Source organism: Eublepharis macularius, chromosome 4 (assembly GCF_028583425.1).
Source record: "Eublepharis macularius isolate TG4126 chromosome 4, MPM_Emac_v1.0, whole genome shotgun sequence".
NCBI lineage: Eukaryota > Metazoa > Chordata > Lepidosauria > Squamata > Eublepharidae > Eublepharis > Eublepharis macularius.
The window spans coordinates 175,720,746-175,862,058 of NC_072793.1; the positions used below are offsets into that span (position 1 = coordinate 175,720,746).

Below are 141,313 nucleotides of genomic sequence, written 5' to 3' on the forward strand. Positions count from 1 at the left end.
CCTTTAAGACTAACCAATTTTATTGTAGCATAAGCTACAGAAACAGTTTCTGTGCTATGCATCTGACGAAGAGAACTTGATTCTCGAAAGCTGATGCTACAATAAAATTGGCTAGTCTTAAAGGTGCTACTGGACTCTTTTTGATTTTGCTACTACAGACTAACACGGCTGACTCCTCTGGATCTGCTAGAACCTTATCTCTTGCAGCACAATGAACTATTGTCAGATGTCAAATCTTTGCAAGCAGAACAAACAGAACAGATAACTTTGAGTTAATGATTTTATTTACAAGAAAGCATAACTCTTTTTATTAGGCAAGTACTTAAATGATGCAAGCAGCCCCACAGAAAACAAATACCAGTAAACTTAATTCTACTATCAGTACTTAAAGCTAAATACATAATGATTGCAACTGTCTAAGATTAAAGCAAATCAAGTTTTAGGCTGAACATTGTGGAAAATGGGAAGCTCAGCACGCAAGGCATGCTCAACAAATGTAAAGGTCTCCTTTGATAGGAAACTCCCAGCAGAAAGCCTGATTAGATGCTTACGTGACATCTTTCATAAGAGAAAGTGACAAGAACAAGAAATAAATCTTTCTAAATGTAACACATGGTCTAAATAAAACAATTGGAACCTAAAGCGAATTAATTCAAATGAATAATCTGAGATCAACTCTTAGTAACTTTCATTAAAACTCTCAACAAGAGGTTATAAGGCTAAAATTAGAACTATTGGTGGTTAAAAGAATAATAAATCTGCTATTTTGCCAGTGACACTTGTCTTATGAAGAGTCAGGACTGAAAATTATGAACAGTTGAACCTTACCCAGGTCAAAAATCACACAAGAATACAGAGATTAGCATGCATGGTGGTGGAAAGCCCTTACAAGTCACAACCAAATTATGGTGAGTCCATAAGGTTTTCAAGGCGAGAGACAAAGGTGGATTTGCCGCTGCGTGCCTCTGCATAACAACCTGAATTTCCTTGATGGTCTCCATCCATGTACTAGCCAAGGTGAACCTTGCTTAGCTTCCCAGATCTGATGAGACTGGGCCACCCAAGTCAGGATGCATGCATGCATAAAAGTCATTAAAATCATGATTATGGGAAACCTTGACCAATGAAGGCCATTGTACTCAGGCAACCAGGTCAGTTTTCATGTCATAACAAATTTAGAGTTTCCTTAAAGCAGTTTCCAAATAGTCTGTAATGCTTAAGAAACCCTGAAAAGGAGAGGCCAAAGTCCATCACTTTCTCAGGTACAGAAAGCTGGATATTAGCCTGAATATCAGAGGCATCAGGGGAAACATTCTTTCTGTGGGTACAATACAACTTCATTAAATGCTGTAGGAACCATCCACTCCTTCAAGGGGGCATTTATACCTCAGATGTCTACTTAGCCAGTCCCCTTGGCAGGTTTCTCCCATGTGGATTCTTTGATGGGAAGAAAAGCATGAAATTGCCTCAAGTTCTATCCACGCTCAGAGCAAATATAAGATTTCTCCCCTAAGTGGATTCTTTGATGGGAGCGAAGGCTTGAACTCCGACCGAAGTTCTCTCCACACCATACGCATTGATATGGTTTCTCCCCTGTGTGGATTCTTTGATGAGTAGTAAGATTGCTCTGATGGCTAAAGTTCTTTCCACACCATAAGCATTGATATGGCTTCTCCCCTGTGTGAATTCTGAGATGGCTAGTGAGATGAGATTTCTTCCTGAAACTCTTTCCGCACTCTAAGCATTTATATAGTTTCTCCCCTGTGTGGGTATTTTGATGGTCAGTAAGATATGATTTGCTACTGAAGCTCTTTCCGCATTCTGAGCATTTATATGGTCTCTTCCCAGTGTGGGTACTTTGATGGTCAGCCAGGTGAGACTTCTTATTAAAGCTCTTTCTGCACACTAAGCATTTATACGGTTTCTCTCCTTTGTGGATTCCTTGATGGATGGTAACATACTCCTTCCGACTAAAGCGCTTTCCACACTCAAAGCATTTGTATGGTTTTTCCCCTGTGTGGATTCTCCGATGGATAGTAAGGTGGCCATTCTGACGGAAGCTCTTTCCACACTCTGAGCATTTGTAAGGTTTCTCCCCTGTGTGTTTTCTTTGATGAGAAGTAAGGCTTGAGCTACCGCTGAAACTCTTTCCACACTCGTAGCATATATACTGTTTCTCCCATACAAGTAGATCTTGGTAGAAAGTGACATACTCCTTCAAAATGGAACTATTTCCATCAGCATGCAGTTCCTGCTGTTTGATAAGCTGGTTCTTTTTTGCTTCTGGTTCCTTTTTCTGCTCTTCTGCCTCTCCCCTGCTCTCTCTCTCTGTAACAATAAAGATAATTTTAATAAAGGAGGAATCAATGAACAATCACAATTAACTCCTGCTTTGAAAAGGAGAACGGAACAGGCTATATAGGAAGGGAGAGCCTTCGGTTTTCTGTGTGGAAAGTGATGCTCCAACTACTGCACTTCCTGGCTGTTCAGTTCTTATGTCTGAAGGCCTCATATACCAGGATTGCACACGTTGGAAGGTCAGTGCCAGACACTGAGGATAGTATTTATTTTATTTAAAACATTTTTATGCCACCTTTCCACCTAAATAGGGTCCCCAAGGGGGAGGGGGGTACATGAAAACTTTAAAACATTTGAACATTAAAACAGCATTTAAAATAATATATAAAATAATTCAATGAAATACACAATGCTAAAACCAGGAAGGAGGGCCAATAACAGTTACTGGGCATATGCCAACTGAAAAAAAAGTCTTTACTTGCTGGTGGAAGACAACAAGAGAGGGAGACAGACAAATCTCCCTGGAGAAGGAGTTCAAAAGTTTTGGCACCACAGCCAAGGATGTTCTTTCTTGGATTGACACCCATCTAGCTGCAGCTGGCCCCAAGAATCTCCGAAATGGCTCCGATTATTGCATAGAGAACCAGAAGAACAGATGATCCACTAGCGAGTATTACCCACAGCCTTTTACAATTAACCAGGGGAACTAGGCAGGATTGTCCCCTGTCCTCCTTCCAACCTAATCTTGCTCTTGAGTCGCTGAGCAGAGGGGCCTTGGGGCATAGCGGCATTAACCAGATCCCTAGTTGTCTCTAAGACACATGGCAGGGTATGTGGGAGTCGGACACAAGGTTAAGTACTCTCTTGGAACTGTGTTATATGCAGGCAAGGATAAGCACAGCCTACAGGAATGCTAGCCAAGTTCGGAGCCAGGGTTTATTTGCCTAAAATGCTGGTAGGCCACCAACTCACACTCACAGTTAGAGCTGTTTATTTGAAATAAATACGTTGTGATGTTTTCGTCCCAATGTTTATCTCACAGACACAAGATAGCACAGAGCGCAGCAGTTTCTGGCGGTCTTGCTATGGATGTATTTGCAATTTTGCTTCTGGAAACATCCATAGATATGCCAATTCATACCATTTTATAAAGGAAAAAAAAAGATGGGTTCCATCTCCCTACAAGGAGATCCCACTGTAAAAGGAGGGGGGCTGGGCTACGACACAGAAAGAGAGTAGAAGCACTGAAATTATTTTTAATATTTCCAAGCTAAGCCCCCTTGAGCCACGAGGAATGGCTAGATAGAAATATTTTAATAAACAAACATTATTACCCAGAGAGGTCAGATTTACATAATTGTCCTCCATGACTTCCCTGTGCAGAGCCCTTTGGCCCGGATCCAGCAGAGCCCATTCATCGTCTGAGAAATCCACAACCACATCCCTGAAGTTCACCAGTTCCTAAAAGAAGAAGAAAATCTTGCTCTTCACATAACACCTAACAGAGCGAAGTCAAATGGCAGACTGTTCTACTCTAGGATCCAAAGCTGCCTAGTGGGCCGTTTGCAAAGAAGTAAAAAAGAAAAAGAGGGATTCCTTCAGCTTCCATGGAGAAACGCAGGAGGAGGCAGTAAAAGATCCTTTCCCTACCTGATCCAGCTGCACAGAGTCTGTTTCCACTTCACCATAAAGAGAGAAAGGCTCAGCATACCCCGCCTGTGTCCTTCCAGTGCCTGTGAGGGAGGCAAAGGAAGTGGGAAGAGATTATCCATGTTCACATTCTCCTTTTTTCCCTTTGCTCCTCAGTGGTCACTTCCTCCCGCATGGACCTACTCGCTCAGTAAACTCCCCCGGAAGGGCCTAGCTTCAGATCCATTTATTACAATTACATCAGAATCCCTTCCCTGGGAAACTAAACTGGCTCCCTCACTATACAGCTTCCATTCCCCAGTGAAACTGAGAGGCAAATACACAAAAACTGACATGCAGTGAGAATCAGGAATCCACCACTTCACTAACTGAAGATGGGGCCTTTACTTGTTCCTCAACACAGACATGACTCCCCCTTGGAAAAGTAGGAAGAGAGTGACCCCACCCTAGGCTCTTTCTGGGGGAAAGAGAATTCCACGCCTGAGGAGCCTTTACCCTAAACCCTTAACTGCACTGGGTGACAATTCTTGAAAGGAGTCATGAGGGAACAATCCGAGGAAATAAATAATAAACCATGTCACCTATGAAATCAATAGATTTATTTTTCTCACGCATTTTAGACTTCTCCTTCTCCTACCGAACCACCCTCTGCATTCTATCTTGGCTAAAATTCAAAGTGCTGATTTAGGCCTATAGAACTTCCGTACACTTTTTTAATCTGGGCAAAAAGCTTAAGGCCAGAATTGCTCAAGAGAAGGAGTCCAACCTAAAAGGGTGCCCATTAATCCTTACCCAGAGAACAGACACCTCCATCACTTTCTGGCCAGATCTCCCAGAAGAGCCGCTCCTGCCTGGGGTCTTCGGCCCCTTCAGACAGCCCCTGAAATGGCAGCAAAGTTAAGAGAGGACTGTGGAAAGGAGGGTGGTGGGGAGAAGGGGATATTCCACTAATGAATTCTCGGGAAAATGCTACACTTCGTGAAAGGGGAGGTTTAGGATTATCTTTCACATTTTTTGTGCTCTCCCAGGTTGAGATGCTCTCACCTGCTGGTCCTGATACTTCTCCTCTGTCTGGCTCAGGAGGAAGCCTTCTGCCAGGGCCACAGCCTGAGAAGTGGTGTCGGGTCCACATTCCCTCACCCAGCTCGCCATCTCCGGGGGCAGGACATCCAGGAACTGTTCCAGGACCACCTGGTCCAAGATCTCCATCTTGCTGCACCTTTCAGGCTTCAGCCACCGGCAGCAAAGACGGTGGAGGTAGCTGCAAACCTCTCGGGGCCCCTCAGCCTCCTGGTAGCACAAGGTCCTGAAGATCTGGTGATGGAGACCTAAGCCGACAAAGTTTTTACCGCGGGGCTCCTGTGCCGTTCCTTCCCAGGATCCCTCATTCTTGCTAAACTCCATGGCTTCGGGGCCTCTTTCTGTTTCAGGGCCAGCAGGGTCTTCCTCTTCCGTCTTCCAGGGGAGTCAGATAAAGCTTGAAGTTTCTTCTCCCTGTTTTTCTCTTTCTAAGAACAGCCAAATGGGTGGGCCCTGAAAAGCCCACAAGTTTTTCTGTGAGCAAAGCACAACGCTCTCTCGGCAGGCAAGCAAAAGAAGATGAATCTGTCCAGCACCAAAGCTTCTCTCTGAAGGAAACAAGGTAGAGACAAACGAGAGACGTCCTTCAACTGAGGTCCACAGCCCAAAGCTTAACTTGGGTTGAGGATCCTAGAGTATGAACGGCAGCACAGCCAGGTTGGACTGAAGGAAAAACCTCCCGTCACCTGGCTCCTTTTCCCACAGGGGCCTCCCACCAGCAAGGCAAGAAGGGGCAAGCCCAGTCCTGCCACTATCCCACCCCCACAGTTGGTCTGCCCGGATGCACTGCCTCTGAACATGGAGGTTCGATTTAGCCAGTGAGGCTCATAGCCGTTGAAAGATTTCCCTGGCCCAATGAATTCCATTCAGGAGGCTTCAGTGTCTGTTTTTAGCCTTCTCCTTTAAACAATTTTAAGTTCTGCGACAATTATGGGGGAAAGAGAAAAAGATCCCTCTTTCCATTCTTACCAAACCAGGCATAAGTTTTATAATCCTCTCTCACACTCCCCTCCCCCCCCCCACCCGTGTTATTATTTTTTCTAAACTAACAAGTCTGAAATCTGGCTCGATGCCTTTCGTCAGAGTGAAGTCCCTCCATCCTTTTGGTCCCTTTCGTTGGCCTTTTTTGCTCCTTTTCAAAACCTGCGCGGTGCAGGGGAGGGGGATTATAGATCCCGATACCCAAGAAGCAATGCTGGTTGATCTGCGAACGAGGCCCTTTCCTGGACAGACAAAATCCGGCCACGGGACCCCTCATCCGGGCTGGATTTCTGCAGTGACCTCCTTATTGGGCAGCCATCTTTGCAAACCCTCGAGGAAAATTCAGGCTGTCCAAAGCTCCTAACTCCAAATGCGAGGAAAGGCGCACGGCCCGGAATCCCACCCCCTCCAAACTTAAGAGTTGTGCAAGGGGGGCACTCCCAGCCCCTGTTTTCTTCTCTGCCCCCCCCCCAATCTTCCCTCCTTCCATTGCAATTCCCTTCCATCCAAATGCATTTTCAGCTTACCAGATCGGAGGGCAGGCAGTTGCTACTCCTCGTAAGAAAGCAAAAAAACCCACCGGGCTACTTGCAAGGACGGAGGTGGAGGCAGACTCGGAGCCCCCTCCCTCTCCGCCGTTCTGCGATCGCAGACTTCCTCCTTCAGCTGACCCTCCCCAGGGAAGCCAAAGCAACGCCCTTCCTCTGCCCCTCGCCCAAGAGCGATCGGCCACAGCAGGCTCGGGCTGGAGGCGCCGGGAGCGGAGCTTGGCTTGCAATTGCTACGTTTTTCCTATTTATTCATTGATCGAAGCGCAAATCGCAGCAGCTTCGAGCCGAACCCCGTCTGTCTCCACCCTGCTACGGGAGCTCTCTTTCTCTTGCCTGCAGGGCGAGGGGCAAAAGTGGAACGTGGGAGGGGGCAGGTCTGCTTTCCTAGAAGGGCGGCGAGAAAGGAAGGGGAGGGGTTTCCTTTCTCCCTCCCCCCTCGGAGAGTAGCCTGGTATTTTCTCACGAGGAGTAGCAGCAGCGCACGCCCCCATCTGGTGGGCTACAAATGCATTGGGAAGTTGTAATGGCAGGAGGCGAGATGATTGGGCAGGGAATGGAGACAAAGGCAGGGAGGGGGCAGAGAAGAAAGGGGGGGGCTGTGATTCAGTTTCAGCTTCTTCAGTCTTAGCCATTTAACTATAGCAGTGGGGCAGCAGCTCAAGACCTCCAGGCGGTTTGGAGAAAGAAATATTAAGGTGGATTTTGTCAGCACGTGGAGGACTCCCAACTCCAAAACCAGGAATGATTTCTCGGAAGGGCTATACATAGAAATTGAATAGCTTGGGGGAGCCTTGAGGACATGTCCCATGCTGGGGACCTTGGACGCCAATTGCAACCCCTCTATCTTCACTCACTATAGGAGCTAATAGCTCAGAATAACCCACTCTTTATGGATATTAATTTCAGGGAGGTAGCTCTGTTGGTCTTCAGAACAGCAAGATTTGGTCCCAGTCGCACCTTAAAGACTGACAACATTTTCAAGGGATAAGCTTTCGAGACTCAAAAGTTCCCTTTGTCCCTCCCTGACCGAGCTTTGACTCTTGAAAGTTTATACCCTGAAAATCTTGTCCTTTAAGGTGCTACTGGGCTTGACTCTATGAATCTTAGTTAACACACTTCCCTGGGAGTAAAACCTGTTGAGCTCAATGGGACTTCCTTCTGAGAAAACATGCTTAGAATGGCACTGTTGATGCATCCTCAACTGCATCATGCTCTTCCTTCTGATGTTTTTTGTTTTTTGTTGAAATCCCTTGAGCTTTGGAGAGCAGAAGAAATCACTTTAAGAATGATAAGAAAACAATTACTTCTGCAACACCTTGGAAATGCTAAGGTGTGTCTTCATGCGTAGGTGCACGGCTAGAGAAAACATGTTTTCCAGAACTCCCAAAGTGACTCCATGCTCCGACATGGGTCAGCAAGAAGGCAATACCCTAGGCCAGAACTATGCTGAAGAAAGAACTTCATAAAAGCAAAAACTGAGACATTCTTTTGGAATGTGCATAAATGACCACAGAACACAGTAACAAATTCATGACGGGTTGCTGTGAGACAGTTGCAGGAAAAATAAGCAAGAATTTGGTGGTACTTTCAAGCAGCACGGAACTTTATTCTGCCATAAGTTTTCATTCACCAGAGCGCCCTTCATCAGATGCATGAAGGAGATCTTCACTTATTAGACACTTATCAAACATATACAATCACCTTTTGCCATATAGCATCACCTTGATCTTTTGGATTCCTTAATGTGGCATGGGAGGGAAGGTGGCATGGTGCAGCCTGATCTCATCAGATCTTTGAAGCTAAGCTGGGTCAGTACTTGGATGGGAGACCACCAAGGAAGACTCTGCTGAGGAAGGCAATGGCAAACCCCCTCTGGTTCTCACTTGCCTTGGAAGCCCCTTGCTGGAGCTTTGATGGCACTTTACACTGCCACACCAATGTGGCACGACCCACCATTTGACTATGATTCATCCCGACATGGCTTGTAGAGATAAATCATATTTTTTGTCAGAATTCCTGTATGTTTCCAATTGTTTTTTTACATGTTTGAAATTAATAATGATATTCTTCTTTATGTATTAGACATCTGGACTTCTAATAATCACTGTCTTTACAAGCGGTCACTGATAGTCCTCATCTATTAGAACAATGAAGTGAGATTTACCTATTCCATTAAAAATATCTTTAACATCCTGTGCGTGTAATTTAAATTTTTAAAATAACTTTAGAAATTATAGTTCAATTTTTTAAAATAAAATGCACACACAGTAACTAATTCAAAAATTTGTTTTCTCTTCTCTCTCCCCTTTTAAAGGACATTTAGTGCTTTGGTCAGGCATGCTGTAATCTAAATAATATAGTATATGACATGTATTGTAGAAATTTAAACCACTGAGACCGAAACACGATTGGTTTACATGTGTTTTATGATATAAACAACAGGACTTCGTCATTTTTAAAGATACCTCTAAATGTTTGACATTTGCATGGGTGTAACGTTTCTTTTAAAAAAAATTGCACTATGTAACCAAAGTGAATAGATTTTTAATAGTTTTTTTAATACATGGAATTAAAGATTTTGTAATTTAATCCATTTTTAGGTTTCTGATATTGGTCTTGGTATTCAAACACCCGAGGTTTTTCTTTTCTTGTCAACCTTTTTGGTTGCCTGTTTTTCTCTGGATTGAAATTTCTTCCCCTTTTTTGTCTTTTAACTGTGTGTTTCTGTCAGTATTCCACTGTTCTTTTACATTTTCATAGCGACTTTATTTCTAGTCTGTGTAACCATCGCTATTCCCATTTATCTTATTGCAATAAAAACTCTATTCCAGGTCTAATTCTTGTCAATTCTTTTCTGGGAACTAGCTAACATTCATTTTTGAAGTGCCATCTTCAAATCCGGGGCTCTGGTATACACTTGGCAAAAAAAATCTCAAGAATAAAAATTATTTGGGTTTGCACTTGGATGCACTCTTGACACACTCAGAGGAGGGTGCACATGTGAAGACCATTCCAGTAACAGTAAAGCACTCCTGGAGAAGATGGTGGGAGGTGCAGGCAAGCAAGCCACGCTACCTGGTTAACTTGCCACAGGTAGGTACCTCACCATCGAAGGTGGCCCTGGCCCAGCCTCTAGTGGGACACACATGTGGCCATTGCTGGAGCCATCTTCATTGGGCAGGCTGGCTGAAGCAAGCAACAGCTATTCTCACCATGGCCTATCTAGGGCAGGCAGAGCAGCTGTGCTCAGCCAGTCATTGAGGGTCCCATGGGCAGGAGAAATCCTGCCCCAACAGGCAGCTGAGAGACATAGCAAGAGCAGAGTCCTCCCGAGGTGATGACTATGCGCTCCCACTCATTACAGCTGGTAAAGCCACCACAGGCACCCCCTTTCTCATAGTGTCTTGTGCTCCATAGCTGCTTCTCCCCTGCTAGTAAAAGTAGCAGCTGCAGACAGAGAGCCAGGAGCTTTTAGCACTGCTCCGAGCTGGCCTATTTGGGAATGGCAACAGAAGAAACAGAGGGCATTGGGGCAGGGCTAGGAGGAAGTAGAGATTGACGGTTGGTGATTTCCTTCTGACCTCCAGAAAGGTGCCTCAGAAAGAGGCTATTCTTGCCTATTTGGCAACTCAAAATCTGTCCACCTAGGTTTGCCTAGTGGTTGACCTGGGCCGAGTTATTTGTAGTTGATGTGGATTTTAAACTCTTATTGTTTTGCATGTTTTACGCTTGCAAGATGTTCTTCAGATAAAAATGTGTATAGAAATATTTAAATCTCCCTGTTTTCAGCCCATTTACCCCCAAATATGGTGCTATGAGTAAAAAGGAAACACTTATCTCTTTTCCAAGGTGAAGGAGCGTATGTTTGCGACACACATCCAAAGACAATGAAATGGTGGCAAGCAGGCAAATAAAGAAGGCACTTGAGAGAACAATATGAGCATGTTTACAAACAGGCAAAAGCCAATATGTGTGCGATAAAGGTAGGGTTTTTACATTTCATCATTTTTTTAAAAATTAACTTCATTTATTGCCCACCTTTCTTACTGAGACTCAAGGTGGATTACAAAATAAAAACAAACACACACACAAATCAATCAGACAGCAAAGACATCCAATACATAACACAGTAGGGCTAAGTACAGAACTGGGGGGGGGGGGGAATCTCCTAAGGCATGTCATGAAAAGTGATTACAAATGTAAAGGACATTGCAGTAAAGAAAGTTGATACATACAGTAAACATTGCAATACACTACAATCATAACCCCTTATAAAAAGCATCCCCCTGAGCGGTTCCATTATACTACAGTTCTAATCCCTTTATAAGGACGTTCTCCTAAACGTTTCTGTTTTGCCTTCCTGACTTTCTCAGGCAGGTTGTTCCACAAGGTGGGAGCCATCACAGAGAGCACAGGAGTAGACAGTTGCCAGCCTTACCCATTTGCAGGATAGCACCTTCAGAAGGCTTTCCTCAGATGTCACAGTGTTGCATGGCAGGAGAGGCGGTCTTACAGATATCGGGGTCCAAGGCCATGAAGAGCTTTGTAGACCCTTGAACTGAACCTGGTAACTGATGGGTAACCAATGCAGTGACTGCAGAATGGGTGCGGCATGCACGTTCCACCTCGCTCCTGACAGCAACTGAACTGTGGCATTCTATAGCAACTGGAGTTCCTATGTTGACTTTGAGGGGACATCCATGTAGAGTGCATTATGACATGGAGATCGGGAGAGAGCAAGCAAAGCTACGCAGAGCCGGAGCCCAGATTGCTATCTCCAGTCAAACTGAGAGTGGGAGACGGTGGCGATCCAAGCAGGATTCCCACATTGGGGCAGGGGGGCTGAGTAGAGGGAGGAGCGAATAACAGGTTGGGAGATGGATCACACCTCTGCCCCCCCCTCCTGATTTGAGCAGTACTATCATCCCTTGCTTTGATCTCTAAAATTCACAACCCTCCCAGGCCAGCTTCTCCATTTTCCTCCCCAGTTGACCTCTCAGGAAACATTTTCGTACAGCCTCCAAAGCCAATTCCACCCATGTCCCTTTTTCCACAAGAGCCCAACACTAACCTCACCCCCTTTTAACCATGATTTAAAAACAAGTAAAAACCCAGAGGAGTTAGCCGTGTTAGTCTGTAGTAGCAAAATCAAAAAGAGTCCAGTAGCACCTTTAAGACTAACCAATTTTATTGTAGCATAAGCTTTCGAGAATCAAGTTCTCTTCATCAGATGCCTGATCCGAACTGGTCAAATATAGAAGAGGAGGGGAGGGGAAAGAAGGGGACATATATCACAAGAGGACAGGATGCAATTAGTGTGAAGGCAAGCAAAGGAATGTTTTGATTGCCTTCACACTAATTGCATCCTGTCCTCTTGTGATATATGTCCCCTTCTTTCCCCTCCCCTCCTCTTCTAAGTAAAAACCCAGTGACTATAAATCAAGGAACTGGTAAATTATTAAAATATTGTTCCATACTCCATGAGACGTTCCAAGAAAAGTACAAATAGTAGAATACTGAGGTTGGGACAGGAAAAGATGGTTCGGGACAGGACAGAAAAGTTTATAGTTCACTGAGTTTATTGGCTAGGGGGGTGTTGGCTGCAAAGAGGTTGAAGGAAGCACAAAAATCTACTAGGCAAGAGAAGCAAAAGAAATGCTCCCCTCCCGCCACACACCCACATACACACAACGTCATGGCAAATCAAATTTACAGTGAAATCCTAAGCGGAGTTACTTCAGTCTAAGTTTACTGATATCATTGGGCTTAGACTGGAGTATCTGCTTAGGATTTCACTGTTTGTCTAGTTAAATCTAAAGTGATACACAAAAGTGATACTTGGAACAAAAAATCCAAGTATATGCTGATGGGGTCTGATCAGGATGAGACTGAAAGAGTGTGACGGGAATGTGAATTAAAGCACATTATACCTTAATGATACGTGTGTATTCTAGTGAACTTTTCATGAATTTTAATGTAGTTTTTTTAACAGGTTGTAGAGCCTCATAGAAGTTCTTTTCATCTTTGACAGCCAATTAAAAATACTAGACAGTAGCAGATGTTTTTCTAGCTGTTAGGATGGACCCATAATGACCTGCTCACTTAACTCTTCCATCATCTTTATATAGCTTACCTTGCAGTTGGACAAACATCATTTTTCGGCTAGGTAGAATGTCACATGATTGAAAATCTGAATAATTAATTAAATCTCAAACCAATTGTAATTTTATACTGCGATCAGTTGTGAAACAGCTTAGATTTCTCATTACGATATCATGAGTCCGTTACTACAAAATATGCTACCCAGATAAGGAGCTAGGGTCTTGCTGAAAGAAATCTCATGAAGATCTAGGTGAGAAAATTGTATTTTTCTGTGTGCTTATTGAAAATCCTATACATTTCATATATTTATTTCAATAAAAAATAAACAGAAAACTCTGATGAAAAGTCTCCGTTTGTCTTGAGAGAGTAAAAGCAAGAGGAACCCATATAAATTGACAGGCCCTCCAAGACAGATCCCTGTTTTAGGACTCAAAACTAAGGCCTTGAAACTACCCAAATGTTAGGATATAAATCTTGACACTGGACAGTTAGAAAGCCTAATAAGACGCTGATAAGCATTCATTCCATTACAAGAAATGTTAGGGTCAACGTTGATAACCTGGTGAGAACAGCAGCAGTGAAAAAGGCAAACTCAGTGCCGGACATGGCCAAGAGCAAAGTGGATTAGCCAGATTCCTGGAGGAGAGGTCTATCAGTGGCTACTAACCATAGTGACTAAACCATATTCAGAGGCAGGAAACCTCTCAACACCAGTGCCAGGAGGAAACATATATGCCCCGTTGTTTGTCCTCCAAAGTAAAGTGGTTGGCCACTGTGAGAAAAGATGGTGGACAAGGTGGACCATTGGTCTGATCCAGCAGGGCTCTTATGTTATTAAACACGAGGGGTCTCCACAGTTTTAACTGGAACACACAGCAGCTCGCTAAGACAGAAAAAACTGGGTAACACTTTAACAAAACTCAAATTAGGCATTATTAACTAATGAAGGCAAGCACACACACCATGCACAGTTCTGTTTGAAGATCATCTTCCTACAGTTGAAGGATCCTTCTGTTCAAGGGCAGTCCCATGCAGAGGACCAGGCAGTCTAATCTAGAGGTCATTGAGGCAACAGTGAGACTTTAGCAGAAAAAAGATCAGGGAATCATCCCATAATTCGAAAAAAGGAACTCCAGGCCACTGCTGATACTGGAGAATGCAACACTCAACACCGTGTCCAGAAACCCTCCAGAGGACCACTTCCTCTCTTATGCTGAGTGCAAGCTCCTATTTTCCATCTGGTCCACTTAACATCACAAATTAAGTTTGGCCTGGAAACACCCTCATCCAATCCTATTATTAACCAAATGCATGTGCATTTGTGGAGATTGAAAAGGGGAGTTGTATGTTGCCCACATACTGACAGCCAGTGTGGTGTACTGGTTAGAGTGTCGGACTAGGATCTGGGAAACCCAGGTTCAAATCCCGACTCTGTCATGGAAGCCTGCTGGGTGACCTTCAGCCAGTCACACACTAATCTGCCTCACAGGGTTGTTGTGAGGACAAAATGGGAGAGTGTTGGAAGCCGCTTTGGTCCCTGCTGGGGGGAAAAAGTGAGGTTTAAATGCAATAAAATAAATAAATAGTTATTGATGATATCACACTCCATGCCTCTGAGTTATTTCTCTTAGTCCTTTGGTGTAGGCATTAATATGCATAGGCAATAGAATCAGATTATTCAGGTTGGATGTCTCCCATGGTCTTCTTCCCAAAAAGAAGCTGATTTACTAAAGCAGAATCCCAAATCCCAAAAAGTGTTCCTCAAAGACGCTACACTGGATGGTCTAGAAAGCCACTGAGAAGTTGGGGAGAAGCAGCGGGGTTCTGTTTCTTTTTTCCTCTTTGACATAACAACCAAGGCAGTTTCCCACCAAAAATCCTGTCTGAATTGCATAATGTGGATCAACTTCCTCTAAAAAACATTCTGGCTGCCAGGTTTTTTTGCTCAATTTCAGTCAATTCATCTCAACATTTTAGTCATCAAAAGGGGACCCTTCACTTTCTTTGAAAGCAGAAAGGCTGAAAGGATTCATCCTTTGGAGATTCTCAATCACCTTGCCCAAGAATAGATTTCACAACAGCCCAGGACATCTGACTAAAACGTAGTTTCCTTAAGAAGAGTCTAATGAGTCCCTCAGTCAGCACACTGGGATCGGTTTCCTAACAACCTTTGCAATCAAGATAACCCACTTAGACACCTTAACACATCTAGATTTTAGACGTTAGGGTTAGGAATACAGTTAGTGGCATAAGTCTATCCAAGTGTCTCGTCTGAATCAAGTGTGGGTATTTTTATGGGTGCGAAGGCTGCCCTTCTGATTGAAGCACTTTCCGCACTCAGAGCATTTATATGGTTTCTCATCTGTGTGGATCCTCTGATGACTGTTAAGGGTGGGCTTGTGGCTAAAGCTCTTTCCGCACTCTAAGCACTTATATGGTTTCTCTCCTCTGTGGGTATTTAGATGAGTATTAAGATTGGCTTTATGACTGAAGCCTTTTCCACACTCTGAGCATATATACGGCTTCTCCCCTGTGTGAGTTTTCTGATGAGAAGCGAGGTTGGCCTTCTTACTGAAACTCTTTCCACACTCCAAGCATGTAAATGGTTTCTCACCTGTGTGGGTTTTTTGATGGGAAGTAAGGTTGGCCTTCTGACAGAAGCTCCTTCCACACTCTAAGCATTTATATGGTTTCTCCCCTGTGTGGATATTTTGATGGCTAGTCAGGTGGGCCTTCTGATTGAAGCTCTTTCCACACTCTAGGCATTTATATGGTTTCTGCCCTGTGTGGCAATTTTGATGACTAGTAAGGTTGGTCTTCTGGCTGAAGCTCTTTCCACACTCTGAGCATTTATATGGTTTTTCCCCTGTATGGATTCTTTGATGGATAGTGAGGTACTCCTTCTGACAAAACCTTTTCCCGCACTCTAAGCATTTATATGGTCTCTCCCCTGTGTGGATTCTTTCATGGATAGTGAGGTATTCCTTCTGACAGAATCTCCTTCCACACTCTAAACATTTATATGGTCTCTCCCCTGTGTGGATTCTTTCATGGATAGTGAGGTACTCCTTTTGACTAAAGTTCTTTCCACACTCAGAGCATTTATATGGTTTCTCACCTGTGTGGGTCCTTTCATGCTTATTTAAGTTGGCTTTCTGCTTGAAGCTCTTTCCACACTGTAAGCATTCAAATCTTTTCTCACCTGTGTGGATTCTTTGTTGGATAGTGAGGTACTCCATCTGACTGAAACCACATTCTGGTTTTTCATCAATTTGCACTTTTTGATGTTCAGTAAGGTTGTCCATTTTCCCTAAGCTTCTCCCACAGAATAATGATTTTCTTCCTCCACTTGTGCTTGCTTCAGTTCTCTTTTTCCTCTCTTCTCACTCTTTCTCTCTGTAAGAGTCAATGAACAATCACAGTTAACTCCTAATTTATTTATTATTTATTAAGAAGACACCCAAGGTGACTAACAAATTAAAACTTACATATTAAGACCTCATCTTAAAATAGAATGGTGGAAATGAGTAAATTGTTAGGACAGGAATGAAATAACTAATTGTTACATCAAGAAGCCTCAAAATTTACATAATTATAAGATAATTATACTGACTATTATTATATTGTAATAACTATTAGCTTATTTATTTGTTGAGTTGGTTTAAAATGAAAAAAATGTGCTTTACTAATGTGATTTGGCAAGGTATTGTAAATTCTTTCTTTCTGAAATAAAAATGAAGTGATAAAATCTAATCTTAAAAGCCATTAAAACCAGCACATACACAATTAAAACAATTTAAAACCAGAATTTAAAATTAATACAAAAGATAAAAACAACAGTTCATTGGGGGGGGGGGATCATTCGAGCGAGTACCAAGCAAAACAAAACAAGTCCAAGGACGCAGTTGTTCAAGTATGTTGGTCCCAAACCTTATAGGGCTTTAAATGTCTGCAGCAGCTCTTTGAACTGTGCCAGGAAATAAACTAGAAGCCTGTTTAGATGAGACAGGACTAGAGTGATATGTTCCCTACGATCTACTCCAGTCACCATCTTGGCTGCAGCCTTCTGTACCAATTGAAGTTTCTGAATACTTTTCAAAGACAGGCCCGCATAGATCATACTGCACTAATCGAATCGACATCTAACTAGGACACGTAACACAGACGCCAGATCTTTCCTGATCAGGAAAGGCAGCAGCTGGCTAACCAGTCAAAGGCAAAGGAACAAAAGCCGTGACAAACTAACTACCTTCAATTTAGTAAGGTTACAATATCAATCAAAAGACAGAGTCAAACATATGTATGAAGTTCAATTTTTTTTGTAGTAATCTATGCATGTAAAGATGGAGTGGTATATTCAAAAGCAACAGTCAGGTTACAACTTAAAGGCAAGCATTTGAAGAGTTATAGTCACAGCTTTAATTCAACCAAAAGTTAAAAGTGCGAAGTGCTATGTAAATATATTCCAAAAACATTCCTATGTGTATATATAAAGTGCTTGTGCCTATTATATGAGAACCTGAGTTATATACAATATAACAATGAAATATAAACAATACCACTCCAAATACCAAAACACAAGTTATACCTACTGGTCAATTTCCATATTTAAAAGAAACAGTGCAAAACGTTCCATCAACATTCAATAAACATATAAGTCCTTCTTAGGGTTTTTTGGTAGAAAATTCTTCCAAAGAAATTCAAAGATAGATATAAGTTGCTGGTAATAACTGTGATGGGAAGCCAGCAAAGTTAGCCCATTTCAACATGTTCTTCATTCAGGCAGTTATTAATAGCATAAATCAGTTCAAAGGTAATAATCAATTTTTACAAAATCTCTCCGCATCCGTCCTTCATTACCAAAAAATTTGTGCAATATAAAAAATTGAACTTCATTTATATGTTTGACTTTGTCTTTTGATTGATACTATAATCTTACTAAATTGGAGGTAGTTAAGTTTGTTACAGCTTTTGTTCCTTTGCCTTTGCCTATATTAATGTGGATTCTCTCTTCTATTTGGCTAACCAGTCAAAGCTGGTAAAAGGCACCCCTAGCCACAGCTTCCACCTGCTTATTCAGTAGTAGATCTGGGTCCAACAGCACCCCAAATTATGAACCTGTTCCTTCAAGGGGCGTGCTACCTCATCCAGAATGGGTGACACCTTAAATTCCAGCACTTTCGTCTTGTTGGGATTAAGCTTAAGTTTATTAGCCCACATCCACTCCAAAACTGCCTCCAGACACTGGTTCAGGGTTCCTACAACCTCCCTAGGATCAGATGGAAGAGTGAGATAAAGCACAGCGGCGTTCACATATTGGTTGTAACCCAGCCCAAATCTCTTGGTGACATAATCCAATAGTTTCCTGTAGATGTTAAAGAGCATAGGGCATAAAATGGGATCTTTTTGGATACCAGACATTTTACATCTAAATGTACATCATTTTACTAAAATTACTGATGAAATTGTATAGTTTTTTTTCTTAACAAAATAATGCACTTTTCATCAAATTCAGCACTTTTTTCGAAATACATCTGTTTAGTAAAACATATTGATTTAACTGCTTCTTTTAAATAGAACTAATCTTATTTATTAAGAACCAATCATCTCTGATCTTGGATACTTAAATCCAGACAGTGTAGCCATGAACAGACAAGACAGATATTCCTACACCCCTCAACAATGCCCCAGGTTTGCAGAAAACTCTAAAATTTAAAAAATATACTGATCAGAGGAGCTCCTGTAGCTTTAACCAGATGCCCTGTGGCTGTTGCTAGGCAACCATAACAGTTTAGCCAGTATTCTAGGATTGGTTTCTATCAGTAAAAGGTAGGAGGAGGGGGCAGGGCACTTTCAAGGGCTGTTTAGGCCTTGGAGAGAGGACTCATTGGGATCAGGCCCAGAAGCAACCACTGGCTGACTTGATACCACATGACTTGTGTGAGTCACCCAGGCCTGGCTGCTTGGCCACTCTTCAACTCTCAATAAAATCCAGTGTAGTGTAGTGGTTAGAGTTTCAGAATATGCTCTGGGAAATGCAGGTTTGAATCTCCACTCTGCTATGGAAGCTCACTGGGAGATTTTGATGCAGTCGCACACTCTCAGCCTACCCTACCTCTCAGTTTTGTTGTGAGGATAATATGGAGGCAAGAAGAATTATATAAGCTGCCCATTATGGATAAAGACAATATATAAATGAAGTTAAGTAATAGATAAAAGTTGTTTAGTGAGTTTGAAAGAGAGGACATAGGAAAGGTGAGCATATGGAGGCTGCCAGGAGGAGGGAAAGAGGAGGAAATGTGGAGAAGGGGATGTAGAGCAAAATGAAATACTCCCAGCAAGTCCTTTTAGGTTTCTTGCTCAAGCAGCACAATGCAACTGGATCATAGGGGGAAGGCTGCTGGAGGGGAGAAGGGGGAAAGTTGAAGACAGGGCAAACAAAGGTGGGTGGGAAGGAGAGGGGAAAAAGCAGAAAAAGAGGGAGAGGCTATGGGGGCAGGGAAGGGAAAGAGGACATGGTGCAGAAGGGGAAAATGAGATGCCATTGCAACTCCCCAGGAGTCCCCCACTTCTTGTTTTCTAAATAGTTGGAAGTAACTGTATAGTTCCATATAGTTCTTGCACTTATCTGTTTTTTTTCCTTTAACTGATGGATGTAAGTTCAGACCCCTTATAAATGCTTTGATTCCCATATCATTTGCAAATTTACTTCTGGGGTATCACAAATATATTTTAAAAAACCTCATTTACTTTTTCCTGTAGGTGAGAAAATGGTTCTTTTTGCCTTAACAGCAATGTATACATTCTCCATTGCTGAGATTTCACGCTTTGTTCTCTTAAACCTCCTAACACTTAAGACTGCTTCCATAAACACTGGCTAACACACTTTCACAAGTATTTGCAAGTGGATTTTCCCATTTCACATAGGAAAATTCACTTGCAAACGATCATTAAAGTGCATTGAAATAGCATTATCCAATGACTATGAAAGCAGCCATAGACTGTGTATGATCCTGTAGAATCTTAATCTTTTTGAACCTCCGATATCAATTTAATTAAACCTGGAGTACAGCAAAACATATCCATTCCTGAATATCTGTTTTGCAGTACAATCCTAAACAGAGTTACTCCAAGGGAGTTACTCCACTGGAGTAACTCTGCTTAGGATTGCACTGTTGGGCACCTAAGTATTAGAGTATCTCTACATATCAATGAAATGGAGAACTGCTATTTCACAGTGGACAATTGTTGGTAATAGATTAGCAGGTTTTTTTCAATTAAAGGGAAAACATCCAAATCTGTACCGATAATCTCATTAAAATCCCCACTAGCGTTGATCTCTCCTTCAGCAAAATTTTCTCGATTATCAAAGAATTCCAACTGAACTTTCATGGCATGTGGGAGAAGAGAACCTCCTAAATCTTGGAGATAGTAGAATACTTATCTAATGAGACAATTCAGATGCTTAAAAAATATGCATAATCCACCTTAAGTCTCAGTGAAAAAGGCAGACTATAAATAACATACATTTTGGAAAAATTAAGGGAGGACAATATTTGGTCAGGGAGCCACCCAGATTTTTAAGCGATGTCTACTTGTGACACACAAGACCAGAGAATCTGAGAGCGGGGCCACAAGTGACGCCTGACACAGGTTGGACACTAGTCAGCTTCCCTCAAGTTTCGATGGGAAATGTAGGCATCCTGGTCTTGCAACTTGACTCTCTGACTGCTGTCCAATGGACTTTTCAACTGTCACTTGTCCAACATTCCGCCAAGCTGCCTACATTTCCCATCAAAACTTGAGGGAAGCTGACAAGTGTCCAACCTGTGTCAGGCGTCACTTGTGGTCCCGCTCTAATACACTAGATAGCTTCTCAATAGAGGCCTGCCTGTCAATGGTAGACAAGAAAAAATCTTCATGCTAAATCCAACTTCCTTTTTTCCTTTAGTCCCAGGACACTGTGCAGGAAAAAGATGTACCGTTGCTGCCCTACATCCCAGGTGGGAGAGAGCGGAGAGCTTCTCCCCCCACCATGAAAACAAAGGAATTAAGAGAAAAAGATGCACAACTCTCTTGCCAAAGGCAGCATCTTCCAGGAAAGAGGATGGTTATTTAAATACTTATTTAAATATCTTATCCCCTTCTCTCATGCTGGGGAATAAGCTGTGATTTACAAAAAAGAAACACCTATTTTTTTTAAAAAAAAATACAATTTAAACAAAAATATACAATCCAACAGACCACTACCAGCTCTTTCAGAGAGGCAGAGCAGACAGATGGATTCAGTAGCGAGAGTCACCGCAGGGGTCTGGAATCAACACAGGAAGTCGGTCTATCTAGGTCATTACTGTGTACTCAAGCAACGGCTCTCCAGGATCTCAGGCCGAGGTCTTTCTCATCACCTGCTACCTTGTTCTTTAAACAGAAGATGCTGTGCTACTAAGCCATAGAACCGCCCCGGAGGAGGGAAGGTCAGTTAGAGCACCTTCCTCCCACTCCCCGGAGAACATAAACCACTCCCTGATTACATCACAATCTCAGGGATTCCAAACCAGCCCACGTGCGCAGCTTCGCTTCCACCTTATGAAGCGAAAAGACGGCACGAGGGCAGCATTTTGTAAGTCCTGGGCTCGTAGAATGTATGAGGAGTGGCGGCCTCAAACCCAAAACGTCACCACCCGGAGTGACAAAAGATGGACTCTGTCTGCAAAGGAAAGCCAAGAACAGAATGTCCCTTTACTACTCACAAAGTAAATCTCTCACGTCTTCGTAAATCTGACGGAGTCCTATGGCAGTATGGGAATTATTGTCTCATATCTTTTATCAAGATGAATGCCAAAATAGCCTCTGCAACAGTCGCAAATCAAATTAAGCCATCATGTCTATAAAATAAAACAGCGTCCCTTTATGGAAGGAACTACAAATTTCTAAAAAAAACCACTGTGTTCAGATGACTTTATGTTGGGGAGAAGTGTAGCCATTTGACATAGTCATTAGCTTGTGTCCCACGCTCAAATTTCATTTTCATATCCCAACACTACTGGAAGTATAGACTAGCCCATCTTTCATGACCTTTATTCTTGGGCAACACAACGCAAATCTCCATTCTCACTTGATTTTGTAACTCACCCCCCCCCCCCTTTTGGCATTCTGCAAACTGTGAAAAACAGAATTGTTCAGAAGGACATTTTTATAAAGGGACCAGAGCTGTAGAATACTGGAATGGTTCAGGCAGGCACTTTTATAAAAGGAAAAGGATTGTAGTCTGTCCCACTGTTTATTGTATTTATCTTGCTCTTGCTGTATTGTTCTCTACTTTAGCCATTCCATTCTGTTTATGACATATCTCAGATTGTTTTTGCATTGTTTCTAATTTGTGTAATTGTAGTCCTATTGTACGGTTTATGGGATGATTCACGCTATCTGATTGCATTGTTCAGCACTGCGTAACCCACCTAGAGTCTCAATGAGAAAGGTGGGCTATAAATAAATAATAGAAAAGTCAAAGCCAACAGAGGTTTGGCCTGCTTAGTTTCTCTAACATTAGCTGCATCTCCCTTATCTCGTTGGGATCCACTGATTATGGCAGTATTGGTGCAATTTAAAAATTACATCTTAATAAATATTTATATGTTCCTTGCTCTGTATGATTTGGAAAAGGAGATAAATTGGGATAAGTTGGAGCATTATATTCTTGACCTGAATAATAAATTCCCATCAGCCTCCTTGATCTTAGCAGGTGATTTTAATGTTAGGATATGACCCAGGGATGGGTTACTCTTTAAGAGCCTAAAGGATTATATAGCTGCAACTCCAGTATCTCCAAAAATCAAGGACCTAATTCAGTTGGGATCAATTTAAGTATAGCCTCTATAAAATTTGAATGGAGCCTTGCAAATGGCTCAGGATCCTCTGAGAAATCAGGAGACTATTGTGTCCTCTAGTAGATCCACCATAGTGGAATATTCTGTGATCTCTGGAACACCACTGGCAAATCGGAGGCTGGCAATCGTCTCGGCACTGACCGCATGCTTCTGCTTCCTTTACTGAACTTCTCAGAGAAGACCCATCTCCACTATGGGCAAACTATCTGAAAATCTGACTTGCAAGTTGTGAAATGGGGAATTAAGTTTGCTACAGCCCCACAAACACATGACTTGGCAAGCAGACATCCTTGGCCTACTTAATGTAACAGGGCACTTGGAAGACTCACAACCATGCCATGTTTTAAAATTAATACAACTCTTGCACCAAATGGCTTCCTGGTTGGAAAGAGCGTGCTTTGATCTAAAGAAACATGGGCATGGCATTTACTGTTTTCAGAGGAAATATAATCTCAATGGTTTGCCATCACTGTATTTCCAATATAAAAAAAGAGTACAAACAGTTATTAACGAGAAAGGAATTCCAACGCGAAAGAGAAACAGGGCATCTCCTCAAAAAGATGTTGCCATCCAATCCCTGGAAGGTATTTTGGCATGGGACGTCTGGTGTTTTAAGTAACTGGTCAAGTCCCTCAGATGCTGCAACCCAGCTTGCATATGGGAAAAAAAAACATTTTTGACAGAAACTCTGAGACCAGAACTGCTCTATCAGCGTTAAAGGATTTCTTCAACTGGAGAAGTTAAAGAATGTATAGCCCACCTGGAACAGGGGAGGGGCCTAGGTTCAGCAGACACCCCCCCCCCATGAGCTAATTAAAGCCAAGGTCAAGCGGTGGCCCCCTCACCCTCAGACAGCTTGCATTTAAAAAAGTCTGGAAGAATGAATAAAATGTGGGCCAAAGCAATAATTGCTTCCCACAAGTTAGGAAAAGAGTGAGAAGAAGGATGCTGCTAATTCTCCTCCAAGGAGTCTGCTTTCTCTCATTGGAAAGTTGGATGCAAGCTCCCTCTGTAAGAAGATGAAATCGTGGTTACGCTGAGCCCAAAATTCTGGGTAAAGGGCCAAGTGGGTTTAGCTCAGACTTACTACACTGCATGGGATTAGCACACCTGGTTGAGAAACACGGCAGGAGGGAAACCCTTTGCATCTTCCGGTGATCTCAAGTCAGCTTTGGATCGAATTCCGAAGGAACTCTGGAAGAGGATTGCTAAAGCGACACTGGAGAGAAGATCGTGTCACCTCTTATGGTGAACTGACTGTCACACCTCGGTTCAAGCTCAAAGGACCCTTCACTAACTCAGGCCCATCTGTCAGCAGCTACGTTCTGGCCCCAGTTCTGTGTAACCCCTAAGTAAGCAATACAGTTCCTATTCTGAAAAAGGGCTGAGCCTGATTCTCATCTGCCAGAATTCAGTGACTATTGGTTGACGATGTAGTCCTTTTCTCCAAACTCGATTAGTTCACAGGTACCTTTACAAAGTACTGCAGAAATGAATACCTGGAAGTTAATTCTGACAAAACAGAGACAATGGCCTTTTAAAGCAGGAGAATCAAGTTCAGATGGTCCTTCTTTCTGGTTCAGTTCTATCCCGGCCAGGGCTTTTTTTCAGCTGGAACGCGGTGGAACAGAGTTCCGGAACCTCTTGAAAACAGTCACTTGGCTGGTGGCCCCGCCCCCTGATCTCCGGACAGAGGGGAGTTCTAAACTCCCCTCTGTCTGGAGATCAGGGGGCGGGGCCACCAGCCATGTGACCATTTTCTCCAAGGCCAACCCACCGAGTTCCACCACCTCTTTTCCCAGAAAAGAAGCCCTGATCCTGGCACAGGTTTTCTCAAGGAAGCCCACCCCACTCCCCTGCTCTCGGCAATGGAAACTACAATTCTTGGTTTGAGGCAGTCACAAAACAAACCTTCCGATGTGCAAGTTAAGAGACCATCTTTAGGATGTTGCTTATTGGATTCATACTTTAGAGAAAGCAGGAGAGGAAGATCTAGAGGGAACAAGACTATTAAAAGTACTTATTATTGTGGGAGGGAAATATGGCCAACCACCAATTGGGGGGTTAGCCCGTGATGCACGCAGGGCTCCTGTAAAATAATGCAGTAAGCTACAGGGTTGGTGAGCGGAGAGAGCAAGAGGCCATTTTTCTCAGCTAAAAAGCCCCAAATGTGTTAGGTGTTCCCCCCACCAGGAAGATGTTCTAACCCTTAAAAGTGAAGTATAAATATATTAGTACAATATAATATCAACATAAATGCCCTTCCTCACAATCAAGATCTTCTGGCCCTTTGGGGTTTCCCCCCCCTGCTTTTCCAGATCTTTGATATCCTTCTTGAGATGCCAGAACCACACACAGTTCCCACTATGGCCGCGCCAGAGCTTGACTCCCTGAAATGAAAAAAGATCGGTCTTTTTAACTGGGGGTGCTGGAGCTTGAATCCAGGACATTCTGTACACCAAGTGGATGCTCTGCGGCCGAGCCACGGCCCCTCCTCATGACCCCATCCAGCACCACTTCGGGCAGCACAGCCTTTCCTTCCTTTCCCCATTTTATTACATTTGCCTGATGATGGCTGGCCTCGATAAAAAAACTATTTTGGTGTCCTTGTTCAGGATTCTGCAAGGAGCCATACAGCTATTTGTAACTGTTTATTTCTGAGCCCTTTCTTTACAGCCGATCCCCAATAACCCTGCATGCTGTAAGGAAAACCTCAGGGTCCCTTTTCTGCTCAGATACAAGAAAGCTGAGATTTTGGGGCCCCCGCTTGCAGCACACGCGTTTAGGATTCACGGGGAAGCTGGATGCAGACGAGACGTTTGCCTGTGGATGGGGCAGCTCTAAGGTTGCCAGCCTCCAGGTGGGGCCTAGAAATCTCCCGGAATTCCAACTGATCTCCAGATGACCGAGACCTGCTCCCCAATGCAGCCTTTGCAACGATGGAAGGCCTTAAGCAGCGGGGGGGGGGGGTGCTTTTAAATCCGGCTCCCTAAGACACGTCCGATATCCAAGAACTGCGAGCAGAGCCCCTTCCTGGAGACCCAGAATCCGGCCCGGGGAACCAACACCCAGGCTGGACTTCTGCACCCTCCCTGGGGCGCCCCCTTTGCAACCCTCGCCCGAAGTTCAGCACCTACAAGGCTGCGCCCTTGCTTGGCCCGCAGCCTTCAAAGAGCTGCGGCGGGGGAGGGGGGCATTTGGGCTCGCCTCCGCCCCGGCTCGCCTTCGCCTCCCTTTCCCGTTCAGACGCCCCCCGTCTCCCCGCCCTCCATCGCACTCCCTCCCCCCAAATGCATTCGCAGCTCACCCGATTTGGGGCCGGGCTGCTGCTGCTCCTCGTGAGAAAATCCCGGACTCCTTGCAAGGAGGGGAAGGAGACCGGAAGCGCCCCCTCCTGCCTGCCCTTCTAGGCACGCACCTCGCTCCCTGTCCTCTCTCGGCTGGCCCGCCCCCTCCCCTCCCGTGCGAGGCACTGATCGCCCTTCGCGGGCTGCCGAAGGAGAGGCGCAGGGCGGGGGAAAAGCCGGGCTCGGCGCTGGGCCAAGTTTTAATGGCATTGATGCAATCGCAGTTTCGCAAAAGCCTCCTGCAAAAATTTAAATGCTAAAAAGAAGGTCAAGCACAGGAACAGAAGTCTCCATTAACAACCCCCTCTGGTCTTCGTGGAGCTCGGCGCTTCCTGCAGTAGGGTAGCACTGGAGGGCATCAGTACCAGGTCCACTTCCCTCCTCTCCCTTCCCCCTCCTCCAACATCTCTGCAAAATGCATTTAATTGCATTTAATTTTGGAGGAGGGAGTGTGAAAGGTGGGCCAGGCCCAGAAGGAGGCGCTGTTTATTTTTTCCGGGAGGGGGCCTGGCAGACCAAGGGTGGAAGAAATCGCTGGGCGTGTTGGGCAAAAGATGGAGATGCTCCAGGCGTGCCTTTGAAAGTCTGTTGGCTCCTTGAAGAGTAACCACATTGACTGCAATAGGAGGTTTCGTGAGTCACGGCAAAGGCGAAGGGGAGATCAAATGAGAAACCCCTCTTATGGGGAAGGTCTCAAGGTGGGGAGGAGCCGAGGCAGAGAGATGTGAGCGAGGATTGCCAACCTCCAGGCGGTGGCTGGAGGTCTCCCGGAACTGCAACTGACCTCCAGACCAGAGGGAGAAGTTCCCCTGGGCTGCTTTAGAGGGTAGACTGTATGGCATTATACACCTGTGAGGTCCCTCCTCTCCCCAAACCCCACCCTCTTCAAGCTCCACCCCCAAATATCCAGGTATTTCCCAATGTAGAGCTGGCTTGGGAAAACTGAAGTGTTAGCCTTCCTAACTCAATTCTCTTTTCCCTTTACACAGAGAATTTACTCATGAACCCTAGTTTTGAGATGAATTCCATCATGAATCTTTCGAGAGTAAATTCTCTGTGTAAAGGGAAAAGAGAATTGAGTTAGGAAGGCTAACACTTCAGTCTTCCCAAGCATAAATTCTTTATAAGGGACAGAAACAAATTAGTAGTTAATAGTATATTTAATTGATAATTAACTGATAAGTTTAGAATTAACTGATATGGGTGCAAAGTTGATAGTCTGATAAAACACATTAAAATAGCCAATTAAAATTTCTTAAAAGGGGGTCTTTTACAGTTGTTAACAATTAGGGTGAGTAAGGAAATCCAAGTCTTTGTTTAGGCCAGGCTGACTTGAAGTGTTTAATTTCTTGATTAGTTCTAATTCAGCACTTTCATGTTGTATATTCCCTCTGAATATATTTTTTGGGGGTAGAACAGTGACTTTTCAAGTTTGTAGCAGTATGTTTAGGGATATTTAAAAAGTTCCCCTACTGGTTTTTGGATAACATGATTTCCTACGTCAAATTTGTGTCCATTGATTTTCTTAAGAGTAGTAGGTAGCCATAGGGCAAAAGAAACATTCATAATCACTCCTACTCAAAAAATCATGAGACTCTTATTATGACTGTAAGTCTAGTGGCACGTACAAGTTATACATATACAATTCTTACTTCATTCATATGCAAATTGTTTGTTAGTAACACAAAGATAATAGATATCTATATGCCAGAGTCATGGACTTCTTTGCATAACAAGGATTAAATAACTCTGTTTCTTAGCGGGTTTGGACACTGCTCTCTAAGGGATCCCTTCCAAATTCCTTGGCCCCAAGGTTTTCTACATGGTTCCACCTATTGCCTGGATACAAGGATAGTTTGCTGAATTCAGATTTTCGACGATCATTGCATTCTAGGCACGCTTTTTTGGCCGCACCAAGAACGTTTCCCCGCTTCAGGAACTCTGTCCCAATGTTGATGCCTCTGCTTCCTGATAGTACCAGATCTGCTTAGAAGTCAGGTACGGTGCCACAGTATAACACCTCTGAAACTGACTGCATGGCTACTGAACCCACCAGACCCTCTTTCTCCAAAGAGGAGAATCAGGCCATTTTGAATATTTGCAAGTGCCCTACACCCATCTCTTATGGTCACGAGTGGAACTGATTCCTAGTATGGTAAGAACCTAAAGGGTCGTCACCCTTCTCCTGACCATTGGCAATTAATTTTAAGACTTGTTATTTTATAGCCAAGACCAATCTGTGTCTTCTATTAAAGTACAATTAGCAGCCATATCAGCCTTTCATGGTAGGGTAGACAACAACCACAGTTTTTTTCTCCTACCATATTTCTTGTGTTTCTCAGGAATATCTTTGATATGCTTCCTTGGAGAATCACTCCAGTTCCTCTATGGAGTTTCCCACTGGTTCTCTCTCTCAACTAAGGTTAAACCCACTTAAACCCATGCATTCCTGCCCCTTCCCCTATTATTTCAGAAGGTGGTGTTTCTGGTTGCTGTAACTTCAGCTAGACAGTGGGGGGAATTCACACCCCTTCTGGCTGATTCCCTATTTACTCAATTCTTCTGAATGAAGTTGTCCGGCACATCAGCCTCAAATTCCACCCAGACGTGGTGTCAAAATTTCACTTGCTACTAAAAAAGGGGAAGTCTCCAACCAAAAACTAAACAACCAAGGGAGGGAAATCCCTAGGGAGACCCCAAAACATTCACAAACACTTGTTCTTATTCTTATTTTCTTATAAGTAATAAGTGTACAAGTATAAAGAATGCATCATCTACTTCCAACATATATGGACAGATCGTAACCAATGCATAGAAATCCATCATATGACTGTCTCAGTCTTTCTTTTATCTAATTGAGAAAGAAGAGGATGCCGCAGTAAGTTTTTTGTTCCATCAGGCGTCTTCAGAGTACAGCAGCAGCAATTGACAATAGTGGCTACGAGCTAGCCGGCTTGGTAGCTGTTCATTTTGAGATTCTTCTTCTTGGCCAATATTTATAACATCTCTCTTCTGATTTTGACCGTGTATAGAAACAAAGCATTGGTATGTTTCTTAATTGGAGAAAAGAAAGACAGTGATATATTGAATTTCTGTGCATTGGTTACAGTCTTGTCAATATATGTTGAAAGTAGATGATTGCACTCGGTAAAATTTCGCTCACAACAAAAAGGGTCACGCTGCCTGTTTTTTCCCCTAATGCTGCTTTCGAAGCAGAACGTACCTTACACAGGCTGAAGATGGAGGAATTTTTGTATTACTTAGAAGAACCGACGTGTTCCCAAAGTCAAACTCCCTTTTGTGCGTTATTCTGGACGTTGTACGGGTCTCCCAAGTCCTGCTGGATGGGTAGTGACAGTTATTGCTTGAATAAGGAAAAGATCACCTGAAACATGGTGATCAGAATAGACTCGACTATGATACAAGCCTCTTTGGCAGCCTTCTCACGAAGGGTTCCTCTTCGGCACATCTCCCGGGCTGCCACAGGCTCTGCAGCTGATAACTTAGTCTTAGTAAAGCACTGTACTGTCGACACAAATAGCAGAAAAGTGTCAGCAGTGGGAATAGCTGTCCTGCATTCCTTGGTTGGCTGACCCATTCACTCCTTCCTCCATTGGTGAGTAGCTTGCTAAACTGCCGATGTGGGACTGCACAGAAAACCAAGGACGAAAACTGTGTTGCACTTATCTGAAACCTTTATTCGTCTAGTGTCTTCTGGGCAGGCACACATTCCCTCCCTCCTGCCCCGCTGTGAATGTGTTTGTGTTTACTGTATTAAACATCCTGCCGCTCAGAAGAGCTGAGTGGGATGGGGCACTCTGCCCCTTGCCCACATAACGGTGGGAAACCCCTGCGCATGTGCAATAGGGGTGGAGCACCCCCTTGTGGAATTTAAGAACTACAACTATAAAGCAACAAAGGACAACTGAGTAGTAATATTAACCAAAAGAGAAAACCTACATCAATATGGTCTGAAGGACCAGCAATTTTTTAAAAGTGCACCATACAGCTAGTCAACAACTGACAACAAAACACAACTCTTTATCTAAAATATAATTAGTGCTGGGTGCAATTTGCTAAACAATTATATACACCAGAGGTCCCCAACCTTTTGCGACACGGAGGCCACATTAGAGTGCTCAATGCCTAAAGAGGGCCATAGCTTAAATCAAAATGTAATAAAATTATTAACCTACCTATTTAAATCAATAGTAAACATTCAGAGGTCAATGAAGAAATATTAACTTAAATGCAGTTAGTTTTGGAACAATATTTTACTGTTGAATCCTTTTATTTAGCTACACATGCTTACCTAGTCAGTGCGATTTTTGTGGCTGTTTTCTGATAGCCAAAGCATTAATGTCCAGGTCAAAGTTTGTGACAGATAGCCTTAAAATGTCATGCAAATATTCATCTGTAATTTTCGACCTAAACTTGCATTTAACAATTTTCATCATAGAACAAGTTTGTTCACAGATGTATGTGTTGTCAAAGACTGTACATAAACATGCCTGCTGCACATTTCTTTAGGTTGATAAATGTATCAGGTAGACCACAACAGAAATCGAACAGACTATTTTCTTTGTAATTGTCTCTGAGATGATCACTGGCTTGCAAATCAATTAGTTCCATCTGGGGAAAAAAGTTACTTGCATTTTCTGGTGCTACTTCAAATGGATTTTGAAACCCTTTCTGTGCTTATGGCAGTTAGTGATTCTATTTTGGAATTCCGCCTGCAAGAGGTTCAGTGCTTTGACGTGTCACTGATGCTGCTTCTAGCCAGTGTGCTGAATGTAGGCACGAGAATTGGGCTTTTGCTACTTTGACAGTGGGAGAAATATTGTTCAGGATGGTCCATGTCGCCCCCAGAAGAAGTGGTCAACACGAAGCAAGCATAGTTCACCGGAAGCTTGTAGGGCGTTAGAGACCCCGGCGGGGGTCTCCTTCCACCCTTGGACCCTGCCTGTTGCCACCTGCATTCTTCATTTAACTACCCACTGCATTTGGATCTATAATTGGCAGCCAAGAGTTCATTGTCATCCAGATCCCCGGAACTCCAGTGCCACAAGTTTGGCGGAGCCACAGTGTATGAGTTGAGAGAATTAGTCATCTGACAGCGTTTAAACAGGAAAAAGGACTTTTTGTTACACTGCGACTCACCGGGGGATGATGCTCATATTTACTGTGTCTTCATTGCTTTGAATGTTGTTGATGATTGTTATATACTCACTGTTTTTGAATACACTTTATTTTTGATAAGTATATACACTTGATTTTGGTTTCAGTGTATGGTATAAGAGTGAGAAATATTTTCTGTTGGTGTCCCTTGCCGCTTCTGGCTTACTTTGCATCCATTTATTGTTGGGAACCGCCTCTGTTTTTGCACGTTGACATGTCCTTCAACATGGAATTGTAAATTCCTATCCTCAATTTTTAGTTCATTGCAGCATAAGAAGTTTGAAAAGTTAATTTCACTAAATTGTTTCACAAAAATGTTTCGTTTTGCTACAAACGCTTTCCGTTCAGAATGCATATCGCGCACACACTTTCCTTTCCCTGCAACGTTAGATTCATTGTGTTCAGATGCTCTCTGATATCAGTTAAGAAAGCCAAATTAAAAATTCATCCAGGGTCAGAAAGTACTTCTTGACCTTCTCCTTGAGAAAGACATTAACCTCATGACAAAAACTGAAAAAACATTTGAAGACTTTGCCTCTGCCAAGCCACCTGACTTCTGCATGGTACAACATGTCTCCGAATTCTGCATCTATCTCTGAGAGAAAATTTTGAAACTGACAGTGATGTAATTAATGCTGGATTTAACAGTATGCATCACGCTTTCCTACTGAATAATCTTACTACACGAGGCTTGCTGGTGGATGATGCAGTGAAATTGCATGGGAAGTATACTATTTAATTTCAATATCTCTTCGTCGATTCTTGCATTTACACCAGTTTTACTTCCCACCATATTTCTTGCACCGTCCGTTGTGATGCTTTTCAATTTATCCCAACTCAGTCCAAGATCGTCTACTGATTCATACACTTTCAAGAATATGTTTTCTGCAGTTGTGCTTTTCAAATGCTGCAGTAATTCCGAAGCTGGAATCTATCCCCCTGATAAATAGATAAGTAGTTGAGCAGTGTCTATAATGACATAGCTCTTATCTAATGCCGAAGGGGGAAAAATCAAAACTTTTTGCCTTGGCAATCAGTGACATATTGCAGCTCTTCTCCTAGTTTTTGGCTCCTTGATAGGAACTGGGAAGTTCTCTTCTTGTACATAAGGTGATTTTTAACTTGACGGTATATTAGGAATTAATAAGTTATGTTTGAGTGGGGTGAGTTTTTAAGTTAATAATTTCTGTTAAATGTTTTTAAAATATCCTTGAAAATACAGGGAGTGTTTGGGCTATCTCCAGACTAATTCAGGTTGTCTGTCATTTGTTTTACAGGGCTGTCTTTAAAAAAAAAGCAGTCTGAATAAACACAGAAATGTTCTGATGATGGTTGTTGTGGGTTTTCCGGGCTGTATTGCCGTGGTCTTGGCATTGTAGTTCCTGACGTTTCGCCAGCAGCTGTGGCTGGCATCTTCAGAGGTGTAGCACCAAAAGATAGAGATCTCTCAGTGTCACAGTGTGGAAAAGATGTGGCAGGTCATTTATATCTACTCAGGAAGGTGGGGTTGGGCTGAGTCATCCTGTAAGAGTTTCCCAGGGTGTGGAATGCTAATGGTGGGAGGCTTCACTGTATCCTGAGGATGTTCTTTTGCATATGGATTGGTGCTTCTGATGAAGATTCAATAAAAATGGAGTTGTGCTGGCAATCTGTCTGTTTTGTGTTTTAGCTCCTGTTTTATATTGTGGATCCAGTTGGTATTTTCAGTTTGTAGTTGACTGTACATCCCTATTTGTGACATATCTTCTTGTTCTTTGGTAGATTAAAAAGGGGATAGACAGATGATTGAGAAAGCAGGATATTTCAGTGTTCTCTTGCCTTTATTAGCAAGGTATCTTCTTGCCTTTGCAGGACTTTGTAGCCAAGCCTGCTACTAGTGCTGCAGCACAGAGATCCTTCTGCCTTCACAGCTCCAGAGCCAAGATGAAAACGAAAACCTTCACTGGGTTGGAAGCAGAACAAGAGCCTGAGGCCACACAGACAGGGATCAGTGGGGAATTCTGGGGAAAGTCTGTGCAAAATATTCTGGATGAAGATGCCACCAGCTCAGCAGCAGAGGTCCATCAATTCAGGCACTTCCACTACCAGGAGGCTGAGGGGCCCAGGGAGATTTGCAGCCACCTCCACCGTCTTTGCCGCCAGTGGCTGAAGCCAGAAAGACACAGCAAGATGGAGGTCTTGGACCTGGTGATCCTGGAGCAGTTCCTGGCCATCCTGCCCCTGGAGATGGAGGGCTGGGTGAGGGAATGCGGACCAGAGACCTGTTCCCAGGCGGTGGCCCTGGCAGAAGGCTTCCTCCTGAGCCAGGCAGAGGGCGAGAGTCAGGACCAGCAGGTGAGAAAGTTTCATCCTGGAGGGTGAAAAGAACGAAAAATGGGAAAGACTATCCTAAAAATCCTCCCTGCCAAAGTGCTCAGCTTTTTATAAAATCCCCACTCAAATATGCCCTTCTCCACCCCTTCCCGGATGTTTTCCTTTCCTAATTGCTCTCCCCCCTTCCCTGTCTGCTGTTTCAGGGGCTGTCAGAAGAGGCTGCTGATTTCTGTGAGGCAGAAAAGGCGCCATCCGACCTGAGACAAAACAAGAGGGGGAGTTCCACTTCCAATACAAGGGTACACAGAAAGAAAAGAAGTGGAAGAAGCACAATCGTAATCACAAAATACAATTATATTCCACAAAATTACAATTGCAAACTCCACAAGCGTGCAGAATCACAATTCTTCCGCTACAATAGGTAGATGTAATACAAAAAATTCAAGCCGTAATACATATAGGCAATAGGCTATGTAGAGGTACCAGTCAAGAGTCCAATTAAAGACCAATCGTGGTCGTATCAAGTAACAGTGTGAATGCGTATACAAAAGGCAGTGCTGCAAGCAGATAATTGGTAAAGTAAGTGGATGGCAACGAGTATGAGCCGGCAGTCTTTCTTCGCTCGTTTCAGACTGCAATGTCTTTCTTCAGGCCACCATATATCAAGGAAAAATTTCCAATCCATTCAATTCCACCAGGGTACCGCATCCGTAATACCATAAGTTATCCAATGTCAACGCTTGTGGAGTTTGCAATTGTAATTTTGTGGAATATAATTGTATTTTGCGGCCATCCGACCTGAGGCAGAGGCCGCTGTTCACCACACAGGAAAGTGATGGAGGTGGGTGAGGATTTCTGTTGTTCTCTTTCCTCTCGGCCTCCTTCCCTAGAGTAAGCAAGCCTGCCATTTCTGGGCTGCTGTTGGAATCTGCATGGAAAAAACGTTGAGCTTCAGGCTCTCTTTCAGGTTCATAAGGCTTTGAATTGCAAAGGAATAAAGCTTTGTATCTCCAGAGTATCTTTTTGAACTTCAAACTGGGCGGTGATGGAAAATGCCATCAGGTCATCGCTGACATATTGCGACCCCTGCTGACTTTTTTCAAGGCAAAAGACTAACAAAGTCAGTTTGTCATTGCCTGCCTCTGCATCCCTCATCTTCTTTGGAGATCTCCCATCCAATGTGGAGGGGTGTTGAAAGAACTGTTTTGATTCAGGTGCTGTAATACAGATAAAGATTATCAGATGTAATGTGTTCTTTTTATGTAAGATGTTCTTTATTCCTTTTCATCTATTACATCGTGGAAAATCCCCCCAAAGCTTCCTCCCCAGAATCATGAAGCCCAGAGGCCAAAACTAGTGGTGGGTGCCTCTGAGTTGCCTTAACAGAGAGCAGAGCTTTAAAGCTGTTGGCTCCGGCATCATTCCATCTGATCGACAGTAGACCCTGCCTTCCTGTGTTTGAAGACAGAAGTGGGTATAAGGGGACGTTTCTTGGCCTGGTTTAAATCATTTCTCAGAAAATGGACTCAGAGGGTTGTCATTGAAGACCTGCTATCCTTGGTGTGGGAATTGTCTTGCTGGGTCCCACAGGGCACAATCTCATCCCCCACGTTATTTAACTTCTATGCAAAGTTATGGTTGTTGTGGGTTTTCCGGTCTGTATAGCCGTGGTCTTGGCATTGTAGTTCCTGACGTTTCGCCAGCAGCTGTGGCTGGCATCTTCAGAGGTGGAGCACCAAAAGACAGAGGTCTCTCAGTGTCACAGTGTGGAAAAGATGTTGGCAGGACATTTATATCTACTCAGGAAGGTGGGGTTGGGCTGAGTCATCCTGTAAGAGTTTCCCAGGGTGTGGAATGCTAATGGAGGGAGGCTTCACTGTATCCTGAGGAGGTTCTTTTGCATATGGATTGGTGCTTGATGTGCTGATCTTCTCTGCAGGGCTATTGTCAGGTATAGAGTGTTTTGTTAGCCTGGTGTTTTTCAGGACTGGAAACCATGCTCTATTCATTCTTAAAGTCTCCAGCCGTGAAAGCCTTCAACAATATATTCTATGCAAAGCCTTTAGAGACATCATTTGTAGCTTTGGAATTGGATGCCATCAATCTGCAGATGACACCCAGCTCCTTCTCTTGTTATTCAAATCCCCTCCTGCCTTAAGCCGCTATCTGACAGCTATGATGCGAACAAATGGAAACTGAAGGGGAAGGCGGAGATGTTGAAGGACATTGTACTCCTCCCTTTCAATGTGGTTCAGTTGACCCTTGTAGGCTTGGTTAAGAGCCTAGGGAGTATGCAGGATCTAGTTAATGTGGCTGTCAAAGCGGCCTTCTCCAAACTTAATTTGGACTCCATCTTGATTGTCAGCGTTGCCATGTGGAACACAGAAAGGGCTGGCTGCCTGGACAAAGACTCCAACCTAAGTGAAAGCTTTAGAATATGAATCAGTCTGCTTTTGAACCACACCCTCTGGGGCATGCATAGTGTAGGAGACAGTGGAATTACGTGTTTGAGCCTTTCTTGGAGATTTTTTTGGGGGGTGGAGCCAGGAAAGGGCAGGGTATAGGGAGGGAAGAGGAGGGACCTCAGCAGGGCATAATGCCATAGAGTCCACCCTCCAAAGCAGCTGTTGTCTCCAGGGAACTGATCTCTATGGCTTGGAAATCAGTTGTAATTCTGGGAGATCTTCTGCTAGAACCTGGAGACCTGCAACCCCAGTTCCACCAGAGGAACATAAGGAAGAAAAGATTCTCTGAAGTTTATAGGTCTCCAGCCATTGAAATCTAAGAAAGAATTGCCCCAGGGAGTTTGCAGGATCCGACTCTTCTTACATCCCTTCCTATCTCACAGATGGTGGAAGGACACTAATGGATGGATCTGGAACTTTGAGACTTTGTGGTGGACGTCAAGCAGCCTCTGAACAGCCAGACCCGGTAAGGGAGGAATCCTTAGGAGCTTCCCAGGGGCCTCAGTCCTCTGCCCCCTCCTGTCTTTTCTCTTTCTGGCAAAGTGGCTGACCAGGGATGTTACTGTGAAGAAGCTTTGGATCCTTCAGAGCTACTGTAGTGTAGTGGTTAAGTGACTGGGCTATGAATCAGCACTCTGCTACTTTGACTCGTACTCCTGCCACAAGATCTGTGCTCTTACCCCAAAAGACTGGCTTTAAAGGATGCCATTACCTGTAAGAAGAAAATGTTTCTTTCTTTCAGGGTCTGGTGGCTCTTGAGGAGGTGTCTGTCTGTTTCACCCAGGAGGAGTGGGCGCTGCTGGATCCGGACCAAAGGGCATTGCACAGGGAAGTCATGGGGGAGAATCGCAGGAATCTGGCCTCTCTCGGTATGGCTCTCTTTTGTTCTTTAGTTGATCAATACAGAAAGTAGGGATTGATATTCTTGTCAGCTTGCTGAATGCATGGTACATTCATGTTTAATTTATTCAATGAATCATAAAACCCATTTGTCAGTTAATCGCCTGGAGCTTATAGGGCAATATCTTTAAACCTCTAGCAATAGCTGAGACGGACAAGACTGGCTCCAGCTCCACCTCTCCTGAGAGTCAGCCGATGAGAGTGGGCAGAATGCTGGGAGAAGAGGAGTGAGAATTCGTTGGAGAAAGAGAAAAGGGTGGGGGCTTTGGGGGCTGCTTAGAAGAGGCAGAAAGGGGAGGATGGGCAGGCAGGCATTGCTGCCTGCTCTGCTCCTGATCCCAGACAAGTAAAAGGGGTGGGCATTGGCACTTGCTTATTCCTCATCTTCCCCCCCCCCCCCTTTATTCCTGCAGACCATGAGTGCAAGAGAACAGGAGAAGAACACAAAAATGGAACTGAAGCAATACCAAAGTGGAGAATGGAATCCATTGTTTCTGACAATGCCAACTCCACTGAAATTCCAGTCCATGAAGAAAGTCACAAAACAAATAAAATGATTTTCACTCAATGTACCAAAATCTTAACGGAAAAATCAAGCTTTAGCTCACATCAGAGAATGCAAAAACAGGAGGAGTCAAAGTGTCTGAAGAGCTTCAGCCTGGTCCAAGACCTTATTTTACATGAAAAACTGCAGAATCAGGAAACACTAGAGTATGAAAAAGGTCCAAAAATGGACCGACAGCAACACGTTTGGCAAACAGGGGAGAAAGTTAGTACATGTCCAGTTTTCAGAAAGAGCTTCAGCCATAGCTCAAAACGTTCCTCCCATCATAGAGAGGAGAAACCTTATGAAAGTTCTGATTGCAGAAAGCTCTTCAGATTGAAGTCCCACCTTACTTTCCATCAAAGAATCCACAGAGGGGGAAAGCCATATAAATGCTCAGAGTGTGGAAACAGCTTTAATCGGAAGGCCCACTTGACTAGCCATCAAACAACCCACACAGGGGAGAAACCATTTAAATGTTCAGAATGCGGAAAGAGCTTCAGGTATAAGATGAGCCTCACTGACCATCAACGAATTCATGCAGGAGAGAAACCACATGAATGTTCAGAATGTGGAAAGAGATTCTGTCATCAGGTCAATCTTACTATCCATCAAAGAATCCACACGGGTGAGAAACTATATACATGTTTAGAATGTGGAAAGAGTTTTACTGCTTATTCACTCCTTGCTCAGCACCACAGAATTCACACAGGGGAAAAACCATATACATGCTCAGAATGTGGAAAGAGCTTTACTCAGAAGCCCCACCTGACTAGCCATCAAAGAACCCACACAGGGGAGAAACCATTTAAATGTTCAGAATGTGGAAAGAGCTTTACTGCCTATACACTCCTTGCTCAGCATCACAGAATTCACACAGGGGAAAAACCATATAAATGCTCAGAGTGTGGAAAGAGCTTTACTCAGAAGCCATACCTGACTAGCCATCAAAGAACCCACACAAGGGAGAAACCATTTAAATGTTTAGAATGTGGAAAGAGGTTTAGTTATAAGATGAGTCTCATTTGCCATCAAAGAAACCACACAGGGGAGACACCCTATAAATGCCCTGAATGTGGAAAGAGATTCACTAAGAAGAAGATTCTCAATAACCATCGAAGAATCCATGCAGGAGAGAAACCATATAAATGCTCAGAATGTGGAAAGAGATTCTATCATCAGGTAAATCTTACTAGCCATCAAAGAATCCACACGGGTGAGAAATTATATACATGTTTAGAATGTGGAAAGAGATTTACTTACTATTCAAGCCTTGCTCAGCATCACAGAATTCACACAGGGGAGAAACCATTTCAATGTTCAGAATGTGGAAAGAGCTTCAGGTATAAGATGAGCCTCATTTGCCATCAAAGAAACCACACAGGGGAGACACCCTATAAATGCCCTGAATGTGGAAAGAGATTCAGCATGAAGAAGAGTCTCATGGACCATCAAAGAATCCATGCAGGAGAGAAACCATATAAATGTTTAGACTGTGGAAAGAGCTTTACTACCTGTTCAAGTCTTGCTAATCATTGTAAAATTCACACAGGGGAAAAACCATATAAATGCTCAGAGTGTGGAAAGAGCTTTAATCAGAAGGCCCAACTGACTAGCCATCAAACAACCCACACAGGGGAAAACCATTTAAATGTTCAGAATGTAGAAAGAGCTTCCGTTATAAGTGTAGCCTTACTTACCATAAACAAACCCACACAGGAGAGAAACCTCATAAATGCTTTGAATGTGGAAAGAGCTTCATTGCAAAGGATAGCCTCAAGAACCATCAAAGAACCCATACAGGGGAGAAACCATATAAATGCTTAGAATGTGGAAAGAGCTTTATTGCCTATTCTGGCCTTGCTTATCATCACAGAATTCACACAGGGGAGAAACCATATAAATGTTCAGAATGTGGAAAGAGTTTTAGTCAGAAGTGTAAACTGACTGGCCATCAAAATAGCCACAGAGAACTTAAACCTCATAATTGCTCCAAATGTGGAAAAAGCTTCAGCGTGAGGGACAGCGTCAAGAAGCATCAAAGAACCCACACGGGAGAAACCATATAAATGCTTAGAATGTGGAAAGTGCTTTACTGCCTATTCAGGTCTTGCTAATCATCATAGAATTCATAGACGGGAAAAACTATTTGTATGCTCAGTGTGTGGAAAGAGCTTTAATCAGAAGGTCCATCTGACTAACCATCAAAGAACCCACATTGGAGAGAAACCATTTATGTGCTTGGAGTGTGGAACAAGCTTCAGTAAGAAAGCCTACCTCTCTTTGCATCAGAAAATTCATACAGGGGAGAAGTCATAAATATGCTTAGACTGTGGAAGGAGCTACAGCCAGAGTGACAAACTCACTTCTTATCTGAGAATGCACACAGGGTAGAAACTGTATAAATGCTTAGAAAGCAGAAAGATCTTTAGTCAAAAACATTCTCAAACTACCCATTATAGAATTCACATGGGGGAAACCTTATAAATAATTGGAGTATGGAGTGAGTTTTAATCAGAATGTGCAGCTTACATCCTATTAAAAACTTGCATCAGTGACAGCCTGTATTAATTCCTGGGAACTGGCAAGAGCTTTTCTTGGCTATTAAAATTTATGAGACATCAAACAAGGTACACAGAGGAGAAAAAAGGTTTTAATGTCCAATGGGAGGAACGAGCTTCAAACACAGGACTTCTTTTGATACATCATAGAAATTAAAGACAATATACACAGTTTGAGCTTCTAGCATAGGAGTGCTGATCACAAAGAATCCAGACATTTGTGCCATTATCTCCTTTCATGAGAATGGAGGATATCTTGGTGGCCCCCTGCGACCTCTGGTTTGCAATCAAAATATCTGTCACATGTCAAGTTAAAAGGAGCAGGCAACAGACAATGTGGAAGATCTGCACCTCGGACCCCAGACATCCTGTGCCGGTTGGAGTAGACAATACTGTCCTGGGCTGACTGATGGTCTGATTCGGTAGACAGCAGCTACACGGGCATTCATGTGAACAGCAGATGAGTAGCCCTGTCGCATGCTCATATCAATGCATGATAATCTCTATATATCGTGATGTAGTTTCATAACCTATGTAAGGTTCAGCAACTAGTCAGGAAAAGTACAGAATCACCTTTTAGCCTGAAGAAATAGTAGATGTACTGTTTTTCTTTGCAAATAAGTACCGAGTTTAGCCTCATAATTTTACTTGGAGAATTTAAGGACAGTCACCAAGATATCTCTCAGTACACCTGTTGTTTATTTTTATAATCACTTTGGGACAAATCATTTTATTTAGAAGACACATTGCATATTAAGACCACGGCAATACAGACCACGGCAATACAGCCCGGAAAACCCACAGCAACCATTGTATATTAACATTGGAAAGAGTCATCTGGCCTTAACTGCCACCTTCTCTCTAAAACATGTGACATAAGGTACTAATCACCCTGACTTGGATGGTCCAGGCAAACCCAATCTCGTCAGATCTCAGAAGCTAAGCAGGGTTGGCCTTGGTTGATCATTGGATGGGAGATCTCCAGCAAAGGCCAGGGTTTCAGAGGCAGACAATGGCAAACCACCTCTGTTAGTCTCTTGCCTTTGAAAACACCAGCAGGGGTTGCCGTAAGCTAGCTAATGACTTGAGGGCACTCTCCACCAAGGGGATAATCAGGCTTTAGGTGAGATACCTCTTATGGGGAGGGTGGCTAAAGTGTTACAAAGCAGTCTGCCAGTCAGCTAAAATCTGATTTGCCTTTACCTTCATGCATTTAGCTAAGTTTGAGAAACATTAGGAAACCTGATTTTATTGAATGCATTTTTCCCCTGTATTGGTAAGATTACTTAGTATCTGTATAAAATAGTAATATTTTATTATCTCTGCTCTGCTGTCCAAAAGATCTGATGCCAGAACCCATCTTGTTTCATTATGATGTAAGTGATAATTCTCCCTCTGAGAGGTTGTCTTAAACGGACCCAGTTGGAGAGTTTTGCAGGTCTGTTAAGCTAATGAGGATAGTTGTTCAACAGCTGAGCTCAGTGCAGATCTCTAAATTGGGTGAAAATTACAAAAAAAATACTCACAATTACTCAGGGCTTTTTTTCTGGGAAAAGAGGTGGTGGAACTCAGTGGGTTGCCCTCAGAGAAAATGGTCACATGGCTGGTGGCCCCACCCCCTGATCTCCAGACAGAGGGGAGTTTAGGTTGCCCTCTGTGCCGCTTGGCGGCACGGAGGGCAATCTCAACTCCCCTCTGCCTGGAGATCAGGAGGCGGGGCCACCAGCCATGTGACCATTTTCAAGAGGTTCCGGAACTCCATTCCCCTGCATTCCCCCTGAAAAAAAAGCCCTGCAATTACTTAAGAAAAAACAATTTCATTGTAGCATAAGCTCTGTCAGATTTTTTTTAGTCTTCAGTAGACACCACTTCCCTTTTTTAATGAACCATTAAGACGCTTTTTCTCTGGAATAATTTTGCTAAGTGATTGGCAGATGAAACTGTTCCCGTCCGAGCTCTTCCCAGTGCTGTATTGCTTTCATTGGTAGAGCTGGTTTTTCTCACCTACATGCCTGACTGCTATTTGTCTGGACCGGATGGGTGCTTTTCACATTGTGCAATGGGAGGGTGGGAGCGACATCCTGGGTGGAGTGAGACTGTTCTACCTTGACATTTCTTGGTTGTTTAAAGGGACCGGAAGGGAACTGGCTTTGTGAACAAGCGGTAGTTGCAAAATGCCTCCTTGAGAGAAGGAGAAGTCCCAGCAGCAGTCAAAGCTGTGCTGTGTCCTTTTCTTAAGAAGCCTTCTCTTGACCTCTCTGCTCTTTCGGCCCCTTTCCAATAGTCTACTGCTGGGCCAGGTGATTGAGTATATGATAGCCTCTCCATCCAGGGTTTTTTGAATGACAGAAATGATTTAAAATCCTTCTATTTAGGTGCCCTTTGGGGCCTTTAACCTACTCCTCTTTTATGGTATATGGCTGGATGGAGATCCTCATTTTATCACTTGGCAGGTTTTTCCAGTCTTACTCGTTCACAGGTTTGCTTTTTTTATTCCTGCTCCTGGTTTATAGTTTATGACATTTTAAATCTGCTGTGTTACTGTAAACAGCTTTAAGCTTCTGGTAATTAAACGTTCAGGGTAGAATAATGTTAAAGAACTAAAAAATCTGAATGTTTGAAATGATAAAATCTGTTCCCTCTTAGGACAGTGTTAGGGAATTTTATAACCTTTCATTATTATGAGTGCTATTGAAGTAGGCCTGCACAAACACTTGGAAAATATTTTTTGATGGTTGCTGTGGGTTTTCCGGGCTGTATTGCCGTGGTCTTGGCATTGTAGTTCCTGACGTTTCGCCAGCAGCTGTGACTGGCATCTTCAGAGGTGTAGCACCAAAAGATAGAGATCTCTCAGTGTCACAGTGTGGAAAAGATGTGGCAGGTCATTTATATCTACCCAGGAGGGGTGGGGTTGAGCTGAGTCATCCTGTAAGAGTTTCCCAGGGTGTGGAATGCTAATGGCGGGAGGCTTCACTGTATCGTGAGGAGGTTCTTTTGCATATGGATTGGTGCTTGATGTGCTAATCTTCTCTGCAGGGCTAATGTCGGGGATAGAATGTTTTGTTAGCCTGGTGTTTTTCAGAACTGGAAACCATGCTCTTACAGGATGACTCAGCTCAACCCCACCCCTCCTGAGTAGATACAAATGACCTACATCTTTTCCACACTGTGACACTGAGAGATCTCTGTCTTTTGGTGCTACACCTCTGAAGATGCCAGCCACAGCTGCTGGCGAAACGTCAGGAACTACAATGCCAAGACCACGGCAATACAGCCCGGAAAACCCACAACAACCATCGTTCTCCGGCCATGAAAGCCTTCGACAATACATCGTAGGAGATAGTGATTTGGTATAAATGAAGGGAATGGAAAACTGTTGGAAGTCAACTGAAAAGGGGGGGGAATGGGTGGGAATAATATAATGTGATGGCTATTAAAATGTGTATGGTGAATTTTATGTATTGACCCGTCCAACAAAAAAAATTAAAAAACATAAAATTCCACAATGGGTGTCACCGTTAGAAGCGTTTTCACAGCCAAATGTATTAACTCTAGAAAGGATTATTAGATATAAAGACCTTTTAGATGATAAAGGAACATTAAAAACAAAAGAAGAATTACAGAGACAAGGCGTTTACTTAGACTGGTGGCCAAGGGCCCAGGTTGAGTCTAGATATAAAAAAGATTTAAAAGTAGGAAGTTTTTACTTAGAACAAAATTCTTTTGAAAAACTGCTTTGTGATTCTGATGAAAAACTGATTAAAATGTATATATTCTTATTGCAAATGAAGACAGAAAATGAGGGGATGGAGGAATATAAGGTTAAATGGACACACAATTTAGGATATAATATTGATTTGGCACAATGAAATAAGATATGGAAAGTGAATGTTAAAATAACTAAGTCAGTTGCTTTTAAAGAGAATCTATGTAAGATTCTTTATAGATAGTATTTAACTCTGGATAGACTGCCAAAATGTATTAAAATATGTTAAATAACTGCTGGAAATGTGGGAAATATACAGGAACAGTCGATCATATGTGGCAGACGTGTAAAGAGATACATAAATTTTGGATAATGGTACATACATTACTAAAAACAATTTTACAGATTTCAATTCCCTTTAAACCAGAGATATTTTTTGTTAAACTGCATACCAGAAGAGCTGAATAAAGACCAGAAATATTTCATAATACATGTAGTAACAGCGGCAAGAATTTTATTAGCGTACTATGGGAAACAACCAACAACACCCCAGCAAGAGGAACTAATAGCGAAGAAAATGGAAAATGCGGAAATGGACAAACTAACTTCACTAATGAAAGGACAAATGGAAGAAGATTTTGCTCCCTCATGGATTCCTTTTTATAACTGGATTAAAAACAAATATAAAGACCTGAATGTAGTAAACATACGAAGGCAGTATTGTAACTGTTACTAATAATCAGAGTTGGATTTGTAGTGTGACATAATATGTAGATAAGTAGAATGCTGATGCAAGCAGACTTTAGGATGTTCCTATTACCCTTCCTTTCCCCATTCCACTTCCCCTATTCCTATCTTTATGAGAAAACTAATAAAATATTTATTCAAAAGAAAGGATGACTTAACATTCACTCAGAGCAGTTTACAAAGTATGTCATAATTATCTCCACAACAACAAATGCCCTGCGAGGTAGGTGGGGCTGAGAGAGCTCCTAGAAGCTGTGATTGACCCAAGGTCACCCAGCTGGCTTCAAGTGGAGGAGTGGAGAATCAAACCCGGTTCTCAAGATGGGAGTCCTGCGCTCTTAACCACTACACCAAACAGCCAAGAAAAGCTCTTTCCAGTTCCCAGGAATTATCACGGGCTGTTAGGTTTTTAATAGGATGTAAACTGCACATTCTGATTGAAGCTCACTACACATTCCAACTATTTATAAGGTTTTCCCCATGTGAGTCCTATAATGGATAGTTTGAGTACATCTTTGACTAAAGCATTTTCTGCTTTCTAAGCATTTATAGTTTCTACCCTGTGTGCATTCTCTAATGGCAAGTAAGGTTGTCACTCCGTCTGAACTTCTTTCCACACTCTGAGCATTTTTTATGTCTTCCCCCTTGTGTGAGTTTTCTGATGAGACATAAGGATGGCCTTCTTACTGAAGTTCTTTCCACATTTGGAGCATTCATATGGTTTCTTCCCTTTGTGGATACTGTGATGATGAGCAAGTCCGAATTGGGACCTAAAGCTCTTTTCACATTCTAAGCATTTATATGGTATCTTTCCTGTGTGGATTCTGTGATGATAAGCAAGGCCTGAATGGCCACTAAAGCTCTTTCCACATTCTGAGCAGTAATAAGGTTGATTGTTGTGGGTTTTCCGGGCTGTATTGCCGTGGTCTTGGCATTGTAGTTCCTGACGTTTTGTCAGCAGCTGTGGTTGGCATCTTCAGAGGTGCAGCACCAAAAGACAGAGATCTTTCGGTGTCACAGTGTGGAAAAGATGTTGGCAGGTCATTTATATCTACTCAGGAGGGGTGGGGTTGAGCTGAGTCATCCTGTAAGAGTTTCCCAGGGTGTGGAATGCTAATGGTGGGAGGCTTCACTGTATCCTGAGGAGGTTGTTTTGCATATGGATTGGTGCTTGATGTGTTAATCTTCTCTGCAGGGCTATTGTCGGTTATAGAGTGTTTTGTTAGCCTGGTGTTTTTCAGAACTGGAAACCATGCTCTGTTCATTCTTAAGGTTTCTTCTTTCCTGTTGAAGTTTTGCTTATGCTTGTGAATTTCAATGGCTTCCCTGTGCAGTCTGACAAAGTAATTGGAAGTGTTGTCCAGTATTTTGGACTACTCCAGAAATGAAATCCGAAGAGCAATCAAACCCAGGATGAATCAAACAGCCAAGGAAAAACAGTCTCCTACAGGAAAAGTGTTTTTGCCATATTTCAAAGGAATTACTGATCAGATGGGAAAGCTTATGAAAAAGCATAACCTTCAAGCAGTATTCAGACCCACCCGAAAAATACAACAGATGCTACGATCAGCAAAAGACAGTAGAGACCCCCTCACCTCTGCAGGAGTATACCATATACCCTGCAGCTGTGGACAAGTTTACATCGGGACCACAAAGCGTAGCATCCAGACAAGAATAAAAGAACATGAAAGACACTGCAGACTTGGACAACCTGAAAAATCAGCAGTGGCTGAACATAGGCTAACGCAAACAGGGCACAGTATCTTATTCCAGGACACCAAAATACTGGACAACACTTCCAACTACTTTGTCAGACTGCACAGGGAAGCCATTGAAATTCACAAGCATAAGCAAAACTTCAACAGGAAAGAAGAAACCTTAAGAATGAACAGAGCATGGTTTCCAGTTCTGAAAAACACCAGGCTAACAAAACACTCTATACCCAACAATGGCCCTACAGAGAAGATTAGCACATCAAGTACCAATCCATATGGAAAAGAACCTTCTCAGGATACAGTGAAGCCTCCCGCCATTAGCATTCCACACCCTGGGAAACTCTTACAGGATGACTCAGCTCAACCCCACCCCTCCTGAGTAGATACAAATGACCTGCCAACATCTTTTCCACACTGTGACACTGAGAGATCTCTGTCTTTTGGTGCTACACCTCTGAAGATGCCAGCCACAGCTGCTGGCGAAACGTCAGGAACTACAATGCCAAGACCAAGGCAATACAGCCCAGAAAACCCACAACAACCATCGTTCTCCAGCCTTGAAAGCCTTTGACAATACAGTAATAAGATTTCTCCCCTGTGTGGATTCTTTGATGGGAAGTAAGAGCAAAGCTGCAAGTGACGCCTGACACAGGTTGGACACTTGTCAGCTTCCCTCAAGTTTTGATGGGAAATGTAGGCATCCTGGTCTCGCAGCTTGGCTCTCCATTTAATTGAAGTTTAAAGAGCAGCAGTCTATGGGAGGGAGAACATGCATTCGGGAGGAGAGTGCAGACATCATGCTCTCACAAGGTGCCCCCCTTCCCCTCCACTGTGTGTGGGGGGCGGGGTCTGTAAACTTCAATTAAATGGAAAGCCAAGCTGTCAGATCAGGACGCCTACATTTCCCATCAAAGCTACATTTCCCATCAAAGGTAAGCTAACAAGTGTCCAACCTGTGTCAGGTGTCACTTGTAGCTTGGCTCTAAGTTGGCCCTTATGATAGAAGCTTTTTGCACATTCTGAACATTTATATGGTTTCTCCCCTGCATGGATTCTTTAATGGGAAATAACACTTGCCCTGCAGCTGAAACTCCTTTTACAATCTGAGCATTTATAGAGTTCTTCACCAGTGTGCATTCTCTTGTGTACAGAAAGGCTCCTTTTCCATCTGAAGCTCTTCTTGCATTCAGTTAGGTATCCTAACATTTCTCAAACTTAGTTAAATGTGTGAAGGTAAAAGCAAATCAGATTTTTGCAGATTGGCAGACAGCTATGTAAAGCTTTGAGCACCCCACCTCAGCGTATCCTACTATATAACTGAGTAAGCATGTTTCAGACAACTCACTTTATACCCTGGCACACCACCAGAGGGCGCTGCTGCAGAGGGAAGCCTAGGCAGGGCACCATGTCACTACAGAAAATGTGCTGTTGTAGGAAGGCCAGGCCGGGATCAGGAGGGGAACAGGGGGCAATACCAGCCCCCTGCCTTCACCCAGCTGGTATTAGGAGCGGAACACATGGCAATACCTACTCCCCAACTTAACCCAGCTAATATTAGGAGAGGAGCAGGTGGCAATGACCACTCCCACCTTATCCCTGCTGGTATTAGAAGTGGTTAGAGAACCACCCGGGAGTATGAAGAATTAATAATCTGATAGAGTCAAAATTTCATACACTCAAACTGTGTTATTCAAACTGAAATAACATATAATAATTAATGCACATTGATCAAAACAGATATTATCTAATTCAGCAATTTCTTTTACAGAAAGTTTGAACAAGAGTCCCAACAAGAGGACCCTAGGGTGTGGTGGCAAAGCAAGATGTAACACAGCTAAGTTTTGTTGTTGGTGCTAAGATCTGAAAGTAATTGTATTTTCTTTTCCTTTTTAGATGATGTAAAGAGAGAATGAGAATCCAAAGGCTGAAATCCCCAAACTCAAGCAGTGCCCGGAACTTAAGCCAGCTTGAGTCATGGTAGGTAGAATTTTTCCATGTCATTATGTTGTACCTTTAATCACATTAGTATACGTTGTACCTTTAATTATATCATTGCATATAAGCAAGATTATCCTGAGTCATGGTATGTAGGATTTTTCCACGTCATACTGGGTGCTGTATTTGGCATGTATGAAATGAGACTCGGCAAGGGTGAGCATGTAGCATTTTACTAACATGTAACAAGCTTATGCATTAGATGTAACACAGGTAAGTCTTGTTGTTGGTGCTAAGATCTGAAAGTAATTATATTTTCTTTTCCTTTTTAGATGATGTAAAGAGAGAATGAGAATCTAAAGGCTGAAATCACCCAGGTGGTATTAGCAGAGCAGGCAGTAATACCCACCCCCACCTTAACCCAGCTGGTATTAGGAGCGGGACAGATAGCAATACTCAACCCCTTTCAGCCATCAGGGATCAAGAGTGGAGCAGGTGGCAATGCCCACTCACCCCATCTTCACCCAGCTGGTATTAGGAGTGGAGCAGGTGGAAATGCCCACCCACCATTTTAACCCAGCTGGTATAAGAAGCAAAGCAGGTGGCAATGCCCGCCCCCGCTTCAGCTAGCTTGGATCAGGAGAGGAACAGGGGGCAATGCCGGCCCCCAACTTACTCAGCTGGTATTAGAAGTGGAGCAGGTGGTAATGCCAACTCCTGGCAAATCGCACCCCCTGCCTTAAGCCTGCTAATATTAGGAGCAGAGCAGTTGGCAATGCCCACCCCTGCATTAACCCAGCTGGGATTAGCAGCGGAGCAAGTGGCAATGCCCATCCAATGACTTAACCCAGCTAGTATTAGGAGCACAGCAGGTGGTAATGCCTACCCCCCCTCACCTTAACCCAGCTGGTATTAGGAGCGGGATAGGTGGCAATTCCCACCCCCAGCAATTCCCACTCCCCACCATAACCCAGCTAATATTAGGAGTGGAGCAGTTGGCAATGCTCACCTCCACCTTAATGCAGCTGGTATTTTGAGTAGAGCAGGTGATAATGGCCACTACCCACCTTAACCCTGATGGTATTAGGAGTGGGGCAGGTAACAATGTCCATCTCCTGCTTTCACCCAGCTGGTATTAGGAGTGGAGCAGGTGGCAATGCCCTCCCTAATCAACATACCTATGGGATCACAAGTGGAGCAGGTGGCAATGCCCACCCCACTTCACCCGGCTGGGATCAGGAGGAGAGCAAGTGGCAATAGTAATCCCCACCAACACCCAGTTGGAATCAGGAGAGGAGCAGGTGGCAATGCCGCTCCATGCCTTCAATTGACTGATATCTGGGGCAGAGCAGGAGGCAATGCCCTTCTTCCCTTCACCCATCCAGGATACCGAGCCGGGCAGGAGGCAATGCCCGCCTCCTTCAATCTATGGGAAGAAGGCACTGAGCAAGTGGCAATGCCCTCCTCATCTTCACCCTGCCAGAAACAGGCACTAAGCAGGCAGCAATGCCCGTCCCCCTTCAACCTGCCAGAATCAGGAGCAGAGCAAGTGGCAATACCCACACCCCCTTCACCCATCTGCTATTAGGAGTGGAGTAGATGGCAATGCCCACCCCTCGCCTTAACACAGCTGGCAGTAATAGTGGAGCAGGTGGCATTGCCCACACCCCACCATAACCCAGTTGGTATTAGTAGTGGAGCAAGTGGACATGCCCATCCCCCTTCACCTTGCTGGGACAAGGAGCAGAACAGGTGGCAGTGCCTGCCCTGGCCATCATCCAGTTGGGATCAGGAGTGAAGCAAGTGGCAATGCCCACCCCATGCTTTCACCTGGTTGGGATCAGGTGCAGAGCAGGAGGCAATGCCCTTCTTCCCTTCTCCCGGTCAGGATAAGGAGCTGAGCAGGTGGCAATGCCCACCCCCTTCAATCTACTGAACGAAGTCACTGAGCAGGCGGCCATGCCCACCATTGCCTTAAGCCAGCTGGCATTAAGAGTGGAGCAGGTGGCAATGTCCACCCCGCCTTAACAGCTGTTATTAGGAGCGGAGAAGGTGGCAAAGCCCATCCCCCCCTTCACATAGCCAAGATCACGTGTGGAGCAGGTGGCTATGCAGACTCCCTCCTTCACCAGCCAGGATCAGTGATGGAGGAGGAAGGAATGCCTGCCTATCCACCCTCCCCTTTCTAGAGCCTGCTGTATTTTTTCCCACAACAGGCTTTGTTACTAGTTTAATACATACTTTATTAAAACAAAAAGGGAATACAGAAAAAAGGGGAAAGAAAGGGTACAAGCAAACCCAATATAAAGCTGTGTGCTACAAGGATTATTAAAATACAGAGTACAAAAATCATAACCTCCATAGTTATTAGAATAATAAAAAAACCTATTTAGTGTATATTTTTCCAAATAAACAACACCTGCAGAATTCAAACCTATTTCTAATCTTTATTAAAAAAAATAAAAAGCTAATTATTCCATTATTACCCCTATCTTATCATTACCTTTTCTTAACTATAACAATGCTTATGACTTAATATAACTAATTAAGCAAAACAAAACAGGAAGGGTTCCAAATATACTACACACCTGAGGGAAACTCCCCAGAACCCAATAAGACTCAGTCAATTTATATCAAACAGTGTTTAGTTAATCATTATCAAAATTTACAATCATACTGTGCACAATTTCTCATATGAACAATTCAAAGACCATGCAGCTCAGTCCAATACCATAAGCACATGTCCCAATAACGCTGCGAATTGAAAATTCCATTCGCAGCCGTGCCCCCTCATGTGATTCTTCTGAGGTAATACAATCCTGGAGGGAAGAAATATTCATCCCGCACATAAATTCGTAGTGTATATCAGTGGTAAATATATTCCGATGGCAATAAATCCAAAATTACCGCTGTTATCTCTATGGAGACGAGTATTTAACAGCAAAACGGCAGATCCAGAGGAGCAAGGCAGCTCCCGAAAACGAATCTCCCGACAGATGACAACGAGCCTGCCAGCATTTAAATTTACTCGTTTCGGTGTTCCTTCATCTTGGCCATCTCTATGATGTAAGGACATTAATATATCAATGCTATTATTTTATTTACATTACAGCCACTGAACTTACAAGCAATAAACACCATTCTATATACTTACATATACAATGCAATCACAGTCACTCTTTCCAGGTTCAATAGCTGCTAATTAGAAACAGGTGCTATCCTATGGTTACAAACTCTTATATATTCCATCCCATTAACATTACTCTCACCATTTAAAGGTATACCGGGTTTTATTTGAAGGTATAACTGATTTTATTTTGACTTCATAAGAACACTGCAAAGTTAATTTCACTGTTTAGCCCACAAGGTGCTAGACAATCCATTCTATAAATCCATTGTGCTTCCATCTGTAACAGTTTAGATTTCACCACTTCAACCACAGAATGTCTTAAATCTCATTCATTCCTGTGGTGTCTTGTAAAGTGTTCTACCAAAGGGGCTTCTAAGTTCCCTGTATGGATCTTAGACAGATGTTCCCTTATTTGGACCTTCACGAGTTGTTTAGTACTCCCTACATAACTTAGAGGGCAAGGGCATTGGATAATACATACTACCTGTGACGTGGAACACGTTGAATAATCTTTGGAATAAAGTGGTTTGCCTGTAAATGGGTGCTTAATAGATCCCAGCGGTACACTCAAAGCGCAAACATTACAATGCCCGCATGCATGATGTCCAATCAGGAACGGTGTTATCGCAGCAGCTTCTTTAAAGTCAGAATGTACCAGGATATCTCGAAAGCTCCTGGTTCGTCTATATCCGATTCTTAAGGGCATATTACACCCTGGTATCACGAATGATATGCCAGTGTCTTCTAATGATATTAGCTATATTGCCGGCTATGTGGGAAAAATCCAGCGCCCATGTCATTCCTAAATCATTATTATTCGTGTCCTTAGGCTGTAAGAGCTTCTGTCTCGGTATAGCTTGTGCTCTGCTCAGTGCCCTCTCTACAGTGTCATCAGGGTAGCCCCTAGTTACAAAAGCTCCCGACATCTTATTCGCTTCCCGTTTGAAATCTGAACTACACGTGGAATTGCGTTTGAGGCGGAGAAACTGTCCATAGGGGATGTTACTTTTAAGATTATGCCTATGGAACGAAGAGTAAGCAGATCGATCTGTTGGTTTTCTATAAGGTCTCACCCCCAACCTAGTCTCCATACTTTTATATACTACCACATCTAAGAATGGTATACAATGAGAATGTCCTATTTCAATATTATTTACCATACAGTGTAATCTAACAATTATCTTCTATAATTAATTATCTTACAGTCAAAATATAAAATATATCAATGTGCAATCAAATTGAAATTTACAGGACTAAAACACCTTATAAATTTCATCTGTTCTATGCCAAATAATTCTTTTCAAATTCTTTAATCGGCCTTCTATTTATGTAACTCATCCGTTTTGCCCTCACCGCATATTCTGACATTTTGTCTTTCTAGATTTCCTTGTTTGGGCATTCTTCTTTCCATTTACTTGTGGGTTCTTTGATGGGCAATAAGATAACGATTAGCAGAGAAGCTCTTTCCACATTCTGAGCATTTATATGGTTTCTCCCCTGTATGGGTTCTTTGATGGCAAGTGAGACTATTCTTATGAGAGAAGCTCTTTCCACACTCTAAACACTTATGCGGTTTCTCCCCTGTGTGGATTCTGTGATGATAAGCAAGGCCTGTAGAGGTGATAAAGCTCTTTCCACATTCTGAACATTTATATGGTTTCTCCCCTGTGTGGGTTCCTTGATGGTAAGTGAGGCTACTCTTATGAGGGAAGCTCTTTCCACATTCTGAGCATACATGTGGCTTCTCTCCTGTGTGAATTCTTTGATGGCAAATGAGGCTACTTTTATGAGGGAAGCTCTTTCCACATTCGGAGCATAAATATGGCTTCTCTCCTGTGTGGATTCTTTGATGGTAAGTGAGGCTATTCTTATGAGGGAAGCTCTTTCCACACACTGGACATTTAAATGGTTTCTCCCCAGTGTGGATTCTGTGATGACGAGCAAGGCCTGAAGAAAAGGTAAAGCTCTTTCCACATTCCTGGCATTTATATGGCTTCTCCCCAGTGTGGATTCTTTGATGGACAGTAAGACGGCGATTATGAAAGAAGCTCTTTCCACATTCTGCACACTTATATGGTTTCTCCCTTGTGTGGATTTCCTGATGATAAGTAAGGCCCTTAGAGGAAGTAAATCCCTTTCCGCATTCTGAACATTTATGTGGTTTCTCTCCAGTGTGAGTTCTTTGATGGACAATAAGAGTGTGATTATCACCAAAGCTCTTCCCACATTCTGAACATTTATGTGGTTTCTCCCCTGTGTGGATTCTGTGATGACGAGCAAGGCCTGAAGAAAAGGTAAAGCTCTTTCCACATTCTGCACATTTATATAGCTTCTCCCCTGTGTGGATTCTTTGATGGTAAGTGAGACTATTCTTTTGACTGAAGCTCTTTCCACATTCTGAACATTTGTGTGGTCTCTCCCCTGTGTGGATTCTGTGATGATAAGTAAGGCCTGTAGAGCAAGTAAAGCCCTTTCCACATTCTGAGCATTTATATGGTTTCTCTCCTGTGTGGGATCTTTGATGGTAAGTGAGGTTTGTCTTAAGATAGAAGCTCTTTCCACATTCTGAACATTTATGTGGTTTCTCTCCAGTGTGAGTTCTTTGATGGACAATAAGAGTGTGATTATCACAAAAGCTCTTCCCACATTCTGAACATGTATGTGGTTTCTCCCCTGTGTGGATTTTATGATGATAAGCAAGTCCAGATTGGGAGCTAAAGCTCTTTCCACACTCTGTGCATTTATATGGCTTCTCCCCTGTGTGGATTCTTTGATGGTAAGTGAGACTATTCTTTCGACTGAAGCTCTTTCCACATTCTGAACATTTATATGGTTTCTCCCCTGTGTGGGATCTTTGATGGTAAGTGAGGTTTGTCTTACAATGGAAACTCTTTCCACATTCTGAACATTTATGTGGTTTCTCTCTGGTGTGAGTTCTTTGATGGACAATAAGAGTGCGATTATCACAAAAGCTCTTCCCACATTCTGAACATTTAAATGGTTTCTCTCCTGTGTGGATTCTTTGATGGTAAAGAAGTTGGGATCTATATTTGAAGCACTTTATGCAATCTGAACATTTATAAAGTTTCTCTCCTCTATGATGGGAAGAATGCTTTGAGCTACGGCTGAAACTCTTTTTGCCACCTGGGCTTCTGTTGGATTTTTTCCCTGTGTGCCCTCTTTCTTGTTGCGTTAAGCAGTCCATTTTCTGACTGTTTTCCCACTGTGGTGTCTTCTGGGTGTGCAGTTTATCATGTAAAAAATGGTTTTGGACCAGGATGAAGCTCTTCAGACACTCTGACTCCTCCTGTTTTTGCATTCTCTGATGTGAGCTAATACTTGATTTTCCAGTTAAGATTTTGGCACATTGAGTGAGAATCATTTTATTTCTTTTATGTTTTTCTTCATGGACTTGAATTTCAGGGGAACTGAAATCTTCAGAAACAAAGGATTTCATTCTCCATTTTGATATTGCTTCAGTTCCTCTTTTATGCACTTCTCCCGCTGTCTTGCAGTCTTGTTCTGCAGGAAAGAAGAAAAAAATGGATGAGGAAGAAATTGATTGTCCTGTCATCAGAGAAACAAAATTAGCTGCTTTTTTTTTGTAATTAACTTTCATAAAAATTAAACAACAAAAAAACAACAGCAAGAGAGTGTATGTGCTGAAAGTATTCATCTACATTTCTAAACTGATTTTCCACGTGTTATTAGAGCAGGCTATCCCTTTCAAACACTGCCAGCCACCACAAACCTTCATCTACATCTTTGGTGGCTTTTCAGGCATTAAAGTCACCATGTGCCCCCTGTTTAAACCTCTCATTTTAAAGCAGAGAACCCTGACCCAAACCCTCACACGGCCCTTCTCTCGTCTCCAAGAGACGCCGTCAGACAAGCAGCCACTTCCCACTCTTTACTTCCCTTCACCCAGCTCCTGCCAAGGGCTCTTGGAGAAAGGGAACTTAGAGGTTATTTACCAGTAGCAACAAAGCCCGTTGTGGGGGGGAAATACAACGGGCTCTAGAAAGGGGAGGGCGGGCAAGCAGGGATTCTCTCTTCCTTCGTCACTGATTCCAGCTGGTGAAGGAGGGGGGTGGACATTGTCATCGGCTTCAAGCCCGATCACCCTGATCTCGGCCATGCGAAAGGGTGGTGGGTTTTGTTACCTGCTCCATGCCTGATACATGCCGGGAAAAGGGGGAGGGGGAATTGCCTCCTGTTCTGAGCCTGACTACAGCTGAGTGAAGGGAGGCAGGCATTGCCTCCTGCTCCGAGCTTGATCCCAGCTGGGTGAAAGGGGGTTGGCACTGCCTCCTGCTCCATGCATGATTTTGACAGGTGAAAGTGGGTGGTGGGCTTTACTACTTGCTCTACTCCTTCTCCCGGCCTGGGTTTCACACCATGGCACATTTTCTGGAGGAGCATGGTGCTTTGCCTAGGCCCCCTCCATGGCAGCGCCCTCTGCTGGTACACCAAGGTATAAAGTGAGTTGTCTGAAATACGCTTAACTCAATTATATAGTAAGATATATATGCTGCCACCATTCAGTTTAGATGTATTGGCCCACTAGTGGTGACCAGAGTGTTTGTGTGTCTTATTTCCCCTCAGCTAACAACTACAGGCCAGCCAGGATTAAAACATAAATAAAACAACAACTTTTATTTATAAGACTGAATTATTTTTAAACTCCTAAACTGCGGTTAAACAGGGAAGGTTTCAAAGGATCAGAAGAAGCTGAACTGCCTCTCTGCTGCCTCCTCTCAGCAGCCCCCAAAGCCCCTCTCCTTTTCCCTCCCTCCAACCGATGCTCACTCCCATTGGCCCAGAATTCTGCCCATTCTCATTGGCTGTCTCGCAGGAGCTGGAGCCAGTCCTGTCCATCACCGTTTTTGCAAGATATTGCCCTTTAAGCTCCAGAGTATTGACTGACAAAGAGATTTGACTAATAAATGAAACTCGGATGTACCATGCATTGAGACAAGCTGACAAGACCACCAATTCTTACTTTCCATATCGATCAACTAAAGGCCAAAAGAGAGCCATACCGAGAGAGGCCAGATTCCTGCGATTCTCCTCCATGACTTCCCTGTGCAATGTCCTTTGGTCCGGATCCAGCAGCGCCCACTCCTCCTGGGTGAAGCAGACAGACAGCTCCTCGAGAGTCACCAGCCCCTGAAAGAAAGAAACATTTTCCCCTTACAGGTGGCACACTCTAAAACCAGTCTTGTGAGGAAGAGTAATAACAACAACAACAACAGTACTTCCATATCACTCTTCTATGCAGATTACTTCCACATTCAGAATGGTGAACAAAGTCAGTGTTATCATTATTCCCACAATACAGCTGGGGAGCTGGGGTTAGTGGCTTATCTAAAGCCACCTGCTGACCTCATGGCAGGAGTGGAAGTCGAACAAGCAGAGTGCTGATTCACAACCTAACCACTTAACCATTATGCTATAGCAGCTCTAAAGGATCCAAATCTTTTTTGCATTAACATCCCTAGTCAGCCACTTTGCCAGAAAGAGAAAAGACAAGAGGGGGCAGAGGACTGAGGCCCCTGGGAAGCTCCTAAGGATTTCTCCCCTACCTGGTCTGGCTGTTCAGAAGGTGCTTGATGACCTGTCTACCAACCTGTAATCTTGAGGTTTATACCTGGAAAACTTGTAGAATAAATCATCAGTCAGTCTCTGAGCATTCAGAAAGGATGGCTGTGATTACTAAGAGCAAGCAGGGGTTTCAAGTCATGTCCGACTAACCTTATCTCTTTTTTTGGATCAGGGGAATGCTGTAGACACAGTTTATCTCTCTCTTTCTATAGTATATATATACCTTTTGATATAACCTAATGTTCTTTGCATAAGGTTATATGCACTTTTAATTGCTATTTTTATTTCTTTTTCAAATAACTTTTTTTTAAAAGGATAGACAGTTTCTCTGGATTTTACTAAAGCTTTTGATAAGGTTCGACATAATATCCTTGTTGACAAGTTGGTAGTTGTGTAACAGGCCGTTGCCCATGTCTAAAACTAAGCTTCAACTAGCCAGGAGAAAGATAGATCCCTCTCCGGGGAAGTTGAAAGCAGTTAGTCCTTAGATCTGTCAAACAGATAAGTTCTTTGAACCAGAGGTTTATCAGTACATTTATTTATATAGGGTTCAATATTGCTTTGCAACTCCTTATCAAACACACAGACACCAATCTAGAGTTTATTTCACTTTATTGAAAATACACCCTAGTTTTTTAATGAAGCAAGTAATCAAAATATAAATGGCTATTAATATGAGTCCTATAAAAACAGAACACAGAAAAGCAATAAGAAATAAGTTCACTAACATTTCTTAATAAATCCTAAGTTTAACATTGCTCAAAGTTACTATGAAATACATAGTTAAAAATATGTTCTCACCTAGATTCTCTCAAGAGATCTCTTCCATCAGTACCCTGCTTATTCTATCTGTGTTGGCAATTATATACCTAATCATATGCAAATATTTAGGATCTATTCACATGATAGCACAGACAAATAATGATTGGTTTGACACTTCACTGAATATTCATAATTTCATAGTACAGCCTTCCAATTAGTTAAAAAATTATGTCATAGTCAGTACTGCAAAAGAAGACCATAAATCTCTGACAGGTGTCAGAAAAAGTTAAGTTGGGAGATCACCATTGGTTGAATCTCTGATAGAGGAACATCAATCTCGGTAGAGTCCACTATTTTAATTAATCAAAGGATGAAAGCACACCTGTTGAATTACCTTACACATAGAAAAAATACACTAAAAGTTCATGCAAAGTTTAAAAGTTCATCTAGAGAATACAGAAGCTAGGCCTAGTATTGTTCAGTATTGATTATTGGCATATGATTTTAATCTATATTGGCATAACGGTTGACAAAATGCACTGAAAAAGTGCTTCTTAATGGTTCCTCATCGTCTTGGAGAAGATTGACAAGTGGAGTGCCTTGTGGCAGGGGAGGAAGTCGAACTAGTGGAATGCTGATTCACAGCCCAACCACTTAACTACTATGCTACAACAGCCCTGAAGGATCCAAAGCTTCTTCACAGTAACATCCCTGGTTAGCCACTTTGACAGAAAGAGAAAAGACAGGAGGGGACAGAGGATCAAGGTCCCTGGGATGCCCCCAAAGATTCCTGCCCTACCTGGTCTTGCTCCTCAGAGGCTGTTTGATGTCCACCACAAAGTCTCAAAGCTCCAGCTCCATTCACTAGTGTCCTTCCACCATCTGTGAGACAGGAAAAGAGGTGAGAAGAGTCAGATCCTGAAACATTGCCTGGTCAAATTCTGAGTTTTCTTAGATTTCAATGGCTGAAGACCTGCATACTTCAGAGACCCTTTTCTTCCTTATGAACCTTTGGTCGAACTAGGGGTAGCTAGAGATCTCCCAGAATTACAACTGATCTCCAGGCCATAGAGATCAGTTCCCTTGAAGAAAATGACTGCTTTGGAGGATGGATTCTATGGCATTATGCCCTGCTGAGGTCTCTTCCATACCCAGCCCTATCCAGGCTCCACCCCCCAAATCTCCAGAAATTTCCCTACTTGCATTTGGCAACCCTCAGCGGAACAGCCCCACTGACCCACAAGCACCACTCCATTCAGTCCTCAGAAGAATCTAGGCAATAGTGGTTCCCTGAGCCCCTGTCCAGTGATTCTCCACTCTCCCGGCTTACCCAGCCCTTCAGAGGGGTTTTCTGGTAAGGCTGCCACCAGATGGTCATTTTGGCAATTACGTGCCAAGAGGGCCAGTACTCCGATTTGCACGCTCCAAGAGAATTAGGGATTTAGCAGCTGACAGCTTCTCTTCCCCTGGTGCCAGTTTTAAATAGCCTGTTTGAACAGTGGAAGTCCACGTGGTATGGAGAAGAGCTACCAGTGTTTAAAATAAGGAACAATTTATTAGAAGAGTCCACACACATACTCTCTGCATAGTGATGGACTGAACAGGGGGTATAAAAGAAACCTGCAAACATGCAATTCCTCTGTCTCTTATTCTATGCATGCTCTAAAGGGTGTGGATCAGAAGCAGGCTGGTTCATGTTCTAAAAGCTTCCGATTAGATCAGGGCCAAGCTACAAGTGACGAATGATACTTGAGCGGCAAGTGGATTGAGTGGAGGGCAAGTGAACAGGGAGAAATACACTTCTGTTCAAGTGTCATTCGTCATGTGTAGCTTGGCCCTCGGAGTCTTTGTCCAGGCAGCCAGCCCCTTTGTGTGCTCCATGTGGCAATGGTGGCCACCTGGGCTCCAAGACGGAGCCCAGGTGTGAGAGCTCCTTTCCCCCGATGGAATCAGCCAAAAATAGAATCCAAAATGGACCCTTCACATGTGGTCAAGGGAGTTTATCTTTCTGTAGCCCCACCACTTGCTGACCAACAAATCTTTTCCTGAAATCCCTGGAAGATGTCACCTAGCCCTTGCAACTCACTGTGTGAGCTACTAGGCATCAGATTCCAGCTGGCCATTCCTTGTCCCCAGCCATTAACATATCTAAAGTTAGGTGGCTGGTGCCTGAGTGATGCTTGGAAGGAACTGACTTCCATACTCCTGCCTTTCTTCTGGTAGGAGGGAGCAAAGCTGGTAAGACTTAATGGGAGGATTTTGTCAAGCCCAGCCCCTGAAATAAAGGGGATTCGTCCACTCCCCCTCATCTCGAGCTTCTCCTTGCCAAGACAATAGGCTGCCATCCTCCATGTACAGCTTCCGTCACCAGGAGAAAATCTTTCTTCCCCCTAAGATATTTGCTGGATCCACTTTGTGCTACTGAGGCTGAATTACTGAGACTTGATTAGTTTTATCCTTCGAACAGGTCTGAACCCTTCATTTTATTGATTTCATATATGTTTAGACTGCTTTTCCTGTATGCATGTGCTGAAAAGTAAACATTAAGAAAAAATATTAAAAGAGTAACGGTCGGTCTGCCGCTATTAACATGATCCCACCTGCCAGAATCTGAGACATGAACCAGAATGGAAGAAACCATTACAAAGAGGTCAAATCCTCTCTCGTCTGCTTTCACGTTCTTACCTACATAACTCTATTTCAGAGACAGCTTAATGGAGCAACTACCTTCCTGCCGGAGCCATGACCTGCAAGCGCTCCAGTCACGCACCACTCGCATTTGATATACAGACCTTTGACGTGCACATCAGGTAATAAAGGTCTTGCCTCTGAGATGCAGAGCATGACTGACTATCTTGAGATCCGATCTGTTCTCACCCATCCTTCCTGAATGCCCCTCTGATCATTCCAAGGTGTCACCAGTGCCAAATATTAGATAGTGCTCTAATCCAATATATCAGTCATGCCAATCATCCTAGCACAGCACATCGTTTCCTTTGTAAAAGTGCCTTGGAATCACTTTTGAGGCAAATACTCACCTTGGCTCCTGCCTCCAGATAGAAACTGGCTATTTAAGAAGACCCTCGTGGGTTGCTCGGAGAGATCTCGTCCCTACCCCGCCTTGAGTAGTCCAGGTGTTATGCTAGGTGATCTTTCCCCCCACTGCTGAATCTTACTTCTTGACAGACAAGTGAGTATCACCCAAACAACCATCTTCCTGCTAATGCAACCGTCTCTATATTTTCCCCACCTTTATTTCCTAGCCTTGTACTGAATGTATGTGTGATTCTTGTTCCCTATACACTCAAGATTATTAAATAAAGGCTTTGATTCATTGAAATATGGCTCTCCTCTCTTATTGGGCGTGTTCTAGGAACTCTGACCCTGCTATACACAGGTCATGATCCCTTAATATAAGCCTACTGCCTATTAATTTTCCATCTTTGAGGCAGTTTGGCTAACAAGAAGACACAGAAAATATCTCTTTAAACAATAATAACAAAATAATATCATTTGATTTATATACTGCCCTTCAAGACAACTTAACACCTACTCAGAGCAGTTTACAAAGTATGTCATTATTATCCCCACAACAAAACACCCTGTGAAGTGGGTGGGGCTGAGAGAGCTCTTAGAAGCTGTGACTGACCCAAGGTCACCCAGCAGGCTTCAAGTGCAGGAGTGGGGAGTCAAACCCGGTTTTCCAAATTAGAGTCCTGCCGCTTTTAACCACTACACCAAACTGGCTCTCTGCCAAACAAGGTATCTCTCCAAACCATTTATAAAAGTCCGCCTGTATTTGCACAGTTTGCAGAAAGCTAAGAGGGTGGGAGTCTCTCTGACCTCTTCAGACAGACCATTTCACAAGCTGAGGCCACTACAGAGATTGCACGTGTGCGGGCAACTGTTGATTTTGGCCATTCAGCTGAGTAAAGTTGCCATAGTGAGGGACAGGGAGGGAGGAAGTCGTGTAGGCTTGAGGGAACAAGGCCATGAAGGACTTCGTATGCGACAGCCAAAACCTTGAACTGAGCCCAGTAATTGATAGGAAGCTAACGGAAGGACTGCAGAATGAGATGCTTTCAGGCATCACAGCTGTAAGGCAGTGACTCAGGACCTCTGCGGCATCAAGAGGGGATTTGAATACCAAGATACACAGCTGGTTTATCGGCAGATCCATGGCATCCAATCCCAAAGTTACAAATGATTTCTCTAAAGGCTTTGCATAGAAGTTGAATAACGTGGGGGATGAGATTGTGCCCTGTGGAGCCGAGAGAGACAATTCCCACACTGAGGATAGCAGGTCTTTAACAACAACCCTCTGGGTCCATTTTCTGAGAAATGATTTAACCAGGCCAAGAAACATCCCCTCATACCCACTTCTGTCTTCAAACACAAGACGGCAGGGTCTTCTGTAAAAGCTCTGCTCTCTGTTAAGGCAACCCAGAGGCACCCTCAACTAGTTTTGGCCTCTGGGCTTCATGATTCTGGGGAGGAAGCTATGGGAGGATTTTCCATGACATAATAGCTGAAAAGAAATAACAAATGTCTTACATTTTTTAAAAAAACATTGCTTCTGATCAGGACCGGATCGAGGGGGGGCAGGGGGGTACTTTGCCCCCGGCGCCGCCAGGGAAGGGGTGCTGGGGGCAGCTGCCGGAGTACGCAGGTGGCAGCATGGGCAGCCTTGCAGCCCCCCCGTGCTATCTTTTGCCTGCCCCACAGGACAGGGGGCGGCTGGCTTGCCCACATCCCCTGTCCTGCAGGGCAGGCAAAGTGCAGTGTGGCCGCCCACGCCATTCGCCTGCCCCACAGGAGAGGGGGCAGCCAGCCGCCCCCTGTCCTGTGGGGCAGGCGCATGGTGTAGGCGGCTTCCCAGCCCCGTACGCTGCCGCTGCCACCCTGCGTGATGACATCACCCAAATGACGTCATCATGCTGTGCTGGGAGCGCACGGACACAATGCGTGCGCACAAGGTCGGGCTAGAGTTGTCCCGGGCACCGGCAACCCTAGATCCAGCCCTGCATCTGATAAATCTTTATTTGTATTTCAGGCCCTCATCCAAAACAATTCATTCCACGCTCCTCCACTTTGATGAGAGACCTCCAAAGAACACCAGAGTTGCAGAGGCAGACAATGGCAACCTGCCTCTGTTAGTCTCTTGCCTTAGCAACCCCCAGCAGGGGTCGCTACAAGTCAGCTATGATTTGATGGCACTTTCCACCACCACGTGGGCTAAAGTTCAAAAAGATACTCTAGAGATACAAAGCTTTATTCCTTTGAAATTCAAACCTTATGAACCTGAAAGAGAGCCTGAATCTCAGCATCTTTTCCATGCAGATTCCAACAACAGCCCAGAAATGGCAGGCTTGCTTACTCTAGGGAAGGAGGCCGAGAGGAAAGAGAACAACAGAAATCCTCACCCACCTCCCTCGCTCTCCTGTGGGGCCCCCCAGAACAGCGGCCCCTGCCTCAGGTCGGATGGCGCCTTTTCTGCCTCACAGAAATCAGCAGCCTCTTCTGACAGCCCCTGAAACAGCAGACAGGGAAGGGGGAGAGGAATTAGGAAGGGAAGGGGAAACATCCGGGAAGGGGTGGAGAAGGGCATATTGCTAGGATGGTTTCTTTAAAAGCTGGAGACTTTGCCTGGGAGGATTTTCCATATTTTGTTCTTTTGACCCTCCAGGATGAAGCCCTCTCACCTGCTGGTCCTGATTCTGACCATCTGCCTGGCTCAGGAGGAAGCCTTCGGCCAGGGCCACCGCCTGGGAACTGCTCTCCGGCTGGCATTCCCTGACCCAGCTCTCCATCTCCGGGGGCAGGATGGCCAGGAACTGCTCCAGGATCACCTGGTCCACGATCTCCTTCTTGCTGTGCCTTTCAGGCTTCAGCCACTGGTGGCAAAGATGGTGAAGTTGGCTGCAAACCTCTCGGGGCCCCTGGGCCTCCTGGTAGCGAAAGCGCCTGAAGTGATGGACCTCTGCTACTGAGCTAGTGGCATCTTCACCCAGAATACTTTCCCTAATTTTCCCACTGATCCCTGCCTGTGTGGCCTCAGGGCCTCGTTCTGCTTCTGACTCAGTTGAGGTTTTTATTTCCATCTTGGCTCTGGGGCTGTGAAGGGCTGTGCTCTGGGAGTGCAGTTATCTTTTTTCGCATGCCACAGCTGGCCGGCGAAGGTCCAAAGTCCTGCAAAGGCAAGAAGATACTGGGCTAATAAAGGCTAGAGAACACTGAAATATCCTGCTCTCTCCTTCCTATCTTAATTCGTCTACCCCTTTTCAATCAACCAAAGATCAAGAAGGCATATAAGAACCAGAGACGTAAATTACGAACTGAAATCAACAACTGGATCCACACACACAAAAAAATTAAAATGCCAAGCAGACAGTATAAAAGAATGATATGTGAAAAAGGAGTGAAAACACATAAAAGACAGATTACCAGCCCAACACCATTCTTTAGGGCAGGGGTGGGCAATTGTTTTGGCTCAGGGGCCACTTTGTGGGAGCGGAGGTTAGTGGAGAGCCGCACCTTTTAAAATGATTGCATTCATTAGTTAACTTTGCATTTCAGAAAAGGTATAAATTGTATCATAAAAATCAATAAATATAAATTAAATAGCGGTAGTTTTATTCAATTTATTTATTGTGCTAATTTCATATCATCTATAGCTGCAAGCACATTTAATTTTAGAATCAGTTTAATGAGACAAATGTACCCTATCACACTTTTCTACTGTCTTGGCGGGCCACAAAAAACTCTGTAGCGGGCTGCATGTGGCCCGCGGGCCGCAATTTGCCCACCCCTGCTCTAGGGGGATTTATACAGTGCAGAAGAATGGAATCAGACAGCACAAAACATCCAATAAAAAGGCAAATAGGACTGTGTGTGTTATTTATTTTATGTATATATTTATTTCATGTTTCTATTCTGCCCTCCCCGCGAGCAGGCTCAGGGCGGGTCACAACCCGTTAAAATACAATAACCATTTCCATAAAATCTTTAAAAGCATCATTAAAATAAAAGCGTATTTCAAATTCTTCAGTCAGCCTTACAAACCAAAATAGGATGGTGGACAGACTTTGCAGGGAGGGTTAGATTTAATACACCCCTTGGTGTTTCAGGCCAGCGGAGGCCCAAACCTCAGCCATGTGCCTGGCAGAACAGCTCTGTCTTACAGGCCCAGTGAAAAGATAGTAGGTCTTGCTGGGGCCTGGACTCAGTAGACGGAGCGTTCCTCCAGGTGGGGGCCAGGACCGAGAAGGCCCTTGCTGTGGTCGAGGCTAAGCAGGCCTCCTTGGGGCCAGGAACTACCAACAGCTGCTGATCTCCTGATCGCAGTGTCCTCCGGGGAATATACGGGGAGAGATGGTCCCGCGTATATGCTGGTTCGCATAGGGCCTTATAGTCAGTACTAAAACCTTGAATTGGATCCAGTACTCCACAGGCAACCAATGTAGTTCGCGTAATATCGGCGTTATATGTGCCCCTTTTGGCATTCTCATAATAATCCAATCCACTGCATTTTGGACCAGCTGTAATCTCTGGGTCAGGATCAAGGGCAGCCCCACGTCGAGCCAATTTCAGTAATCTAGTCTAGAGGTGACCATTGCCTGGATCACTGTAGTTAAGTCATGAGTTGACAGGTACAGGGCAAGTTGTGTGTCTGGCGCAGGTGGAAAAAAGGGGTCCTGACAACCGTTGTGACCTGTGCCTCCTTTTTCAGGGAGGCATCCAGGACCACCCCCAGGCTCCTAACCCTCAGAACTGGCACCAGCTGTGCCCCCTTGAGGGCCGGGGGGCCGGAGGCCCAAACCCAATCCGCCACAGCTCAAGTACAGGACCTGCGTCTTTGTCGGGTTCAGTTTCAGCCAACTCTTATTTCAACCAACCAGTCATGGCTGCAAAAGCACGTTCCAGGACATCTGGGGCCGAGTCAGGCCGGCTGTCCATCCTCAGATACAACTGGGTGTCATCTGCATATGGATGGCACCCCTGCAAGTCACCTCCGACTACAGTTTCTGTTATTAAACCTTTTAAACGTGTCCTTGAAAATAATGAAGGCATTCAGGTTGTCTGCAAACCAATCTAGCTGTTCCGGTATCTGTTTTATGCTGCTGTCCTTAAAATACAAGTGGTCTGAACAAACAGAACAAAACTGAAAATTTCTGATAAAGATTCAGTGGAAATCAGTGAGAAACGTGGGCTATAAAGAAATAAAAACCAGGAAGGCAGAGGCAGGGGAGCTGGAACCCGCCTGGTTTCTCTGACATTAGCTGCAGCTGCATCTCCCTGATCTCATTGGGATCCACTGATTATGGCAGCACTGGCGCAATTTAAACATCAAAAAGTTCAGAATAAATATTGCTGTGTACAATTTGGAAAAGGGATGAGTTGGAGCCTTATATTCTTGACCTGAATGATAAATTCCCCTATTAACCTCCCTGATCTTCGCAGGCAATTTAATGTGCTTGTTATGATCTTCACTTTCTTTAGGGTGGATTTTGCTTTAAATCTCCCCCTTACACCCTTTGAGTAGTTTGCTGCCACCAGGAATATATAATTCCAAAATGTTTTATTTAAATTTTCCCTTTGGTAACGTGTTTATGCGTCAGGCTCCTTCGTGGTTCTATGTGGCCCTGAGGATAGGAATGGGAGATAACTCTGGGATATAACAAAGCAACATAAAAGTTTATTCTTTAAGAAGCGTATTGGTTACATAAAAGTCGTTCTTAGTTCTTCTAGTTGCTTCATCCAAACTCATTCACACAGATCTCTTGAAAGGCTTCACACACAGTTAGCCTCTTTCTCTAGGCTCTATATTTCTCTCACAGAGAACTCCTCAGACAGCACACAGCTAGCCTGTTTTCTTTTCACTCTCAATTCTTTCTCTCTCAGGCGCACACACAGTTTGCCTGCTTCAAATAGAGTGAATATATAGCCTCACAGACACACTCAGTTCAGGCTTCCACTCAGGTTGCCTTTCCCTCACAAATACACGAACACCCTCAGGCTGCACACAGCTCGCCTCTCTGGCCCTGACTGAACCCTTTTCTCTCCCTCAGTAACTGAAAACTGCCTTCGCTCCGCCCACTCTCTGTCATCAACCAATCATATCACTCACTCATCTCTCTCTTTCACCCCCACTCTTCACCTATCTCACCAAACATTTAAAGACACATGCACCCATTTCTTGAAATCATTACAGTGCTCCTCTGTTCTAGGGTCGCCAATTCCCTCTCTTCTCCCGCCAGGAGGGTTGGGGACTCATGCTGGCTGTGCGCACTCCGGACCACTCTGGAAGTGATGCCACTGTGCTGGCCACGCAAGGGCTCCCGCACTCTGCACAGGGACAATTCAGCCCGTTTGAGGCCCAAATTGCCCCCCCCAAAAAGCGCAGGAACACTCCTACAGCTGGCGCGGTGACGTCACTGCTGGAAGTGACATTGCCACTCTGGTTGGGAGCGGGAGTGCGTGTTCCAGAGCTGGCTGCTGCTGAACCTCTGGGACCTTGCCCCTCCCGCCAATCATCCAGTGGGGGACCTAGGCCCCGCGAGTTTCCCCGACACCGGCAGGCACCTGGGAACCCTACTTCATTGACTTCTACTTCCCAGAGCATCTCGACAATTTTATTAAAATATTTGCAGTGGGCTAGGGGCCTAGAGTGTGCCCAAGCTTGACTTTCTTGTTTCGTTTGAAACATGTGTCCATTTTTCCCTTCCTTGTCCCAGAATGCAATTGCCAGAATCTCACACCTCCAAAAGCTGAACATGACTGAGAGCCCGCCAGCATCCACGTGAGCACCTGAAGCTGCCTGATTGCCAGGATTGTCTGCTCAGGATTGGGCTGCGTATCTCTCGGGTCCCATCAACGTGTGCTTTAAAACCAGAGATGTTGAGGATTGAACCTGGGACCGTCTGGGCACCATGTAGACACTCTTCCACTGAGCCATGGCCCCGCATAAGCACCTGCCTCTTCCTCCCTTCACTTTTTCATGTTACACCTGCACAAATGAGGGGTTCCCACAAAAAGCCGATGCAACGTTTTGCGGCCTTATGGCTGGCCCTCCTAAAAAGGCATGCCCGGGATGATTTTGTCTTGTTCCGGGCTTTGCATGGAGCTATTTGCACCCGTGTATTTCCGAGCCCTTCCTTCAGAGGGGAGGCAGATTAATCCCACCTTCCCTTATGACAATCTCAGGGTCCTTTTCCTGCTCAGGCACAAGATGAAGGCGAAGCTGGGATTTCTGAGCCCCACTTGCATCAATACGCTTTGACACCCCAACCCTCCCGCAGGGCTCACTAAGACGGAGGTCCCGTGTGCCTGTAGCTGGGGCAGCCCTAAGGTGGCCAGCCTCGAGGTGGGGGCTGGGAATCTCCCGGAATCCCAACTGATCTCCGGACGAGAGAGACCTGGAGGGAATGGATCTCCGTCCCCAACTCTCCGGGATCCCCCAATCCAGACTTGGCAACGCTGGGAGCCCCCCTCCCTTAAGGAGCTGGGGGGGGGCTTTTAAGTACGACTCCCTAAGACACGCCCGACAGCCCAGATGTGCGATCGAGGCCCCTTCCGGGAGGCGCAGGATCCGGCCCTGGGAACCGACACCCAGGCCGGACTTCGGCACCCTCCCTGGCCAGGGCGACCCCTTTGCAACCCTCGTACGAAGTCCCGCCCGTACAAGGCTGCGCGCTCCACGCCCCCTGCCCGGACCGCAGCCTCCAAAGAGCCGCCGGGGCGGGGGGGGGGGGCATTTGGTCCCGCCTCCGCCTCCCATCCCCCCAAATGCAGTCGCAGCTCACCCGATCTGGGACGCTCCGCTGCTGCTCCTCCTCGTGAGAAATCCCGGGCACCAGGCAAGGAAGGGGAGAAGACCGGAAGCGCGCCCTCCCACCCGCCCTTCCAGGCACGCTCCTCGCTCCCTGTCCTCCCTCGGCTGGCTGCCCCCCCCCTTTGCAAGGCGGGAGGGGGGCACAGATGGCGGGCAGGGGCTCAGCCGGGTGCGGTGCTGCTGCCAGTTCGAGGGACGTTTATTCGGTCACCCGGCGCCCTTTCCCTGAAGTCCCAACACAACACAACGCAGCCATGCAAATCTGAAAGGCTGAAAAGAAGGCCACGCACAGGGCAGAAGTCTCCGGGAAGCGCCCCCTCCCCTCCAGTCTTCTGATGGACGAATTCCTGCAGAAGGGGAGCATGGGCGGTGTGAAGGAGGATTGCCAACCTCCAGGCGGTGGCTGGAGGTCTCCCGGGACTGCGACTGCCCTCCTGGCCAGAGGGAGCCGTTCCCCTGGGCTGCTTTGGAGGGTGGACTCTATGGCATTATCATAGTCTGCTGAGGTCCCTTGCTGCCCCAAACACCCACCCCCAAATCTCCAGGAGTTTCCCAACCTGGAGCTGGCAACGCCTGGCTGACATGATCAGCGTAAAGGGGGGAGAGAAGAGTTGAGTTCGGAAGGCCAGCTCGATCTTCTAAAGAATAAATTCTCCAGGAGGAACAGAAATCAGTAGTCTTTGTTTAGGCCAGGATGCCTCAAGTGTTTCATTTCTTGACGAGTTCTAATTCAGCTTTTTATGACATCAGCAGGGTGGCCGATGCTGATTTCTCCTACCTTTTCTAGTTTAAGCTGTAAGTTGTGAGCCAAGTGGCCAATTTCAAATTTTAAAGATGTTGCAGAACCGCTAAATTCCCCTCTAAATAACCAATACTAATAATGCCTCCCTTGGTTACCACTTTCATGAGAGATCAATCAACTTCCCTCCACATTGTTTATTGCTTAGCGCAAATGAAGCTTTCCCTAGTAAAGAGCAAAAGCCCCTGGGTCAGCCAGAACGAGAGAAGCCTGCAGAGACATTGGATTTCAGTCCTCCAATGGTGAAAATGAAGAGAGCCCTGCTTCCTATAGAGGAAGGAAATGGTGGAGGAGGGGGCATCAATAATGGTTGCACTGTCCCAACCTGTCTAGCAAGCTGCCCAAGGCATGTTCTGGAGGTTCTTTGGGAGAAGCTGTCCTTTGGTTCCTGCTGCAGGTTCAGGTGAGGAAAAGTACCTGAGGGGGCCCCTCAGGAAAGAAAGGGATGAGGGCAAAGACGTGCCCCAGCCTGGAGAGGGCGGCTCCTTCTGGCAGGAGGGGCAGCCTCTCTGCCCATCACCCTTCCTCTCTCTGGGGCTCTCCAGGCAGGACTTTTTCCTCCTGCAGATTCTTTGGGAGGTCACGAGGGTATCACAGGGAAGCCAAAGCAAATCGCATATTAACATTGCAAAGATTCATCTGGCCCTAACTGTCACCTTCTCTGTCAAACATAGATCCAGCGAACTGTGATTCTCGAAAGCTTATGCTACAATAAAATTGGTTAGTCTTAAAGGTGCTACTGGACTCTTTTTGATTCTGTCAAACATGTGACATAAGGACCTGGACAGCCCAGGGTGATTAGCCCCTTATGTCACATGTTTTACAGAGAAGGTGACAGTTAGGGCCAGATGAATCTTTCCAATGTTAATATATAATTTGTCTTTTAAATAAAATTATTGGTCCCCAAAGTGATTATAAAAGTAAGCAAAAGATGCACCGAGACATATCTTGGTAACTCTCCTTAAATTCTCAAAGCAAAGGCATGAGGCTAAACTCAATACTTATTTGCAAAGAAGAAAAACAATACATTTACTATTTCTTCAGGTTAAGAGTGGGTCCTGTACCTTTCCTGACTAGTTACTGAACCTTGCATAGGTTATGAAACTGCATCCCGATATATGCAGGTTATCATGCATTGATAAGATTATGCGACAGTGCCACTCATCTGTTGTTCACACGAACGCACGTGAAGCTGCTGTCTACCAAATCAGACCCAGGACAGTATTGTCTACCCCATCTGGCACAGGGTGTCTGGGGTCTGAGGTGCAGATCTTTCATGTTGTCTACTGTCTGCTCTTTTTAATGGGAGATGTCACAGATACTTTGATTGCAAGCCAGAGGTTCTTCCACTGAGCTACATTCACTTTGTTTAGCCAAATGGTCACAGGAGTGCACCAAGAAATCCTCCTTTCTTGTGCAAGGAGATAATGGCACAAATATCAGGATTCTTTGTTAGCAGCACTCCTATGCCAGAAGCTTAGACCGTGTACATGGTTTCTCCTTTCCTTGATGTATCAAAAGAAGTCCAGGGTTTAAAGCTCTTTCCCCCCTCTGGACACTGAAACCTTTTTTCTCCCCTGTGTACCTCGTTCGATGTCTCATAAGTTTTAATACTCATGAAAAGTTCTTTTGAGTTCCCCGGAATTAATACAGGCTGTCACTGATGCAAGTGACAGATGAGATGCCTCTCATCTGCTGTTCACATGAATGCATGTGAAGCTGCTTTCTACCAAATCAGACCATCAGTCAAGCCAGGAGAGCATTGTCAGACTGTGTACATGGTTTCTCCCTTCCTTGATGTACCAAAAGAGTTCTGGGCTTTCAAGCTCTTTCCTCCCTCTGTACTTTTAGGCATTTTCCTCCCTTCTGTGACTCATTCAATGTCTCTCAAGTTTTAATAACAATAATAACATTTGATGTATTGTCGAAGGCTTTCACGGCCGGAGAACGATGGTTGTTGTGGGTTTTCCGGGCTGTATTGCCGTGGTCTTGGCATTGTAGTTCCTGACGTTTCGCCAGCAGCTGTGGCTGGCATCTTCAGAGGTGTAGCACCAAAAGACAAAGATCTCTCAGTGTCACAGTGTGGAAAAGATGTAGGTTATTTGTATCTACTCAAATAACCTACAGAGATCTCTCAGTGTCACAGTGTGGAAATAACCTACAACCCCACCCCTCCTGAGTAGATACAAATAACCTACATCTTTTCCACACTGTGACACTGAGAGATCTCTGTCTTTTGGTGCTACACCTCTGAAGATGCCAGCCACAGCTGCTGGCGAAACGTCAGGAACTACAATGCCAAGACCACGGCAATACAGCCCGGAAAACCCACAACAACCATAATAACATTTGATTTATATACCGCCCTTCAAGATGACTTAGCATCACAGCAATGGAAATAGTGGAGGCCATACAGAAACAAAAGAATGGGGAAATACCTGGACCAGATGTACTTCCAGCAGAATGCTATAAAGCACTAGAAGATGTCATCCTTTTATCTTATAAAAACATGAATACCATAGCACTAGAAGAATCATCCCTGCCTGAATCATGGATGAAGGAAATTAAGAATTACCGACCTATAGCCCATCTCAACTGCGACTATAAAATATTTGCTACAAGATTAGCTATAAAATTTTAAAAAGTACTACCTGATATAATGTATCATGACCAGACAGGATTTTTCCCCTAAAAGACAACTGAGAAATAATATTAGGATTGCCTTAGATCTATTGGAATATTACGAAGCACATCCTGAGAAGCAGATGGCCATGGTGTTTTTGGACACTGAAAAAGCTTTTGATAATGTCAACTGGCAATTCTTCATTGAGCAGATAATCGAGATGGAATTTGGAACAGGCTTTATAACAGTTATTGAAGTCATATATAAGCAGAAAGCAAAAATTGTTATTAATGATGATTTGACCAAAGCCATATGGATTGAAAAAGGGACAAGACAGGGGTGCCCTCTTTCACCATTAATATTTATCTTGATGTTGGAAATATTGATGAGATCTGTAAGGAGCGATCCAGCAATTAAAGGAGCACCAATTAAAGGTCATAAACACAAAATATAAGCATTTGGAGATTCCTTATTATTTATATTAGAAGAGACTTTGGACTCAATAGAGCAATTAATGCACCACCTTAAGGAATACGGCTCGATGGCAGGAATCAAGATTAATTACTAGATAACAAAAGCGATAGCTATAAATATGACAACACCCCAGAAACCGGAATTAATCAGACTGACAGTATTTCAGTTAGAGAAGAAAGTAAACTACTTAGGGGTTTACTTAACATCAAAATGTGGCTCATAATGGAAGACAATTATATGAAATCACTTCAAGAGATCCAGAAAGATTTAGAGAGATGGAAAGGATTACATCTTCCGTTGCTGGGAAGGGTTGCAACTATCAAAATGAATACACTAGCACGGATTATATTTCTATATCAACCCATCTCGATTGGTATTAGTAAATCTTTCTTTGAAGAGCCAAATAAATCAGTGTCCAAATTTATCTGGCAAAGGAAAACGCCAAGAATTAAACTGAAAATACTCCAAGATTTGAAAGAAAATGCTGGTTTTGCTCTACCGGACTGGAAAATTTACTATAAAGCATGTTGTTTAGTTTGGATGAGAGAAAATCAAAGACGTTTGGCGTTAGAAGGATAGGATCTGCAGTTAGGATGGCACACATTTGTATGGTATGGAAAAAGAAATGGACATCAGTATTTTAAGAACCTTTTGATTCGAAAATCCCTTATAACAACATGGAAAAGAATTGGACCGCTAATATATTCTAAAATTCCACAATGGGTGTCACCGTTAGAAGCGTTTACACAGCCAAATGTATTCACTCTAAATAGGATTATTAGATATAAAGATTGTTTAGATGATAAAGGAACATTCAAAACAAAAGAATTACAGAGACAAGGCGTTTACTTAGACTGGTGGCCAAGGGCCCAGGTTGAGTCTTGATATAAAAAGATTAAAAAGTAGGAAGTTTTTACTTAGAACAAAATTCTTTTGAAAAACTGCTTTGTGATTCTGATGAAAAACTGATTAAAATGTATGTATTCTTAATGCAAATGAAGACAGAAAATGAGGGGATGGAGGAATATAAGGTTAAATGGACACACAATTTAGGATATAATATTGATTTGACACAATGAAATAAGATATGGAAAGTGAATGTTAAAATAACTAAGTCAGTTGCTTTTAAAGAGAATCTATATAAGATTCTTTATAGATAGCATTTAACTCTGAATAAACTTGCCAAAATGTATAAAAATATGTTAAATGACTGCTGGAAATATGGGAAATATACAGGAACAGTCTATCATATGTGGCAGACGTGTAAAGAGATACATAAATTTTGGATAATGGTACATACATTACTACAATTTTACAGAATTCAATTCCCTTTAAACCAGAGATGTTTTTTGTTAAACTGCATACCAGAAGACCTGAATAAAGACCAGAAATATTTCATAATACATGTAGTAACAGCGGCAAGAATTTTATTAGTGTACTATTGGAAACGACCAACAACACCCCAGCAAGAGGAACTAATAGCGAAGAAAATGGAAAATGCAGAAATGGACAAACTAACTTCACTAATGAAAGGACAAATGGAAGAAGATTTTGCTCCCTCTTGGATTCCTTTTTATAACTGGATTAAAAACAAATATAAAGACCTGCATGTAGTAAACATATGAAGGCAGTGTTCTAACTGTTACTAATAATCAGAGTTGGATTTGTAGAGTGACATATGATATGATATGTAGATAAGTAGAATGCTGATGCAAGCAGACTTTAGGATGTTCCTGTTGCCCTTCCTTTCCCCATTCCCCTTCCCCTATTCCTATCTTTATGAGAAAACTAATAAAATATTTATTCAAAAGAAAGGATGACTTAACATCCACTCAGAGCAGTTTACAAAGTATGTCATAATTATCTCCACAACAAATGCCCTGTGAGGTGGGTGGGGCTGAGAGAGCTCCTAGAAGCTGTGATTGACCCAAGGTCACCCAGCAGGCTTCAAGTGGAGGAGTGGAGAATCAAACCCGGTTCTCCAGATGGGAGTCCTGCGCTCTTAACCACTACACCAAACAGCCAAGGAAAGCTCTTTCCAGTTCCCAGGAATTAACACGGGCTGTTAGGTTTTTAATAGGATGTAAACTGCACATTCTGATTGAAGCTCACTACAAATTCCAAATATTTATAAGGTTTTCCCCATGTGAGTTCTATAATGGATAGTTTAAGTACATCTTTGACTAAAGCCCTTCCTGCTTTCTAAGCATTTATAGTTTCTACCCTGTGTGCATTCTCTGATGGCAAGTAAGGTTGTCACTCCATCTGAACTTCTTTCCACATGATGAACATTTTTTATGGCTTCCCCCTTGTGTGAGTTTTCTGATGAGACGTAAGGACGGCCTTCTTACTGAAGCTCTTTTCACATTTGGAGCAGTCATATGGTTTCTCCCCTTTGTGGATACTGTGATGATAAGCAAGTCCAGAATGGGACCTAAAGTTCTTTCCACATTCTGAGCATTTAAATGGTTTTTCCCCTGTGTGGATTCTGAGATGATAAACAAGTCCAGAATGGGACCTAAAGCTCTTTCCACATTCTGAGCATTTCAATGGTTTCTCCCCTGTGTGGATTCTGAGATGATAAGCAAGACCGGAATGGGAAGTAAAGCTCTTTTCACATTCCAAGCATTTATATGGTTTCTCCCCTGTGTGCATTATGTGATGATAAGCAAGGCCTGAATAGCCACTAAAGCTCTTTCCACATTCTGAGCAGTGATAAGGTTTCTCCTGTCTGTGGATTCTTTGATGGGAAGTAAGTTTGCCCTTATGATGGAAGCTTTTTCCACATTCTGAACATTTATGTGGTTTCTCCCCTGCATGGATTCTTTGGTGGGAAATAACACTTGACCTACAGATGAAACTCTTTTCACAAACTGAGCATTTATAGAGTTTTTCACCAGTGTGCATTCTCTTGTGAATAGAAAGGTACTTTTTCCATCTGAAACTCTTCTCGCATTCTGAGCATTTATACGGTTTCTCTCCCGTGTGGATTCTTTGATGGAAAGTAAGGTAGGATCTACATCTGAACATCTTTCCACAATCTGAACATTTAAATGGTTTCTCCCCTGTGTGGGTTTTTTGATGGCTAGTCAGGTGAGCCTTCCGATAAAAGCTCTTTCCACACTCTGAGCATTTATATGGTTTCTCCCCTGTGTGAATTCTGTGGTGCATAGCAAGGCCGGAACGGTTGGTAAAACTCTTTCCACATTCTAAACATTTATGTGGTTTCTCACCTGCATGCATTTTTCGATGAGAAATAATACTTGCTCTACAGTTGAAGCTCTTTCCACACTCTGAGCATTTATATGCATCTTTAGCATTGTGCATTCTCTCGTGAACAGAAAAATCACTTTTCCATCTGAAGCTCTTCTCGCATTCTGAGCATTTATACGGTTTCTCTCCTGTGTGGATTCTTTGATGGAAAGTAAGGTAGAACCTATATCTGAACATCTTTCCGCAATCTGAACATTTAAATGTTTTCTCCCTTGTGTGGGTTGTTTGATGGTTAGTCAGGTGGGACTTCCAATAAAAGCCCTTTCCACACTCTGAGCATTTATATGGTTTCCCACCTGCATGCATTCTTTGATGGGAAATAATGCTTGATCTATATTTGAAGCTCTTTCCACACTCTGAGCATTTATATGCGTCTTCAGCATTGTGCATTTTCTTGTGAACAGAAAGATCACTTTTCCATCTGAAGCTCTTCTCGCATTCTGAGCATTTATATGGTTTCTCTCCTGTATGGATTCTTTTATGGAAAGTAAGGTAGGACCTACTTTTGAAGATTTTCCCGCAATCTGAACATTTATTAGGTTTCTCTCCTCTATGATGGGAAGAATGCTTTGAGCTACGGCTGAAGCTCCTTTTGCCATCTGGACATCTATTAGGTTTCTCACTTATGTGCTCTCTTTGTTGCTGAGTTAGGTGTTCCATTTTTTGATCTTTTTCACACTGTAGCATTTCCTGGGTGTGCATTCTTTCATGTAAAATAAGGTCTTGCCCCAGGCTGAAGCTCTTCCCACACTCTGACCCTTCCACATGATTTCCCTGATTTTGCATTTGCAGACGTGAGCTAAACCTTGATTTCCTAGTTGAGATTTTAGCACACCGAGTGAGAATTATTTTATTTCTTTTGTGACTTTCTTCCTGGACTTGAATTTCAGGGGAATTGGCATCTTCAGAAACAATGGAATTCATTCTCCACTTTGATATTGCTTCAGTTCCCTTTTTATCTTCTTCTCCCATTCTCTTGCACTCGTGCTCTGCAGAAATGAAGGGTAAAAATGAAGAAAAAATTATTGTCCTGTCACTGGATAAACAAAATTAACTGATTTCTTAAAAGTTTTTTTTTAATTTTCAGAAAAAGTAAACAGCAACAACAAAAAAGCTGCCATGTATATTGCCATGTATATATGTAGCTTCTACGAAAGTTCTGCAAATATCTAAAAATAAATTCCACATGCTGTTGTTGTGTATATGTCATATGTACAAATGTTGATAAAGCCGTAAGGTCCTCAATCTATCTAATTACAGGAGGTGGGCATCAGTCTGTCCAGTACAAGTATTTTACCAATAGGAAGGGCATGGAGGGTCCATTTTCGTTGACCATTAGTTGGACTCCAGGAAACAGGCCAATACTTTAGAAGATTATAGATACTATCAAAAATCTATGACTGTTCTAATACAAAATTCATATGAATGGTAACTTCCTCCCCAAAAGACCGAGTAACTGGATGTGTTCCAAGAACGTGGGAGACACATCCTGTAAGTTATCATGGCAACAATTAGAGACTGTACTTAATCCTTTACTAAAAATGCACTGCAGTGTTCAATATAACCTGAAAATAATTTTTATTGAGTTATAGCTTAAGATCCACAGAATAACAGGCATAGAATTTAAGACCATATCCTATTGCCTTGGCAAAACTGGGTGATCTAATTCCATTCATCCCTGAGCAGTTGAAGGCCATATTTATTAACAGACATCAAGTATCTATAAACCCATATTGTAGGTTTCATTTTCTGTATTGATTCAATTAAGGTTTCCCAAAGTGGGGGAGACTCTGAAATACTCACTGTTGTAAGGCCATATTTGGATAGCAACAAATGTTGCCGTTGTAAATATTGCCATTCAGCAAAAGTTGAGAACTCATATCTAGACCTCAGCTGATAAAACGTGAAAAATTCATCATCAAAGCCTATCAATTGATGCAAACTAAAAATCCCCCATCTGAGCAAACCTTCCATAAAAAAAGATTTCTTCCCAATTTTTAAATCTGGACTGGTCCATAATGTTGATTTAGCAGGTCAAAATTGATCAAATTGATATTGTTGTGACATCATGTGCCTAAGTTCTTTAACAGTAGAAATTGTGGGAGGAATAGACACTAATGCACTCCATTTGAGGAGGGACAATGGACAAGAACCCCCAAAAGGGTCCAAGGTGGGTAGTCTGTCTGAGAACAGCAATCTTACTAGTTAACGTAAATTAACCAGTATGTCTGGTGATGTAAACTAAGACCAGGAACGCCAAATCTTCCTTCATTAAATGGAAGTTGCATCCTCTTTAAAGAACTCCACATAAATCCTTGAAATAACATATTAATTTTATAAATATATCTACAAGATATATAAAAAAGAATTGCATGCAAAATATACATAATTCAAGGTATAATGTTCATTTTGAGTGTATTTACTCTACCATGCCCATCTGTCCAGATCCCAAATTTTTTTTTCTATAGATTGGGAAAAATGTAAAAGTAAAATTTATTTGCAAAAGATGTGGAGAGATAGAAATATACGAATGAAACTACAGATGGAAATACCTGAAGGAATAAGTTTCTAGTTCCAAGTTATAAGTGCTATTTAAGGGATTGAATCTAAAGCAAAAGTGTAAAGTTATATGTAATTGGTTAAAGAAAGAAATTGTAATAGGTTGAAGATTGGATTTAACCTGTTGTATATGTTGATAAGGAAGTTATGAGAATAAATTTAGGTGAACTTTTTTATAGAATGGGGGAAATTTAAAATCAAAATTTATTTGGAATTAAAGGGGATCTGATAGGATAAGAGTAGTCTATTGATAATTATAGAAATGTAATGATAAAGAATAAGCTAGAATTTTGCCTTAAATGATAAGGACAAGTGAAAGTAAAGTAGAGTTAATGATAAGAAATAAAGGAGTCATAGTGCTGTTGGGAGTCAACATAGAAAAGGGGGAGGGGGAGGGGTGGGCTACATATATCAATATAATGGGAAAACATGTTGTAAAATGATTGGTAGAATGTATGTTACCCCATCCAATAATTTTTTTTTTTAAAGAAAGAAAATGTGCCATGGCAGGAAGGCCAGGCCGGGATCGGGATAGGAACAGGTGGCAATACCAGCCCCCCCACTTTCACCAAGCTGGTATCAGGAGCGGAGAAGGTGGCAATGCCGACCCCCCCCCCCTTCAGCCAGTGAGGATCAGGAGTGGACAGGTGGCAACACCCTCCCTCCTGCCTAACCCAGCTGGTATTAGAAGCGGACCAGATGGGAATGCCCCCCCACCTTAACCCAGCTGGTATTAGGAGCAGAGAAGGTGGCATTGCCCACCCCCCCTTCACCCAGCTGAGATCAGGAATAGCAGATGGCAATGCCCGCCCCACTTCAGCCGGCTGGTATCAAGAGGGGACCAAGTGGCAATGCCTACCCCCACCATCACCCAGTTGGGATCAGGAGTGGAGCAGGTGGCAATGCCCACCCCATGCCTTCATTTAGCTGGGTGTCATGTCTGTGTACAGCCATGCCATGGTTGTCTGTCTGTTATAATGCTTCTGTCACAATATGCTGAAATTATAATGCCTAATTGCTAACCTGATGTATTCTCTCTCTGACAGTTTATAGCCATATTGTACGTGTTACTTTTAGGACCCAGAATGGGCCTCCATGTTATCTTAGAAAAATATGCCAGCCTCAGCTAGCCCTGACCTTGGAGTGTCTAGATGCCAGATATCCTACTTTACCCAGATGCTGGGAATGTATGATTGTGTACTGAATGTCTAGCCATAACTAAGAAGGGTTCTGACAGGACCCATGTAAACCTGTGCGCCAAAACCTTAACAGTTACTGAGCAGATGGGATCAGGAGCAGAGCAGGAAGCAATGGCCTTCTCCCAGCCAGGATAAGGGCAGAGCAGGTGGCAATGCCCATCCCCTTCAATCTACTGGAATAAGTCACTGAGCAGGCCACCATGCCCACTGAATGCCCACCCACTGCCTTAACACAGCTGGTATTAGGAGCTGAGCAGGTGGCAATGCCCACTCCCACTTCTGCCAGTTGGGATCAAGAGCAGAGTAGGTGGTAATGCCCCCCCTGTCATGACCGGTTGCGATCAGGAGTCGAGCAGGTGGCAATGCCCACCCCGCAACTTCATCTGGCTGGGATCAGGCACAGACCAGGAGGCAATGCCCTTCTTCCCTTCACCCAGCTGGGATAAGGAGTGGAACAGGTGACAATGCTCACTCCCTTCAACGTACTGGAATAAGGCACTGAGCAGGCAGCCATAATCGCCCCCTCTTCACCGATCTGTAATCAGGCATGGAGCAAGATGCAATGCCCGTTTCCCCTTCAACCCCTATGATCAGGAGCAGAGCAGGAGGCAATGCCCACCCCTCTTTGCCCAGCCTATATCAGGTGTGGAGAAGGTAGCAAAGCCTACCACCCCTTCATGTTGCCGAGATCAGGCGTGGAGCAGGAAGCAATGCCCGTTTTCCCCTTCACCCAGCTGGGATCACGCATGAAGCCTACTCCCTCCTTCACCGGCCAGGATCAATGACGGAGGAGGAGGGAATGCCTGCCTATCCACCCTCCCCTTTCTAGAGCCTGTTGTATTTTTTCTCACAATGGGCTTTGTTGCTAGTCAATGAATATTCTTTATGGGGGGTGTATGCGCTTCGATCTAACACTGCAGCTAGTATTTCATTAAAATCTCCCTCCCCCCCCCACACTACCAATTAATTATATGTAAGATTAACCAAGTGGCTAAGATCCTCCCCAGTACCAGCCCAATAAGACCTGACCCTGGAAACAGTATCTTCCGTGTCATTCATTAGTTGGTATTTTTCTCTTCACTGCACACACATATATGTTGATTGATGAAGAATCAAGTAAAACGTGACTAGGAGTTATTAAAGTGAGTTTCTTAGAATCTTAAAGGGGGTTAGAGGGAGTACTGGATACTAACAGGGTGGTCAAAGGCCGGAGTGTAGCTCTCATATACAAAGGTTGCATACTTCACAACGCCGCTTGCCTAGACTTTGTAGAAGGGTGGAAAGTTTGTTGGTTTCTCAAAAAAAAAAATAGTTGGCCGTTGTAGAAAATGGAATGCTGGATTAGACGGGAACCAAAGATCAACAGACCAAAGCTGGGTGTATCTTTCAAAGGGGTTTTATCCCCCCCCCTCCGAGAGGGTGTCTCGTGCTTCTCTTGGTAGCTCCTTCAAGCTAAAGCTTTAAAATTCCTTTCCACCACCCCTCCTCCTCCTGCTGAAGGAACCGGTGTGGGGCCGCTTCAGTGGCTACATGCTATAGCCTGCCAGTGGTCTTGGGACTTCTGACAGCCGCGAGCCTACGTCTCCTGGAGACACCGCGGCTGCCCTTTTCGAAGGGGGCTTGTAGCTCCTAGAAATAGATTCGGAAGAAGGGCGATCCGCTGACCTGACTGGCTCAGCCTAGTGTGTTATTCTCCACTAGCAACAAAGACCGTTGTGGGAAAAAATACAACGGACTCTAGAAAGGGAAGGGCAGATAGGCAGGCATTCCCTCCTCATCCCTCCTGATCCTGGCCGGTGAAGGAGGGAGTGGGCATTGCCACCTGCTCCACACGTGATCTCAGCCTCGTGAAGGGCGCTGGACTTTGCTACCTGCTCCATGCCTGATACAGTCTGGGGGCGGGCATTGCGACCTGCTCTGTTCTTGATTCCAGCTGGGTGAAGGGGGAACAAGCATTGCTTCCTGCTCCACCTCTGATACTGCTGGGTAAAGAGGGGTGGCATTGCCATCTGCTCTGCTCCTGATCGCAGACAGGTGAAGGAGAAACAGGCATTGCCTTCTGCTCCACGCCTGATAACAAATGGGTGAAGGGGGGTGGTTATGGCTGCCTGCTCAGTGCCTTGTTCCGGTAGGTTGAAGGGAATGAGTATTGCCACCTGCTCTGCTCCTTATCCCAGCTGGGTGAAGGGAAGAAGGGCATTACCTCCTGGTCTGCGCCTGACCCCAGTCAGGTGAAGGTGCGGGTCGAGCATTGCCACCTGCTCCACTCCTAATTCCAACTGGGTTATGGCAGGGGGGCAGGCATTGCTGGCGCAGCTGGAGCTAGTTCTGTCCGTCTGAGCTATTGCTTGAGGTTTAAAGATATTGCCCTATCAGCTCCAGACAATTAACTGACCAATGGGTTTTATGATTCATTGAATAAATTAAACATGAATGTACCGTGCATTCAGCAAGCTGACAAGAATATGAATTCCTACTTTCTGTACTGATCCACTAAAGGCCAAAAGAGAGCCATACCGAGAGAGGCCAGATTCCTGTGATTCTCCCCCATGACTTCCCTGTGCAATGCCCTTTGGCCCGGATCCAGCAGCGCCCACTCCTCCTGGGTGAAACAGACAGACACCTCCTCGAGAGTCAGCACACCCTGAAAGAAAGAGACATTTTCTCCTTACTGGTAAAGGCACGCTCTAAAAACAATCACATGGGGTAAGATTAATAACACCAAGAATGACAGTGCTTCCATACCCCTCTTCTATACAGATTACTCTGCTCAGCTCAGAATGGTGAACAAAGTCAGTGTTATCAATTATCACCACAATACAGTTGTAGAGCTGAAGTTGAGGGGAGTGGCTTACGCAAAGCCACCTGCTGACCTCATGGCAGGAGAGGAAGTCGAACTAGCAGAGTGCTGATTCATAGCCCAACCACTTAACCACTAAGCTACAGAAGATCTGAAGGACCCAAAGCTTTTTCACAGTAACAGCCCTAGTCAGCCACTTCAAGGGAAAAGTAAAGGAGGGGGCAGGGAACCAAAGCCCCCAAGGATTCCTCCCCTACCTGATCTGGCTGCGCAGAGGCTGCCTGACGTCCACCACAAAGTCTCAAAGCTCCACATCCATCCACTAGTGTCCTTCCTCCACCTGTGAGATAGGAAAGGAGATGAGAAGAGTCAGATCCTGAAAAATTGCCTGGTCAAATTCTGAGTTTTCTTAGATTTCAATGGCTGAAGAGAGCCTTTCAGAGAGCCTTTTCTTCCATATGTCCCTTTGTTCGAACTGGGGGTAGCTGGAGATCTCCCAGAATTACAACTGATCTCCAGGCCATAGAGATCAGTTCCCTTGAAGAAAATGGATGCTTTGGAGGGTGGACTCTACGGCATTATACCCTGCTGAGGTCCCATACCCAGCCCTATCCAGGCTCCACTCCCCAAATCTCCAGGAATTTCCCTACTTGCAGTTGGCAACCCTCAGCAGAACAGCCCCACTGACCCACAAGTGCCACTCCATTCAGCCCTCTGAAGCATCTAGGCAATAGTGGTTCCCCGAGGCCCCGCCCAGTGATTCTCCGCTCTCCCGGCCTACTCAGCCCTTCAGAGGGGTTTTCCGGTAAGTCTGCCACCAGATGGTCATTTCGGGAATTACATGCCAAGAGTAATTACCTCGGGATCAGAGGACAAGAGCTGCGCAGCCCGGGAATATCGGCACCCGAGTGGGCCAAATTCCAGCTCCAGCCCAGCCACAAGCTCCAGCCCCAGGGAGACCCAGACTGGTCCTGGGACTTCCGCCACTACCGCAACTTCCTCCCCCTCCACAAATACCCCCCCATCAACCTAGGATAGGATGCACAGTCCCTCCACCGCCAAGACTGGCAAGCACCGGCACTACCAGGGCCGGTGGCACCAAGAATGAGTCTGGGTTGCCTGAAACTGGAAGCAAGCTTCGATGGGGCCCCTGGGAAACTGGGATTTTTATGGTACAGACTTTGGAGTTTTTCCAGAGTCAGGGCCATCTGTTTCCAAATGAATACCGTCGTGTGAGTCACTTGGGATTGCGACTGACAGGTGCAGCGGCGGATTGGTATGTAACCCTGTACCAAGTTGAGGCACCAGAACTAGAGACTCTTGATGCATTTGTGCAAGCACTAAGAGCTCAATTTGAAGATCCCATCGAAGAGGAGAGGGCCAGAACCAAAATCAAAATGATCCCACGAGGACACCAACCAGTGCGTGAGGATGCGGCAGAATTCAGACGTTTCGTCATCAAAATACATCGTTGGAATGAGGGGATGAAGATAGAGTACTTTTGGGATGGACTAAGTGCTGAACTAGTCGCAAAAGCCCTAGTACAAGATGACCCCGACACCTTACTTGGATGGATTCAACTGATGTGTGAAGTGGAGAACCGTGACGACATAGTGAAACTGTTGAAATTAAGACCAAACCGGCACGCTCAACAGTGGGAGCCAGGGACAATCTTGGGCTCCAAAACCCTCCAGGGGGAGAAAGAAGCCTGTGCTGGCAGCGAGGACAATGTATGCAATGCGGAGGTGTTGGACACTTTGCCACTGATTGCCCGAGTGGGCCAACAGGCCTTCCCCTGTGAAGAAGTTAATCAATAAAGTAACAGTAGAGGTGGAATTACCAAAGAACTTATGCCAAATCCAACCAGTCTTCCACTTCAGTCTTTTAAAGAAAGCTCCCCCACCTGACAAGTGGCATCCTAAACGGGAAGCCCCTCACCCCATCCTGGTGAATGGACAAGTACATCATGAAATCAAACCCTGAACCGAACTGGTTCATGCATTTTTTTGGTTCATATTTCGGTTCATGCCCATCTCTAATCTAGAGTGCATTACAGTAGTCTAGACTCAATGTTACCATGCCACGGATTCCAGTGGCCAGATTAGCCTCATCTAGGTAGGGGGCCATCTTCTAGCAAAATTAAGTTTGGAGAAGGTCAGTTTTGTAGTCGCATTAACTGGATCGAGACTTGGCTCTCAACCCAGTCTGCAAGGGTCAACTGAACCCCACTGAAAGTCAAAGCCTCCACCTTCCCCACACTCAAAGCCTCCACCTTCCCCTTCAGTTTCCATTTGTTTGCTTTCAAGCATCACAGCTGTAAGGCAGTGACTCAGGACCTCTGCTGCATCAAGAGGGTATTTGAATACCAAGATATACAGCTGGTTTATCGGCAGATCCATGGCATCCAATCCCAAAGTTACAAATGACTTCTCTAAAGGCTTTGCATAGAAGTTCAATAACGTAAGGGGATGAGATTGCGCCCTGTGGAGCCCAGAGAGACAATTCCCACGCTGAGGATAGCAGGTCTTCAATGACAACCCTCTGAGTCCATTTTCTGAGAAATGATTTAAACCAGGCCAAGAAACGTCCCCTTATACCCACTTCTGTCTTCAAACACAGGATGGCAGGGTCTATTGTCGATCAGATGGAATGATGCCGGAGCCAACAGCTTTAAAGCTCTGCTCTCTGTTAAGGCAATCCTGAGGCACCCACCACTAGTTTTGGCCTCTGGGCTTCGTGATTCTGGGGAGGAAGCTATGGGGGGATTTTCCATGACATAATAGCTGAAAAGAAATAACAAATGTCTTACATTAAAAAGAACACACTACATCTGATAATCTTTATCTGTATCTCAGGCCCTCATCCAAAACAATTCTTTCCACGCTCCTCCACTTTGATGAGAGACCTCCAAAGAACACCAGGGTTGCAGAGGCAGACAATGGCAACCCGCCTCTGTTAGTCTCTTGCCTTACCAACCCCCAGCTGTTGCCAAGTAGCCCCCCTCTCCTGCTCCAAGGCCTGCCATGAACTGTGTTCGAGTTTCCTGCGTTGCCGTTTTACTGCTACACCAGAGACTGACCTGCACATGCGCACTTTAACACACGTGTCTATTTCCTGCCTGTTTATCTACCACGGACTATGCCTATTCCTGCCTCTGCTAGGGACTAAAGTTATGGACTAAAACTACACTAGAGACTATCTTTCTGGGAAACACTGCCCATGTCAGTATCCTAACTTTCCTGCATGTCTGGTCCCCGCTACACGTGTCTGTTTCCTGCCTACGCTCTTTGCCACGGATTACCTAAACTGGGCTGCCCTTATCTCTGCTATGGACTGTGTTATACCTGCTATTCCCTGCCTCTATGGAAGCCTGCCTCACCCGGGCCCAAGTCGCGCTGTTAGCAGTCAGGTGCCAGCCAGGGAAACCTCCAGCGAGCCTGACCAGGCACCCCCTGGCCAGTCCCCGCCTGGAGACTCCCGCGGGCCGGTCACCCAGCTTGCCCTCGCTACCGGGCAGCCTGCTAGCAAGCCCCAGCCATTCCCAGCCAGCAGCCATGTTCCCAGGCAGCCAGAAGACCCAGAGAAGCAGCCTGCTGAGAGAAGCCATTCCTGAGAAGCGAGCAGACCACGTCCGCAGCGGCAAACCTCACCCTGCTCTGAATATCTTAATAGCCGCCCCGGAGAAGACACTAAGTGCCCGCCATCCCAAGCACTTAGAGAATGCATCTCAAAGCAGCCTCCGCATTCCAGAGATGATGATGTGGGGACAAGCCCTGTCCGCTGGAACATCCATTCAACATGCTCGGATTTCCCCTCCCTCCTTTGTCCCCTCTTCCCAAGGTGTCACAATAATATAATCAGATTCCTAAAGTGGCCCATCTAGGGTAGTTGTAGAGCCATTAAAACCTTTGTTTCGCCCGTGAGAACCACTAGAAACTGCACCAGCCCCAGGGTACGTTTTGGGGTATTTAAGCTGGTCTCCCAGGCCACGTGGTGCGCGTGCCATTCCTATCCAGACTCCTTGCTGTCACTCTATCTCGGATCTAGTGCAGGCATTAGACCACCTCATCTCGCTGCTACGTCTTTGCTCCGCTTCAGGATTGTGAGTATACCCAACTTCATCGATCTCAAGTGGGCTACCCCGCTAATCCAACCATCTCTATTTTCCTACTCTGTTTTCCTAGCTCTTGTGTGTAACCTTGTATGCATGTGCTAGTTCAGGCATACGCCACATTATTTAGTAAAACACGTTGTATCTTTATTTAGTCTGCCTCTTTATTGCATGAGAGTCTGGAGAGGGACCCCGGTATATATTGATTAAAAGATCCGCACTAAATTTAGTTCCAGACTGCTAGCTAATTCCCCATTCAAATAGAGCAGTTCTGGTAACACAGCAGAGGTCGCTACAAGTCAGCTATGATTTGATGGCACTTTCCACCACCACGTGGGCTAAAGTTCAAAAAGATACTCTAGAGATACAAAGCTTTATTCCTTTGCAATTCAAAGCCTTATGAACCTGAAAGAGAGCCTGAATCTCAGCATCTTTTCCATACAGATTCCAACAGCGGCCCAGAAATGGCAGGCTTGCTTACTCTAGGGAAGGAGGCCGAGAGGAAAGAGACAACAGAAATCCTCACCCACCTCCCTCGCTCTCCTGTCTGGTCCCCCAGAACAGCGGCCCCTGCCTCAGGTCGGATGGCGCCTTTTCTGCCTCGCAGAAATCAGCAGCCTCTTCTGACAGCCCCTGAAACAGGAGACAGGGAAGGGGGAGAGGAATTAGGAAGGGAAGGGAAAACATCCAGGAAGGGGTGGAGAAGGGCATATTTGAAGACTGGTTTCTTTAAAAGCTGGAGACTTTGGCAGGGAGGATTTTCCATATTCTGTTCTTTTCACCCTCCAGGATGAAGCCCTCTCACCTGCTGGTCCTGATTCTGACCATCTGCCTGGCTCAGGAGGAAGCCTTCAGCCAGGGCCACCGCCTGGGAACTGGTCTCCGGCCGGCATTCCCGAACCCAGCTCTCCATCTCCGGGGGCAGGACGGCCAGGAACTGCTCCAGGATCACCTGGTCCACGATCTCCATCTTGCTGTGCCTTTCAGGCTTCAGCCACTGGTGGCAAAGATGGTGAAGTCGGCTGCAAACCTCTCGGGGCTCCTCAGCCTCCTGGTAGCGGAATTGCCTGAAGTGATGGATCTCTGCTACTGAGCTGGTGGCATCCTCACCCAGAATATTTCCCACAGACCTTTCCCAGATTTTCCCACTGATCCCTGCCTGTGTGGCCTCAGGGCCTCGTTCTGCTTCTGACCCAGTGGAGGTTTTCATTTCCATCTTGGCTCTGGGGCTGTGAAGGCAGGAGGATCTCTGTGCTCTGGGAGCGCAGTTATCTTTTTTGGCATGCCACAGCTGGCCGGCGAAGGTCCAAAGTCCTGCAAAGGCAAGAAGAAACCGGGCTAATAAAGGCTAGAGAACACTGAAATATCCTGCTCTCTCCTTCCTCTCTTAATTTGTCTGTCCCCTTTTCAATCAACCAAAGATCAAGAAGGCATATCAGAACCAGAGACGTAGTGTAAATTACGAACTGAAACCACCAACTGGATCCACAATAAGAAAAAAAAATAAAATGCCAAGCAGACAGTATAAAAGTATATGTGAAAAAGGAGTGAAAACACGTAAAAGATTACCAGCCCAACTCCATTCTCTAGGTGGATTTACACAGTGCAGAAGAATGGAATCAGAGAGCACAAAACATCCAATAAAAAGGCAACAGGACTTTGTGTGTTATTTTATTTATTTATTTATTTATTTTATGTTTCTATTCCGCCCTCCTCGCGAGTGGGCGCAGGGCAGGTCACAACCCGTTAAAATACAATAAACTTCCATTTCCATAAAATCTTTAAAAGCATCATTAAAATAAAAGCATATTTCTCATTCTGCAGTCAGTCTTGCAAACTACAATAGGATGGTGGACAGTCTTCACAGGGAGGGTTAGATTTTATACACCCCTTGGTGTTTCAGGCCGGCGGAGGCCCAAACCTCAGCCATGTGCCTGGCAGAACAGCTCTGTCTTACAGGCCCGGCGAAAAGATAGTAGGTCTTGCTGGGGCCTGGAGTCAGTAGACGGAGCGTTCCTCCAGGTGGGGGCCAGGACCGAGAAGGCCCTTGCTGTGGTCGAGGCTAAGCAGGCCTCCTTGGGGCCATGGACTACCAACAGCTGTTGATCTCCTGATCGCAGTGTCCTCCGGGGAATATACGGGGAGAGACCGTCCCGCAGATACGCTGGTCCCAGTTCACATAGGGCCTTATAGTCAGTACTAAAACCTTGAATCGGATCCAGTACTCCACAGGCAACCAATGCAGCTTGTGTGATATCGGCATTATATGTGGCCCATTTGGCATTCTCATAATAATGCATGCCGCTGCATTTTGGACCAGCTGTAGTCTCTGGGTCAGGCTCAAGGGCAGCCCCACGTCGAGCCAATTTCAGTAATGTAGTCTAGAGGTGACCATTGCCTGGATCACTGTAGTTAAGTCATGAGTTGACAGGTACAGGGCAAGTTGTGTGGTCTGGTGCAGGTGGAAAAAAGGGGACCTGACAACCGCTGTGACCTGTGCCTCCATTTTCCGGGAGGCATCCAGGACCACCCCCAGGCTCCTAACCCTCAGAACTGGCACCAGCTGTGCCCCATCGAGGGCCGGGAGCCGGAGGCCCAAACCCAATCCGCCACAGCTCAAGTACAGCACCTGCGTCTTTGTCGGGTTTAAATTCAGCCAACTCTTATTTCAACCAACCAGTCATGGCTGCAAAAACACGTTCCAGGACATCTGGGGCCGAGTCGGGCCGGCTGTCCATCACCAGATACAACTGGGTGTCATCTGCATATGGATGGCACCCCTGCAAGTCACCTCCGACTACAGTTTCTGTTATTAAACCTTTTAAACGTGTCCTTGAAAATAATGAGGGCTTTCAGGTTGTATGCAAACCAATCTAGCTGTTCTGGCATTAGTTTTATGCTGCTGTCCTTAAAATACAAGTGGTCTGAACAAACAGAACAAAACTGAAAATTTCTGATAAAGATTCAGTGGAAATCAGTGAGAAACGTGGGCTATAAAGAAATAAAAACCAGAAAGGCAGAGCCAGGGGCGCTTGAACCCGCCTGGTTTCTCTGACATCAGCTGCAGCTGCATCTCCCTGATCTCACTGGGATCCACTGATTATGGCAGCACTGGCGCAATTTAAACATCAAAAAGTTCAGAATAAATATTGCTGTGTATAAATTGGAAAAGGGATGAGTTGGAGCCTTATATTCTTGACCTGAATGATAAATTCCCCTATTAACCTCCCTGCTCTTTGCAGGTGATTTTAATGTGCTCCTCTGTTCTAGGGTCGCCAATTCCCTCTGTCCTCCCGCCAGGAGGGTTGGGGACACAGCACTTACCTCATGCCGGCTGTGTGCACTCCGGGGCCAGTGGGATGATATCACTTCTGGAAGTGATGCCACTGCGCTGGCCATGCAAGCGCTCCCACACTCTGCACAGGGACAATTCGGCCCGTTTGAGGCCCAAATTGCCCCCGCCCCAAAGTGCAGGAACGCTCCTACAGCTGGCATGGTGACGTCACTGCTGGAAGTGACCTTGCCACTCTGGTTGGGAGTGCGCATGCGTGTTCCAGACCTGCCAGCTGGTAGCAGGCAACCTCTGGGACCTTGCCCCTCCCGCCAATCACCCAGCGAGGGGGCCACGCCCCGGGAGTTTCCCCAGCACCGCCAGGCACCTGGGAACCCTACTTCACTGACTTCTACTTCCCAGAACATCTCAACAATTTTGTTAAAATATTTGCAGTGGGCTAGGGGGATAGAGTGTGCCCAAGCTTGACTTTCTTGTTTCGTTTGAAACATGCATCCATTTTCCCCTTCCTTGTCCCAGAATGCAATTGCCAGAATCTCACACCTCCAAAAGCTGAACATGACTGAGAGCCCGTCAGCATCCACGTGGACACCTGAAGCTGCCTGAGAGTGAATCAGACCCTTGGGCCATCTCTTGGGTCCCATCAACGGATCCTTTTAACCAGAGATGCTGAGGATTGAACCTGGGACCTTCTAGGCACCAAGCAGACGCTTTGCCACTGAGCCATGGCCCCATCCAGCACCATGAGTGGTGGCACAAGGACCTGCCTCTTCCTCCCTTAATTTTTTTCATTTTGTTACATCTGCATGATGAGGGGTGTAACGAAATGGTAACCAAGGGTGAAATGGGTGCTGGTTGCAGTTAATCTGTCTTAAAGGGGGAAAAAATGTTCCCCATGAGGTTTAATGGGCTGTAGTGCCAGTGAGGGGCCTGCAGGAGTCTTGGTATGGGATGCCCTTCTTCCTGGACTACAGCTCCCAGCTGCCCCGGGCCAAGAAAGTGCAGGGGGGGGGAATAAGGGGGGGGACAGCCTCCATAAAAAGACACCCAGCCCATCTTGGAGGGGAGTCGCTTTCTTGGTTGAAGAAGGAGAGGCTCCTGCTGCTGGGTAAACCAGGGTGCCTAGGCCCCAACATGGAGGGCCTGGGAGGCAGCAGAAAGAAAAGGAAGGGGGCACCTTCCCTGAGACCCCCCCCCCCTTAAGGTAGAGTAGGGAACTGTGTGATAGGGAAAGCAGACGGCAGTTCTCTTCTGTTTAATTTTCTGCCCTATGGGTTACGAAAGGGGGGTCTGCCCCAATGTATTGTACCTTTACCGTCTTTGTGTGCAAGTGTTCTGTATATAGTTATTGGATTATACTTTTTTGAATATAAAGAACCTTGTGGTGCTCTGATTACGTAACACCCCCCAACCTGGCATGCTACAAGAAGGGAGGGAGCCTGGGGAAACTGAGAAGGCTAGACCTTGGTGGGTTGCCAATTCTCCAGGGCCCAACTGCAGATCGGGTAATTCACTTCCCAGTATGGAAATTCAGCTGGAGGGGTCTCACTGCCCCTCAGTCAGGCGGTGTACAAACCAGTGAGTGGTGGCAGCGACGGAGAGTGTGAGTCATGCCCACCAGGGACAGTGAGAGGTGGATAGTGGAGCTAGCCGGCCATTGACGGTGGCTCAGTTGCCAGGACTGAGAGCCAGTGCCTGTTCTACTACAAAGGGTTCCAACAAAAACCTGATGTAACATTTTGTGGCCTTATGGCTGGCCCTCATAAAAAGGCATGCCCAGGATGGTTTTGTCTTGTTCTGGACTTTGCATGGAGCTATTTGGACCTGTGTATTTCCAAGCCCTTTCTTTAGAGGGGAGGCAGATTAATCCCACCTTATCTAATGACAATCTCAGGGTCCTTTTCCTGCTCAGGCACAAGATGAAGGCGAAGCTGGGATTTTTGACCCCCACTTGCATTGATACGCTTTGACACCCCGACCCTCCTGTAGGGCTCACTGAGACATCTGCCTGTAGCTGGGGCAGCCCTAAGGTTGCCAACCTCCAACTGGGAGGCTGGAAATCTCCTGGAATCCCAACTGATCTCCGGATGACAGAGACCTGAAGGGAATGGATCTCCGCCCCCAACTCTCCGGGATCCCCCAATTCAGACTTTGCAACGCTGGGAGCCCCCCCTTAAGGAGCTGGGGGGGGCTTTTAAGTACGGCTCCCTAAGACACGCCTGATATCCCCGATCTGTGATCAAGGCCCCTTCCTGGAGGCGCAGGATCCGGCCCTGGGAACAGAAGAAAGTAAAACCAGGATCCACATGGATCTTTCATGGATCCACATGGATCTTTTAAACAGGAAAAACACAAACGAAACATCAAATCACATATCACAGTCACGGGAGTGGGTAAAAGCCAGATCCAGATGATTTTAAAAGGATCCTCATGAATTCATACGATTTTTATATTGAACCAAAACAAAAAGGCTGTCATATTATATATCATGTCCTAGTCTACATCCAGAAAAAAAACCAATCGTGCATCTACCAATCCGTGGCGCTGCCACGGCGCAAAAACATTCTTAAAAAGCACAGATCCTCATGGATCCTCTTGATTTTAACATGAGTCCACCCCAAATCCACCATACAATACTAGATCATGTCCATTGCCACAAATGGGACCAAAAAATTCAGCCATCCATCGCTTTGTGGAACCGCCACAGCGGAAAAACATGGTTCAAAAGAATGGAACCTCATGGATCCTCTTGATTTTTAAATTGAGCCACCCAAAATCCAGCACACAAAACCAGGTCATGTCCATTGCCGCAAATGTGACAAAAATTCAGCCATCCACTACTTCATGGCACTGGTCAGATATATAGGTGGAGAGGGGAGGAAGGAGTAGATGCAATCAGTAGCTTCTGATAATGGGATCAATAGGCTTCTGATAATGCAATCAGTTACTTCTGATAATGAGATAACCATTCATAGTCTCTATTCAATCCAAGCTTGACTGAATCAAATTTACATATGAATTCCAATTCAGCAGCTTCCCGGTTGGATTCTGTTTTTGAAAGGTTTCTGTTGAACTACAGTGACCTTTAAGTCTTTGATGGAATGTCCTGATAGATTGAAGTGTTCTCCCACTGGTTTCTGGATGTTGCCATTTTTAATGTCAGATTTGTGTCCATTTATTCTTTTGCACAAAGGTTGGCTGGTTTGTCCAATGTACAGAGCAGATGGACATTGTTGGCACATGAAGGCATATATCGCATTGGAGGATGAGAAGCTGTAAGAACCAAAGATAGTGTAGTTGACACCATTGGGTCCTGTAATTGTATTTCCTGGGTAGATATGGGGGCAGAGCTGGCATCTGGGTCTGTTGCAGGGTCTAGTGCCTGTGCTGGTGACTCTGCTAGCCAATTCATGGTTGTGAGAATTCGTTTAAGGTTGGGGGGGCTGTCTGCAGGCAAGGAGAGGTCTTCCACCCAGGGCTTGTGAGAGAGAGGCATCATTCTCCAGGATGGGTTGTAGATCGCTGATGATACGTTGGATGGGTTAGAGCTGGGAACTATAGGTGACAACCAGTGGTGTTCTGTTGCTAGTTCCTTTAGGTTTGTCCTGGAGCAGACTGTTTCTGGATACTAGTCTGGCCCTGTTGATTTGTTTCCTCACTTCATTTGGTGGGTACTGTAGCCCCAAAAATGCTTGTTGTAAATCTCTTAAGTGGGAGTCCCGATCAAGAGCACTGGAGCAGATACGATTGTAACTTCAGGCTTGGCTGTAGACAATTGACCGAGTGGTATGTTTAGGGTGGTAGCTGGAGGCACGTAGATATGGGTTTCCAGTATAAGGTCGGTGGGTTTCCAGTATAAGGTCCAGTATGGTGGGTTTCCAGTATAAGGTCTAGTATGGTGGGTTTCCAGTATGAGGTCCAGTATGGGTTTCCAGTATAAGGTGGTATTTATCTGTCCATTATGTAGTTGTACAGTGGTGTCCATGAAGTGTACCTGTTGTGTAGAGTGGTCCAGGCTCAGGTTGATAGTAGCGTGAAAGTTGTTGAAGTCCTGATGAAATCTCTCAAGGGGTTCCTTCCCATGGGTCCAAATGATGAAGATGTCATCCAAGAATCTTAAGTATAGGAGTGGTTTCAGTGGATGGGAGCTGAGGAAGCGTTGCTCCAAGACCACCGTGAATATGTTAGCATATTGTGGTGCCATGCGTGTGCCCATGGCCGTGCCATTAACCTGTAGATATAAGCTGTCACCAAATTTGAAGTAATTGTGAGTGAGTACGAAGTGGTAAAGTTCAGTTGTGAGGTGTGCTGTGGTTTTGTCCGGGATAATATTCCTGATGGCTTGCAGTCCAGCTGCATGTGGGATACTGGTGTATAGAGCCTCCACATCCATGGTTGCTAGGATGGTGTCATCTGGTAGGTAGGATGACTTAATTTTTTGGTGCCATTTGTGGCAATGGACATGATCTGAGATTGTATGGTGGATTTTGGGTGGCCCCATATAAAAATCAAGAGGATCTGCGAGGATTCATGGTTTTTACACATATTATTGTGCCGTGGCAGTGCCACAAAGCTGTGCATGGCTGAATTTTTTGGTGCCATTTTTGGCAATTGAAATTATCTGGAATTGTATGGTGGATTTTGGGTGGCCCTATGTAAAAATCAAGAGGATCCATGAGGATCCGGGCTTTTGAACTAACTTTCTATGCTGCAGCAGTGCCACAAAGTGGTGGATGTCTGAATTTCTTGGTTCCGTTTGTGGGAATAGACATGATCTGGAATTGTATGTTGGATTTTGGGTGGCCCCATGTAAAAAGGATCCAAGACGATCCATGAGGATCCATGTTTTTGAACAAAGGTTTTGCACCGTGACAGTGCCACAAAGCTGTGGATGGCTGGGTTTTTTGGTGCTATCTGTGGCAATGGACATGATCTTGGACTGTATGTTGAAAATCAAGAGGATCCAGAAGGATCCGTGCTTTTGAACTAAGTTTTTGTGCCGTGGAGGTGCCACGAAGCGGTGGACAGCTTAATTTTTTTGTGCCATTTGTGATGCATGTGATCTTAGGCTGTATGTTGGATTTTGGGTGGCCCCATGTAAAAATCAAGAGGATCCGTGTGGATTGGTGCTTTTGAACAAAGGTTTTGCACCGTGGCAGTGCCACAAAACAGTGGATGGCTGGATTTTTTTGTGCCATTTATGGCAATGGACATGATCTTGGCCTGTATGGGGGATTTTGGGTGGCCCCAAGTAAAAATCAAGAGAATCCATGAGGATCTGTGCTTTCGTACCATGTTTTTGCGCGGTGGCGGGGCCACGAAGTGGTGGATGGCTGAATTATTTGGTACCATTTGTAGCAACGGACATGGTCTTGGATTGGGGATGTACTAAAAGAAATGACAGGATTGCCCATTGAAAATAATGGGAGAGGCTTGAATGCCCATTGGAAATAAAGGGAACCTGGAATGCCCACTGACTTGCATGGGCTCCACTGAAACACATGAGAGCAAAAAAAAGGTGCAAAAAAACCCCTTGAATGGATTTTGAAGAAAAGTCTCTGGGCCCAGGTAGACTGTACTGGGACTGGACTGAGAGGCCCCTGAGCGCAATGACGGGCCCTGGGTGTGACAAAATGGACCTGGGAGTGGAATGACAGGCCCCTGACTGGAATGACGGCCCCTGGGTGTGAGAGAAGGGCGAGGGGAATGGAATGACAGGGACCTGACTGGAACGGGGGTCACTGGGTGTAACAGGTCTGGGACTGGAATGACAGGCCCCTGACTGGAATGACGGCGCCTGGTTGTGACAGAAGGGCTCTTGGACAGAAAAGACAGGACCCTGAGTGCAATGATGGCCCCTGGGTGTGACAGAAGGGCCCTGGGACTGGAATGACAAGCCCCTAACTGGAATAACGGCCCCTGGGTGTGACAGAGGTGCTTGGGGACAGGAATGGCAGGGACTTGACTGGAATGACGGCCCCTGGGTATGACAGAAGTGTTCTGGGACTGGAATGACAGGCCCCTGAATGGAATGATGGCCCCTGGGTGTGAGAGAAGGGCGAGGGGAATGGAATGACAGGGACCTGACTGGAACGGGGGTCACTGGGTGTAACAGGTCTGGGACTGGAATGACAGGCCCCTGACTGGAATGACGGCGCCTGGTTGTGACAGAAGGGCTCTTGGACAGAAAAGACAGGACCCTGAGTGCAATGATGGCCCCTGGGTGTGACAGAAGGGTCCTGGGACTGGAATGACAAGCCCCTAACTGGAATAACGGCCCCTGGGTGTGACAGAGGTGCTTGGGGACAGGAATGGCAGGGACTTGACTGGAATGACGGCCCCTGGGTATGACAGAAGTGTTCTGGGACTGGAATGACAGGCCCCTGAATGGAATGATGGCCCCTGGGTGTGAGAGAAGGGCGAGGGGAATGGAATGACAGGGACCTGACAGGAATGATAGCCCCTGGGTGTGACAGGAGGACTCTGGGACTGGAATGACAGTGTCCTGACTGGAATGACGGCCCCTGGGTGTGACAGAAGGGCTCTTGGACAGAAATGACAGGACCCTGAGTGCGATGACGGCCCCTGGGTGTGACAGAAGGGCCCTGGGACTGGAATGACACGCCCCTGAATGGAATGATGGCCTCTTGGTGTGAGAGAAGGGCTAGGGGAATGGAACAACAGGGTCCTCCTGATTGGAACGAGGGTCGCTGGGTATAATAGAAGAGGTCTGGGACTGGAATGACAGGCCCCTGACTGGAATGACGGCCCCTGTTTGTGACAGAAGGGATCTTGGACAGAAATGAGAGAACCCTGAATGCAATGACGGCCCCTGGGTGTGACAGAAGGGCTCTGGGACTGGAATGATGGCCCCTGGGTGTGACAGAGGGGATCTGGGACTGGAATGTCAGGCCCCCGACTGGAACAACGGCCCCTGGATATAACTGAAGAGGTCTGGGACAGGACTGACAGGCCTCAGACTGGAATGACGGTCCCTGGGTGTGACAGAAGGGCTTGGTGACTGGAATGACAGGGCCCTGACTGGAATGATGGCCCCTGGGTGTGAAAGAGGGGATCTGGGACTGGAATGAGAGCCCCCTGACTGGAATGACGTCCCCTGGGTGTGAGAGAAGGGGTCCGGGACTGTAGTCCTTCTGTCACACCCAGGGGCTGTCATTGCACTCAGGGGGCTCTCAATCCAATCCCAGAATAGTCTATCTGGGCCCAGAGACTTTCCTTCAAAATCCATTCCACGTTTTCTTTGTGTTTCAATGGAGCCTATGCAAGTCAATGGGCATCCCAGGTTCCCATTATTTCCTATGGGCATTCAAGCCTCTCCCATTATTAAGAACATAAGCAAAGCCATGTTGGATCAGGCCAGTGGCCCATCCAGTCCAACATTCTGTCACACACAGTGGCTAGAAATCCAGTGCCATCTAAAGGACTGTCAGTGAGGCCAGGACATCAGAAGCCCTCCCACTGCCTTCCTTCCAGCACCAAGACAACAGAGCACCACCTCCCCACAAAGAGAATACCATCTATCTCCTGTGGCTAATAGCCACTAATGGACCTCTGCTCCATATATTTGTCCAGTCCCCTCTTGAAGCTGGCAATGCTTGTAGCTGCCACCACCTCCTGTGGCAACGAATTCCATGTGTTTATCACCCTTTGTGTAAAGTAGTATTTTCTTCTATCTGTTCTAACCCGACTGCTCAATAATTTCATAGAGTGCCCACGAGTTCTTGTATTGTGAGAAAGGGAGAAAAACACATCTTTCTCTACCTTCTCTAACCCGTGCATTATCTTGTAAACCTCTATCATGTCTCCCCTCAGTCGTCTTTTCTCCAGGCTAAAGAGCCCCAAGCGCCTCAATCTTTCCTCATAGGGAAAGTGTTCCAACCCTTTAATCATTTTAGTTGCCCTTCTCTGTACTTTTTCCAGTGCTATGATATCTTTTTTAAGGTGTGGCGACCAGAACTGTACACAGTACTCCAAATGAGGCCTCACCATCGATTTATACAGAGGCATTATGATACCGGCTGATTTGTTTTCAATCCCTTTCCTAATAACCCCTAGCATAGCATTAGCTTTTTTTATGGCAGTCGCACACTGTGCTGACGTTTTTAGTGAGTTATCTATCATGACTCCAAGATCTCTCTCTTGGTCAGTCTCCGCCAGTTCAGACCCCATCAACTTGTATTTATATTTTGGATTTTTGGTTCCAATGTGCATTACTTTGCACTTGGCTACATTGAACCTCATTTGCCACATGGATGCCCACTCTTCTAGCCTCGACAGATCCCTTTGGAGTGCCTGACAATCCTCTCTGGCTTTCACCACCCTGAACAATTTCGTGTCATCTGCAAATTTAGCCACTTCACTGCTTAATCCCAATTCCAAATCATTAATAAACAAGTTAAAAAGCATTGGACCCAATACCGACCCCTGTGGCACCCCACTGCTCACCACCCTCCACTGTGAGAAGTGCCCGTTTATACTCACTCTCTGTTTCCTATTAATTAGCCAGTTTTCGATCCACAAGAGGACTTGGCCCTTTATCCCATAGCTACTGAGCTTACTTAGGAGCCTTTGATGAGGAACTTTGTCAAAAGCTTTCTGGAAGTCAAGATAAACAATATCTATCGGGTCTCCCTTGTCCACTTGTTTGTTCACTCCCTCAAAGAACTCTAACAGATTGGTGAGACAAGATCTTCCCTTACAGAACCCATGCTGAGTTTTCCTCGTCAGCTTTTGGTCATCAATGTGCCCACTAATTTTATTTTTGATAATAGTTTCCACCAACTTACCCGGTATTGACGTCAGGCTGACTGGCCTGTAATTTCCCGGATCTCCCCTGGAACCTTTTTTAAAGATGGGGACAACATTAGCTACCTTCCAGTCCTCAGGAACAGATGCAGAGTTTAATGACAGATTACATATTTTTGTGAGGAGATCTACAAGTTCACACTTGAGTTCTTTCAGAACTCTTGGATGTATGCCATCTGGGCCCGGTGATTTATCAGTTTTTAAATTATCTAGCAGTCGCATAACCTCCTCTCTCGTCACCTCAATGTGACTCAGGTCTTTCAAAACCCCTCCCAAAGTCAGTGCTTCCGGAGTGGGCATGCACTTCTTATCTTCCACAGTGAAGACAGAAGCAAAGAACGCATTCAGCTTCTCGGCCATTTCCCTATCACCCTTTAGTAATCCTTTTACGCCTTGGTCATCCAAGGGCCCCACTGCCTCCCTAGCTGGTTTCCTACTTCTAATATATTTAAAGAATTGTTTATTGTTTTTCTTTATGTTCTTTGCAATATGCTCCTCATATTCCCTTTTTGCCTGTCTGATCAGACTTGCACTTTTTTTGCCACAGCTTATGCTCCTTTTTATCAACCTCACTCCGACTAGTTTTCCACTGCCTAAAAGAATCCTTTTTACCTTTTACAGCTTCTATTACATTGCTTGTTAACCATGCTGGCCTTTTCCTAAACCTATTCGTGCCTTTCCTAACCAGCGGTATATATTTAATTTGAGCTTCCAGGATTGTAGTTTTAAATAATCTCCAAGATTCCCCAAGTGTTTTGACCTTTTTTACTTTCCCTTTCAGTTTCTTCTTCACGTACCCCCTCATCTCAGAAAAGTTACCCCTTTTGAAGTTAAACATGGCTGTGTTGGTCTTATTTGGCAATTTCCTATTTATACATATGTTGTACTCAATAACATTATGGTCACTGTTCCCAAGTGGTGCAATCACATTTACATCTCTCACCAGGTCTTCAGCATTACTGAGGACCAAATCCAGGATCACCTCTCCCCTAGTAGGTTCTGTAACCATCTGTTCCATAGCACAGTCATTGAGACAGTCTAGAAACTCACTTTCTCTCCCCCGATTCGAACACCCATTGGCCCAGTCAATGTGTGGGTAGTTAAAATCACCCATTACAACACAGTTTTTTTGTTTAGCAGCCATCTTTAATCCTGTCATCATTTTATAATCCTCCTCTATTTTCTGATCTGGAGGGCGATAACAAACTCCCACAGTTAAGTTTCCGTTTGGGCCCGTAATTTCAACCCATACCATTTCCAGAAGCGAATCTAATTCAGTTACCTTCTCAATCTTACTGGATTATTTTCAATGGGCAATCCTGTCATTCCTTTTAGGACATCCCCTGGGATTGTATGGTGGACTTTTGGTGATCACATGTAAAAATCAAGAGGATCTGTGAAGACATGTGTGGATCCTGGTTTGGCTTTCTGTGGATCTGACTGTGATATGTGATTTGACGTTTCATTCGTGTTTTTCTTATTAAAAAAACCCTAGGAGCCTGGTTTTACTTTCTTCCTGTTTTTGCGCCTTAGCTGCGCCTGGGATTGGTAGATGCATGATGGTTTTGTTTCTGGCTGTAGACCAGGACATGATCTTTAATATGACAGCCGTTTTGTTTTGGTTCAATATAAAAATCATATGAATTCATGAGGATCCTTTTAAAATCATCCGGATCCGGCTTTTACCCACTCCTCCTGAGAACCAACACAGGCTGGACTTCTGGACCCATCTGGGGCGCCCTCTTTGCAACCCTCGCACGAAGTTCCACCCGTACAAGGCTGCGCGCTCTTGGACGTCATCCTTCAAAGAGCTGCGAGGGGGGGATGGCATTTGGACCCGCTTCCCCTCCCCCGTCCGCCATTGCACTCCCTCCCCCAAATGCATTCGCAGCTCACCCGATCTGGGGACGCGCTGCTGCTGCTCCTGCTCGTGCACCGGACGCCATGCAAGGAGGGAGAGGAGACCGGAAGCGCCCCCTGCCCGCCCTTCCAGGCACGCCCCTCGCTCCCTGTCCTCTCTCGGCTCGCCTGCCCCCTCCTCTCCTTTGCAAGGCGGGAGGAGGGGGGCATAGATCGCGGGCAGGGGGCGGAGCCAGGTCCGTCGCTCGGCTCGGCGCTGCTGCAAGTTCGAGGGACGTTTATTCGGTCACCCCGCGCCCTTTCCCAGAAGTCCAGAACACAGCACAGCCATGCAACATTGAAAGGCTAAAAAGAAGGCCGCGCACAGGGCCAGAAGTCTCCGGGAACCGCCCCCTCCCCTCCAGTCTTCTAAGAGACGAGTCCGTGGAGCGCGGGGCTTCCCGCAGAAGGGAGCATGGGCGGTGTGAAGGAGGGTTGCCAACCTCCAGGGGTGGCTGGAGGTCTCCCGAGACTGCAACTGATCTCCAGCCCAGAGGGAGCCGTTCCCCTGAGCTGCTTTGGAGGGTGCACCCTATGGCATTATGATACTCTGCTGAGGTCCCTTGCTGCCTCAAGCCCCCACCCCCAAATCTCCCGGAGTTTCCCAACCTGGAGCTGGCAACGCCTGACTGACATGATCAGTGTAAAGGGGGGAAGAGAAGAGTTCAGTTAGGAAGGCCAGCTCATCTGTCTTCCAAAGAATGAATTCTCCGTGAGGAAATGAGGAACAGAAATTAGTAGTTACACTGAATGGGGGATGGAAGCGGTCAGTAGTTCATGTAAATAAACTCCTGAAGTAGGATGGAATAAAACTACTCAGGGAGAAGTAGTCTAATTAATTGATAATTAACAGATATGGGGACAAAATTGATAGTCTGATGAAACAAAGAACACCCAATTAAAATTTCTTGAAAGAGAGTGGTGTTGAGCTGTTAGCAACTAGAGTGAATAAAGGTATTCAAGTCTTTGTTTAGGCCAGGATGCCTTGAAGTGTTTAATTTCTTGATGAGTTCTAATTCAGCACTTTTTTGATGTGGTAGCAAGCTGATTGGTATCATAAGCTTTTTATGACATCAGCAGGGTGGCCGATGCCGATTTCTCCTACCTTTTCTAGTTTAAGCTGTAAGTTGTGAGCCAAGTGAGCAATTTCAAATTTTAAAGATGTCGCAGAACCACTAAATTCCCCTCTAAATAACCAATACTAAGAATGCCTCCCTCGGTTACCACTTTCATTAGAGATAAATCAATTTCCCTCCACATTTTTTATTGCTTAGCGCAAATGAAGCTTTCCCTAGTCAAGAGCAAGACAGAACTGTGCCTGACTGAAGGCCTAGCAAAGGAGGCGCAGCCCCTGGGTCAGCCAGAATGAGAGAATCCTGCAGAGACATTGGATTTCAGTCCTCTAATGGTTAAAATGAACAGAGCCCTGCTTCCTAGAGAGGAAGGAAATGGTGGAGGATGGAGGGGCATCAATAATGGTTGCACCGGCCATATTCTGGAGGTTCTTCAGGAGAAGCTATCCTTTGGATCCTGCTGCAGATTCAGGTGGAGAAAGTGCATGGTGGGGGGGGGGGGGAGAAGGGGCTTTTTTCTTTTTTCTCCTTTTGCTTCTTCTTGGAAGAGCTGCAAGCTCAGCAAGAGGACTGAGGGAGGGAGGAAGCTGTTGCTGATGAGACTGGAGAGGAGGGGATGAGGACAAAGACGTGCCCCAGCCTTGAGAGGGCTCCTTCTGGCAGGAGGGGCTGCCTCTCCCTCCATCGCCCCTCCTCTCTCTGGGGCTGTCCAGGCAGGGCTTTTTTTCCCTGCAGATTCTTTGGGTGGACAGGAGGGTGTCATAGGGGAGTCAAAGCAGCACTTCTGGGTGGCAGCCAAACTCTTTGAGGGGCACCCAGTGCCAAGAGGGGCTCCTGCAAGGTACAAAAGCAGCGAATACTTTAAAAAAATAATAATAATAAACGATGTGGCAGCATTGCTATGGGAAGAGGGTGGCAGGAGCTGTGGGTCATAGCCCAGTTGGGAAAGGAAAATGGGGCTGGGTACTACAGTTTGTGGTTGACTCTACATCCCTCTTTGTGATATATCTTCTAGTTATTATTGTCCTTTGGTAGATTAAAAAAGGGATAGACAGAGGAGAGAGAGCATGCTATTTCAGCGTTCCTTTACTAGCAAGGTACCTTCTTGCCTTTGCAGGACTTTGGAGCTTTGCCCGCCCGTCATGGCATTAAAAAACAAAAAACGTTGTGCTGCACGAGCACAGACATCCTCCTGCCGTCACAGCTCCAGAGCCAAGATGGAAACAAAAACTTCCACTGGGTTGGAATCAGAACGAGGCTCGGAGGCCACACAGGCAGGGATCAGAGGGAAAATCTGGGAACGGTCTGTGGGAAATATTCGGGGTGAAGATGCCACCAGCTCAGTAGCAGAGGTCCATCACTTCAGGCGCTTCCGCTACCAGGAGGCCCAGGGGCCCCGAGAGGTTTGCAGCCGACTTCACCGTCTTTGTCAGCTGTGGCTGAAACCAGAAAGGTGCAACAAGATGGAGATCTTGGACTTGGTGGTTCTTGAACAGTTCCTGGCCATCCTGCCCCTGGAGATGGAGAGCTGGGTCAGGGAATGTGGGCCGGAGACCTGTTCCCAGGCGGTGGCCCTGGCAGAAGGCTTCCTCCTGAGCCAGGCAGATGGTCAGAATCAGGACCAGCAGGTGAGAGGGTTGCATCCTGGAGGGTCCAAAGAACAAAATATGGAAAAGACTATCCTAAAAATCCTCCCTGCCAAAGTCTCCAGCTTTTAAAGATATCAGCCTTCAAATCTTCCCTTCTCCACCCCTTCCCAATTGTTTTCTCTTCCTTTCCTAATTCCTCTCTCCATTCTTTGTCTGCTGTTTCAGGGGCTGTCAGAAGAGGCTGCTGATTTCTGTGAGGTAGAAAAGGCACCATCCGATCTGAGGCAGGGGCCGCTGTTCACCACACAGGAGAGTGATGGAGGTGGGTGAGGACTTCTGTTGTTATCTTTCATCTTGGCCTCCTTCCCTGGAGTAAACAAGCCTGCAATTTCTGGGCTGCTGTTGGAATCTGTATGGAAAAGACGTTGAGATTCAGGTTCAGAATGCATTTTATTTCAAAAGTATAAAACTTTGTACCTCCCAAGTAGCCTTTTGAACTTCAAACCGGGTGGTGGTGGAAAGTGCCATCGAGTCTTAGATGACTTATAGTGACCCCAGCTGAGGGTTTTAAAGGCAAGAGACTAAGAGAGGCAGTTTGCTATTACCTGCCTCTGCAACCCTGGTCTTCTTTGGAGGTCTCCCATCCGAAGTGGAGAAGCGCAGAAAGAATTGTTTTGGATGAGCAGCTGAAATACAGATTATGAGATATAGTGTGTTCCTATTATGTAAGGTGTTCTTTATTCCTTTTCAGCTATTATGTCATAGCTTCCACATAGCTTTGTCCCCAGAACTGTGAAGCCCGATCCAAAAACTAGTGGTGGGCGCCACTAGAGCAGAGCTTTAAAGCTGTTGGCTCCTGGATCAGGCTATAGGATCTACAGTAGACCATGCTGCCCTTTGGAGGTATTTGGAGGTAGAAGTGAGGGTCCGGAGGCAGAAGGCAGAAGTGGGTATAAGGGGATGTTTCTAGGAGTTTCTCAAAGAACAGACTCAAAGTGTTGCAGTTGAAGACCTGCTCTTCTCAGTGCTGGAATGTTGAGTCTAGACGACTATAACACGCTCTACATGAGTTTCCTGTTGAAATCAACTCAGAGACTCCATTTGGGACAGAACACTGCAGATGTATTGTCGAAGGCTTTCACGGCCGGAGAACGATGGTTGTTGTGGGTTTTCCGGGCTGTATTGCCGTGGTCTTGGCATTGTAGTTCCTGACGTTTCGCCAGCAGCTGTGGCTGGCTTCTTCAGAGGTGTAGCACCAAAAGATAGAGATCTCTCAGTGTCACAGTGTGGAAAAGATGTGGCAGGTCATTTATATCTACTCAGGAGGGGTGGGACTGAGCTGAGTCATCCTGTAAGAGTTTCCCAGGGTGTGGAATGCTAATGGCGGGAGGCTTCACTGTATCCTGAGGAGGTTCTTTTGCATATGGATTGGTGCTTGATGTGCTAATCTTCTCTGCAGGGCTATTGTCGGGTGTGGAGTGTTTTGTTAGCCTGGTGTTTTTCAGAACTGGAAACCATGCTCTGTTCATTCTTAAGGTTTCTTCTTTCCTGTTGAAGTTTTCCTTATGCTTGTGAATTTCAATGGCTTCCCTGTGCAGTCTGACAAAGTAGTTGGAAGTGTTGTCCAGTATTTTGGTGTCCTGGAATAAGATACTGTGCCCTGTTTGAGTTAGGCTATGTTCAGCCACTGCAGCTTGATTATTATCAGGAGCTAGGTGAAGCACGGGTATTTGTCCCATTCTGCAGTTCAGCGGCACGGAGAGCAATCTCAACTCCCCTCTGTCTGGAGATCAGGGGGCGGGGCCACTAGCCATGTGACCATTTTCAAGAGGTTCCGGAACTCCGTTCCCCCACGTTCCCCCTGAAAAAAAGCCCTGGATACAGTTATGTGGATGAGAGAGAGAAAGCAGGAGAGAGAAAGAGAGAGAGCGCGCACAAGAGAGAGATGCTACATCTCTTGGAGAATAGACAAGGATCTTGCCGTCATAATGTCGGTTTGTTCTATTCTGGTTTAGGATTCTCGCAGGTGGAGACCACGTTAATAACTGCAGACCTAGCGTTGCTAGTTTAATAGGTTTTCTGAATGTTTTCTTTTCTGCCAAAGGATATTGGAAAGGCCGGCCAGACATATATGAAATAAATGAAATGAGGGCTCAGGTCTGTAAACCTAAAGATTCAGAGAATAAAACGAATCAAATCAATAATTTAACCTCAGTAGGGGGAAGGGACAGGGGGGAAAGAGTGTCATGAAAGAATTTATTTTGCACGTTCTCGGATCTAAGCCCAGTCTATGGAGGGATGCAAAACAAGATCTTTCCACTGTGACACTGAGAGATCTCTGTCTTTTGGTGCTACACCTCTGAAGATGCCAGCCACAGCTGCTGGCGAAACATCAGGAACTACAATGGCAAGACCACGGCTATACAGCCCGGAAAACCCACAACAACCAAGATCTTTCCAGATCACTTGGAGGGGCACGGAGGGAAAGAGGAGAAAAACCTTTTTTCTTTGGGGTTCGGGCTTGACAAAATCCTCATATTTAAGTTTTTCACCATCTCAAGTGGTCTTCTTGAATAGGTCAGGAAGGCTCTCACCCTATTCACTTTCTGCAAACTGCAAATACTGGAGGACTTTGATGCACAGGTAATAGGACTGTATTGTAACAAAATGGTTCAGAAAGATGACTTGTTTAGAGAGGACAATGGACTATACTGCAGTATACTGTCTTTTGACTTCTGCTGAATATTTTCCATGTCCTGTAATATGGCATGTCAGCTTGCTTATGTTTTGTTTCTGCATTGTGTTCCGCTCTGAATCTGATTTCTGCTTTTTTTTTCTGCAATCCTTACCGTTACATTCTTTATTGAATGTCCCAGACATTGATCATATTGGCCTCCACTGTGTAATTCATCTTGAGTGTGAGTGAGAAAGTGGACTCTAAATAACAAAAATAAATACAGTTCTGTATACGAGAGAGAAAGAGGTTTGGGCTTGACAAAATCCTCACCTTTAATCTTACAAGCTTTTCTCCCTCCTACCAGAAGACACGCAGGAGTGGGGAAGTCAATTTCTTCCAAGCATCACCCAAGCACCAACCATCAAATCTTTGGATATGTTAATGGCCAGCTGGAGTCTGATGCCTAGTAGCTAGCACAGCGAGTTGCGAGGGCTAGGTGACATCTTCCAGAGATTTCAGGAAAACATTTGTTGGTCAGCAAGTGGTGGGGATACAGAAAGATAAACTTCCTTGGCCCACATGTGAAGGTTCCTTTTGGATTCTATCTTTGGCTGATTCCATCGGGGGAAAGGAGCTCTCACACCTGGGCTCTGTCTTGGTTGCCACCGTTGCCACATGGAGCACACAAAGGGACTGGCTGCCTGGACAAAGACTCCGAGCTAATCGGAAGCTTTTAGGACATGAACCAGCCCGGTTTTGAACCACACCCTTTAGGGCATGCATAGAGTAAGAGACAGAGGAATTGCATGTTTGCAGCTTTCTTTTCTATCCCCTGTTCAGTCCGTCGCTATGCAGAGAGTATGTGTGTGGACTTTTTACTTCTAATAAATTGTTTCTTATTTTAAACACTGGTAGCTCTTCTCCATACCACATGGACCTCTGCTGTTCAAACAGGCTATTTAAAACAGGCACCAGATAAGCTGTCAGCTGCTAAATCCCTAATTATCCTGGAGCGTGCAAATTGGAGTACTGGTGTAATTCCCAAAATGACCATCTGGTGGCAGCCTTACCAGAAAACCCCTCTGAAGGGCTGAGTAGGCCGGGAGAGTGGAGAATCACTGGACAGGGCCTCGGGGAACCACTATTGCCTAGATGCTTCGGAGGGCAGAATGGAGTGGCACTTGTGGGTCAGTGGGGCTGTTCTGCTGAGGGTTGCCAACTGCAAGTAGGGAAATGCCTGGAGATTTGGAGGTGGAGCCTGGATAGGGCTGGGTATGGGACCTCAGCAGGGCATAATGCCATAGAATCCACCCTCCAAAGCAGCCATTTTCTCCAAGGGAACTGATCTCTATGGCCTGGAGATCAGTTGTAGTTCTGGGAGATCTCCAGCTACCCCCAGTTCGACCAAAGGGACATACGGAAGAAAAGGCTCTCTGAAGTATGCAGGTCTCCAGCTGTTGAAATCTTAGAAAACTCAGAATTTGACCAGGCAATTCTTCAGGATCTGACTCTTCTCGCCTCCTTTCCTGTCTCACAGGTGGTAGAAGGACACTAGTGGATGGATCTGGAGCGCTGAGACTGCGTGGTGGACGTCAGGCAGCCTCTGAGCAGCCAGATCAGGTAGGGGAGGAATCCTTGGGGGCCTCAATTATCTGCCCCCTCCTTTCCCCCTGAAGTGACTGACTAGGGGTGTTACTGTGAATAAGCTTTGGATTCTGCAGTGCTGTTGTCGCATAATGGTTAAGTGATTGAGCTATGAATCAGCACTCTGCTAGTTCGACTTCCTCTCCTGCCATAAGTTCAGCAGGTGACTTTGCGTAAGCCACTCCCCTCAGCTTCAGCTCTACAACTGTATTGTGGTGATACTTGATAACACTGACTTTGTTCACCATTCTGAGCTGAGCAGAGTAATCTGTATAGAAGAGGGGTATGGAAGCACTGTCATTCTTGGTGTTATTAATCTTACCCCATGTGATTGTTTTTAGAGCGTGCCTTTACGTGTAAGGAGAAAATGTCTCTTTCTTTCAGGGTTTGGTGACTCTGGAGGAGGTGTCTGTCTGTTTCACCCAGGAGGAGTGGGCGCTGCTGGATCCGGACCAAAGGGCATTGCACAGGGAAGTCATGGGGGAGAATCGCAGGAATCTCGACTTTCTCGGTACGGCTCTCTTTTGGCCTTTAGTGGATCAGTACAGAAAGTAGGAATTGGTATTCTTGTCAGCTTGCTGAATGCACGGTACATTCATGTTTAATTTATTCAATGAATCATAAAACCCATTTGTCAGTTAATTGTCTGGAGCTGATAGGGCAATATCTTTAAACCTCTAGCAATAGCTCAGACGGACAGAACTAGCTCCAGCTCCGCCTCTCCTGAGAGGCAGCCAATGGGAGTCAGCGTCGGTTGGAGGGAGAGTAAAGGAGGGGGGCTCTGGGGGCTGTTGAGAGGGGGCAGCAGAGAGGCAGTTCAGCCTGTTGAAACCTTCCCTGTTTAACCAGGATTTATTAAAAATCATTCAGTCCTGTAAATAAAAGTTCTTTTTTTTTCTGTTTCAACCCTGGCTGGCCTGAAGTTGTTAGCTGAGGGGAAATAAGACACGCACAGACAGAAACACGCTGTGGGCCAATATCTCTAAACTGAATAGTGGCAGCTTATACATGGAGAATAACTTCTAAGTTCCCTTTTCCCAACAGGCCTGGGGAATACCTGGGAGAAGGGAGGTAAAGAGAGGGAAGTGCCTGCCTGTCTGGTGGAGCCTCTGATAGAGGAGAGAGAGATCCTGTGAGGTCTGGGGTCAGGGCTGTCTGCCCTTGAAAGGGGCACGCGATGACTGCCCTTTAATGCCTGGGAAGCCCCCAGACTTGTGAAGGGAGCTTTGTGCTGGCTGGCAGAGTTTGAAAAGGCTTGTCTGCTCTAATAACAGACAGTCAATTTGGAAATGCCAATGAATACTTCCAGCACATACACTCAGTTGCTGTGATGTACGTTCTCCTCTCCTGTTCTTCCAAGCTGGCTGGGTTTTCCCCAAGACGCTCCCTCCGCTTCCTGAAGGTGCATTGGGGGCCTTCCGGCTTGGCTCTCAGCTGCTGCCTCCTGGCTTGTCTTTTGCGGAACTGGGGGAGTCTGAGAGAGATCTTTCCTGTGGGCTGGTACTGGGGAGGGGCCCTGGCTGAGTGGCAGAGCCTCTGGTTTGCATGCAAAAGGTCCCAAGTTCAATCCCAGGACATGAGCAGGATCAGAGAGGAAGCGTTATGCATGATCTCTGCCTGAGACTCTGAAAAGCCGCTACCTCTCAAGAGGAGACAGTCACAGCCTCGGCAGACCAGGAGGCTTCTTCAGTCTCAGGCACCTTTGGAGAGTCAGGTGTGTTCCTTTGCCTGCTGCTGGATGAACCCAGATCACACCAACACAAGGCCGTTGCTCTGAACTCTCCACCCTGCGACGTGGCTTTTAATGACAGTGAAAAGAGATTTATGGCATTAGTTTTCTAATCTTTTCCCGATTAAACGTCCCGGCCATTGGCGCCACCTGGTGCCATCTGCCAGCACATAATTTGGCCATCTTCCCATGCAATAAGTCATTAGGCTCTCAACCAGATAATCCCTTGCTTCTGTGCCTGTTCCCACAATTAAGCTCCACTTCTGAATCATACATTCTTTTTTTTTTAATAGATTTTTATTGGATGGGTCAGTATATAATCAAATTCAAATACAGATACATTCCATTTCAATTCCCCTGTGTATACTTCCCCACCCCCTCCCCTCCCCCCTTTTCAATAATGACTTCCAACAGCACTCCAACCCCATTTCTTAATAATACCTTATTTCTATACTAAAGTTGTTCTTTTCTTATTATTAGTAAAGATCTTAATTATATCTTATCTTACTTAATTTCTTTAAAACCCCTCAAAAGACCATAATTGTCCCTTAACATCCCACTTCTTTTCCATGTATTTTTTTCAACTTTTTCCAATCTTCCAAAAATGCTTCTGGATCTTGCTCCTTCAAGTTTCTTGTTAGTTTGTCCATTTCAGCCATGTACAACAATTTCCTTGTCCATTCTTCAATTTCAGGTATTTCTTCTCCCAGTACTGAGCATATATTATTCTAGCTGCTGATATCATATAATATAACAATATCTTATCATTTCTATTAATATCTTCCAAATGCAATGATAATAACAACATTTCTGGATTTTTTGCAACATTATAGCGAAGTATCAAAGACATCTCAGTACATATTTTGGTCCAAAAGTCTCTAGCCTTACTACAAGTCCACCACATATGAAATAGAGAACCTTCATTCTCCTTAAATTTCCAACACTTATTAGATAGCTGTTTATTGGCTATGGCTAATTTTCTCGGTGTTAAGTACCATCTATTTAACATTTTATAGCCATTCTCTCTAATACTAGTACATGTTGATATTTTTAAAGTATTTTTCCATAGTTGTTCCCATGCTTCCATCGTTATTTCATTGTTACAATTTATAGCCCATTTTACCATTTGCACCTTAACTGTTTCATCTTCTGTAAACCACTTCAATAACAATTTGTACATTTTTTAGATTATTTTACTATTATCTCCCAACAGCAATTCTTCTAGTTCTGAATTCTTAGTTATAAAGCCTGTCTTTCTTTGGTCTTAGATCCAGAGGAGTTAGCCGTGTTAGTCTGTAGTAGCAAAATCAAAAAGAGTCCAGATGCATCTGACGAAGAGAACTGTGATTCTCGAAAGCTTATGCTACAATAAAGTTGGTTAGTCTTAAAGGTGCTACTGGACTCTCTTTGATTTTTCTTTGGTCTGAGTCAAATAAGTCTTTAATTTGTCTATATTGCAACCAACCATATTTGAATGGCAACTCCTCATTTGGTTAAAGTTTCAACTCGTTATCTGTTACTTCTGTTAAGTCTTTGAGTGTAAGGCATTCTTTTCCTTTATATTCTAAGTTTGGGTTGATCACCTCCGCTGGTATAATCCAAAGTGGCTTCTTCTGGTCTATAAATTTTTTGTACTTTAGCCAAGTCAACAGTAAATTTCTTCTCAAATAGTGGTGCTGAAACATTGCGTCCATTTTATACTTATTGTACCACATGTATGCATGCCATCCAAATAGTTTGTTATAACCTTCCAAAGTTAGTAGTTTATGATTGGTTAAAGACACCCATTCTTTTATCCAAACTAAACATATCGCTTCATGGTAAAGTCGAAGATCACGTAACTGCATTCCACGTCTTTCCTTAGCATCACAAAGAACTTTCATCTTTACTCTTGGTTTCTTTCCTGCCCAAACAAATTCCGATATCTTCTTCTGCCATTATCCAAATTGTTTTTTGTCTTTTACATTAACTACTAGGATTGCTGTTCTCAGACAGACTACCCACCTTGGACCCTTTTGGGGGTTCTTGTCCATTGTCCCTCTTTAAATGGAGTGCATTAGTGTCTATTCCTCCCACAATTTCTACTGTTAGAAACCTTAGGCACATGATGTCACAACAATATCAATTTGATCAATTTTGACCTGCTAAATCAACATTATGAACCAGTCCAGATTTAAAAATTGGGAAGAAATCTTTTTTTATGGAAGGTTTGCTCAGATGGGGGATTTTTAGTTTGCATCAATTGATAGGCTATGATGATAAATTTTTCACGTTTTATCAGCTAAGGTCTAGATGTGAGTTCTCAACTTTTTCTGAATGGCAATATTTACAACGGCAACATTTGTTGCTATCCAAATATGGCCTTACAACAGTGAGTATTTCAGAGTCCCCCCCACTTTGGGAAACTTTAATTGAATCAATACAGAAAATGAAACCTACAATATTTGTTTATAGATACTTGATGTCTGTTAATAAATATGGCCTTCAACTGCTCAGGGATGAATGGAATTAGATCACCCAGTTTTGCCAAGGCAATAGGATATGGTCTTAAATTCTATGCCTGTTATTCTGGGGATCTTAAGCTATGACTCAATAAAAATTATTTTTAGGTTATATTGAACACTGCAGTGCATTGTTAGTAAATGATTAAGTACAGTCTCTAATTGTTGCCATGATAACTTACAGGATGTGTCTCCCACGGTCTTGGAACACATCCAGTTACTCGGTCTTTTGGGGAGGAAGTTACCATTCATATGAATTTTGTATTAGAACAGTCATAGATTTTTGATAGTATCTATAATCTTCTAAAGTATTGGCCTGTTTCCTGGAGTCCAACTAATGGTCAACGAAAATGGACCCTCCATGCCCTTCCTATTGGTAAAATACTTGTATTACAGCACAGGACAGACTGATGCCCACCTCCTGTAATTAGATAGATTGAGGACCTTACAGCTTTATCAACATTTGTACATATGACATACACACAACAACAGCATGTGGAATTTATTTTTAGATATTTCCAGACCTTTCGTAGAAGCTACATATATACATGGCAATATACATGGCAGCTTTTTTGTTGTTGCTGTTTACTTTTTCTGAAAATTAAAAAAACCTTTTAAGAAATCAGTTAATTTTGTTTATCCAGTGACAGGAAAATAATTTTTTTCTTCATCCATTTTTTCCCTTCATTTCTGCAGAGCACGAGTGCAAGAGAATGGGAGAAGAAGATAAAAAGGGAACTGAAGCAATATCAAAGTGGAGAATCAATTCCATTGTTTCTGAAGATGCCAATTCCCCTGAAATTCAAGTCCAGGAAGAAAGTCGCAAAAGAAAGAAAACGATTCTCACTCAATGTGCTAAAATCTTAACTAGGAAATCAAGGTTTAGCTCACGTCTGCAAATGCAAAATCAGGGAAATCATGTGGAAGGGTCAGAGTGTGGGAAGAGCTTCAGCTTGGGCCAAGACCTTATTTTACATGAAAGACTGCACACCCAGGAAATGCTACAGTGTGAAAAAGATCAAAAAATGGAACACCTAACTCAGCAACAAAGAGAGCACATAAGTGAGAAACCTAATAGATGTCCAGATGGCAAAAGGAGCTTCAGCCGTAGCTCAAAGCATTCTTCCCATCATAGAGGAGAGAAACCTAATAAATGTTCAGATTGCGGGAAAATCTTCAAAAGTAGGTCCTACCTTACTTTCCATAAAAGAATCCATACAGGAGAGAAACCATATAAATGCTCAGAATGCGAGAAGAGCTTCAGATGGAAAAGTGACCTTTCTGTTCACGAGAGAATGCACAATGCTGAAGACGCATATAAATGCTCAGAGTGTGGAAAGAGCTTCAAATGTAGAGCAAGAATTATTTCCCATCAAAGAATGCATGCAGATGAGAAACCATATAAATGCTCAGAGTGTGGAAAGAGCTTTTATCGGAAGGCCCACCTGACTAACCATCAAACAACCCACACAAGGGAGAAATCATTTAAATGTTCAGATTGCGGAAAGATGTTCAGATATAGATTCTACCTTACTTTCCATCAAAGAATCCACACAGGAGAGAAACCGTATAAATGCTCAGAATGCGAGAAGAGCTTCAGATGGAAAAGTGACCTTTCTGTTCACGAGAGAATGCACAATGCTAAAGATGCATATAAATGCTCAGAGTGTGGAAAGAGCTTCAACTGTAGAGCAAGCATTATTTCCCATCAAAGAATGCATGCAGGTGAGAAACCATATAAATGTTTAGAATGTGGAAAGAGTTTTACCTACCGTTCCGGCCTTGCTAAGCACCACAGAATTCACACAGGGGAGAAACCATATAAATGCTCAGAGTGTGGAAAGAGCTTTTATCGGAAGGCTCACCTGACTAGCCATCAAACAACCCACACAGGGGAGAAGCCATTTAAATGTTCAGATTGTGGAAAGATGTTCAGATGTAGATCCTACCTTACTTTCCATCAAAGAATCCACACGGGAGAGAAACCGTATAAATGCTCAGAATGCGAGAAGAGTTTCAGATGGAAAAAGTACCTTTCTATTCACAAGAGAATGCACACTGGTGAAGAACTCTATAAATGCTCAGATTGTAAAAAGAGCTTCATCTGTAGGTCAAGTGTTATTTACCATCAAAGAATCCATGCAGGGGTGAAACCATATAAATGTTCAGAATGTGGGAAAAGCTTCCATCATAAGGGCCAACTTACTTCCCATCAAAGAATCCACAGAGAGGAGAAACCTTATCACTGCTCAGAGTGTGGAAAGAGCTTTAGTGGCCATTCAGGCCTTGCTTATCATCACAGAATCCACACAGGAGAGAAACCATATAAATGCTCAGAATGTGAAAAGAGCTTTACTTCCCATTCCGGTCTTGCTTATCATCTCAGAATCCACACAGGGGAGAAACCATTTAAATGCTCAGAATGTGGAAAGAGCTTTAGGTCCCATTCCGGACTTGCTTATCATCACAGTATCCACAAAGGGAAGAAACCATATGAATGCTCCAAATGTGGGAAGAACTTCAGTAAGAAGGCCATCCTTATGTCTCATCAGAAAACTCACACAAGGGGGAAGACATAAAAAATGCTCAGAGTGTGGAAAGAAGTTCAGACGGAGTGACAACCTTACTTGCCATCAGAGAATGCACACAGGGTAGAAACTATAAATGCTTAGAAAGTAGAAAGTGCTTTAGTCAAAGATGTACTCAAACTATCCATTACAGGACTCACATGGGGAAAACCTTATAAATATTTGGAATGTGTAGTGAGCTTCAATCAGAATGTGCAGTTTACATCCTATTAAAAACCTGACAGCCCGTGATAATTCCTGGGAACTGGAAGAGCTTTTCTTGGCTGTTTGGTGTAGTGGTTAAGAGCGCAGGACTCCCATCTGGAGAACTGGGTTTGATTTTCCACTCCTCCACTTGAAGCCAGCTGGGTGATCTTTGGTCAGTCACAGCTTCTAGCTCTCTCAGCCCCACCCACCTCACAGGGCATTTGTTGTTCTGGAGATAATTATGACATACTTTGTAAACTGCTCTGAGTGGATGTTAAGTCATCCTTTCTTTTGAATAAATATTTTACTAGTTTTCTCATAAAGATAGGAATAGGGGAAGGGGAATGGGGAAAGGAAGGGCATCCTAAAGTCTGCTTTTAGGAACATCATAAAGTCTGCTTGCATCAGCATTCTACTTATCTACATATCATATGTCACACTACAAATCCTTCAACTGTGATTAGTAGTAACAGTTACAATACTGCCTTCATATGTTTACTACATTCAGGTCTTTATATTTGTTTTTAATCCAGTTATAAAAAGGAATCCACGAGGGAGCAAAATCTTCCATCTGTCATTAGTGAAGTTAGTTTGTCCATTTCCGCATTTTCCATTATCTTCGCTATTAGTTCCTCTTGCTGGGGTGTTGTTGGTCGTTTCCAATAGTACGCTAATAAAGTTCTTGCTGCTGTTACTCCATGTATTATGAAATATTTCAGGTCTTTATTCAGCTCTTCTGGTATGCAGTATAACAAAAAACATCTCTGGTTTAAAGGGAATTGAAATCTGTAAAATTGTAGTAATGTATGTACCATTATCCAAAATTTATGTATCTCTTTATATGTCTGCCACATATGATAGACTGTTCCTGTATATTTCCCACATTTCCAGCAGTTATTTAACATATTTTTATACATTTTGGCAAGTCTATCCAGAGTTAAATACCATCTATAAAGAATCTTATATAGATTCTCTTTAAAAGCAACTGACTTAGTTATTTTAACATTCACTTTCCATATCTTACTTCATTGTGTTGAATCAATACTATATCCTAAATTTTGTGTCCATTTAACCTTATATTCCTCCATTCCCTCATTTTCTGTCTTCATTTGCATTAAAAATACATACATTTTAATCAGTTTTTATCAGAATCATAAATTAGTTTTTCAAAAGCATTTTGTTCTAAATTAAAACCTCCCACTTTTTAATCTTTATTATATCTAGACTCAACCTGGGCCCTCGACCGCCAGTCTAAGTAAATGCCTTGTCTCTGTAATTCTTCTTTTGTTTTTAATGTTCCTTTATCATCTAAAAGGTCTTTATATCTAATAATCCTATCTAGGGAGAATACATTTGACTGTGAAAACACTTCTAACGGTGACACCCATTGTGGAATTTTAGAGTATATTAGCAGTCCACTTCTTTCCCATGTTGTTATAAGGGATTTTCTAATCAAAAGGTTCTTAAAATACTGATGTCCGTTTATTTTTCCATACCATACAAATGTGTGCCATCCTAACTGCAGATCATATCCTTCTAACGCCAAAAGTCTTTGATTTTATCTCATCCAAACTAAACAACACGCTTTATAGTAAATTTTCCAGTCCGGTAGAGCAAAACCAGCATTTTCTTTCAAATCTTGGAGTATTTTCAGTTTAATTCTTGGCATTTTCCTTTGCCAGATAAATTTGGACACTGATATATTTGGCTCTTCAAAGAAAGATTTACTAATACCAATCAAGATGGGTTGATATAGAAATATAATCGGTGTTAGTATATTCATTTTGATAGTTGCAACCCTTCCCAGCAATGGAAGATGTAATCCTTTCCATCTCTCTAAATCTTTCTGGATCTCTTGAAGTGATTTCATATAATTGTCTTCCATTATGAGCTACATTTTGATGTTAAGTAAACCCCTAAGTAGTTTACTTTCTTCTCTAACTGAAATCCTGTCAGTCTGATTAATTCCGGTTTCTGGGGTGTTGTCATATTTATAGCTATCGCTTTTGTTATCTAGTAATTAATCTTGATTCCTGCCATCGAGCCGTATTCCTTAAGGTGGTGCATTAATTGCTCTATTGAGTCCAAAGGCTCTTCTAATATAAATAATAAGTCATCCGCAAATGCTTATATTTTGTGTTTATGACCTTTAATTGGTGCTCCTTTAATTGCTGGATCGCTCCTTACAGATCGCATCAATATTTCCAACAACAAGTTAAATATTAACGGTGAAAGAGGGCACCCCTGACTTGTCCCTTTTTCAATCCATATGGCTTCGGTCAAATCATCATTAATAACGATTTTTGCTTTCTCCTTCTTGTATACGGCTTCAATAGCTTTTATAAAGCCTGTTCCAAATTCCATCTCTCTTATCTGCTCAATGAAGAATTGCCAGTTGACGTTATCAAAAGCTTTTTCAGCGTCCAAAAACACCATGGCCACCTGCTTCTCAGGATGTGCTTCGTAATATTCCAATAGGTCTAAGGCAATCCTCATGCCTTTGCTTTGATAATTTAAGGAGAGTTACCAAGATGTCTCTCAGTGCACCTGTTGCTTACTTTTATAATCACTTTGAGGACCAATCATTTTATTTAAAAGACAAATCACATGTGACATAAGGGGCTAATCACCCTGGGCTGTCCAGGTCCTTATGTCACATGTTTGACAGAGAAGGTGACAGTTAGGGCCAGATGAATCTTTGCAATGTTAATATGTGATTTGCTTTGGCTTCCCTGTGATACCCTCGTGACCTCCCAAAGAATCTGCAGGAGGAAAAAGTCCTGCCTGGAGAGCCCCAGAGAGAGGAAGGGTGATGGACAGAGAGGCTGCCTCTCCTGCCAGAAGGAGCCGCCCTCAAAAGGCTGGGGCACGTCTTTGTCCTCATCCCTTCCGTTCCTGAGGGGCCCCCTCAAGTACTTTTCCTCACCTGAACCTGCAGCAGGAACCAAAGGACAGCTTCTCCCAAAGAACCTCCAGAACATGCCTTGGGCAGCTTGCTAGACAGGTCGGACGGTGCAACCATTATTGATGCCCCCTCCTCCACCATTTTCTTCCTCTCTAGGAAGCAGGGCTCTCTTCATTTTCACCATTTGAGGACTGAAATCCAATGTCTCTGCAGGCTTATTTCGTTCTGGCTGACCCAGGGGCTTTTGCACCAATAAGAACCCCCCCTCCCCACCACCACCACCACCACACACACCCCATTCTCCAAAGGGAACCAGAGCCCACAAGAGGAGCAGCTGCGCCTCCTTTGCTAGGCCTTCAGTTAGGCACGGTTCTGTCTTGCTCTTGACTAGGGAAAGCTTCATTTGCGCTAAGCAATAAAAAATGTGGAGGGAAATTGATTTATCTCTCATGAAAGTGGTAACCAAGGGAGGCATTGTTAGTATTGGTTATTTAGAGGGGAATTTAATGGTTCTGCATCATCTTTAACATTTGAAATTGGCCACTTGGCTCACAACTTACAGCTTAAACTAGAAAAGGTAGGAGAAATTGGCATTGGCCACCCTGCTGATGTCATAAAAAGCTGAATTAGAGCTCGTCAAGAAATGAAACACTTGTGCATCCTGGCCTAAACAAAGACTACTGATTTCTGTTCCTCCTAGAGAATTTATTCTTTAGAAAATCGAGCTGGCCTTCCGAACTCAATTCTTCTCTCCCCGCTTTACGCTGATCATGTCAGCCAGGCGTTGCCAGCTCCAGGTTGGGAAACTCCTGGAGATTTTGGGGTGGGTGTTTGGGGCAGCAAGGGACCTCAGCAGAGTATGATAATGCCATAGAGTCCACCCTCCAAAGCAGCCCAGGGGAACGGCTCCCTCTGGCCAGGAGGGCAGTCGCAGTCCCGGGAGACCTCCAGCCATCGCCTGGAGGTTGGCAATCCTTCTTCACACCGCCCATGCTCCCCTTCTGCAGGAATTCGTCTATCAGAAGACTGGAGGGGAGGGGGCGCTTCCCGGAGACTTCTGCCCTGTGCGTGGCCTTCTTTTTAGCCTTCAGATTTGCATGGCTGCGTTGTGTTGTGTTGGGACTTCTGGGAAAGGGCGCGGGGTGACCGAATAAACGTCCCTCGAACTTGCAGCAGCCCGAGCCAAGCGCCCCCTCCCCGCGATCTGTGCTCCCCCCCCCACCGCGCTTGCAAAGGAGAGGAGGGGGCGAGGGGCGTGCCTAGAAGGGCGGGCGGGCAGGGGGCGCTTCCGGTCTCCTCCCCCTCCTTTCTTGGCGCCCGGGATTTCTCACGAGGAAGAGCAGCAGCGGCGCGTCCCCAGATCGGGTGAGCTGCGACTGCATTTGGGGGGATGGGAGGCGGAGGCGGGTCCAAATGCCCCCCCCCCCCGGCGGCTCTTTGGAGGCTGCGGGCCGGGCCGGGGTCTTGGAGCGCGCAGCCTTGTACGGGCGGGACTTCGTACGAGGGTTGCAAAGGGGGCGCCCCGGCCAGGGAGGGTGCCGAAGTCCGGCCTGGGTGTCGGTTCCCAGGGCCGGATCCTGCGCCTCCCGGAAGGGGCCTCGATCGCAGATCTGGGCTGTCGGGCGTGTCTTAGGGAGCCGTACTTAAAAGCCCCCCCCCCAGCTCCTTAAGGGAGGGGGGGGCTCCCAACGTTGCCAAGTCTGGATTGGGGGATCCCGGAGAGTTGGGGACGGAGATCCATTCCCTCCAGGTCTCTCTTGTCCAGAGATCAGTTGGGATTCCGGGGGATTCCCAGCCCCCACCTCGAGGCTGGCCACCTTAGGGCTGCCCCAGCTACTGGCAAACGGTACCTCCTTCTCAGTGAGGGCAAAGCTACAAGTGACGAATGGCACTTGAACGGCAAGTGTATTTCTCCCTGTTCACTTGCCCTCCACTCAAACCACTTGCCGTTCAAGTGTCATTCGTCACTTGTAGCTTGGCCCTGAGCCCTGCGGGAGGGTTGGGGTGTCAAAGCGTATCGATGCAAGTGGGGCTCAGAAATCCCAGCTTCGCCTTCATCTTGTGCCTGAGCAGGAAAAGGACCCTGAGACTGTCATAAGGGAAGGTGGGATTAATCTGCCTCCCCTCTGAAGAAAGGGCTCGGAAATACACAGGTGCAAATAGCTCCATGCAAAGCCCGGAACAAGACAAAACCACCCCGGGCGTGCCTTTTTAGGAGGGCCAGCCATAAGGCCGCAAAACGTTGCATCGGCTTTTTGTGGGTACTCCTCATTGTGCAGATGTAAGAACATGAAAAAGTGAGGGGAGGAAGAGGCAGGCGCTTGTGTCTCCACTTATGGTGCTGGATGGGGCCATGGCTCAGTGGCAAAGCGTCTGCATGGCGCCCAAAAGGTCCCGGGTTCAATCCTCAGCGCCTCTGCTTAAAAGGACCAGTTGATGGGACCTGAGAGATCCACAGCCCGTCTGAGCAGACAATCCTGGCCCTGAGGGCCCAAGGGTCTGATTCACTCTCAGGCAGCTTCCGGTGTCCACGTGGATGCTGACGGGCTCTGTCTTGTTTGGCTTTTGGAGGTGTGAAATTCTGGCAATTGCATTCTGGGACAAAGAAGGGGAAAATGGACGCATGTTTCAAACGAAACAAAGTCAAGCTTGGGCACACTCTATCCCCCAAGCCCAGTGCAAATATTTTAATAAAATTGCTGAGATGTTCTGGGAAGTAGAAGTCAGTGAAGTGGGGTTCCCAGGTGCCTGCTGGTGTCGGGGAAACTCCCGGGGCTTAGCACCTTTCCTGGGTGATTGGCGGGAGGGGCAAGGTCCCGGAGGTTGTCTGTCAGCAGCAGGCAGGTCTGGAACACGCACTCACGCTCCCAACCAGAGTGGCAATGTCACTTCCAGAAATGACATCACCGTGCCAGCTGTAGGAGCGTTCCTGCGCTTTGGTGTGTGTGGGGGGGCAATTTGGGCCTCAAATGGGCCGATTTGCCCCTGTGCAGAGTGTGGGAGCCCTTGTGTGGCCAGCGCAGTGGCATCACTTCTAGAAGTGATATCATCACACTGGCCCCGGAGTGCGCACAGCCGGCATGAGGTACGTGCTGGGTCCCCAACCGTCCTGGCGGGAGCAGAGAGGGAATTGGCGACCCGAGAACAGAGGAGCACATTAAATGCACCTGCGAAGATCAGGGAGGTTGATAGGGGAATTTATCATTCAGGTCAAGAATATACTGCTCCAACTCATCCTTTTTCCAAATTATACATAGCAGTATTTATTCTGAACATTTTAATGTTTAAATTGCGCCAGTGCTGCCATAATCAGTGGATCCCAGTGAGGTCAGGGAGATGCAGCTGCAGCTAATGTCAGAGAAACCAGGCGGGTTCCAGCTCCCCTGGCTCTGCCTTTCTGGTTTTTATTTCTTTATAGCTCACGTTTCTCACTGATTCTCTAGGTGGATTTACACAGTGCAGAAGAATGGAATCAGAGAGCACAAAACATCCAATAAAAATGCAATAGGACTGAGTGTGTTATTTAATTAATTTATTTATTTCATATTTCTATTTTGTCCTCCCCGAGAGTAGGCTCAGGGCAGGTCACAACCCGTTAAAATACAATAAACTTCTATTTCCATAAAACCTTTAAAAGCATCATTAAAATAAAAGCATATTTCTAATTCTGAAGTCAGCCTTACAAGTGAAAACAGGATGGTGGACAGTCTTCGCAGGGAGGGTTGGATTTTATACACCCCTTGGTGTTTCAGGCCAGCGGAGGCCCAAACCTCAGCCATGTGCCTGGCAGAACAGCTCTGTCTTACAGGCCCGGCGAAAAGATAGTAGGTCTTGCTGGGGCCTGGACTCAGTAGATGGAGCGTTCCTCCAGGTGGGGGCCAGGACCGAGAAGGCCCTTGCTGTGGTCGAGGCTAAGCAGGCCTCCTTGGGGCCAGGGACTACCAACAGCTGTTGATCTCCTGATCGGAGCGTCCTCTGGGGAATATATGGGGAGAGACCGTCCCACAGATACGCTGGTCCCAGTTCACATAGGGCCTTATAGTCAGTACTAAAACCTTGAATCGGATCCAGTACTCCACAGGCAACCAATCCAGCTCGTGTGATATCGGCGTTATATGTGGCCCATTTGGCATTCTCATAATAATGCATGCCGCTGCATTTTGGACCAGCTGTAATGTCCGGGTCAGGCTCAAGGGCAGCCCCACGTCGAACCAATTTCAGTAATCTAGTCTAGAGGTGACCGTTGCCTGGATCACTGTAGTTAAGTCATGAGTTGACAGGTACAGGGCAAGTTGTGTGTCTGGCGCAGGTGGAAAAAAGGGGACCTGACAACCATTGTGACCTGTGCCTCCTTTTTCAGGGAGGCATCCAGGACCACCCCCAGGCTCCTAACCCTCAGAACTGGCACCAGTGGTGCCCCATCGAGGGCCGGGAGCCGGAGGCCCAAACTCAGTCTGCCACAGCTCAAGTACAGGACCTGCGTCTTTGTCGGGTTTAATTTCAGCCAACTCTTATTTCTACCAACCAGTCATGGCTGCAAAAGCACGTTCCAGGACATCTGGGGCCGAGTCAGGCCGGCTGTCCATCCTCAGATACAACTGGGTGTCATCTGCATATGGATGGCACCCCTGCAAGTCACCTCCGACTACAGTTTCTGTTATTAAACCTTTTAAACGTGTCCTTGAAAATAATGAGGGCTTTCAGCTGTTCTGGCATTTGTTTTATGCTGCTGTCGTTAAAATACAAGTGGTCTGAACAAACAGAACAAAACTGAAAATTTCTGATGAAGATTCAGTAGAAATGGAGTTGGGGTGGTAATCTGTCTTTTATGTGTTTTCACTCCTTTTTCACATATTATACTTTTATACTGTCTGCTTGGCATTTTAATTTTCTTTCTTATTGTGGATCCAGTTGGTGTTTTCAATTTGTAATTTACACTACGTCTCTGGTTCTGATATGCCTTCTTGATCTTTGGTTGATTGAAAAGGGGACAGACGAATTAAGAGAGGAAGGAGAGAGCAGGATATTTCAGTGTTCTCTAGCCTTTATTAGCATGGTATCTTCTTGCCTTTGCAGGACTTCGGAGCTTCGCCCGCCAGTCGTGGCATTCCAAAAAAAAAGAGAACTTTGTGGTGCCAGGAGACAAAGATCCTCCTGCCTTCACAGCTGCAGAGCCAAGATAGAAATGAAAACCTCCACTGGGTCGGAAGCAGAACGAGGCTCCGAGGCCACACAGGCAGGGATCAGTGGGAAAATCTGGGAAAGGTCTGTGGGAAATATTCTGGGTGAAGATGCCACCAGCTCAGTAGCAGAGATCCATCACTTCAGGCAATTCCGCTACCAGGAGGCTGAGGGGCCCCGAGAGGTTTGCAGCCAACTTCACCATCTTTGCCACCAGTGGCTGAAGCCTGAAAGGCACAGCAAGAAGGAGATGCTGGACCTGGTGATCCTAGAGCAGTTCCTGGCCGTCCTGCCCCCGGAGATGGAGAGCTGGGTGAGGGAATGCCGGCCGGAGACCAGTTCCCAGGCGGTGGCCCTGGCAGAAGGCTTCCTCCTGAGCCAGGCAGAGGGCGAGAACCAGGACCAGCAGGTGAGAAAGTTTCGTCCTGGAGGGTCAAAAGAACAAAATATGGAAAATCCTCCCTGCCGAAGTGCCCAGCATTTAAAGAAACCAGCCTAGCAATATGCCCTTCTCCACCCCTTCCCGGATGTTTTCCCTTCCCTTCCTAATTCCTCTCCCCCTTCCCTGTCTGCTGTTTCAGGGGCTGTCAGAAGAGGCTGCTGATTTCTGCGAGGCAGAAAAGGCGCCATCCGACCTGAGGCAGGGGCCGCTGTTCTGGGGGGCCACACAGGAGAGCGAGGGAGGTGGGTGAGGATTTCTGTTGTCTCTTTCCTCTCGGCCTCCTTCCCTAGAGTAAGCAAGCCTGCCATTTCTGGGCCGCTGTTGGAATCTGCGTGGAAAAGACGATGAGATTCAGGCTCTGTGTCAGGTTCATAATGCTTTGAATTTCAAAGGAATAAAGCTTTGTATCTCCAGAGTATCTTTTTGAACTTTAACCCACGTGGTGGTGGAAAGTGCCATCAAATCATAGCTGACTTGTAGCGACCCCTGCTGGGGGTTGCTAAGGCAAGAGACTAACAGAGGCGGGTTGCCATTGTCTGCCTCTGCAACTCTGGTGTTCTTTGGAGGTCTCTCATCAAAGTGGAGGAGCATGGAAAGAATTGTTTTGGATGAGGGCCTGAAATACAGATAAATTTTTATCAGATGCAGGGCTGGATCTAGGGTTGCCGGTGCCCGGGACAACTCTAGCCCGACCTTGTGCGGGCGCATAGTGTCCGTGCGCTCCCGGCACAGCATGATGACATCATTTGGGTGATGTCATCATGCAGGGTGGCAGTGGCTGGGAAGCCGCCCACGCCGTGCGCCTGCCCCACAGGACAGGGGGTGGCTGGCTGCCCCCTGTCCTGTGGGGCAGGCGAATGGCGTGGGCGGCCGCACTGCGCTTTGCCTGCCCTTCAGGACAGGAGATGTGTGGCAAGCCAACCCCCCCTGTCCTGTGGGGCAGGCAAAAAGCATGCTGCCCATCTGCTCATGCTGCCCACCTTCGCGCTCCAGCAGCTGTCCCCAACATCCCCTCCCTGGGGGCGCCAGGGGCAAACTACCTCCCTGCCCCCCCTCAATCAGGCCCTGATCAGATCTAATGTTTTTTTTTTTAAATGTAAGACATTTGTTATTTCTTTTCATCTAATCCCCCCATAGCTTCCTCCCCAGAATCATCAAGCCCAGAGGCCAAAACTAGTGGTTGCCTCTGGGTTGCCTTAACAGAGAGCAGAGCTTTAAAGCTGTTGGCCCTGGCATCATTCCATCTGATCGACAGTAGACCCTGCCGTCCTGTGTTTGAAGACAGAAGTGGGTATGAGGGGATGTTTCTTGGCCTGGTTTAAATCATTTCTCAGAAAATGGACCCAGAGGGTTGTTGTTAAAGACCTGCTATCCTCGGTGTGGGAATTGTCTCTCTGGGCTCCACAGGGCACAATCTCATCCCCCACGTTATTGAACTTCTATGCAAAGCCTTTAGAGAAATCATTTGTAACTTTGGGATTGGATGCCATGGATCTGCCGATAAACCAGCTGTGTATCTTGGTATTCAAATCCCCTCTTGATGCCGCAGAGGTCCTGAGTCACTGCCTTATAGCTGTGATGCCTGAAAGCATCTCATTCTGCAGTCATTCCGTTAGCTTCCTATCAATTACTGGGCTCAGTTCAAGGTTTTGGCTGTCACATACGAAGTCCTTCATGGCCTTGTTCCCTCAAGCCTACACGACTTCCTCCCTCCCTGTCCCTCACTATGGCAACTTTACTCAGCTGAATGGCCAAAATCAACAGTTGCCCGCACACGTGCAATCTCTGTAGTGGCCTCAGCTTGTGAAATGGTCTGTCTGAAGAGGTCAGAGAGGGTCCCACCCTCTTAGCTTTCTGCAAACTGTGCAAATACAGGCGGACTTTTATAAATGGTTTGGAGAGATACCTTGTTTGGCAGAGAGCCAGTTTGGTATAGTGGTTAAAAGCGGCAGGACTCTAATTTGGAGAACCGGGTTTGATTCCCCACACAAAGCTTGTGTTCAGCCAGGACCATCTTGGTTCTGGATTGTGGACATCTGTGCCTGAATGCTGTCTTTCTAATAAACCTTTTGAAATCAAGAGACCTTCGCTTCTTGCAGAAGGGAGGAAGGCAGACTCTGGATAACTGGGATGCCATAGTCTGACATATTGTTAGGAATCCTACGTTACTCACCCCGACCCCTCATCAGGGAGGGAGGGATACCGGAGAGAATCCGACAGACCTGTCTGTGCCTAGAAAGGAGGGTGCGGGGCCAACTACTCAGCCCAAGCGGGATAGAGCGATGCGAGAAGGCACTCACCCAAAAACCAGCGCGAGTTGGAGCGTCTCTCAGCTGACGTCGTTGCCAACCCCCCGCCAGTGGGACTTGAGGCCATGAACAGCTAGGGAAAGATGCACAAGCACCACGTTCCTTCGCTCCATGGCCGACATGAGCAGACCTGCAGGATCGGAGACGTCGGGGCCCGAAGCCCCAGTTTGGGAGACGAGCAGATCCACGCTCCTGGCCAGCGCAGACCATCCCAGCACTCAGCCATGGTATCACTGGGACTCAGAGGCTGGGGATTGTGTGGAATGCCACCCGCCAGAGATGAGTGAACTTATGAGCTGGGACTATGCTGACTTAAGTTCTAATCTTACGGGGAAGGATGGTGCCAAAGTTTTGGAGGGGAGTGCGTGTTGGAATCGTACCCAAGATCAAGCTGAAGTTATGCAGTGTCCAATACTTGCAGTAACTGGGATCACCAAAGGCTGGCTGACCAGCACTTCGGAGATGGAGAGACCTCCGGCAAGGAGGGTCGTTTCGAGCCAAGCTCTACAGGATTGGCAACCAGGACTGCCGGCGGAGGCAGAAGAGAGGGAGCATTGTGCCCACAGAACCTGGGAGGTGAGCCTGCTACAGTCGAAACCGGGTGAGGACGTGGTGCCTGAGGATCTACCTCTCGTAGAGGACGAAGGCGCCCAGTTGAGGATCAGCGTGGGACGGGGAGTTGCCCCGCTGATAACGTTGCCAACCCCCAGGCAGTGGGGTTTAAGGCCTCGAGAGGGATGGGCCGGCACCTTATTCTCCCACTCTTTGATGGACTTATCTTTGGGCCCCTTGTCAAAAGACTCGGGGAAGATGAGCAGTTGAGTCAGGGAGGCGAGCCGACTGTCCACCCATTTGGAGGGAGACGTTGCCTTGGAAGAGACAGAGAGTCTCCCGGTCTGGGAGGCCTTGCGAGTGGAACTCGAAGGCCCGGATGGCATGGAAGCTTATTTAGCGGGAGCTGAGAGGAGTGGGGCGCTGATTCCTGAGGAGCAGGAACACGAGTCTCAGCTGCCAAGCCAAGCTCCAGAAATACCGTTTGGAATATTTGCCATAAATCAGAGAGTGAGGCGTTGGGTTGACTGTTCGTCTGGAGTTGCAGAGACGGGCCGCCCAAGGGGCAGCCATGGATTCCAAGACCTGACGGGCCAATACGTCGTGGGAGTCAGGCGCAACGCAAGGAAGCAGGCTTCATCTCAACAGAGCTGGGCGGGGAGGTTGCGCCAGCTGAAGCGGGGAAGCCTGACCCCGACAGCCAAGCGGAAGCTCGCTATCGACAGTTGGAGGGGTGGCTGGCAGCGATGACTGAGACCTTGGCCCAGGCTACTGACCTGATTCGCTTGGTAATGTTGGGAGAAAACGGGGCTGTAGCTGGTGGGATGGCGGTGCAGCCGGCTGTTCCAGGGACTCGCCTGCACATTCAAACGCAGCCAACTACTGGGCCCACTACGATCGCACCACCGGCCCTGGGTCTTGCCGAAGCTGCTGCTACGGGGGAAGCGGCACCAACGAGACTGGTGCCCGGAGCCCCATCAGCTGAGCCCGTCATTCCAGAAAGTGGACAAAGGCCTGTCCCTCAAGGTAACATGCTGCTGCCGCTGCCGCCACCAGCACCTGGGGAAGAGGGACTTCTCGTTACTGCGCAGCACCCGCTTGGTGGAGCGCCTGTCCCACAGTCGCAGCCGCAAGTTCTTCTGCCACCTCTGCCGCCACCCATGCCACAACCAGAACCCGGGGAAAAGAGACCTCTCATTCCATCGGGGGCACAAGCCCGGGCAGGAGCCCCCACGCAGCGCCCTCCTGGTGGAGCGCCTGCCCCTCAGTCACAACCCCCGCAAATCCCTGGGCCGTCGCCACCGCTGCCCAGGGCGTAGCGAGCACCAAGAGCACAAGCCAGGGCTGGGGCCCCAGCTCAGCGCCCGCCTGGAGAAGCACTTGCCCCGCAGTCGCAGTGGCAGCAAATTCCTGGGCCGTCGCCGCCGCCACCCAGGGTGCAGTCAGCACCCGGGGAAGCGAGACCTCTTGTCTCGCCGAGAGCTCCAGCCCGGGAAGGGTTCCCCACTCAGCGCCCACCTGGCAGAGCGCCCGCCTCGCAGTCTCAGCCACAGCAAAATCCGGCCCCAGCCACGGGCCAACCGGGAGAGGAGGAGTTACCGAGAGACCGGATTAAGCTGGAAGGTTTGTTGGGTGGAGACGCCCGCAAATTGGGATTTTTTATTGGATTCTTTATTGTACAAGCACTCCAATTCTTCAACCAGTGGGGCCATCACTTTCCCGACGGAGAAAGCCGTAGGATGCACCTGGGGGCCAGGTTGGAGACTATCACAGCGGAATGGTATGTGACTCCTTTCTATACTGGGGCTCCTGAACTGACCAGTTTGCAAGCATTTATAACGGCCTTAAGAGACCAGCATGAGGATCCATTGGAAGGGGAGGGGGCCCGCACGGAAATACAGCAAGCCCGGAGGGCTCTGCCAGTGCCAAAGGGGGGCAGTGACGCCCTTGTGAACCAGGGAGCTAGAGAAACTCGATGGAAGCAAGGTTTATGTCTGGAATGTGAGCAAGATGGACAGTTCACAACTCAAAGCCCTCAGGGCCCTCTCTGAGACCTCTCCCCACCACCTCCGGCTTGCCCACTTCTGGCCCCGCGCATGGATCGCGGACATGGGGCGCTGGAAAAGGGGCATTCAGAAAAGGGGCTGGAAGCCGCTGAGGCAGTATCGGAGTCTGATACCCAACTGTCAGGCCAGGAGCTCACCGTCGGGAAACGAGCGGGAACTGTCATGAGGAGGCCCCAGCTGCAGATCAAAAAGAAAATCACTTCAGAGAACGTGAGAGACCCCGGGGCTGTTTTATTTATACCAGTGGCATTTCCAAATTCCAAACGGGACACTCTTATCGTCTTTGAACAAATGACTGGCTCCAATATGAACCCAGGCATGCTGGAAATGGAGCAAGTCCCAGTGGGGCTACACATTTGGGACATTAAATGGCTATGGGGTCACAACCCTTACGTCAACTGGACTGCAGGAGTAATAGTGTTCAACAGAGAGATCTGCCAAGAGCGACAGTGGAGTACGGAATGGGGTGGGGAAGCCCCAAGAGAACCAAATAAACCCCTTTTAACTAAAGAGGAATCCAGCCTGATCCCAAGCGAGTACAGGGATCTGGTTAGTGAGGAGGAGGCGGATAGCTTGCATTGAAAGACAGACTGTGCAACTGAACTGATACTGGGAAGGAGCCTTCCCAAAAGAAAACTTTATTCACTGAGCCTAGCAGAGAGAGAGGAGCTTCGAAAGTTCATGGATAAAAACCTAATGAAAGGTTTCATCCCCCCACACTGCTTCCCCCACGCAGCGCCAAAGCTGTATGTGAAGGAAGAGGATGGGAAACTGAGACTTTGGTCAAAAAGGAGCACCAATGCCTGTACCTGTACCAATGACTTTCCAATTCCCCTGATTTGAGACCTACTAAGTGTGGTGGCGCAGGGTAAGATCTTTCCAGAACTGGACTTGAAAGATGCTCATTTCCTGAAAATGATTATGTTCAATGAAATGTTGCATGAAATTTTATATAAGGGAGTGGTCGTTTTCCTACATGACGTGCTACTTTTTGCAGAAGCAAAAGAGGGAAATGCTAAGTTGGTCAGAGAAGTCTTGGCCAGTCTGCTACAGGATAAACTCCCTTTTAAATTGTGGAAAGGTGGGTTTCTCAAAGTTAAATGGGACAATCTGGGCTACCGCATTTCTAGGCAGGGGTTTAAAATGGGGCCTGCTAAAGTCCAAGCAATTAAGATCTTGCAAGCACCCGCTACCCGAAGGCAGCTGCAATCTTTTCCGGGCTTTGCCATTTTCTATAGGCAATTTATCGAAGGGTTTGCCCAAACCGCCCTCCCGCTAACAGACTCGCTCAAGACAAAAGGGAGGGAGAAGCGAGCAATTAAATCCGCAAGCAAGCTTATCTGGGACCCTAAATGCCAGGCAGCATTCGAGAAGTTGAAGGACCAATTTACCTCCAAACGGGTTCTACAACATTTAGATGAAAGCCAAACCTTTCTGGTGCAAGCAAATACAGGCGAGGCAGCCATTGGCGGAGTCCTCTTGCAAAAAGGGGAAGACAGGAAAGTACGGCCGTGGGCGTACTTGTCCAGAAAATTCACCAAGGCTGAGCGTAATCGGAATGCACGGGAAAAGGAGGCTTTTGTTGTTAAAATAGCCCTTTCTAGGGGGAAACACTGGCTGGAGGGAGCACTCCGCCGGTTTGAAGGGTGGACTGACCAGGAAAAATCAGAAACTCTGCGCACAATTCGGAGGCTTCATCTTAAGCAGCTTCTGTGGGCCGAAAATCGTTCAAAGGCTGATTTCACCCTAAAGTTTCCTCCGGGCAAATCTAACTTTCTAGCAGACGCTCTGTTGCGCATGCCCCAACCTCAAAGGAAAAGGGTGGAGACTATTAATATTGGCTTTTCTCCACGTCAGGGGGAAGGTGTGATCACTACTCGTAACCAAGCAACCCAAAAGCAGATCGGGCAGAAGGGGTGGAGAGATGAAGTGGAAAAAGAGGGGGAGCGAGCGCCCACAGGAAAAAAGTCTCAAACGGCAACAGGAGACTGGATTAAGGAAGGCGAACTTTATATTCCAGCTATCCTCAGAAAAGAAGTGTTACAGCAATGTCACGATGGCCGCACCGCAGGCCATTTCAGTTCTCGAAAGACTCTGCACTTGGTTCAAAAGCGATGCTGGAAGCCAGGAAAGAGAAGGGCTGTGTCACACTACGTGTCTTCCTATCCTATTGGCATTATAACCAAACCAAGAAGGGGAGAGTCGCCCAGATTGCCTTTGAAAGTTCCCAAACAGCCCTGGGGGGTGGGCTCTGCAGCCTTTAACCCTGAGTTGCCCCCTTCAAAAGGCTGTACCTACATTTTAGTGGTGTTGGTCTTGTTTGCAAAACAAACTCAGTTCATTCTGTGTACCACGATACCTTCAGCTAAGAACCTAGCCAACGTGTTCATGAAACATACTGTCAGAATTCACTCATTTCCCAAACTGGTAATCTCTGATCGCGTTGGATATGGTGGAATAGTGTCTCCTTTTGGTATGCAACCAGAAAGTAAGCCAAACAGAGACCTGCGTAGGCAGTGGAGCTCCCTATCCATGCACTGGACTGTAGTTCAAAAGACGTTGACCAAAGTGAAGGCAGGTTATAAAAAATACACTGATTGCCACCCCATGGAGCAACGGAAGTTACCATCTAAGGACAAAGTCTCCACCATCTCCACCAAAAACTTCAAATCAGAACACACCTGCACAAAGTTGGCCTTGATGTACTCAGGACCGTTTCCAGTCAAAACAGCGATCAACAATGTGACAGCAGAAATTGAACTCCCAAAGAATCTGCGCCATGTACACCCAACTTTTCACATCAGATTGCTGAAACGTGCTCCTCCCCCAGATAAATGGCATCCTACGCCAACAGCACCTACTTCAACCCTAATCCATGTTCACATACACTATGAAATTGAAAACATTTTGGACTCTAAACGCAGATACAATAATCTTTCTTACCTAGTCAGGTGGAAGGACTTTGAGGAGAAGTACCGGGAGTGGGTGGAATCTATCCATATCCGAGCCCCCAGGCTCCTAAAACAGTTTCATCAACAATGCCCTGAAAAACCGGGGGGGGGGGGAGGAGGTGGAGGGGGGCCTTAAGGGGGGCAGAATGTCAGGATCTGTCATGTTTTGGGTTCTTAACCTGAGTTACGCCATATTAAATTGGGTAGTTGTTAGTCTTTCTCTCCCTCCAGGTCCGAGCAGTACCATGACCACAGTTTCCATGGGAGAGGATGTCGCGTCTTATCTGTTTTCTCCAGTTTCGACCTTGAGGAGCCCGCTTTCCCACAGAGGAATGCTCAGCAATGTGAACTCTGAGGGGAGGCTGGGAACTAAGGGTTTGATGTGTAACAACTTTCATTCTGTGCCTCATTCCTAACAAAGCTTGTGTTCAGCCAGGACCATATTGGTTCTGGATTGTGGACATCTGTGCCTGAATGCTGTCTTTCTAATAAACTTTTTGAAATCAAGAGACCTTGGCTTCATGCAGAAGGGAGGAAGGCAGACTCTGGATAACTGGGATGCCATAGTCTGACACAGAAATGGGTCATATTGTCCTCCACAGTGTAATCCATCGTGAGTCTCAGTGAGAAAGGCGAACTATAAAAACCAGAAATAAATAGAGTTATGTAGATAAGAGCATGAAAGCAGACGAGAAACGATCTGTCCTCTTTGTAATGGTTACTTCCATTCTGGTTCATGTCTCGGATTCTGGCAGGTGGGATCATGTTAATAGCAGCAGACCGACCGTTACTCTTTTAATATTTTTTCTTAATGTTTACTTTTCAGCACATGCATACAGGAAAAGCAGTCTAAACATATATGAAATCAATAAAATGTAGGGTTCAGACCTGTTCGAAGGATAAAACTAATCAAGTCAAAAAAACCCTGCCCTTTCTAGAGCCCGTTGTATTTTTTGCTACAACGGGCTTTGTTTCTAGTATGAAATAAATAAAATGAAGGGTTCAGACCTGTTCGAAGGATAAAACTAATCAAGTCTCAGTAATTCAGCCTCAGTAGCACAAGGTGGATCCAGCAAATATCTTAGGGGGAAGAAAGATTTTCTCCTGGTGACAGAAGCTCTACATGGAGGATGGCAGCCTGCCCTCTTGGCAAGAGGAAGCTCGAGATGAGGGGGAGTGGACGAATCCCCTTTATTTCCGGAGTTTGGGCTTGACAAAATCCTCCCATTAAGTCTTACAAGCCTTTCTCCCTCCTATCAGAAGAAACGCAGGAGTATGGAAGTCAGTTCCTTCCAAGCATCACCCAGGCACCAACCATCAAAGCTTTGGATAAGTTAATGGCTGGGGACAAGGAACGGCCAGCTGGAATCTGATGCCTGGTAGCTCACACAGCAAGTTGCGAGGGCTCGGTGACATCTTCCAGGGATTTCAGGAAAAGATGTGTTGGTCAGCAAGTGGTGGGGGGAAAGAAAGATAAACTCCCTTGGCCCACATGTGGAGGGTCCAGTTTGGATTACTCTCTTTGGCTGGTTCCATCAGGGGAAAGGAGCTCTCACACCTGAACTCCGTCTTGGTTGCCACCCTTGCCACGTGGCACACACAAAGGAGCTGGCTGCCTGGACAAAGACTCCAAGCTAATCAGAAGCTTTTAGGACATGACCCAGCCCGGTTTTGAACCACACCCTTTAGGGCATGCATAGACAGAGGAATTGCGTGTTTGCTGCTTTCTTTTATATCCCGTTCAGTCTGTCGCTATACTTTTAATAAATTGTTCCTTATTTTAAACACTAGTAGCTCTTCTCCATACCACATGGACCTCTGCTGTTAAAGCACGCTATTTAAAACTGGCACCAGGGAAGAGAAGCTGTCAGCTGCTAAATCCCTAATTCTCTTGGAGCGTGCAAATTGGAGTACTGGCCCTCTTGGCATGTAATTCCCAAAATGACCACTTGGTGGCAGCCTTACCAGAAAACCCCTCTGAAGGGCTGGGGAGGCTGGGAGAGTGGAGAATTATTGGGCGGGGGCTCAGGGAACCACTATTGCCTGAACGCTTCAGAGGGCTGAATGGAGCGGCGCTTGTGGGTCAGTGGGGCTGTTCCACTGAGGGTTGCCAACTGCAAGTAGGGAAATTCCTGGAGATTTGGGGGGTGGAGCCTGGATAGGGCTGGGTATGGGACCTCAGCAGGGCATAATGCCGTAGAGTCCACCCTCCAAAGCAGCCATTTTCTCCAAGGGAACTGATCTCTATGGCCTGGAGATCAGTTGTAATTCTGGGAGATCTCCAGCTACCCCCAGTTCGACCAAAGGGACCTAAGGAAGAAAAGGCTCTCTGAAGTATGCAGGTCATCAGCCATTGAAATCTAAAAACTCAGAATTTGACCAGGCAATTTTTCAGGATCTGACTCTTCTCGCCTCTTTTCCTGTCTCACAGATGGTGGAAGGACACTAGTGGATGGAGCTGGAGCTTTGAGACTTTGTGGTGGACATCAAGCAGCCTCTGAGAAGCAAGGCCAGGTAGGGCAGGAATCTTTGGGGGCATCCCAGGGACCTCAATCCTCTGCCCCCTCCTGTCTTTTCTCTTTCTGTCAAAGTGGCTGACCAGGGATGTTACTGTGAAGAAGCTTTGGATCCTTCAGGGCTGTTGTAGCATAGTGGTTAAGTGGTTGGGCTGTGAATCAGCATTCCGCTAGTTCGACTCCCTCCCCTGCCACGAGGCACTCCACTTGTCAATCTTCTCCAAGACGATGAGGAACCATTAAGAAGCACTTTTTCAGTGCATTTTGTCAACCAACTACCAACTTGTCAACAAGGATATTATGTCGAACCTTATCAAAAGCTTTAGTAAGATCCAGAGAAACTCTGTCTATCCTTTTTTTAAAAAAGTTATTTGGAAAAAGAAATAAAAATAGCAATTAAAAGTGCATAGAACCTTATGCAAAGAACATTAGGTTACATCAAAAGGTATATATATACTAGAGAGAGAGAGAGATAAACTGTGTCTACAGCATTCCCCTGATCCAAAAAAAGAGATGTTAGTCGGACATGACTTGAAACCCATGCTTGCTCTTAGTAATCACAGCCATCCTTTCTGAATTCTCAAGGACTGACTGATGATTTATTCTAAAAGTTTTCCAGGTATAGACCTCAAGATGACAGGTTGGTAGACAGGTCATCAAGCACCTTCTGAACAGCCAGACCAGGTAGGGGAGGAATCCTTAGGAGCTTCCCGGGGGCCTCAGTCCTCTGCCCCCTCCTGTCTTTTCTCTTTCTGTCAAAGTGGCTGACTAGGGATGTTACTGTGAAAAAGCTTTAGATCCTTCATTGCTGATGTAGCTTAGTGGTTAAGTGGTTGGGCTATGAATCAGCACTCTGCTAGTTCGATTTCCACTCCTGCCATGAGGTCAGCAGGTGGCTTTGGATAAGCCACTAACCCCAACTCCCCAGATGTATTGTGGGGATAATGATAACACTGACTTTGTTCACCATTCTGAGTGTGGAAGTAATCTGCATAGAAGAATGATATGGAAGCGTTGTTGTTGTTGTTATTACTCTTCCCCACAAGACTGGTTTTAGAGTGTGCCATTACCTGTAAGGGGAAAATGTTTCTTTCTTTCAGGGGCTGGTGACTCTCGAGGAGGTGTCTGTCTATTTCACCCAGGAGGAGTGGGTGCTGCTGGATCCGGACCAAAGGGCATTGCACAGGGAAGTCATGGTGGAGAATCGCAGGAATCTGGCCTTTCTCGGTATGGCTCTCTTTTGGCCTTTAGTTGATCGATATGGAAAGTAAGAATTGGTGGTCTTGTCAGCTTGTCTCAATGCATGGTACATCCGATTTTCATTTATTAGTCAAATCTCTTTGTCAGTTAATACTCTGGAGCTTAAAGGGCAATATCTTGCAAAAATGGTGATGGACAGGACTGGCTCCAGCTCCTGCGAGACAGCCAATGAGAATGGGCAGAATTCTGGGCCAATGGGAGTGAGCATCAGTTGGAGGGAGGGAAAAGGAGGGGGGCTTTGGGGGCTGCTGAGAGGAGGCAGCAGAGAGGCATTTCAGCGTGTTCAGATCTGTTGAAACCTTCCCTGTTAACCACAGCTTAGGAGTTTAAAAATCATTCAGTCTTATAAATAAAAGTTGTTATGTTTTTGTTTTAATCCTGGCTGGCCTGTAGTTGTTAATTGAGGGGAAATAAGACACACAAACACTCTGGTCACCACCAATGGGCTAATACATCTAAACTGAATGGTGGCAGCATATATATCTTACTATATAATTGAGTTAAGTGTATTTCAGACAACTCACTTTATACCTTGGTGCACCAGCAGAGGGCACTGCCATGGAGGGAGGCCTAGGCAAAGCACCATGCTCCTCCAGAAAATGTGCCATGGTGGGAAGCCCAGGCCGGGAGAAGGAGTAGAGCAAGTAGTAAAGCCCACCACCCACTTTCACCTGTCAAAATCATGCATGGAGGAGGAGGCAGTGCCCACCCACTTTCACCCACCTGGAGGAGGCAATGCCCCCTCCTTTACTCGGCATGTATCAGGCATGGAGCAGGTAGCAAAGCGCACCACCCTTTCACATGGCCGAGAGCAGGCCGATCGGGCATGGAGCAGATGACAATACCCACCCCGCTCCTTCACCAGCTGGAATCAGTGACAGAGGAAGAGTGAATGCCTGCTTGCCCGCCCTCCCCTTTCTAGAGCCTGTTGTATTTTTTCCCCAGAATGGGCTTTGCTGCTAGTGGTAAATAACCTCTAAGTTCCCTTTCTCCAAGAGCCCTTGGCAGGAGCTGGGTGAGGGGAAGTAAAGAGTGGGAAGTGGCTGCTTGTCTGACGGCGCCTCTTGGAGAGGAGAGAGGGGCCCTGTGAGGGTTTGGGTCAGTGATCTCAGCCTTAAAATGAGGGTTTAAACAGGGGGCACGTGGTGACTGTCCTATAATGCCTGAGAAGCCACCAAAGATGTAGATGAAGGTTTGTGGTGGCTGGCAGTGTTTGAAAAGGCTAGCTTGCTCTAATAACATGTGGAGAATCCGTTTAGAAATGTAGATGAATACTTTCAGCACATACACTCTGTTGCTGTTTTTTTTTAATTTTTATGAAACTTGTTTTTTTTTAAAAAAGCCATTAATTTTGTTTATCCAATGACAGGACGATCAATTTCTTCCTCATCCATTTTTTTCTTCATTCCTGCAGAGCATGACTGCAAGACAGCGGGAGAAGTGCATAAAAGAGGAACTGAAGGAATATCAAAGTGGAGAATGGAATCCATTGTTTCTGAAGATCCTAATTCCCCTGAAATTCAAGTCCAGGAAGAAAGTCACAAAAGAAATAAAATGATTCTCACTCAATGTGCTAAAATCTTAACTGGAAAATCAAGTATTAGCTCACATCAGAGAATGCAAAAACAGGATGAGTCAGAGTGTCTGAAGAACTTCATCTTGGTCCAAAACCATATTTTACATGATAAACTGCACACCCAGAAGACACCACAGTGGGAAAACAGTCATAAAATGGGCCGCTTAACGCAACAAGAAAGAGGGCACACAGGGGAGAAATCCAACAGATGTCCAGGTGGCAAAAAGGGTTTCAGCTGTAGCTCAAAGCATTCTTCGCATCATAGAGGAGAGAAACTTTATAAATGTTCAGATTGCATGAAGTGCTTCAGATATAGATCCCAACTTCTTTGCCATCAAAGAATCCACACAGGAGAGAAACCATTTAAATGTTCAGAATGTGGGAAGAGCTTTTGTGATAATCACACTCTTATTGTCCATCAAAGAACTCACACTGGAGAGAAACCACATAAATGTTCAGAATGTGGAAAGAGCTTCCATAGTAAGAAAAACTTCACTTACCATCTAAGATCCCACACAGCGGAGAAACCATATAAATGCTCAGAATGTGGAAAGAGCTTTTCCTTTCCTTCAGGCCTTGTTCGTCATCACAGAATCCACACAGGGGAGAAACCACATAAATGTTCAGAATGTGGAAAGAGCTTCAGTCAAAAGAATAATCTCACTTACCATCAAAGAATCCACACAGGGACGAAGCCCTATAAATGCGCAGAATGTGGAAAGAGCTTTTGTGATAATCACCGTCTTTTTTTCCATCAAAAAACTCACACTGGAGAGAAACCATATAAATGTTCAGAATGTGGAAAGAGCTTCCATCATAAAAGAAACCTCACTTACCATCAAAGATCCTACACAACGGAGAAACCATTTAAGTGTTCAGAATGTGGAAAGAGCTTTTCCTTTCCTTCAGGCCTTGCTCATCATCACAGAATCCACACAGGGGAGAAACCACATAAGTGTTCAGAATGTGGAAAGAGCTTCAATAGTAATCAATATCTTATTGTCCATCAAAGAATCCACACCGGGGAGAAACCATATAAATGTCCAGAATGTGAAAAGAGCTTCCATCGTAAGACAGATCTCACTTCCCATCAAAGATCCCACACAGGAGAGAAGCCACATGTATGCTCAGAGTGTGGAAAGAGCTTCCCTCATAAGAATAGCCTCACTTACCATGAAAGAACCCACACAGGGAAGAAACGATATCAATGTTCAGAATGTGGAAAGAGCTTTATCTCCTCTACAGGCCTTGCTTATCATCACAGAATCCACATAGGGGAGAAACCGCATAAATGTTCAGAATGTGGAAAGAGCTTCAGTCAAAAGTATAGTCTCACTTACCATCAAAGAATCCACACAGGGGAGAAGCCATATAAATGTGCAGAGTGTGGGAAGAGCTATAGCTCCCAATCTGGACTTGCTTATCATCACAGAATCCACACAGGGGAGAAACCACATAAATGTTCAGAATGTGGAAAGAGCTTCAGTCAAAAGAGTACTCTCACTTACCATCAAAGAATCCATACAGGGGAGAAGCCATATAATTGCGCAGACTGTGGAAAGAGCTTTAGCTCCCAATCGGGACTTGCTTATCATCACAGAATCCACACAGGGGAGAAACCACATACATGTTCAGAATGTGGGAAGAGCTTTTGTGATAATCACACTCTTATTGTCCATCAAAGAACTCACACTGGAGAGAAACCACATAAATGTTCAGAATGTGGAAAGAGCTTCCATATTAAGAAAAACCTCACTTACCATCAAAGATCCCACACAGGGGAGAAACCATATAAGTGTTCAGAATGTGGAAAGGACTTTACTTCCTCTACAGGCCTTGCTTATCATCACAGAATCCACACAGGGGAGAAATCACATAATTGTTCAGAATGTGGAAAGAGCTTTTCATAATCGCCTTCTTACTGTCCATCAAAGAATCCACACTGGGGAGACGCCATATAAATGCACAGAATGTGGAAAGAGCTTTACCTTTTCTTCAGGCCTTGCTCTTCATCACATAATCTACACAGGGGAGAAACCACATAAGTGTTCAGAATGTGAAAAGAGGAACTTGTACCGGGGAGGGCGCGGGGAGTAGGGCAACTGCCAGAGGTGGTACAATCGGTGCTGGGACTATGGCAGGAGTAAGCACTAGTGGAGTGACTGTCGTGGCGATTGTAGGTGTCACCATTGCTGGCGGGGCGGTGGTGACCTGCGCTGGGTGAACCAGCCTGGGCTGTGTCGGACACCCCGTGGCTCCCTGGACAATCAGCCTCATAAGATAGGCAGCTTGTGCTAGATCTCCTCTCATGGCCTCCACTCGCACCTCTAGAACAGCATAGCGCGCCATGTCCTCTCTTCTTTTATCCTCCTCCGCTGCCCTCTCTGCTTCTTGGCGCAGGCCCTCTTCCCAGGCCTGTTGCATCTGGTGAGTTTTCTCCACTTCTCCTTCTGCAAAGCCGACGGCACCTCCGGCTCCCAGGGTCAGCCTTGGGTTTAACTCCAATGGTGGCTGCTCCCCCACCTCATGGTCGCTTGACGTTGACGAGGCTGAATCCCCCCCCCCAATTCCTTTCAGAGTTTCCATCGGGCCCGATTGCTCCTCCACAGGAACCTCCTGGTAGGGTTCATGAATCTCCATCAGTTTCAGCGGCTGGGCGGTCTCCGAAGCACTTGCCGTCCAGCCTTTAGTGAAACCGGTAACGGCTAACAGTTCATACTGCATAACATGTACTTTCTCTGAGAGTACACTCCACCCGTCCCCGGTGGGCTGGACAGTATCACCTCCCCAGGTTCCGACGGAGCCTATATCAGCATTGTTCCAGCTCAGTTGCTCCGTCCGGGGAGTGGGCCACACTTGGGATCCAACCTCCTCCGGTGCTACGTGATACTCCACTAGACAGCCGGCCTCTTCATCCCACCAGAACTGGGGAATTGTGCTGGCCCTCGCAGGGTTCACGGTAGCAGTGGACGCTTGCAAAGCCTCCCATCCCGGTTGTTCATGGACACCCGGGGTCTCTGCAACCGGGGGTAGCTCTTCTTGGCCACTAGCTCCAGACGGGCAGGAAAACATAGCTCCCAGGCATCGTTCCTGACTTTCCGAGGGTCGAGGTCCCCACCGTCGAGGTGTAGGTAATGAAATCACAGGCTGAATGCCTCTTCCGATACTGCTTAGAGGCCGGGCTCCAAGGGTGCTCCACAATACCCCTCCAAGCTGGACCACCTCGACATCAGGTTTAGAAGAAGAAGAAGAAGTCTCTCCACCCTCCGTTCCAGGAACAGGAGGCTCATTCGGATTAGATCCGGTATCCATCCTTCCCAGATGGGGGTTAGGGAGAGCAGGGTGATTCTCAACAAAATGTCAGTTTATGGAATTCAAGTTACTCTGATTTCATCTCCCACCCCCTTGCTGCAAGAAATCCAAGGTCTCTTGGTTCAAAGGTTATTTATTGAAAGATTATATTCGAAGTACAGGTGTCCATAAGTAATCCAAAGGCATGAAAGCTTCTGGCTGACAGTGAAGCTTTGTTGAGAATGACATGTTAGTTACAAAAAGCAATATATCAAAACCTCCCTCTATTTCCTGCCCCCCCATTGCCTGACTACAGTTGATGCCTGGGAAGGCGAGGGATGCTCCACCAAGGTCGATGTCTAGTCCTAGTAAATAAGGCCTTCCTGCCTCCCTGGGAACACAGCTGTGAACCTGTGGAGAGAAAACACTGGAAAACTACAGCATGAGAAAGCATCTGAAAAACAATATGGAGTTACTGTGGATAGCAGGCCTGACAACTGCCATCGAGCCGTATTCCTTAAGGTGGTGCATTAATTGCTCTATTGAGTCCAAAAGCTCTTCTAATATAAATAATAAATCATCCGCAAATGCTTGTATTTTGTGTTTATAACCTTTAACTGATACTCCTTTAATTGCTAGATCACTCCTTACAGATCTCATCAATATTTCCAACATCAAGATAAATATTAATAGCAAAAGAGGGCACCCCTGACTTGTCCCTTTTTCAATCCATATGGCTTGAGTCAAATCATCATTAATAACTATTTTTGCTTTCTGCTTCTTATATGTGGCTTCAATAGCTTTTATAAAGCCTGTTCCAAATTCCATCTCTCTTATCTGCTCAATGAAGAATTGCCAGTTGATGTTATCAAAAGCTTTTTCAGCGTCCAAAAACACCATGGCCACCTGCTTCTCAGGACGTGCTTCGTAATATTCTAATAGATCTAAGGCAATCCTAATATTATTTCTCAGTTGTCTTTTAGGGGGGAAATCCTGTCTGGTCATGATACATTATATCAGGTAGTACTTTTTTCAATCTTGTAGCTAATCTTGTAGCAAATATTTTATAGTCGCAGTTGAGAAGGGATATAGGTCGGTAATTCTTAATTTGCTTCATGAATATTCCCTCTTTATGTTTTAATAAAATTGTCACCTCCATCCATGATTCGGGCAGGGATGATTCTTCTAGTGCTATGGTATTCATGTTTTTATAAGATAAAAGGATGACATCTTCTAGTGCTTTATAGTATTCTACTGGAAGTCCATCTGGTCCAGGTGTTTTCCCATTCTTTTGTTTCTGTATGGCCTCCACTATTTCCATTGCTGTGATGCTAAGTCATCTTGAAGGGCGGTATATAAATCAAATGTTATTATTGTTATTAAAACTTACGAGAAATTGAATGAGTCACACAAGGAAGAAAAATGCCTAAAAGTCCAGAGGGAGGAAAGAGCTTGAAAGCCCAGAACTCTTTTGGTACATCAAGGAAGGGAGAAACCATGTACACAGTCTGAGCTTCTGGCATAGGAGTGCTGATCACAAAGAATCCTGACATCTCTGCCATTGTCTCCTTTTGCAAGATGGAGGGTAACTTGGAGGCCCCCTGTGATCATTTGGCTAAACAAAGTGGAGGTGGCTCGATGGAGGAGCCTCTCCTTTGCATGCAGAATATCAGGGGCTTCTCCAGTTAAAAGGAGCAGGTGACAGACAATGTGAAAGTGCTGCACCTCAGACCCTGGACACCCTGTGCCAGATGGGGTAGACAATACTCTCCTGGTTTGACTGATGGTCTGATTTGGTAGAAAGCAGCTTCACATGGGTTCATGTGAACAGCAGATGAGAGGCATCTCATCTGTCACTTGCATCAGTGACAGCCTGTATTAATTCCGGGGAACTCAAAATAATTTTCATGGGTATTAAAACTTACGAGACATCGAACGAGGTACACAGGGGAGAAAAAAGGTTTCAGTGTCCAGAGGGGGGAAAGAGCTTTAAACCCTGAACTTCTTTTGGTACATCAAGGAAAGGAGAAACCATGTACACGGTCTGAGCTTCAGGAATAGGAGTGCTGATCATAAAGAATCCTGATATTTGTGCCATTATCTCCTTTCACAAGAAAGGAGGATTTCTTGGTGCC

At 45.5% G+C, this 141,313-nt stretch overlaps 6 protein-coding genes, 1 long non-coding RNA gene and 1 pseudogene across 10 annotated transcripts; 5 read left to right on the forward strand and 3 right to left on the reverse strand.

Moving 5' to 3' along the window:
* Positions 1–310: 310 nt before the first annotated feature.
* Positions 311–25,905, reverse strand: LOC129327206 (zinc finger protein 300-like). Of its 3 annotated transcripts, XM_054975691.1 has the most exons (6): positions 6,537–6,921; positions 4,993–5,576; positions 4,741–4,828; positions 3,949–4,031; positions 3,633–3,759; positions 311–2,328 (listed from the first exon to the last, which is right to left on the reverse strand). In XM_054975691.1, the coding sequence occupies exons 2-6, from the start codon at positions 5,350–5,352 to the stop codon at positions 1,475–1,477; spliced, it is 1,512 nt and encodes a 503-aa protein (XP_054831666.1). In that variant the 5' UTR covers positions 5,353–5,576; positions 6,537–6,921; the 3' UTR covers positions 311–1,474. The 3 variants fall into 3 exon arrangements, with proteins under 3 accessions (XP_054831666.1, XP_054831668.1, XP_054831667.1); XM_054975693.1 differs by lacking the exons at positions 3,633–3,759; positions 3,949–4,031; positions 4,741–4,828; positions 4,993–5,576; positions 6,537–6,921 and adding exons at positions 11,637–11,639; positions 14,991–16,058; positions 24,820–24,939; positions 25,857–25,905 and having other exon boundaries at positions 311–1,892; XM_054975692.1 differs by lacking the exons at positions 311–2,328; positions 3,633–3,759; positions 3,949–4,031; ... (1 more) ...; positions 4,993–5,576; positions 6,537–6,921 and adding exons at positions 11,982–16,058; positions 25,857–25,900.
* A 7,092-nt stretch (positions 25,906–32,997) lies between these two features.
* Positions 32,998–39,615, forward strand: LOC129327900 (zinc finger protein ZFP2-like). Its single transcript, XM_054976649.1, has 7 exons — positions 32,998–33,312; positions 33,591–33,618; positions 36,236–36,318; positions 36,595–36,721; positions 37,166–38,512; positions 38,849–38,980; positions 39,323–39,615. Exons 1-7 carry the CDS (start codon positions 32,998–33,000, stop codon positions 39,613–39,615), a joined length of 2,325 nt encoding a protein of 774 aa, XP_054832624.1.
* Positions 39,616–47,884: 8,269 nt separating this feature from the next.
* Positions 47,885–56,081, forward strand: LOC129327221 (uncharacterized). The gene is made up of 3 exons (XR_008596790.1): positions 47,885–48,002; positions 48,293–48,337; positions 55,696–56,081. It is a non-coding gene; the product is annotated as an uncharacterized LOC129327221 (long non-coding RNA).
* On the reverse strand, positions 49,813–63,556 carry LOC129327194 (zinc finger protein 420-like). Of its 2 annotated transcripts, XR_008596783.1 has the most exons (6): positions 63,159–63,556; positions 62,884–62,986; positions 58,256–58,338; positions 56,133–56,259; positions 52,444–54,612; positions 49,813–51,019 (listed from the first exon to the last, which is right to left on the reverse strand). XR_008596783.1 is itself a non-coding variant. In XM_054975678.1 (5 exons), exons 1-5 carry the CDS (start codon positions 63,264–63,266, stop codon positions 52,502–52,504), a joined length of 2,532 nt encoding a protein of 843 aa, XP_054831653.1. In that variant the 5' UTR covers positions 63,267–63,556; the 3' UTR covers positions 49,813–52,501. The 2 variants fall into 2 exon arrangements, 1 of the variants encoding a protein (XP_054831653.1); XM_054975678.1 differs by having other exon boundaries at positions 49,813–54,612.
* Positions 63,557–73,584: 10,028 nt separating this feature from the next.
* Positions 73,585–100,264, reverse strand: LOC129327192 (zinc finger protein 665-like). The gene is made up of 7 exons (XM_054975676.1): positions 100,140–100,264; positions 98,225–98,278; positions 86,931–87,439; positions 86,656–86,758; positions 82,272–82,354; positions 81,732–81,858; positions 73,585–76,445 (listed from the first exon to the last, which is right to left on the reverse strand). Exons 3-7 carry the CDS (start codon positions 87,339–87,341, stop codon positions 74,479–74,481), a joined length of 2,691 nt encoding a protein of 896 aa, XP_054831651.1. The 5' UTR covers positions 87,342–87,439; positions 98,225–98,278; positions 100,140–100,264; the 3' UTR covers positions 73,585–74,478.
* Positions 100,265–101,611: 1,347 nt separating this feature from the next.
* LOC129327193 (zinc finger protein 665-like) lies at positions 101,612–114,840 on the forward strand. The gene is made up of 6 exons (XM_054975677.1): positions 101,612–101,687; positions 102,333–102,843; positions 103,030–103,126; positions 107,019–107,101; positions 107,510–107,636; positions 112,052–114,840. The coding sequence occupies exons 2-6, from the start codon at positions 102,358–102,360 to the stop codon at positions 113,932–113,934; spliced, it is 2,676 nt and encodes an 891-aa protein (XP_054831652.1). The 5' UTR covers positions 101,612–101,687; positions 102,333–102,357; the 3' UTR covers positions 113,935–114,840.
* Positions 114,841–122,212: 7,372 nt separating this feature from the next.
* On the forward strand, positions 122,213–135,869 carry LOC129327901 (zinc finger protein 202-like). The gene is made up of 6 exons (XM_054976650.1): positions 122,213–122,624; positions 122,797–122,899; positions 132,967–133,049; positions 134,152–134,278; positions 134,399–134,511; positions 135,726–135,869. The coding sequence occupies exons 1-6, from the start codon at positions 122,220–122,222 to the stop codon at positions 135,867–135,869; spliced, it is 975 nt and encodes a 324-aa protein (XP_054832625.1). The 5' UTR covers positions 122,213–122,219.
* A 278-nt stretch (positions 135,870–136,147) lies between these two features.
* LOC129327200 (zinc finger protein 658B-like) lies at positions 136,148–137,991 on the forward strand (annotated as a pseudogene).
* The last annotated feature ends 3,322 nt before the right edge of the window (positions 137,992–141,313 follow it).

What these genes read in the sequence shown, in the direction of transcription:
- LOC129327194 (XM_054975678.1), bottom strand. Translation starts at nt 63,266, where the DNA reads ATGGAGAGCTGGGTCAGGGAATGCCAGCCGGAGAGCAGTTCCCAGGCG. An exon ending in GTCAGAATCAGGACCAGCAG is followed by an intron (nt 62,987 to 63,158) that starts GTGAGAGGGCTT and finishes CTGCTGTTTCAG; the next exon opens with GGGCTGTCAGAAGAGGCTGC. An exon ending in CAGGAATCTGGCCTCTCTCG is followed by an intron (nt 54,613 to 56,132) that starts GTATGGCTCTCT and finishes TCTTTCCTGCAG; the next exon opens with AACAAGACTGCAAGACAGCG.
- LOC129327206 (XM_054975691.1), bottom strand. Translation starts at nt 5,352, where the DNA reads ATGGAGTTTAGCAAGAATGAGGGATCCTGGGAAGGAACGGCACAGGAG. An exon ending in TGGAGGTGTCTGTTCTCTGG is followed by an intron (nt 4,032 to 4,740) that starts GTAAGGATTAAT and finishes CCTCCCTCACAG; the next exon opens with GCACTGGAAGGACACAGGCG. An exon ending in ACTCTGTGCAGCTGGATCAG is followed by an intron (nt 3,760 to 3,948) that starts GTAGGGAAAGGA and finishes TTCTTCTTTTAG; the next exon opens with GAACTGGTGAACTTCAGGGA.
- LOC129327193 (XM_054975677.1), top strand. Translation starts at nt 102,358, where the DNA reads ATGGCATTAAAAAACAAAAAACGTTGTGCTGCACGAGCACAGACATCC. An exon ending in GTCAGAATCAGGACCAGCAG is followed by an intron (nt 102,844 to 103,029) that starts GTGAGAGGGTTG and finishes CTGCTGTTTCAG; the next exon opens with GGGCTGTCAGAAGAGGCTGC. An exon ending in CAGGAATCTCGACTTTCTCG is followed by an intron (nt 107,637 to 112,051) that starts GTACGGCTCTCT and finishes TCATTTCTGCAG; the next exon opens with AGCACGAGTGCAAGAGAATG.
- LOC129327901 (XM_054976650.1), top strand. Translation starts at nt 122,220, where the DNA reads ATGAAAACCTCCACTGGGTCGGAAGCAGAACGAGGCTCCGAGGCCACA. An exon ending in GCGAGAACCAGGACCAGCAG is followed by an intron (nt 122,625 to 122,796) that starts GTGAGAAAGTTT and finishes CTGCTGTTTCAG; the next exon opens with GGGCTGTCAGAAGAGGCTGC. An exon ending in CCTCTGAGAAGCAAGGCCAG is followed by an intron (nt 133,050 to 134,151) that starts GTAGGGCAGGAA and finishes TCTTTCTTTCAG; the next exon opens with GGGCTGGTGACTCTCGAGGA.
- LOC129327900 (XM_054976649.1), top strand. Translation starts at nt 32,998, where the DNA reads ATGAAAACGAAAACCTTCACTGGGTTGGAAGCAGAACAAGAGCCTGAG. An exon ending in CAGGAATCTGGCCTCTCTCG is followed by an intron (nt 36,722 to 37,165) that starts GTATGGCTCTCT and finishes TTATTCCTGCAG; the next exon opens with ACCATGAGTGCAAGAGAACA. An exon ending in CCATCAAAGAATCCACACGG is followed by an intron (nt 38,513 to 38,848) that starts GTGAGAAATTAT and finishes AAATTCACACAG; the next exon opens with GGGAAAAACCATATAAATGC.
- LOC129327192 (XM_054975676.1), bottom strand. Translation starts at nt 87,341, where the DNA reads ATGGAAATGAAAACCTCCACTGGGTCAGAAGCAGAACGAGGCCCTGAG. An exon ending in CCTCTGCGCAGCCAGATCAG is followed by an intron (nt 81,859 to 82,271) that starts GTAGGGGAGGAA and finishes TCTTTCTTTCAG; the next exon opens with GGTGTGCTGACTCTCGAGGA. An exon ending in CAGGAATCTGGCCTCTCTCG is followed by an intron (nt 76,446 to 81,731) that starts GTATGGCTCTCT and finishes TCATTTCTGCAG; the next exon opens with AGCACGAGTGCAAGAGAATG.